The sequence below is a fragment of the Callionymus lyra genome, chromosome 2 (genome assembly GCF_982586985.1).
Source record: "Callionymus lyra chromosome 2, fCalLyr1.hap1.1, whole genome shotgun sequence".
Taxonomy (NCBI): domain Eukaryota; kingdom Metazoa; phylum Chordata; class Actinopteri; order Syngnathiformes; family Callionymidae; genus Callionymus; species Callionymus lyra.
The window spans coordinates 9,934,618-10,048,910 of record NC_141819.1 but is presented as its reverse complement, the minus strand read 5'-3'; the positions used below and the strand labels follow the sequence as shown (position 1 = coordinate 10,048,910).

At 38.3% G+C, this 114,293-nt stretch overlaps 9 protein-coding genes across 12 annotated transcripts in view; 6 read left to right on the top strand and 3 right to left on the bottom strand.

Annotated features, from left to right (window-relative positions):
- Positions 1-1,404, bottom strand: part of LOC148085304 (uncharacterized) — a 2,085-nt gene extending 681 nt beyond the window's left edge. For both annotated transcript variants that reach the window (XM_087782495.1, XM_087782503.1), the window contains exons 1-2: positions 1,271-1,404; positions 237-581 (exon numbers count right to left, since the gene is read on the bottom strand). In XM_087782495.1, coding sequence (XP_087638621.1) covers positions 237-581; positions 1,271-1,325 — 400 coding nt within the window. In that variant the 5' untranslated portion in view covers positions 1,326-1,404. The remainder of the gene's footprint in view (positions 1-236; positions 582-1,270) is intronic.
- Positions 1,405-5,531: 4,127 nt separating this feature from the next.
- Positions 5,532-6,395, bottom strand: LOC148085303 (uncharacterized). The gene has a single exon (XM_087781705.1). It carries the CDS (start codon positions 6,393-6,395, stop codon positions 5,532-5,534), a length of 864 nt encoding a protein of 287 aa, XP_087637831.1.
- Positions 6,396-8,142: 1,747 nt separating this feature from the next.
- On the top strand, positions 8,143-20,932 carry LOC148085302 (uncharacterized). The gene is made up of 5 exons (XM_087781697.1): positions 8,143-8,179; positions 8,708-9,052; positions 14,172-14,516; positions 19,515-19,856; positions 20,868-20,932. The coding sequence occupies exons 1-5, from the start codon at positions 8,143-8,145 to the stop codon at positions 20,930-20,932; spliced, it is 1,134 nt and encodes a 377-aa protein (XP_087637823.1).
- An 11,659-nt stretch (positions 20,933-32,591) lies between these two features.
- LOC148085301 (uncharacterized) lies at positions 32,592-34,688 on the top strand. Its single transcript, XM_087783477.1, has 5 exons — positions 32,592-32,799; positions 33,394-33,738; positions 34,126-34,266; positions 34,459-34,487; positions 34,556-34,688. Exons 1-5 carry the CDS (start codon positions 32,745-32,747, stop codon positions 34,676-34,678), a joined length of 693 nt encoding a protein of 230 aa, XP_087639603.1. The 5' UTR covers positions 32,592-32,744; the 3' UTR covers positions 34,679-34,688.
- A 2,851-nt stretch (positions 34,689-37,539) lies between these two features.
- LOC148085300 (uncharacterized) lies at positions 37,540-53,919 on the top strand. 2 transcript variants are annotated; one of them, XM_087783475.1, is made up of 6 exons: positions 37,540-37,664; positions 38,259-38,603; positions 43,733-44,077; positions 52,851-53,198; positions 53,553-53,707; positions 53,778-53,919. In XM_087783475.1, the coding sequence occupies exons 1-6, from the start codon at positions 37,610-37,612 to the stop codon at positions 53,823-53,825; spliced, it is 1,296 nt and encodes a 431-aa protein (XP_087639601.1). In that variant the 5' UTR covers positions 37,540-37,609; the 3' UTR covers positions 53,826-53,919. The 2 variants fall into 2 exon arrangements, with proteins under 2 accessions (XP_087639601.1, XP_087639602.1); XM_087783476.1 differs by lacking the exons at positions 52,851-53,198; positions 53,553-53,707; positions 53,778-53,919 and adding exons at positions 45,644-45,787; positions 47,456-47,484; positions 47,556-47,830.
- Positions 53,920-55,509: 1,590 nt separating this feature from the next.
- On the top strand, positions 55,510-65,960 carry il12rb1 (interleukin 12 receptor subunit beta 1). Its single transcript, XM_087782482.1, has 15 exons — positions 55,510-55,727; positions 56,794-56,914; positions 57,001-57,152; positions 59,245-59,387; positions 59,452-59,488; positions 59,566-59,685; positions 61,250-61,326; positions 61,392-61,617; positions 61,681-61,812; positions 62,943-63,029; positions 63,123-63,278; positions 63,337-63,504; positions 63,582-63,651; positions 64,515-64,590; positions 64,831-65,960. The coding sequence occupies exons 1-15, from the start codon at positions 55,580-55,582 to the stop codon at positions 65,071-65,073; spliced, it is 1,956 nt and encodes a 651-aa protein (XP_087638608.1). The 5' UTR covers positions 55,510-55,579; the 3' UTR covers positions 65,074-65,960.
- A 267-nt stretch (positions 65,961-66,227) lies between these two features.
- klhl26 (kelch-like family member 26) lies at positions 66,228-71,200 on the top strand. Its single transcript, XM_087783474.1, has 3 exons — positions 66,228-66,433; positions 67,666-67,848; positions 68,722-71,200. Exons 1-3 carry the CDS (start codon positions 66,384-66,386, stop codon positions 70,301-70,303), a joined length of 1,815 nt encoding a protein of 604 aa, XP_087639600.1. The 5' UTR covers positions 66,228-66,383; the 3' UTR covers positions 70,304-71,200.
- A 3,141-nt stretch (positions 71,201-74,341) lies between these two features.
- crtc1b (CREB regulated transcription coactivator 1b) lies at positions 74,342-100,284 on the top strand. Of its 2 annotated transcripts, XM_087783472.1 has the most exons (14): positions 74,342-74,504; positions 79,053-79,169; positions 79,672-79,799; positions 82,037-82,096; positions 82,249-82,343; positions 82,703-82,773; positions 82,837-82,880; positions 84,823-85,046; positions 86,634-86,785; positions 87,726-87,956; positions 93,595-93,681; positions 96,633-96,719; positions 96,778-96,952; positions 98,225-100,283. In XM_087783472.1, exons 1-14 carry the CDS (start codon positions 74,379-74,381, stop codon positions 98,434-98,436), a joined length of 1,809 nt encoding a protein of 602 aa, XP_087639598.1. In that variant the 5' UTR covers positions 74,342-74,378; the 3' UTR covers positions 98,437-100,283. The 2 variants fall into 2 exon arrangements, with proteins under 2 accessions (XP_087639598.1, XP_087639599.1); XM_087783473.1 differs by lacking the exon at positions 93,595-93,681 and having other exon boundaries at positions 98,225-100,284.
- Positions 100,285-105,657: 5,373 nt separating this feature from the next.
- The window catches only part of comp (cartilage oligomeric matrix protein), a 10,085-nt gene continuing 1,449 nt past the window's right edge, over positions 105,658-114,293 (bottom strand). Inside the window, exons 2-19 of the mRNA XM_087782470.1 lie at positions 112,044-112,117; positions 111,716-111,767; positions 111,402-111,550; positions 111,209-111,346; positions 111,018-111,095; positions 110,783-110,935; positions 110,613-110,717; positions 109,771-109,878; positions 109,549-109,708; positions 109,363-109,481; positions 108,290-108,342; positions 108,031-108,224; positions 107,770-107,948; positions 107,598-107,646; positions 107,312-107,508; positions 107,007-107,179; positions 105,804-105,943; positions 105,658-105,744 (exon numbers count right to left, since the gene is read on the bottom strand). Of these exons, the coding sequence (XP_087638596.1) occupies positions 105,686-105,744; positions 105,804-105,943; positions 107,007-107,179; positions 107,312-107,508; positions 107,598-107,646; positions 107,770-107,948; positions 108,031-108,224; positions 108,290-108,342; positions 109,363-109,481; positions 109,549-109,708; positions 109,771-109,878; positions 110,613-110,717; positions 110,783-110,935; positions 111,018-111,095; positions 111,209-111,346; positions 111,402-111,550; positions 111,716-111,767; positions 112,044-112,117 (2,180 nt within the window). The 3' untranslated portion in view covers positions 105,658-105,685. The remainder of the gene's footprint in view (positions 105,745-105,803; positions 105,944-107,006; positions 107,180-107,311; positions 107,509-107,597; positions 107,647-107,769; positions 107,949-108,030; positions 108,225-108,289; positions 108,343-109,362; positions 109,482-109,548; positions 109,709-109,770; positions 109,879-110,612; positions 110,718-110,782; positions 110,936-111,017; positions 111,096-111,208; positions 111,347-111,401; positions 111,551-111,715; positions 111,768-112,043; positions 112,118-114,293) is intronic.

Genomic DNA, 114,293 nt, shown 5'->3' with positions numbered 1-114,293 from the left:
ATATGAAGAAAATACTGCACAAGCTTCTCATTCCCAACTTTTTTAAACGTAGTACATGGAAATAAATTCAATACACAAGTGGAAAGTATGAATATAATGTGTTCTTAGTTAAAGTAATACTTTCAACATCAGCAGTTACATCTGCAGCTGCCACAGTCACAATAGTACATGAGAAAAGTTTGTGTTTAATAGTTGTGTAAAGAATCGTTGTTGTTCAAGTCAAATGATTGACGTACCAGAGCTGCTGTAGTTCTCCTGCAGGACCATCAGATGAACTCCATCACTCTTAATAACTCTAAGGTTTGACATGAAACTGATCCAGTAGATGTTGGAGTCACTTTTAGTGAGACTTTCTATCTGAAGAAAAACAGAGTTGTTGCTAATGTAAATGTCATTAACGGTAATTCCTGCGCAGTATTTTGAAGAAACTCTACAGTCAGCAATCTTCTTAGAGTCCTTCACATCGTCCTTGACTTGAACATAAACAGTGAAAGATTCAACGTTCATGACGCTGCTGCTGAAATCGAACTGGAGTTTGACGCTGGAGCCGACTGTCCCGATCACTGCTGCCAGACTTGGACCTGCGAGCAGAAGAAACATTCTGAAGATGATCATAAAAAACCATAATAATAATTCATCTCGAAAAGGTGATGTTATTCATGTGAAAAGAAAATAGTGGACGATGACAAGGATGAAGCGCGATTGAAGTTTTTTCTTTTGTTTGCACATTGTTCTTTTGTTTGCTCTTTGTTCTTGTTTTTATGATTTCTGCTGTGAACTGGAAACCCAATTTACCGAAAGGGATTAATAAAGTCAATCTATCTAGATCTTATTTTCCTCCGACCACAGCCTCATGTCTGTTGGTTGTGGTCTGCTGTATCTGTAGGTGTGAAGGTTGCCATTGTGTTTGGTTGCCCTGTGTGTGTCGTCTGTAACCGTCGTCGTTTCCGGTGCAGTCTTAGCCTTGTTTCTACCTCGCGAGTCTTCAAATGTATCCCCCGAAAAACAACGTTTTCAAGTTTGTCTTTTTTCAAACTAAACATCTTTTTTGGGGGGTAAATATTGAGCTCAATATCCTCAAAATGTTTGGAGTCACTTTAGAAAAGTTATTCAGGTCCATGTCTTTGTGATTAACTAACCATCTTAAGAGTGAATTATTGAAGACTGTAGCCGCTTCAGATGAAAAGGTGTTAAAGGAACTTCTCAATATTTTTATACATTCAGGCAGACGTTCTCGACTAACTCTTGAAAATGAAAAGACTTAACTTACCGGTCAATGACAAAAGAGCCGCGAGGATGAAAACTATCTTCAAGAAGTCGGCCATGAGAAATCGAGTTCTCCTCTCACTGTTTCAATGAACCAGAAGAGAGTTTGCAGACGCTCACCAGATCTGTGTGAGTCAAGGAAGTGGAAACAAACCGAAGAGACGAGTGAGAAACGTGACTCTGCTTCACACCTGCTGCAAAGAGACCGTTGACAACGTTCTGATCTTAATCTAGTCGGAGATAACATCTTTTTAATCACTTTTAGATCATTTTTATTAGGGATGTGTCGATGAAGCTTCATGAAACAGTTTCATATTGTTCAGAGGACAGTAGGGGGCGCCATCATCTTAAAAATGATGTGAGGTTTCAATAGAATAACTTTTCAAAGCAATAGATTATAGCAGGGGTGGGCAATTAAAATTCTTCAAGGGCCACATTAAATTCTGTGAATGTTGTTAGGGGCCATCGAGCAAAACAAAGAATATTCGTCATTAGGCCATGACATTTATTAAGATTAATAAGCTGCAATTTTATTCTTGTATAAATGAGCTTTTTTCAAAACATTTATTCAACTAATTTATAAAACATTTTTTGAGGGATTAATATATACTATTCAATTCAATTTTATTTAAAGTGTCTTATTATAACAAAGTTATCTCAAGACACTATACAGTTGAAATAAGACTATAGTTGATTAAGGAAAAATACATCCCAGCAATTCAACAAAGAGCAAGAAACAAAACACTGTACAGTGAGCAATGGCGAGGAAAAACTTCCTTTTAGAAGGCAGAAACCTTGAGCGGAACTAGACTCATTGTTGACGGCCTGCCGCTTTGACCGGCTGGGAGGAAGGATGGGGGGGTAGACAGATGGATAAGGAGAGGAGTGAGGGAAATTATAGTGAGAAAAAAAAATAGGAGAGTGTAGGAGAGTCCATGGAGGTGCTGGAGAGAACTCGGGGTCTGATGACGTGGTGAAGATCCTGGATCAGCAGCAGCTCTGGAGGTGGAGCCCTGGGGCTCCGGGAGAGAAATAAAAAGGTGTGGGTTTAAACTGCACAGGTGATGAATGTAATGCAGAAAAGAAGGATATACAGGGCTCGGTGTCTAAAACTCCTCCAGCATTCTCAGCCTATAGCAGCTAAGATAAACAGTTTTGTTAGTTATAGCAGCTAAAGATAAACAGTTAAGTTAGTTATAGGCTTTATCGAAAAGTAAGGTTTTAAGATTGTTTTTAAACATAGAGAGGGTGTCTGCCCTCCGGACTGAAGCCGGTAGTTTGTTCCACAGCAGAGGGGCTTGAAAACTGAAGGCCCTGGCTCCGAATCTACATTTAGAGATTTGTGGTATAACTAATAGATCAGAGTTTAAGGATCGTAAGGTCCTTGAGGTTTGGTAAGTTTGGATTAAATCTTTAATGTATGTTGGTGCTAGACCATGTAAGGCTTTATAGGTTAGGAGAAGGATTTTAAATTGTATTCTAAATTCTACAGGAAGCCAATGTGGGGAAGACAGTACAGGGGAAATGTGTTCGCGCCTCTTAGTCTTAGTCAGGACACGAGCTGCAGATTCTGAATGAGCTGAAGATTTCTGAGAGACTTTTTAGAACATCCTGAGAAAAGAGAGTTACAATAGTCCAGCCTGGAGGTTACAAAAGCATGGATGAGCTTCTCAGCAGCATCTAAAGGAAGGAAGTGCCTGATTTTTGAAATGTTACGAAGGTGGAAGTAAGCAGTCCGTGAGATTTGTTTTATGTGTGAGTTAAATGATAAGTCCTCGTCAAAGCATACACCCAGATTCTTTACAGTGGTGCTAGTAGCAGGAGCAAGTCCATTTTGTAAAGCTAGATCATTAGTTAATGATTGTCTGAGATGTTGCGGACCAACTAGTAAAACCTCAGTCTTTTCCGAGTTCAGTAGGAGGAAGTTTTTGGTCATCCAGGACTTGATATCTGTAATACAGGATTGTAGTTGTGTTAGCTGATTTCCTTCATCTGGCTTCATGGACAAGTAAAGTTGGGTGTCATCAGCATAACAGTGAAAGTTTATAGAATGTCTTCTAATCAAGTCCCCTAGTGGGAGCATATAGATTGTGAATAGTATTGGACCAAGAACAGAACCTTGTGGGACACCATAGCTGACCTTAGTGTGTGTCGATGAGAGGTGGTTGACATGTACATAGTGCATTCTATCCGACAGGTAAGATTTAAACCAGTTAAGAGCAGTTCCACGAATGCCTAAATGGTTTTCTAGCCTCTGTAGAAGGATTTGGTGGTCGACAGTGTCAAATGCAGCACTGAGATCTAGAAGAACAAGAACTGAAACATGGCCCTGATCAGAGGCCATCAGTAGGTCGTTACTTACTTTTACCAGGGCGGTCTCTGTGCTGTGGTGTTCCCTAAAACCAGACTGAAACACCTCAAATTGATCATTGTCCTGGAGATAATCACAGAGCTGACTTGTTACCACTTTCTCCAGAAGTTTTGAAATGAAGACAAGATTAGAGATAGGCCTATAGTTAGTGAGGACCTCTGGATCAAGAGTGGGTTTTTTAAGCAGAGGTTTAATTACTGCAACTTTAAAAATCTGAGGCACATAGCCTGATGTCATTGACAAGTTAATAATGTTCAGTATGAAAGTGCTAAGTAAGGGGAACAGTTCTTTAAGTAGCCATGTGGGAATAGGATCGAGAAGACATGTTGTGGACTTTGAGGAGGAAACAATCTGGGACAGCTGTCGAGGACTCACTGGTAGAAAGGAGTCAAAATATGTATCAGTCATCTGTGTCCGGTGAGGCTGCACTGGTTGTATTAGAAGAATCTAGGAGGTCTTGAATCTTTCCTCTGATAGTTAAAATTTTTCATTAAAAAAGTTCATAAAGTCATTGCTACTGAGATGAGGAGGGATGGACTGCTCAATGGACTGATGGCTCCGTGTCAGCCTGGCTACAGTGCTGAATAAGAACTTGGGGTTATTCTTATTTGCTTCTATAAGTGATGAGTAGTAGCTGGCTCTGGCTTTCCGAAGAGATGCCTTGTATATTTTTAACTTATCCTGCCAGTCCTGGTAGAATTCATAATGTTTTGATGAACGCCATTTCTTCTCTAGTCGTCTAGAATCCTGTTTTAATTTACGTGTTTCCTGAGTATACCAGGGAGCAAGACAACTTCTGTTAACAGTCTTTTGAGTTAGTGGTGCGATTAAGTCAAGCGTATTATGCAACGAGTCTGTAAAACTGCCCACAAAGTTATCAATGTCGGGGTGACTATGGGTAGAGTTTCTTGACATACTGAGGCTAGGCATTTTACTGAGCACAGAGGGAATTATTTCCATAAACTTGGTAACGACACTTTCAGACAGACATCTTTTGAGAGTGCTCCTGCTCTGTAGACTTGTTTTTTTTTTTTAATTAAATCAAAGGTTATTAATTGATGGTCAGAAAGAACTGAATTCTGAGGAGAGACAATAACATTTTTAATTTCAAGTCCGTATGCTAGGACAAGATCTAATGTGTGCTTAAAGCAGTGAGTTGGTTCATGTACATACTGAGAGAAACCAAATGACTCCAGGATAGAGTTAAACCTGTTAGCTAAGCTATCATGGACCATATCAACATGGATGTTAAAGTCACCAACAATAATCACTTTATCTGATTTAAGCACCAGTCTGGTCAAGAACTCAGGGAACTCAGACAAGAATTCAGAATAAGGTCCAGGGGGACGATAGACTCCAACAAAGAGAAGTGACTGACCTGATCTCAAGGTTGTATTAGATATGCTAAGTAGTATATATAAGAGTTGAAATCACATTGTGGTCTAGTAAAGGTTGACAGACATGAGTTGATGATGGCTGCGACTCCACCTCCTCGACCAGAGCGTCGAGGGGCGTTAAAGTTAGTGTGGCTGGGTGGTGTTGATTCATTTAAAGATAGGGAATCATCTATAGGCAGCCAGGTTTCGGTTAAGCAGAATAAGTCAATGGTTTTATCTGATATAAGTTCATTAATTAGTGCAGCTTTTGAGGACAGGGATCGGATATTCAACAATCCACACTTAATTCTCCTGTCCTCTACAATGGTAGTATTTATTTGATTTCGATTTATTTGAATTAGATTTTCTTTAATAGCTCTTCTACTGACATTTTTACTTGGTTTTATTAAGCGGGTCAGATTGACCCCCTCTATGTGGTTAGAGGTGGGTGGCTGTTGTGGGAGAAGGGCAGAAGAGTGTGGAAGACTGCAGTTCTGCCTTCTGATCTGTGCTCTGAGTCACGTTACACTAAAACTGTCAATACTGCTAGACAAGAGAGATGCTCCTTCCAACGTGGGATGGATGCAGTCTCTCCTAAGCAGACCAGGTTTTCCCCAGAAGGTTTTCCAGTTGTTAACAAAGCCAACCCCGTTTGCGGGGCACCACTCCGACAACCAGCGATTAAATGATGAATAGCGAGTAAACATATCATCATTGGCCATATTGGGAAGGGGTCCAGAGAACACTACAGAGTCCGACATTGTTCGTGCAAATGCACAAACCGACTGAACGTTCACCTTGGTGACCTCCGAGCGACGTAATCGGATGTCGTTGCTGCCGACATGAATAATTATCTTACTGTATTTATGTTTAGCTTTAGCCAGCAGCTTTAAATTTGATTCAATGTCGCCCGCTCTGGCCCCAGGAATGCAGACGACTCTTGCTAGCTTCGCTAGTTTAACGTTCCGAAGAATGGAATCGCCTATGAACAGAGCAGGTTCCTCGACCGGTGACTTATCGAGTGGAGAAAATCTGTTCGAAACGCTAAGGGGTTGGTGGTGCTCCGTTGACTTTGGCCGGGAACTATTCCTCCCACGAACAGTCACCCACCGACCCTGGTTTCCCGGCTGCTCGGGAATTGCTGGAGGACTACCTGCTAGGCTATGTGGCTGTGCACTGTCTACCTGACACTGGCTAGCTAGCGGTTTAGCTTCGACAGCGCACAACCGGCTCTCTAGTTCAACGAGCTTCACCTCCAGTCTAGCTAACAGGCTACACTTTACACAACTAATGCTATCTCTAAAGGAGGTCGAAGTGTAACTAAACATCTTACACACCGAGCAGGAAAGAACAGAGGAGGGAGAGGGAGAAGGAGGAGACATAGTGAGAGGAAAGTTTGACGAATGCGCTCACCGGGAAGTTTTTCAAACTTGTCCTCCTCGGCCTGATTCGACTTCGGAGGATGTTAGTCCAAAAAGGTGATACGACAGGTGATACGACAGGCGCCATGCCATGTCCTACTAGAAAAATTACACACAAAAGGAGGGGAAAAGTAAACAAGTGTTATATGAAAATGTAAATGAATAATAAATACAAAATACACTTTTTAATGCATTAGAATCATTTATAAGTGATCATACTTTGACATTACGAGGGCCGCATAAATAATGTCAAAGGGCCGCACTTTGCCCAGGTTTGGATTATAGACTAAAGAGTGACATTTAGTGGACTCTGGAAATAATGACACTGTTTCATGAAGCTTCATCAGCACATCATTAGTTTTTAGCATCCAGCTTATTTTGACAGACTCCCTTTCTACCCAGAACTCTACGTCTCCTCATTCACTCCAGAACAATTTGTACATCTGTTGTTGTTTATTTTAAGCTTTATTTTAATGTTCTTTTTTTAATTTAATTCTCTCTCTTTTCTTTTTTTTTTTTTAGAAAAGTCAAATAACCTAAAATAAATAAATAAACATATACATGTGTTGTCAGTTGCTTCAATATTTTTCTGCTTAAGAAAACCACAGAATTATTCTTTCCATGACTCGTAAACAAAAATAAATAAAAGGAGAGAGCAAAAAAAAGAACATAAAGTGTATACAAATGAATCAGAAGAAAACCTTATAATACAAACGCTTCATGTTCATTATCCATCCTAGCTAATATTTTTGTTGGTTGGTCGAAAGATTGAGAGGGGTCTGGTTGAACACCTGTAATCTCACTTTCAAGACCCTCTACGTCCTGCCAGTACGGAAATAAAGACATTGTTTCAACAAATGAAAGTATTATTTGACTTTTAAGAGAATTTTATTTCAGTCTCACAGCTTCACCACCACAAACACAAACCATTGTGACCAATCCTCACGACAACTGGTAAACAAACGACACCTGACTTTTTTCTCTCTTCGTCAGAAGTGGGTTAGACACGCTTTTTTTCTTCAACTGAAATGGAGTATTTGAAAAACAATAAAAGTATTATTGTAGCCATAAAAGAAGAGAAAAAATAGACTGTAACCCTACTGTGTAACCAGTATAAAGTGAAAACTATTACGTGACATATTATTATAATATTATATAAGATTATGGTTTGTTTGCAGAAAATTCATTGAAATTATAAACTGCAATTGTTATTTGAGCGAATCCTTTATTTCATAATATTTACATTTTAGTGTATTTACTCAACTACAAGATCCGCGTGTAGCAGAAACATGTCATGAGTTTAAACATGTTATGAAATGTTTTGTTTTTGCCCCATTTTATGCTGGCTATGCTAAAGTTCAAAATGTTATCATAACACCAGCCTCTTTCAACAACTTTGTGAATATACTCACCATACTAGTTCTATTTTAGTATTATTTTCAACTTTAAACACATTTAGACTATTATAAATATTGGAATTCTGTGACAGTTCGATTATATATTTATCGCAGAGAAGTTTTTTTTTTTAAGGATAGTAAATTCTAGAAACAAGTCGATGTGACAAACGTCTCTTCGGTCAGTTTCCACTTCCTTAACTCACATGGATGACGTCAGTCTCTTCAAACTCTCATGTGTTGTGTTCAGGACGTGTTTTGTCTTCTGGTTCAGTCTGAGGAGAACTTGATTTCTCATGGCCGACACCTTGAAGATGGTTTTCATCCTCGCTGCTCTTTTGTCATTGACTGGTGAGTTAAGTCTTTAAATTGAAGAGTTTGTTGAGAACGTCTTTGCAACAATATATTATAGTTTTTTAGAATGTCTGTCTTTTTTAAATAAAGATTACTGTATTTAATGGACACATGTATTTGGTTGTCTTATAATGTTACATATATATTACTAGTTGTTCGACGACAAACGTAAACAGTTTTATCTTCTTAAAATAAATCAAATAAGATAACAACCTTCCTTCTTATCTTTGAATTTCTGTGTTTGTATTTAAGACAGGAAAAGGCAAATAAACAAGTCTCTCTTTACAGCAATAGTTTTAAACACAAACCACTCCAGGTGGTCAAACATTTGTTGAATGATTTGAAAAATGACCTTTTTTTTCTCGTTTTTTCTCGTCTTGTTGTAACTGATGGACTCCTGAGAGCGTGTTGATGAATTTACAGACGTGTCGTTGAAAAATAAAACATAAAAAAATCATAAAATCATGTTGAGATTCATATTTGTTTCATTCACCGTAATCTTCAGAATGTTTCTTCTGCTCGCAGGTCCAAGTCTGGCAGCAGTGATCGGGACAGTCGGCTCCAGCGTCAAACTCCAGTTCAATTTCAGCAGCAGCTTGAAGAACATTACATCTTTTAGTTTTAATGTTCATGTCAATAACAGTGATAAAGGCTCTAAGAAGATTGCTGACTGTAGAGTTTCTTCAAAAAAATGCTCAGGAATTACCGTTAATGACATTTACATTAGCAACAACTCCGTTTTTCTTCAGATAGAAAGTCTCACTAAAAATGACTCCAACATCTACTGGATCCTTTTCACGTCAAACCTCAGAATTATTAAGAGTGATCGAGTTCATCTGATGGTCCTGCAGGAGAACTACAGCAGCTCTGGTACGTCAATCATTTGACTTGAACAACAAATATTCTTTACACAACTATTAAACACAAACTTTTCTCATGTACTATTGTGACTGTGGCAGCTGCAGATGTAACTGCTGATGTTGAAAGTATTACTTTAACTAAGAACACATTATATTCATACTTTCCACTTGTGTAATGAATTTATTTCCATGTACTACGTTTAAAAAAGTTGGGAATGAGACGCTTGTGCAGTATTTTCTTCATATTTCAAATGCAAATATAAAAAAAGTTGCATCAATATTGTATTCATTTTTACAAGGAAATATTCTGAATAAAACATTTATCATATAATTTACAAATATATTTTCAAGTGCAGAAAATAACGGTGGATCTACTTGAATCTTTTCTCTCCTTCAGCTGCAACAACCCTGGCTGACAGTGGAACCACCGCATCTCAGCTCCCAACACCCTTCAAATACACTGTTGTTGTTGTTGTCGTGCTGTGTGTTGTGCTGCTGTCACATGTGTGTCTCATCCTGTGGCTTTTACAACAACGAGGTAATGTTCATATTATGGATTCAAATATAGAAACTAACAAATGTGTAATAAAAAGACTTTCAAAGAATCAGAATACATGTATTAATACAAGATGACCACTAGATGTCAGTAGATCTCAATCACCTTCGCTTTCAGTTAGAAAAGAAAGAATTTAGAAAAATCCATTTGAATTGACACACTTTATAATGCCGTGACTTCTTCACAGGTACAGGTGAACAAACATCCACTTCACAGGTGAACAAAATGAAAACTCTTCTGGGATCATTTTCAAAGAAGAATTCAACTCTTGTTTCTCTTCACAGCGAACCAATGAGGTGTCGACAACTCTCTATGACGTGGTGGACGTTTGTGAAGTAACAACAAGATCAACCACAGAACTTAAAGATGTTGTCACTGTTGATATCGACTAGTTTCACTCCCATAATGTTCAAATAAACCAATGAAGTGATTCTTTTCACCATCATTTGAGTCTTGGATCCCAGAGCTGAAGTTAGAAGACCTTCAGTCTCTCTCTGTTGAGCAGGGGTCCCCAAACCTTTTCCTGTGAGGGCCACATAACTTTTCCATTCTCTGATGGGGGCCGGAGTCAGTTTGTAACATAAAAAGTGTGACGATCACAAGGTTTCCTACACGTAAACATTTATTGTTTTCCAAAAGCCACACATAACCAAATATTAATAACCCTTTCTGGGTTCTTCACAGAAAAAATAAAGTCAGGAAATATATCATAACACTATTTATGAAATAAATAATAACCAAATAACCCTCTCTGGGTTCTTCATAGAAAAAACAAAGGCAGGAAATACATCATAACACTATTTATGAAATAAATAATAACCAAATAACCCTCTCTGGGTTCTTCACAGAAAAAACAAAGGCAGGAAATACATCATAACACTATTTATGAAATAAATAATAACCAAATAACCCTCTCTGGGTTCTTCACAGAAAAAATAAAGTCAGGAAATACATCATAACACTATTTATGAAATAAATAATAACCAAATAACCCTCTCTGGGTTCTTCACAGAAAAAATAAAGGCAGGAAATACATCATAACACTATTTATGAAATAAATAATAACCAAATAACCCTCTCTGGGTTCTTCATAGAAAAAAAGGTCCATTGAACATCAACTTTTTGTTGTGCCATGCACAATCTTAACAGGTAAAAGTTCAGCTTATTTGTCAGAGCAGAATCTCTTAATTCAATTACTCATATGAGCAGTCTTTCAAAGTTCTTGTGTTCCTTCCTTATAATCCTTTTTTAGGTTCCAGTAGGTTCTACAGCTTGTAGATACCGCTGTTTGCAGCTCTCTCATCAACTTCCCTGTAAAAACCACAAAGCAAGCAGGCTGAGAAACCGAACTAAGTGATACAGCACCTACACAGCACAATACATTTTACTACCAGTATGGCTGTTGACATGGATTTTATCCCAGTAGATTTTATTATGATTAAATTTGATTACACTCAGAATGACTCATTCAAGTCACAAAAGTGAGCTTACCTATGTATGTTCATCAGTGTGAACTGTGGGCCTGCATCTGGCTGGTGAGAAGTTGAATGTCAGGTTCCATTCTAGTCACAGCCAGACTCAAACACTGATGCAGACGTTCATCTGTCAATCTTGATCTCATCGGAGTTTTCAGGAGTTTCATATGTGAAAAGGTTTGCTCGCAGATATACGTGCTGCCAAAAAATCTTCATTGCGTGTTTTTTTTATGTTAGGGTACGTGTCGTTTGGGAGGGCGGCATAGAAGTCAACGAGACTGTTGGGATTGAATGCGTCTTTCAGAACATCACAGTTCTGTATCTCGGCCAACTCAAACTGATAAGAAGGCTGTCGGCAGGAAAGGGGTTCAGGAAAAGACGGATTTCTTTTAACATGTAGTTGCCGGAATCGCACACCAAACTCCGCCTTAAGCATTTTCAGTGCTTCCACACACTTTTCAGCTGGGAACGGGACCGCTGGGTTCTCTGCACAGAGTCTTTGGGTAGCAGGGAGATGTATGAAGTCCTGCTTTTTTCACTTGTTCCAAAAGCAGCACTAGTTTCACCTCAAATGCTTTTATGTGAGAATACATGTCGCAAATGAGTTTCCCCTGGCCTTGTAGCTGCAAGTTAAGACTGTTCAGCATTTCTGTCACGTCTGTAAAAAAAGTGAGGTGGGAAAAGAACATTTTTATGAAGTGGATGTTTGTTCACCTGTACCTGTGAAGAAGTCACGACATTATAAAGTGTGTCAAATGGATTTTTCTAAATTCTTTCTTTTCTAACTGAAAGCGAAGGTGATTAAGATCTACTGACATCTAGTGGTCATCTTGTATTAATACATATATTATGATCATTTGAAAGTATTATTATTACACATTTGTTAGTTTGAATCCATAATATAAACATTACCTCGTTGTTGTAAAAGCCACAGGATGAAACACACATGTGACAGCAGCACAACACACAGCACGACAACAACAACAACAGTGTATTTGAAGGGTGTTGGGAGCTGAGATGCGGTGGTTCCACTGTCAGCCAGGGTTGTTGCAGCTGAAGGAGAGAAAAGATTCAAGTAGATCCACCGTTATTTTCTGCACTTGAAAATATATTTGTAGATTATATGATAAATGCTTTATCAAGAATCTTTCCTTGGAAAAATTAATCAAATATTGATGCAACTTTTTTTTATATTTGCATTTGAAATATGAAGAAAATACTGCACAAGCGTCTCATTCCCAACTATTTTAAACGTAGTACATGGAAATAAATTCATTACACAAGTGGAAAGTATGAATATAATGTGTTCTTAGTTAAAGTAATACTTTCAACATCAGCAGTTACATCTGCAGCTGCCACAGTCACAATAGTACAAGAGAAAAGTTTGTGTTTAATAGTTGTGTAAAGAATCTTTGTTGTTCAAGTCAAATGATTGACGTACCAGAGCTGCTGTAGTTCTCCTGCAGGACCATCAGATGAACTCCATCACTCTTAATAGGCTGCACTTTCAAGACCCTACTGTTCAGACGGCTACCTGCACTCTCAAGACCCTCTACGTCCTGCCAGTACGGAAATTACGGACAGAAATAAAGACATTGTTTAAACAAATGAAAAAAAAAACGGTGAGCTGTGGATTATTTTGGAAAATGCACATCATGTTGACTCATTCTGAGACTCACTGAAAGTATTATTTGACTTTTAAGATCATTTTATTTCATTCTCACAGCTTCACCACCACTGAGTCCTGACACCACAAACACAAACCATTGTGACCAATCCTCACGACAACAGGAAAACAAACGACACATAACTTTTTTCTCTCTTCGTCAGAAGTGGGTTAGACACACTATTTTTCTTCCACTGAAATGGAGTATTTGAAAAACAAATAAAGTATGATTGTAGCCATAAAATAAGAGACAAATTAGACTGTAATCTTACTGTGTAACCAGTATAAAGTGAAAATTATTACGTGACATATTATTATAATATTATATAAGATTATGGTTTGTTTGCAGAAAATTCATTGAAATTATAAACTGCAATTGTTATTTGAATGAATCCTTTATTTCATAATATTTACATTTTAGTGTATTTACTCAACTACAAGATCCGCGTGTAGCAGAAACATGTCATGAGTTTAAACATGTTATGAAATGTTTTGTTTTTGCCCCATTTTATGCTGGCTATGCTAAAGTTCAAAATGTTATTATAACACCAGCCTCTTTCAACAACTTTGTGAATATACTCACCATACTAGTTCTATTTTATTATTTTTTTCAACTTTAAACACATTTAGACTATTATAAATATTAAATTTCTGTGACAGTTCGATTATATATTTATCGCAGAGAAGTTTTTTTTTTTAAGGATAGTAAATTCTAGAAACAAGTCGATGTGACAAACGTCTCTTCGGTCAGTTTCCACTTCCTTAACTCACATGGATGACGTCAGTCTCTTCAAACTCTCATGTGTTGTGTTCAGGACGTGTTTTGTCTTCTGGTTCAGTCTGAGGAGAACTTGATTTCTCATGGCCGACACCTTGAAGATGGTTTTCATCCTCGCTGCTCTTTTGTCATTGACTGGTGAGTTAAGTCTTTAAATTGAAGAGTTTGTTGAGAACGTCTTTGCAAAAAGATATATTATAGTTTTTTAGAATGTCTGTCTTTTTAAAATAAAGATTACTGTATTTAATGGACACATGTATTTGGTTGTCTTATAATGTTACATATATATTACTAGTTGTTCGACGACAAACGTAAACAGTTTTATCTTCTTAAAATAAATCAAATAAGATAACAACCTTCCTTCTTATCTTTGAATTTCTGTGTTTGTATTTAAGACAGGAAAAGGCAAATAAACAAGTCTCTCTTTACAGCAATAGTTTTAAACACAAACCACTCCAGGTGGTCAAACATTTGTTGAATTGTTGAACTTTTTTTTATTCATTTTTATTCGTCTCGTTGTAACTGATGGACTCCTGAGAGCGTGTTGATGAATTTACAGACGTGTTGTTGAAAAATAAAACATCATTAAAATCATGTTGAGATTCATATTCGTTTCATTCACCGTCATCTTCAGAATGTTTCTTCTGCTCGCAGGTCCAAGTCTGGCAGCAGTGATCGGGACAGTCGGCTCCAGCGTCAAACTCCAGTTCAATTTCAGCAGCAGCTTGAAGAACGTTACACCTTTTAGTGTTTATGTTGATGTCAGTAACAGTGATATAGGCTCTAAGAAGATTGCTGACTGTAGAGTTTCTTCAAAAAAATGCTCAGGAATTACCGTTAATGACATTTACATTAGCAACAACTCCGTTTTTCTTCAGATAGAAAGTCTCACTAAAAATGACTCCAACATCTACTGGATCCTTTTCACGTCAAACCTCAGAATTATTAAGAGTGATCGAGTTCATCTGATGGTCCTGCAGGAGAACTACAGCAGCTCTGGTACGTCAATCATTTGACTTGAACAACAAATATTCTTTACACAACTATTAAACACAAACTTTTCTCATGTACTATTGTGACTGTGGCAGCTGCAGATGTAACTGCTGATGTTGAAAGTATTACTTTAACTAAGAACACATTATATTCATACTTTCCACTTGTGTAATGAATTTATTTCCATGTACTACGTTTAAAAAAGTTGGGAATGAGACGCTTGTGCAGTATTTTCTTCATATTTCAAATGCAAATATAAAAAAAGTTGCATCAATATTGTATTCATTTTTACAAGGAAATATTCTGAATAAAACATTTATCATATAATTTACAAATATATTTTCAAGTGCAGAAAATAACGGTGGATCTACTTGAATCTTTTCTCTCCTTCAGCTGCAACAACCCTGGCTGACAGTGGAACCACCGCATCTCAGCTCCCAACACCCTTCAAATACACTGTTATTGTTGTTGTCGTGCTGTGTGTTGTGCTGCTGTCACATGTGTGTCTCATCCTGTGGCTTTTACAACAACGAGGTAATGTTCATATTATGGATTCAAATATAGAAACTAACAAATGTGTAATAAAAAGACTTTCAAAGAATCAGAATACATGTATTAATACAAGATGACCACTAGATGTCAGTAGATCTCAATCACCTTCGCTTTCAGTTAGAAAAGAAAGAATTTAGAAAAATCCATTTGAATTGACACACTTTATAATGCCGTGACTTCTTCACAGGTACAGGTGAACAAACATCCACTTCACAGGTGAACAAAATGAAAACTCTTCTGGGATCATTTTCAAAGAAGAATTCAACTCTTGTTTCTCTTCACAGCGAACCAATGAGGTGTCGACAACTCTCTATGACGTGGTGGACGTTTGTGAAGTAACAACAAGATCAACCACAGAACTTAAAGATGTTGTCACTGTTGATATCGACTAGTTTCACTCCCATAATGTTCAAATAAACCAATGAAGTGATTCTTTTCACCATCATCTGAGTCTTGGATCCCAGAGCTGAAGTTAGAAGACCTTCAGTCTCTCTCTGTTGAGCAGGGGTCCCCAAACCTTTTCCTGTGAGGGCCACATAACTTTTCCATTCTCTGATGGGGGCCGGAGTCAGTTTGTAACATAAAAAGTGTGACGATCACAAGGTTGCCTACACGTAAACATTTATTGTTTTCCAAAAGCCACACATAACCAAATATTAATAACCCTTTCTGGGTTCTTCACAGAAAAAATAAAGTCAGGAAATATATCATAACACTATTTATGAAATAAATAATAACCAAATAACCCTCTCTGGGTTCTTCATAGAAAAAACAAAGGCAGGAAATACATCATAACACTATTTATGAAATAAATAATAACCAAATAACCCTCTCTGGGTTCTTCACAGAAAAAATAAAGGCAGGAAATACATCATAACACTATTTATGAAATAAATAATAGCCAAATAACCCTCTCTGGGTTCTTCACAGAAAAAAAGGTCCATTGAACATCAACTTTTTTTAACAACAATCTTAACAGGTAAAAGTTCAGCTTATTTGTCAGAGCAGAATCTCTTAATTCAATTACTCATATGAGCAGTCTTTCAAAGTTCTTGTGTTCCTTCCTTATAATCCTTTTTTAGGTTCCAGTAGGTTCTACAGCTTGTAGATACCGCTGTTTGCAGCTCTCTCATCAACTTCCCTGTAAAAACCACAAAGCAAGCAGGCTGAGAAACCGAACTAAGTGATACAGCACCTACACAGCACAATACATTTTACTACCAGTATGGCTGTTGACATGGATTTTATCCCAGTAGATTTTATTATGATTAAATTTGATTACACTCAGAATGACTCATTCAAGTCACAAAAGTGAGCTTACCTATGTATGTTCATCAGTGTGAACTGTGGGCCTGCATCTGGCTGGTGAGAAGTTGAATGTCAGGTTCCATTCTAGTCACAGCCAGACTCAAACACTGATGCAGACGTTCATCTGTCAATCTTGATCTCATCGGAGTTTTCAGGAGTTTCATATGTGAAAAGGTTTGCTCGCAGATATACGTGCTGCCAAAAAATCTTCATTGCGTGTTTTTTTTATGTTAGGGTACGTGTCGTTTGGGAGGGCGGCATAGAAGTCAACGAGACTGTTGGGATTGAATGCGTCTTTCAGAACATCACAGTTCTATATCTCGGCCAACTCAAACTGATAAGAAAGCTGTCGGCAGCAAAGGGGTTCAGGAAAAGACGGATTTCTTTTGCATTAACATGTAGTTGCCGGAATCGCACACCAAACTCCGCCTTAAGCATTTTCGGTGTTTCCACACACTTTTCAGCTGGGAACGGGACCGCTGGGTTCTCTGCACAGAGTCTTTGGGTAGCAGGGAGATGTATGAAGTCCTGCTTTTTTCACTTGTTCCAAAAGCAGCACTAGTTTCACCTCAAATGCTTTTATGTGAGAATACATGTCGCAAATGAGTTTCCCCTGGCCTTGTAGCTGCAAGTTAAGACTGTTCAGCATTTCTGTCACGTCTGTTAAAAATGTGAGGTGGGAAAAGAACATTTTTATGAAGTGGATGTTTGTTCACCTGTACCTGTGAAGAAGTCACGACATTATAAAGTGTGTCAATTCAAATGGATTTTTCTAAATTCTTTCTTTTCTAACTGAAAGCGAAGGTGATTAAGATCTACTGACATCTAGTGGTCATCTTGTATTAATACATATATTATGATCATTTGAAAGTATTATTATTACACATTTGTTAGTTTGAATCCATAATATGAACATTACCTCGTTGTTGTAAAAGCCACAGGATGAGACACACATGTGACAGCAGCACAACACACAGCACGACAACAACAACAACAGTGTATTTGAAGGGTGTTGGGAGCTGAGATGCGGTGGTTCCACTGTCAGCCAGAGACGTTGCAGATGAAGGAGAGAAAAGATTCAAGTAGATCCACCGTTATTTTCTGCACTTGAAAATATATTTGTAGATTATATGATAAATGCTTTATCAAGAATCTTTCCTTGGAAAAATTAATCAAATATTGATGCAACTTTTTTTTATATTTGCATTTGAAATATGAAGAAAATACTGCACAAGCGTCTCATTCCCAACTATTTTAAACGTAGTACATGGAAATAAATTCATTACACAAGTGGAAAGTATGAATATAATGTGTTCTTAGTTAAAGTAATACTTTCAACATCAGCAGTTACATCTGCAGCTGCCACAGTCACAATAGTACATGAGAAAAGTTTGTGTTTAATAGTTGTGTAAAGAATATTTGTTGTTGACACAGTTCAACAATATTGTTGTTCAAGTCAAATGATTGACGTACCAGAGCTGCTGTAGTTCTCCTGCAGGACCATCAGATGAACTCCATCACTCTTAATAGGCTGCACTTTCAAGACCCTACTGTTCAGACGGCTACCTGCACTCTCAAGACCCTCTACGTCCTGCCAGTACGGAAATTACAGACAGAAATAAAGACATTGTTTAAACAAATGAAAAAAAAAACGGTGAGCTGTGGATTATTTTGGAAAATGCCCATCATGTTGACTCATTCTGAGACTCACTGAAAGTATTATTTGACTTTTAAGATCATTTTATTTCATTCTCACAGCTTCACCACCACTGAGTCCTGACACCACAAACACAAACCATTGTGACCAATCCTCACGACAACAGGAAAACAAACGACACATAACTTTTTTCTCTCTTCGTCAGAAGTGGGTTAGACACACTATTTTTCTTCCACTGAAATGGAGTATTTGAAAAACAAATAAAGTATGATTGTAGCCATAAAATAAGAGACAAATTAGACTGTAATCTTACTGTGTAACCAGTATAAAGTGAAAATTATTACGTGACATATTATTATAATATTATATAAGATTATGGTTTGTTTGCAGAAAATTCATTGAAATTATAAACTGCAATTGTTATTTGAGCGAATCCTTTATTTCATAATATTTACATTTTAGTGTATTTACTCAACTACAAGATCCGCGTGTAGCAGAAACATGTCATGAGTTTAAACATGTTATGAAATGTTTTGTTTTTGCCCCATTTTATGCTGGCTATGCTAAAGTTCAAAATGTTATCATAACACCAGCCTCTTTCAACAACTTTGTGAATATACTCACCATACTAGTTCTATTTTATTATTTTTTTCAACTTTAAACACATTTAGACTATTATAAATATTGAATTTCTGTGACAGTTCGATTATATATTTATCGCAGAGAAGTTTTTTTTTTTAAGGATAGTAAATTCTAGAAACAAGTCGATGTGACAAACGTCTCTTCGGTCAGTTTCCACTTCCTTAACTCACATGGATGACGTCAGTCTCTTCAAACTCTCATGTGTTGTGTTCAGGACGTGTTTTGTCTTCTGGTTCAGTCTGAGGAGAACTTGATTTCTCATGGCCGACACCTTGAAGATGGTTTTCATCCTCGCTGCTCTTTTGTCATTGACTGGTGAGTTAAGTCTTTAAATTGAAGAGTTTGTTGAGAACGTCTTTGCAAAAAGATATATTATAGTTTTTTAGAATGTCTGTCTTTTTTAAATAAAGATTACTGTATTTAATGGACACATGTATTTGGTTGTCTTATAATGTTACATATATATTACTAGTTGTTCGACGACAAACGTAAACAGTTTTATCTTCTTAAAATAAATCAAATAAGATAACAACCTTCCTTCTTATCTTTGAATTTCTGTGTTTGTATTTAAGACAGGAAAAGGCAAATAAACAAGTCTCTCTTTACAGCAATAGTTTTAAACACAAACCACTCCAGGTGGTCAAACATTTGTTGAATGATTTGAAAAATGACCTTTTTTTTCTCGTTTTTTCTCGTCTTGTTGTAACTGATGGACTCCTGAGAGCGTGTTGATGAATTTACAGACGTGTCGTTGAAAAATAAAACATAAAAAAATCATAAAATCATGTTGAGATTCATATTTGTTTCATTCACCGTAATCTTCAGAATGTTTCTTCTGCTCGCAGGTCCAAGTCTGGCAGCAGTGATCGGGACAGTCGGCTCCAGCGTCAAACTCCAGTTCAATTTCAGCAGCAGCTTGAAGAACATTACATCTTTTAGTTTTAATGTTCATGTCAATAACAGTGATATAGGCTCTAAGAAGATTGCTGACTGTAGAGTTTCTTCAAAAAAATGCTCAGGAATTACCGTTAATGACATTTACATTAGCAACAACTCCGTTTTTCTTCAGATAGAAAGTCTCACTAAAAATGACTCCAACATCTACTGGATCCTTTTCACGTCAAACCTCAGAATTATTTCTGATCGAGTTCATCTGATGGTCCTGCAGGAGAACTACAGCAGCTCTGGTACGTCAATCATTTGACTTGAACAACAAATATTCTTTACACAACTATTAAACACAAACTTTTCTCATGTACTATTGTGACTGTGGCAGCTGCAGATGTAACTGCTGATGTTGAAAGTATTACTTTAACTAAGAACACATTATATTCATACTTTCCACTTGTGTAATGAATTTATTTCCATGTACTACGTTTAAAAAAGTTGGGAATGAGACGCTTGTGCAGTATTTTCTTCATATTTCAAATGCAAATATAAAAAAAGTTGCATCAATATTGTATTCATTTTTACAAGGAAATATTCTGAATAAAACATTTATCATATAATTTACAAATATATTTTCAAGTGCAGAAAATAACGGTGGATCTACTTGAATCTTTTCTCTCCTTCAGCTGCAACAACCCTGGCTGACAGTGGAACCACCGCATCTCAGCTCCCAACACCCTTCAAATACACTGTTGTTGTTGTTGTCGTGCTGTGTGTTGTGCTGCTGTCACATGTGTGTCTCATCCTGTGGCTTTTACAACAACGAGGTAATGTTCATATTATGGATTCAAATATAGAAACTAACAAATGTGTAATAAAAAGACTTTCAAAGAATCAGAATACATGTATTAATACAAGATGACCACTAGATGTCAGTAGATCTCAATCACCTTCGCTTTCAGTTAGAAAAGAAAGAATTTAGAAAAATCCATTTGAATTGACACACTTTATAATGCCGTGACTTCTTCACAGGTACAGGTGAACAAACATCCACTTCACAGGTGAACAAAATGAAAACTCTTCTGTGATCATTTTCAAAGATGAATTCAACTCTTGTTTCTCTTCACAGCGAACCAATGAGGTGTCGACAACTCTCTATGACGTGGTGGACGTTTGTGAAGTAACAACAAGATCAACCACAGAACTTAAAGATGTTGTCACTGTTGATATCGACTAGTTTCACTCCCGTAAATGTTCAAATAAACCAATGAAGTGATTCTTTTCACCATCATCTGAGTCTTGGATCCCAGAGCTGAAGTTAGAAGACCTTCAGTCTCTCTCTGTTGAGCAGGGGTCCCCAAACCTTTTCCTGTGAGGGCCACATAACTTTTCCATTCTCTGATGGGGGCCGGAGTCAGTTTGTAACATAAAAAGTGTGACGATCACAAGGTTTCCTACACGTAAACATTTATTGTTTTCCAAAAGCCACACATAACCAAATATTAATAACCCTTTCTGGGTTCTTCACAGAAAAAATAAAGTCAGGAAATATATCATAACACTATTTATGAAATAAATAATAACCAAATAACCCTCTCTGGGTTCTTCATAGAAAAAACAAAGGCAGGAAATACATCATAACACTATTTATGAAATAAATAATAACCAAATAACCCTCTCTGGGTTCTTCACAGAAAAAACAAAGGCAGGAAATACATCATAACACTATTTATGAAATAAATAATAACCAAATAACCCTCTCTGGGTTCTTCACAGAAAAAATAAAGTCAGGAAATACATCATAACACTATTTATGAAATAAATAATAACCAAATAACCCTCTCTGGGTTCTTCACAGAAAAAATAAAGGCAGGAAATACATCATAACACTATTTATGAAATAAATAATAACCAAATAACCCTCTCTGGGTTCTTCACAGAAAAAACAACGGCAGGAAATACATCATAACACTATTTATGAAATAAATAATAGCCAAATAACCCTCTCTGGGTTCTTCACAGAAAAAACAAAGGCAGGAAATACATCATAACACTATTTATGAAATAAATAATAACCAAATAACCCTCTCTGGGTTCTTCACAGAAAAAAAGGTCCATTGAACATCAACTTTTTTTAACAACAATCTTAACAGGTAAAAGTTCAGCTTATTTGTCAGAGCAGAATCTCTTAATTAAATTACTCATATGAGCAGTCTTTCAAAGTTCTTGTGTTCCTTCCTTATAATCCTTTTTTAGGTTCCAGTAGGTTCTACAGCTTGTAGATACCGCTGTTTGCAGCTCTCTCATCAACTTCCCTGTAAAAACCACAAAGCAAGCAGGCTGAGAAACCGAACTAAGTGATACAGCACCTACACAGCACAATACATTTTACTACCAGTATGGCTGTTGACATGGATTTTATCCCAGTAGATTTTATTATGATTAAATTTGATTACACTCAGAATGACTCATTCAAGTCACAAAAGTGAGCTTACCTATGTATGTTCCTCAGTGTGAACTGTGGGCCTGCATCTGGCTGGTGAGAAGTTGAATGTCAGGTTCCATTCTAGTCACAGCCAGAATCAAACACTGATGCAGACGTTCATCTGTCAATCTTGATCTCATCGGAGTTTTCAGGAGTTTCATATGTGAAAAGGTTTGCTCGCGGATATACGTGCTGCCAAAAAATCTTCATTGCGTGTTTTTTTTATGTTAGGGTACGTGTCGTTTGGGAGGGCGGCATAGAAGTCAACGAGACTGTTGGGATTGAATGCGTCTTTCAGAACATCACAGTTCTGTATCTCGGCCAACTCAAACTGATAAGAAGGCTGTCGGCAGCAAAGGGGTTCAGGAAAAGACGGATTTCTTTTAACATGTAGTTGCCGGAATCGCACACCAAACTCCGCCTTAAGCATTTTCAGTGCTTCCACACACTTTTCAGCTGGGAACGGGACCGCTGGGTTCTCTGCACAGAGTCTTTGGGTAGCAGGGAGATGTATGAAGTCCTGCTTTTTTCACTTGTTCCAAAAGCAGCACTAGTTTCACCTCAAATGCTTTTATGTGAGAATACATGTCGCAAATGAGTTTCCCCTGGCCTTGTAGCTGCAAGTTAAGACTGTTCAGCATTTCTGTCACGTCTGTTAAAAATGTGAGGTGGCAAAAGAACATTTTTATGAAGTGGATGTTTGTTCACCTGTACCTGTGAAGAAGTCACGATATTATAAAGTGTGTCAATTCAAATGGATTTTTCTAAATTCTTTCTTTTCTAACTGAAAGCGAAGGTGATTAAGATCTACTGACATCTAGTGGTCATCTTGTATTAATACATATATTATGATCATTTGAAAGTATTATTATTACGATTGTGTTAGTTTGAATCCATTATATAAACATTACCTCGTTGTTGTAAAAGCCACAGGATGAGACACACAGCTGACAGCAGCACAACACACAGCACGACAACAACAACAACAGTGTATTTGAAGGGTGTTGGGAGCTGAGATGCGGTGGTTCCACTGTCAGCCAGGGTTGTTGCAGATGAAGGAGAGAAAAGATTCAAGTAGATCCACCGTTATTTTCTGCACTTGAAAATATATTTGTAGATTATATGATAAATGCTTTATCAAGAATCTTTCCTTGGAAAAATTAATCAAATATTGATGCAACTTTTTTTTATATTTGCATTTGAAATATGAAGAAAATACTGCACAAGCGTCTCATTCCCAACTATTTTAAACGTAGTACATTGAAATAAATTCATTACACAAGTGGAAAGTATGAATATAATGTGTTCTTAGTTAAAGTAATACTTTCAACATCAGCAGTTACATCTGCAGCTGCCACAGTCACAATAGTACATGAGAAAAGTTTGTGTTTAATAGTTGTGTAAAGAATCTTTGTTGTTCAAGTCAAATGATTGACGTACCAGAGCTGCTGTAGTTCTCCTGCAGGACCATCAGATGAACTCCATTACTCTTAATAGGCTGCACTTTCAAGACCCTACTGTTCAGACGGCTACCTGCACTCTCAAGACCCTCTACGTCCTGCCAGTACGGAAATTACAGACAGAAATAAAGACATTGTTTAAACAAATGAAAAAAAAAACGGTGAGCTGTGGATTATTTTGGAAAATGCACATCATGTTGACTCATTCTGAGACTCACTGAAAGTATTATTTGACTTTTAAGATAATTTTATTTCATTCTCACAGCTTCACCACCACAAACACAAACCATTGTGACCAATCCTCACGACAACAGGAAAACAAACGACACCTGACTTTTTTCTCTCTTCGTCAGAAGTGGGTTAGACACACTTTTTTTCTTCCACTGAAATGGAGTATTTGAAAAACAATTAAAGTATGATTGTAGCCATAAAAGAAGAGAAAAATTAGACTGTAATCCTACTGTGTAACCAGTATAAAGTGAAAACTATTACGTGATATATTATTATAATATTATATAAGATTATGGTTTGTTTGCAGAAAATTCATTGAAATTATAAACTGCAATTGTTATTTGAATGAATCCTTTATTTCATAATATTTACATTTTAGTGTATTTACTCAACTACAAGATCCGCGTGTAGCAGAAACATGTCATGAGTTTAAACATGTTATGAAATGTTTTGTTTTTGCCCCATTTTATGCTGGCTATGCTAAAGTTCAAAATGTTATCATAACACCAGCCTCTTTCAACAACTTTGTGAATATACTCACCATACTAGTTCTATTTTATTATTTTTTTCAACTTTAAACACATTTAGACTATTATAAATATTGAATTTCTGTGACAGTTCGATTATATATTTATCGCAGAGAAGTTTTTTTTTTTAAGGATAGTAAATTCTAGAAACAAGTCGATGTGACAAACGTCTCTTCGGTCAGTTTCCACTTCCTTAACTCACATGGATGACGTCAGTCTCTTCAAACTCTCATGTGTTGTGTTCAGGACGTGTTTTGTCTTCTGGTTCAGTCTGAGGAGAACTTGATTTCTCATGGCCGACACCTTGAAGATGGTTTTCATCCTCGCTGCTCTTTTGTGATTGACTGGTGAGTTAAGTCTTTAAATTGAAGAGTTTGTTGAGAACGTCTTTGCAAAAAGATATATTATAGTTTTTTAGAATGTCTGTCTTTTTTAAATAAAGATTACTGTATTTAATGGACACATGTATTTGGTTGTCTTATAATGTTACATATATATTACTAGTTGTTCGACGACAAACGTAAACAGTTTTATCTTCTTAAAATAAATCAAATAAGATAACAACCTTCCTTCTTATCTTTGAATTTCTGTGTTTGTATTTAAGACAGGAAAAGGCAAATAAACAAGTCTCTCTTTACAGCAATAGTTTTAAACACAAACCACTCCAGGTGGTCAAACATTTGTTGAATGATTTGAAAAATGACCTTTTTTTTCTCGTTTTTTCTCGTCTTGTTGTAACTGATGGACTCCTGAGAGCGTGTTGATGAATTTACAGACGTGTCGTTGAAAAATAAAACATAAAAAAATCATAAAATCATGTTGAGATTCATATTTGTTTCATTCACCGTAATCTTCAGAATGTTTCTTCTGCTCGCAGGTCCAAGTCTGGCAGCAGTGATCGGGACAGTCGGCTCCAGCGTCAAACTCCAGTTCAATTTCAGCAGCAGCTTGAAGAACATTACATCTTTTAGTTTTAATGTTCATGTCAATAACAGTGATATAGGCTCTAAGAAGATTGCTGACTGTAGAGTTTCTTCAAAAAAATGCTCAGGAATTACCGTTAATGACATTTACATTAGCAACAACTCCGTTTTTCTTCAGATAGAAAGTCTCACTAAAAATGACTCCAACATCTACTGGATCCTTTTCACGTCAAACCTCAGAATTATTTCTGATCGAGTTCATCTGATGGTCCTGCAGGAGAACTACAGCAGCTCTGGTACGTCAATCATTTGACTTGAACAACAAATATTCTTTACACAACTATTAAACACAAACTTTTCTCATGTACTATTGTGACTGTGGCAGCTGCAGATGTAACTGCTGATGTTGAAAGTATTACTTTAACTAAGAACACATTATATTCATACTTTCCACTTGTGTAATGAATTTATTTCCATGTACTACGTTTAAAAAAGTTGGGAATGAGACGCTTGTGCAGTATTTTCTTCATATTTCAAATGCAAATATAAAAAAAGTTGCATCAATATTGTATTCATTTTTACAAGGAAATATTCTGAATAAAACATTTATCATATAATTTACAAATATATTTTCAAGTGCAGAAAATAACGGTGGATCTACTTGAATCTTTTCTCTCCTTCAGCTGCAACAACCCTGGCTGACAGTGGAACCACCGCATCTCAGCTCCCAACACCCTTCAAATACACTGTTGTTGTTGTTGTCGTGCTGTGTGTTGTGCTGCTGTCACATGTGTGTCTCATCCTGTGGCTTTTACAACAACGAGGTAATGTTCATATTATGGATTCAAATATAGAAACTAACAAATGTGTAATAAAAAGACTTTCAAAGAATCAGAATACATGTATTAATACAAGATGACCACTAGATGTCAGTAGATCTCAATCACCTTCGCTTTCAGTTAGAAAAGAAAGAATTTAGAAAAATCCATTTGAATTGACACACTTTATAATGCCGTGACTTCTTCACAGGTACAGGTGAACAAACATCCACTTCACAGGTGAACAAAATGAAAACTCTTCTGGGATCATTTTCAAAGAAGAATTCAACTCTTGTTTCTCTTCACAGCGAACCAATGAGGTGTCGACAACTCTCTATGACGTGGTGGACGTTTGTGAAGTAACAACAAGATCAACCACAGAACTTAAAGATGTTGTCACTGTTGATATCGACTAGTTTCACTCCCATAATGTTCAAATAAACCAATGAAGTGATTCTTTTCACCATCATCTGAGTCTTGGATCCCAGAGCTGAAGTTAGAAGACCTTCAGTCTCTCTCTGTTGAGCAGGGGTCCCCAAACCTTTTCCTGTGAGGGCCACATAACTTTTCCATTCTCTGATGGGGGCCGGAGTCAGTTTGTAACATAAAAAGTGTGACGATCACAAGGTTTCCTACACGTAAACATTTATTGTTTTCCAAAAGCCACACATAACCAAATATTAATAACCCTTTCTGGGTTCTTCACAGAAAAAATAAAGTCAGGAAATATATCATAACACTATTTATGAAATAAATAATAACCAAATAACCCTCTCTGGGTTCTTCATAGAAAAAACAAAGGCAGGAAATACATCATAACACTATTTATGAAATAAATAATAACCAAATAACCCTCTCTGGGTTCTTCACAGAAAAAACAAAGGCAGGAAATACATCATAACACTATTTATGAAATAAATAATAACCAAATAACCCTCTCTGGGTTCTTCACAGAAAAAATAAAGTCAGGAAATACATCATAACACTATTTATGAAATAAATAATAACCAAATAACCCTCTCTGGGTTCTTCACAGAAAAAATAAAGGCAGGAAATACATCATAACACTATTTATGAAATAAATAATAACCAAATAACCCTCTCTGGGTTCTTCACAGAAAAAACAACGGCAGGAAATACATCATAACACTATTTATGAAATAAATAATAGCCAAATAACCCTCTCTGGGTTCTTCACAGAAAAAACAAAGGCAGGAAATACATCATAACACTATTTATGAAATAAATAATAACCAAATAACCCTCTCTGGGTTCTTCACAGAAAAAAAGGTCCATTGAACATCAACTTTTTTTAACAACAATCTTAACAGGTAAAAGTTCAGCTTATTTGTCAGAGCAGAATCTCTTAATTCAATTACTCATATGAGCAGTCTTTCAAAGTTCTTGTGTTCCTTCCTTATAATCCTTTTTTAGGTTCCAGTAGGTTCTACAGCTTGTAGATACCGCTGTTTGCAGCTCTCTCATCAACTTCCCTGTAAAAACCACAAAGCAAGCAGGCTGAGAAACCGAACTAAGTGATACAGCACCTACACAGCAAAATACATTTTACTACCAGTATGGCTGTTGACATGGATTTTATCCCAGTAGATTTTATTATGATTAAATTTGATTACACTCAGAATGACTCATTCAAGTCACAAAAGTGAGCTTACCTATGTATGTTCCTCAGTGTGAACTGTGGGCCTGCATCTGGCTGGTGAGAAGTTGAATGTCAGGTTCCATTCTAGTCACAGCCAGACTCAAACACTGATGCAAACGTTCATCTGTCAATCTTGATCTCATCGGAGTTTTCAGGAGTTTCATATGTGAAAAGGTTTGCTCGCGGATATACGTGCTGCCAAAAAATCTTCATTGCGTGTTTTTTTTATGTTAGGGTACGTGTCGTTTGGGAGGGCGGCATAGAAGTCAACGAGACTGTTGGGATTGAATGCGTCTTTCAGAACATCACAGTTCTGTATCTCGGCCAACTCAAACTGATAAGAAGGCTGTCGGCAGCAAAGGGGTTCAGGAAAAGACGGATTTCTTTTAACATGTAGTTGCCGGAATCGCACACCAAACTCCGCCTTAAGCATTTTCAGTGCTTCCACACACTTTTCAGCTGGGGACGGGACCGCTGGGTTCTCTGCACAGAGTCTTTGGGTAGCAGGGAGATGTATGAAGTCCTGCTTTTTTCACTTGTTCCAAAAGCAGCACTAGTTTCACCTCAAATGCTTTTATGTGAGAATACATGTCGCAAATGAGTTTCCCCTGGCCTTGTAGCTGCAAGTTAAGACTGTTCAGCATTTCTGTCACGTCTGTTAAAAATGTGAGGTGGGAAAAGAACATTTTTATGAAGTGGATGTTTGTTCACCTGTTCCTGTGAAGAAGTCACGACATTATAAAGTGTGTCAATTGAAATGGATTTTTCTAAATTCTTTCTTTTCTAACTGAAAGCGAAGGTGATTAAGATCTACTGACATCTAGTGGTCATCTTGTATTAATACATGTATTCTGATCATTTGAAAGTATCATTATTACACATTTGTTAGTTTGAATCCATTATATAAACATTACCTCGTTGTTGTAAAAGCCACAGGATGAGACACACATGTGACAGCAGCACAACACACAGCACGACAACAACAACAACAGTGTATTTGAAGGGTGTTGGGAGCTGAGATGCGGTGGTTCCACTGTCAGCCAGGGTTGTTGCAGCTGAAGGAGAGAAAAGATTCAAGTAGATCCACCGTTATTTTCTGCACTTGAAAATATATTTGTAGATTATATGATAAATGCTTTATCAAGAATCTTTCCTTGGAAAAATTAATCAAATATTGATGCAACTTTTTTTTATATTTGCATTTGAAATATGAAGAAAATACTGCACAAGCGTCTCATTCCCAACTATTTTAAACGTAGTACATGGAAATAAATTCATTACACAAGTGGAAAGTATGAATATAATGTGTTCTTAGTTAAAGTAATACTTTCAACATCAGCAGCTACATCTGCAGCTGCCACAGTCACAATAGTACATGAGAAAAGTTTGTGTTTAATAGTTGTGTAAAGAATCTTTGTTGTTCAAGTCAAATGATTGACGTACCAGAGCTGCTGTAGTTCTCCTGCAGGACCATCAGATGAACTCCATTACTCTTAATAGGCTGCACTTTCAAGACCATACTGTTCAGACAGCTACCTGCACTCTCAAGACCCTCTACGTCCTGCCAGTATGGAAATTACAGACAGAAATAAAGACATTGTTTAAACAAATGAAAAAAAAACGGTGAGCTGTGGATTATTTTGGAAAATGCACATCATGTTGACTCATTCTGAGACTCACTGAAAGTATTATTTGACTTTTAAGATAATTTTATTTCATTCTCACAGCTTCACCACCACAAACACAAACCATTGTGACCAATCCTCACGACAACAGGAAAACAAACGACACCTGACTTTTTTCTCTCTTCGTCAGAAGTGGGTTAGACACACTATTTTTCTTCCACTGAAATGGAGTATTTGAAAAACAAATAAAGTATGATTGTAGCCATAAAAGAAGAGAAAAATTAGACTGTAATCCTACTGTGTAACCAGTATAAAGTGAAAACTATTACGTGATATATTATTATAATATTATATAAGATTATGGTTTGTTTGCAGAAAATTCATTGAAATTATAAACTGCAATTGTTATTTGAATGAATCCTTTATTTCATAATATTTACATTTTAGTGTATTTACTCAACAACAAGATCCGCGTGTAGCAGAAACATGTCATGAGTTTAAACATGTTATGAAATGTTTTGTTTTTGCCCCATTTTATGCTGGCTATGCTAAAGTTCAAAATGTTATCATAACACCAGCCTCTTTCAACAACTTTGTGAATATACTCACCATACTAGTTCTATTTTATTATTTTTTTCAACTTTAAACACATTTAGACTATTATAAATATTGAATTTCTGTGACAGTTCGATTATATATTTATCGCAGAGAAGTTTTTTTTTTTAAGGATAGTAAATTCTAGAAACAAGTCGATGTGACAAACGTCTCTTCGGTCAGTTTCCACTTCCTTAACTCACATGGATGACGTCAGTCTCTTCAAACTCTCATGTGTTGTGTTCAGGACGTGTTTTGTCTTCTGGTTCAGTCTGAGGAGAACTTGATTTCTCATGGCCGACACCTTGAAGATGGTTTTCATCCTCGCTGCTCTTTTGTCATTGACTGGTGAGTTAAGTCTTTAAATTGAAGAGTTTGTTGAGAACATCTTTGCAAAAAGATATATTATAGTTTTTTAGAATGTCTGTCTTTTTAAAATAAAGATTACTGTATTTAATGGACACATGTATTTGGTTGTCTTATAATGTTACATATATATTACTAGTTGTTCGACGACAAACGTAAACAGTTTTATCTTCTTAAAATAAATCAAATAAGATAACAACCTTCCTTCTTATCTTTGAATTTCTGTGTTTGTATTTAAGACAGGAAAAGGCAAATAAACAAGTCTCTCTTTACAGCAATAGTTTTAAACACAAACCACTCCAGGTGGTCAAACATTTGTTGAATTGTTGAACTTTTTTTTATTCATTTTTATTCGTCTCGTTGTAACTGATGGACTCCTGAGAGCGTGTTGATGAATTTACAGACGTGTCGTTGAAAAATAAAACATAAAAAAATCATAAAATCATGTTGAGATTCATATTTGTTTCATTCACCGTCATCTTCAGAATGTTTCTTCTGCTCGCAGGTCCAAGTCTGGCAGCAGTGATCGGGACAGTCGGCTCCAGCGTCAAACTCCAGTTCAATTTCAGCAGCAGCGTCAAGAACGTTGAATTGTTTAGTGTTTATGTTCATGTCAATAACAGTGATATAGGCTTTAAGAAGATTGCTGACTGTAGAGTTTCTATAGTAAACTGCTCAGGAATTACCGTTAATGACATTTACATTAGCAAAAACTCAATTTTTCTTCAGATAGAAAGTCTCACTAAAAGTGACTCCAACATCTATTAGATCACTTTCATGTCAAACCACAGAATTATTAAGAGTGATCGAGTTCATCTGATGGTCCTGCAGGAGAACTACAGCAGCTCTGGTACGTCAATCATTTGACTTGAACAACAAATATTCTTTACACAACTATTAAACACAAACTTTTCTCATGTACTATTGTGACTGTGGCAGCTGCAGATGTGAAAGTATTACTTTAACTAAGAACACATTATATTCATACTTTCCACTTGTGTATTGAATTTATTTCCATGAATTCAGGGAGCCTTGCATGTGCTGAACTTGTGGCCTGAGATGTTTGAGGACCAGCCGCTTCAGTGTCTTCATAAGTGCCACTGGTCTGTAATCGTTCTTCTTTGGGACTGGAACGATACAGGAAGTCTTCCACAGGGTTGGAACTTTCCCCAACTGTAGACTGAGGTTGAAGTCATGCTGGAGCGGCTCAGCTAGTTCAGCAGAGCAGGTCCTTAGCAGCCGAGTAGACACCTTGTCAGAACGAGTAGCCTTCCCTGGACGGATCTTTCTAAAAATTTCTGCGAATCTTTCTATTTATTAATTTATTTGTCATAACAAGACGTAATAAAACAGTTTCATTTTTCACCAAAAAAAAACGAATAAGCAACTGTATTAGTAAGGAAGTAAGTAAGTAAGTAATTAATAGTTACTTGTAAAGCGCCTTTCTAGACCAGGGTCACAAGGCGCTTGAACAATCAAAAGCAATACAAGGTTAAAAACGCCTAAACATTTAAAAAACACTAAAAGGCCAAGACATAAGACAAACCCAAGAGTCTCAGATGATTAGGAAAAAGACTGTACAAGAAAAAAAGGTTTTAAGATGCTTCTTGAGTTAAACGCAAACTTTGTATTCCATGAGGGAGTGAAAGTAGTTCAGTAGGTCATCAAACACAGAGGAAGATGGTTCCAAAGCTTAGGAGCAACAGCCTGAAAAGATTTCTCTCCTCTGGTCCTGAACCGTGTTCAGGAACCATCAGTAGATTCTGATCCAAAGACCTCAGAGCCCGAGCTGGGGTGTAAGACTGGATCAGATCAGTGATGGAAGGAGGAGTCTGACCATGAATAGATCTGAAAGTAAGAACCAGAATTTTAAAGTTTATTCATGAAAGAAACTGTCAGCCAGTGAAGAGTTTTAAGGATCGGAGAAATGTGAGTTCTTCTACTAGAGCTGGTCAGAATTCTGGCTGCAGAGTTTTGTATTAACTGCAGGCGAGACAGATCCTTCTTGTTTAGACACCAATACTCAATAAAATATATACTTAAAAGATCGAGATAAAACTGAGAACAACACAGGAGTTCCAGAAAATCAAGGAAAATAAGTGAATTCCTGTGTCTGAATCAATGTTTAATTTTATGACGTTTTTATTTATTTACTTATTAATCAATTATTATTATATATTCATTTTCTTTTTTTTGTTATTTTACTTTATGACAAATAAAAAAAATCTATAAAAAATACATTGTTTTTTTAAACAGAGGTACAGATGGATGGATTGAATAGTTCTAGTCCTAACATTAGTTGTGTTGTTTGTAACTACGGATGAAATGTTCAATCTCAACTGGATTGAGGTTAAAATGTTGTCCACTGTTTGAAGCAGAGTCACGTTTCTCACTCGTCTCTTTGGTTTGTTTCCACTTCCTTAACTCACACAGATCTGCTGAGCGTCTGCAAACTCTCTTCTGGTTCATTGAAACAGTGAGAGGAGAACTTATTTCTCATGGCCGACTTCTTGAAGGTGGTTTTCATCCTCGCGGCTCTTTTGTCATTAACTGGTGAGTTAAGTCTTTAAATTGTTCAAATGTTTAATTGTTTAATAGTTGCTTCAAATTGTCTTGGCATGGATGTTTAGAAGTATTAACAAATACTTTAGTTTTTAGCCCTAAAGTGACTAAATAAATATTCTAACATTGAGCTCAACATTTACCTCCAATAAGATTGTTTGGTTAGAAAAAAACTTTTAAAATGTATTCACAAGAAACATATTAAAGTCTGTGTCTTTGCAGGAAAACTAATGTTTTATTGTATTCCTTAAAATTGAGTTCAGGTAATGTGTTATTTGGTTCAGTGTTATTTGGACTATGAAGAGGAATTTTTGATGCATGACGACCAAACATAAATTTAATTTCCTCTGACATCCGTGATAGCAGGAAAATTTGGTTTTGGCAACAAGTGACAAATTGAATGTTTTTCTTAACATGGGAAAATGTAAATGACTCCTGTTTGATCATGTTCGTTCACGTCTCTTTGTAACATGTGTGAAGGATTTTACAGACGTGTTGTTGAAAAATAAAACATCATTAAAATCATGTTGAGATTCATATTTGTTTCATTCACCGTCATCTTCAGAATGTTTCTTCTGCTCGCAGGTCCAAGTCTGGCAGCAGTGATCGGGACAGTCGGCTCCAGCGTCAAACTCCAGTTCAATTTCAGCAGCAGCGTCAAGAACGTTGAATCTTTTAGTTTTAATGTTCATGTCAATACCAGTGATATAGGCTCTAAGAAGATTGCTGACTGTAGAGTTTCTACAAAAAAATGCTCAGGAATTACCTTTAATGACATTTACATTAGCAAAAACTCAATTTTTCTTCAGATAGAAAGTCTCACTAAAAGTGACTCCAACATCTACTGGATCAGTTTCATGTCAAACCTCAGAGTTGTTAGGAGTGATCGAGTTCATCTGATGGTCCTGCAGGAGAACTACAGCAGCTCTGGTACGTCAGTCATTTGACTTGAACAACAAAGATTCTTTACACAACTATTAAACACAAACTTTTCTCATGTACTATTGTGACTGTGGCAGCTGCAGATGTAACTGCTGATGTTGAAAGTATTACTTTAACTAAGAACACATTATATTCATAATTTCCACTTGTGTATTGAATTTATTTCCATGTACTACGTTTAAAAAAGTTGGGAATGAGAAGCTTGTGCAGTATTTTCTTCATATTTCAAATGCAAATATAAAAAAAGTTGGATCAATATTGTATTCATTTTTACAAGGAAATATTCTGAATAAAACATTTATCATATCATTTACAAATATATTTTCAAGTGCAGAAAATAACGGTGGATCTACTTGAATCTTTTCTCTCCTTCAGCTGCAACAACCCTGGCTGACAGTGGAACCACCGCATCTCAGCTCCCAACACCCTTCAAATACACTGTTGTTGTTGTTGTCGTGCTGTGTGTTGTGCTGCTGTCAGCTGTGTGTCTCATCCTGTGGCTTTTACAACAACGAGGTAATGTTTATATTATGGATTCAAACTAACAAATGTGTAATAATAATACTTTCAAATGATCAGAATACATGTATTAATACAAGATGACCACTAGATGTCAGTAGATCTTAATCACCTTCGCTTTCAGTTAGAAAAGAAAGAATTTAGAAAAATCCATTTGACACACTTTATAATGACGTGACTTCTTCACAGGTACAGGTGAACAAACATCTACTTCACAGGTGAACAAAATGAAAACTCTTCTGGGATCATTTTCAAAGATGAATTCATCTCTTGTTTCTCTTCACAGCGAACCAATGAGGTGTCGACAACTCTCTATGACGTGGTGGACGTTTGTGAAGTAAAAACAAGATCAACCACAGAACTCAAACATGTTGTCACTGTTGAATATCGACTAGTTTCACTCCCGTAAATGTTCCAATAAATAAATTAAGTGATTCTTTTCACCATCATCTGAGTCTTGGATCCCAGAGCTCAGGTTAGAAGACCTTCAGTCTCTCTCTGTTGAGAGTCAGACGAGAACATCTACTTTTCCTGCTGTAAAAGATCCAGCTGAGATTCTTTAATTCCCTGATATGAGAACAAACTGGACTCAATAATATAAACTGCCCTCCCACTGAATAACCCCACCTACATTGCTGTAATTGGTCACACATCAAGGTTAGTCACCGCGCATCTTCAATCCTGGAAGTCTCCACCTCCAAGGGACTCGTTGTATAAACAAAGCGGTGCGTGTTTACAGCTGGCTGGAGTAGGAGTGAAGCCAATATTACGTCATAATGGACTCCGCTCTCGTAACCTCTCATTCGCCCACATTACGGACAGGGGAGAAATTTATAAAGCAATAAGTTCAAAACATGGTCCTGCTAGACAATAGACTGTATTAATCCCTCTGGAGATCTACTTCGGGGGGGCAGGTGGTGGCGGACCGGGGCCGGAGTTCTGGTGTAAGGTTGGACGGTGCAGGTCGGTTTATCCTGTGAGGAGAGGTCGGAATTACTACGTGGGCAGACAGGCAGGCAAAACAAGTTGATTAAGAAAGACTAAACTGGCTGGAAGACCAACCATAACGGTTTACAAGGAGGCCTCTTGTACTCCTCCGTCGAGCCCTCGCTGATGGGGTTGATGAGGTGGGTTGGCCTCCGACACCGAGTCTATTAGTGTTGCATCTGGGAAGGAGCATTCATGCTCCATCTTCTTCTCTGTTCACTGATGACAGTGTTCTACAGCTGGGGAAAGTACCAACCCTGTGGAAAACCTCCTGTTCATAACTGTCATCATCCATGAGGGACAGTAGTTTGTCCAGAGATCTTCTCTCTTCAACTTTCACCAGTGAGACCCGCTTCATTCCAACCACAGAGCCAGCCAAAGTCCAAGACCAGGTCCTTGGACTTTGAGGTGTTCAGCTGCAAGTGGTTCCTCTCACGCCGGTCCACAAAGTCACGTGTCAGACTCCTGTACTCGTCTTCGCTGTTGTCCCTGATGCATCCAACAATGGCAGTGTTGACATCATACTTCTGGACGAGACTCAGCTCTGAGTTGTAGCAGAAGTCTGAAGTGTAGATGGTGAAGAGGAGAGGGGCCAGTATGGTGCCCTGAGGTGCTCCTGTACTGCACACCAAAGTGTCAGACGTGATGTCCTTCGGTCTGATATACTGTGGTCGATCTGTGAGGTAGCCCGAGATCTAGGAGACCAGACCAGGGTCCACATGCATCTGTGTCCGTCTGTTCTGCAGTAGAGTGGGTTGGATAGTGTTGAAGGCACTTGAGAAATCCAGGGACAAGATCTTCACTGAACCGCTTCCTTTATCCAGATGTGAGTAGGTCTGTAGCATCTTCCACACCAACCACAGGCTGGTTGGCAAACTGCAGGGTGACATGCATGTGCTGAACTTGTGGCCTGAGATGTTTGAGGACCAGCCGCTTCAGTGTCTTCATAAGTGCCACTGGTCTGTAATCTTTCTTCTTTGGGACTGGAACGATACAGGAAGTCTTCCACAGGGTTGGAACTTTCCCCAACTGTAGACTGAGGTTGAAGACATGCTGGAGCGGCTCAGCTAGTTCAGCACAGCAGGTCCTTAGCAGCCGAGTAGACACCTTGTCAGAACGAGTAGCCTTCCCTGGACGGATCTTTCTTACAATTTCTGCGAATCTTTCTATTTATTAATTTATTTCTCATAACAAGACGTAATAAAACACTTTCATTTTTCACCAAAAAAAAACGAATAAGCAACTGTATTAGTAAGGAAGTAAGTAAGTAAGTAATTAATAGTTACTTGTAAAGCGCCTTTCTAGACCAGGGTCACAAGGCGCTTGAACAATCAAAAGCAATACAAGGTTAAAAACGCCTAAACATTTAAAAAACACTAAAAGGCCAAGACATAAGACAAACCCAAGAGTCTCAGATGATTAGGAAAAAGACTGTACAAGAAAAAAAGGTTTTAAGATGCTTCTTGAGTTAAACGCAAACTTTGTATTCCATGAGGGAGTGAAAGTAGTTCAGTAGATCATCAAACACAGAGGAAGATCGTTCCAAAGCTGAGGAGCAACAGTCTGGAAGGATTTCTCTCCTCTGGTCCGGAAGCGTGTTCAGGAACCATCAGTAGATTCTGATCCAAAGACCTCAGAGCCCGAGCTGGGGTGTAAGACTGGATCAGATCAGTGATGGAAGGAGGAGCCTGACCATGAATAGATCTGAAAGTAAGAACCAGAATTTTAAAGTTGATCCTGAAAGAAACTGGCAGCCAGTGAAGAGTTTTAAGGATCGGAGAAATGTGAGTTCTTCTACTAGAGCGAGTCAGAATTCTCTCTGCAGAGTTTTGTATTAACTGCAGGCGAGACAGATCCTGCTTGTTTAGACACCAATACTCAATAAAATATATACTTAAAAGATCGAGATAAAACTGAGAACAACACAGGAGTTCCAGAAAATCAAGGAAAATAAGTGAATTCCTGTGTCTGAATCAATGTTTAATTTTATGACGTTTTTATTTATTTACTTATTAATCAATTATTATTATATATTCATTTTCTTTTTTTTGTTATTTTACTTTATGACAAATAAAAAAAATCTATAAAAAATACATTGTTTTTTTAAACAGAGGTACAGATGGATGGATTGAATAGTTCTAGTCCTAACATTAGTTGTGTTGTTTGTAACTACGGATGAAATGTTCAATCTCAACTGGATTGAGGTTAAAATGTTGTCCACTGTTTGAAGCAGAGTCACGTTTCTCACTCGTCTCTTTGGTTTGTTTCCACTTCCTTAACTCACACAGATCTGCTGAGCGTCTGCAAACTCTCTTCTGGTTCATTGAAACAGTGAGAGGAGAACTTATTTTTCATGGCCGACTTCTTGAAGATGGTTTTCATCCTCGCGGCTCTTTTGTCATTAACTGGTGAGTTAAGTCTTTAAATTGTTCAAATGTTTAATTGTTTAATAGTTGCTTCAAATTGTCTTGGCATGGATGTTTAGAAGTATTAACAAATACTTTAGTTTTTAGCCCTAAAGTGACTAAATAAATATTGTAACATTGAGCTCAACATTTACCTCCAATAAGATTGTTTGGTTAGAAAAAAACTTTTAAAATGTATTCACAAGAAACATATTAAAGTCTGTGTCTTTGCAGGAAAACTAATGTTTTATTGTATTCCTTAAAATTGAGTTCAGGTAATGTGTTATTTGGTTCAGTGTTATTTGGACTATGAAGAGGAATTTTTGATGCATGACGACCAAACATAAATTTAATTTCCTCTGACATCCGTGATAGCAGGAAAATTTGGTTTTGGCAACAAGTGACAAATTGAATGTTTTTCTTAACATGGGAAAATGTAAATGACTCCTGTTTGATCATGTTCGTTCACGTCTCTTTGTAACATGTGTGAAGGATTTTACAGACGTGTTGTTGAAAAATAAAACATCATTAAAATCATGTTGAGATTCATATTTGTTTCATTCACCGTCATCTTCAGAATGTTTCTTCTGCTCGCAGGTCCAAGTCTGGCAGCAGTGATCGGGACAGTCGGCTCCAGCGTCAAACTCCAGTTCAATTTCAGCAGCAGCGTCAAGAACGTTGAATCTTTTAGTTTTAATGTTCATGTCAATAACAGTGATATAGGCTCTAAGAAGATTGCTGACTGTAGAGTTTCTACAAAAAAATGCTCAGGAATTACCTTTAATGACATTTACATTAGCAAAAACTCAATTTTTCTTCAGATAGAAAGTCTAAGCAAAAATGACTCCAACATCTACTGGATCAGTTTCATGTCAAACCACAGAATTATTAAGAGTGATCAAGTTCATCTGATGGTCCTGCAGGAGAACTACAGCAGCTCTGGTACGTCAATCATTTGAACAACAAAGATGCTTTAAAAACAGCTTTAACTATAAAATATAAACGTTAACATTTATTATATTGTGTTTAATATATCTTATTTTCTATTCCTCAAATGCAAACAAAAGGACTGAGAAAGAAATGCAGTTTTTTTCATTATATTTTGAATTGAATTTAACTTTAACTTTTTATATTTTAAATAACGCTACTCGACCCAATTGGACACCAGTTGCGGCATCGTCTTCAAATGAATAAGGAAAAAAAAAAAAGGACATTAATTATAACTTGAAAATCATATTAAATATAAGATCTTTATCCTCACTTCTACTCCTGCTTTAAAACCGAAGGGTTCGTGTGAGATGAGCAGAAGAGCCCAAACTCTGTGGGTGGACTTCTGAACATGAATTCAGGTCACATCTATACGAGACAGAGAAACCACATGTGTTACAACTAGTACTACCGACAAATTTTCCAGTGAGTGCAACCAGTATGTGGTGTCCTGTGCAGTTCGCAAGACACACATGTGTTTCTCTAAACAGCTAAATAGATAATAGAAATGGAAAGAGTTTTTATGCAATCTTCTACACAAAGAAAATAGATCACGGAGAATATGCAGCTGAGATGAGATTAAACGCAGCAACAACAAAGATTCTTTACACAACTATTAAACACAAACTTTTCTCATGTACTATTGTGACTGTGGCAGCTGCAGATGTAACTGCTGATGTTGAAAGTATTACTTTAACTAAGAACACATTATATTCATACTTTCCACTTGTGTATTGAATTTATTTCCATGTACTACGTTTAAAAAAGTTGGGAATGAGAAGCTTGTGCAGTATTTTCTTCATATTTCATCATGCAAATATAAAAAAAGTTGCATCAATATTGTATTCATTTTTACAAGGAAATATTCTGAATAAAACATTTATCATATAATTTACAAATATATTTTCAAGTGCAGAAAATAACGGTGGATCTACTTGAATCTTTTCTCTCCTTCAGCTGCAACAACCCTGGCTGACAGTGGAACCACCGCATCTCAGCTCCCAACACCCTTCAAATACACTGTTGTTGTTGTTGTCGTGCTGTGTGTTGTGCTGCTGTCAGCTGTGTGTCTCATCCTGTGGCTTTTACAACAACGAGGTAATGTTCATATTATGGATTCAAATATAGAAACTAACAAATGTGTAATAAAAAGACTTTCAAAGAATCAGAATACATGTATTAATACAAGATGACCACTAGATGTCAGTAGATCTTAATCACCTTCGCTTTCAGTTAGAAAAGAAAGAATTTAGAAAAATCCATTTGACACACTTTATAATGACGTGACTTCTTCACAGGTACAGGTGAACAAACATCTACTTCACAGGTGAACAAAATGAAAACTCTTCTGGGATCATTTTCAAAGATGAATTCAACTCTTGTTTCTCTTCACAGCGAACCAATGAGGTGTCGACAACTCTCTATGACGTAGTGACGTTTGTGAAGTAACAACAAGATCAACCACAGAACTCAAACATGTTGTCACTGTTGAATATCGACTAGTTTCACTCCCGTAAATGTTCAAATAAACCAATGAAGTGATTCTTTTCACCATCATCTGAGTCTTGGATCCCAGAGCTGAAGTTAGAAGACCTTCAGTCTCTCTCTGTTGAGAGTCAGACGAGAACATCTACTTTTCCTGCTGTAAAAGATCCAGCTGAGATTCTTTAATTCCCTGATATGAGAACAAACTGGACTCAATAATATAAACTGCCCTCCCACTGAATAACCCCACCTACATTGCTGTAATTGGTCACACATCAAGGTTAGTCACCGTGCATCTTCAATCCTGGAAGTCTCCACCTCCAAGGGACTCGTTGTATAAACAAAGCAGTGCGTGTTTACAGCTGGCTGGAGTAGGAGTGAAGCCAATATTACGTCATAATGGACTCCGCTCTCGTAACCTCTCATTCGCCCACATTACGGACAGGGGAGAAATTTATAAAGCAATAAGTTCAAAACATGGTCCTGCTAGACAATAGACTGTATTAATCCCTCTGGAGATCTACTTCGGGGGGGCAGGTGGTGGCGGACCGGGGCCGGAGTTCTGGTGTAAGGTTGGACGGTGCAGGTCGGTTTATCCTGTGAGGAGAGGTCGGAATTACTACGTGGGCAGACAGGTAGGCAAAACAAGTTGATTAAGAAAGACTAAACTGGCTGGAAGACCAACCATAACGGTTTACAAGGAGGCCTCTTGTACTCCTCCGTCGAGCCCTCGCTGATGGGGTTGATGAGGTGGGTTGGCCTCCGACACCGAGTCTATTAGTGTTGCATCTGGGGAGGAGCATTTGTGCTCCATATTCTTCTCTGTTCACTGATGACAGTGTTCTACAGCTGGGGAAAGTACCAACCCTGTGGAAAACCTCCTGTTCATAACTGTCATCATCCATGAGGGACAGTAGTTTGTCCAGAGATCTTCTCTCTTCAACTTTCACCAGTGAGACCCGCTTCATGCCAACCACAGAGCCAGCCAAAGTCCAAGACCAGGTCCTTGGACTTTGAGGTGTTCAGCTGCAAGTGGTTCCTCTCACGCCGGTCCACAAAGTCACGTGTCAGTCTCCTGTACTCGTCTTCGCTGTTGTCCCTGATGCATCCAACAATGGCAGTGTCGTCAGCATACTTCTGGACGAGACTCAGCTCTGAGTTGTAGCAGAAGTCTGAAGTGTAGATGGTGAAGAGGAGAGGGGCCAGTATGGTGCCCTGAGGTGCTCCTGTACTGCACACCAAAGTGTCAGACGTGACGTCCTTCGGTCTGATATACTGTGGTCGATCTGTGAGGTAGCCCGAGATCTAGGAGACCAGACCAGGGTCCACATGCATCTGTGTCAGTCTGTTCTGCAGTAGAGTGGGTTGGATAGTGTTGAAGGCACTTGAGAAATCCAGGGACAAGATCTTCACTGAACCGCTTCCTTTATCCAGATGTGAGTAGGTCTGTAGCATCTTCCACACCAACCACAGGCTGGTTGACAGACTGCAGGGAGCCTTGCATGTGCTGAACTTGTGGCCTGAGATGTTTGAGGACCAGCCGCTTCAGTGTCTTCATAAGTGCCACTGGTCTGTAATCGTTCTTCTTTGGGACTGGAACAATACAGGAAGTCTTCCACAGGGTTGGAACTTTCCCCAACTGTAGACTGAGGTTGAAGACATGCTGGAGCGGCTCAGCTAGTTCAGCACAGCAGGTCCTTAGCAGCCGAGTAGACACCTTGTCAGAACGAGTAGCCTTCCCTGGACGGATCTTTCTTACAATTTCTGCGAATCTTTCTATTTATTAATTTATTTGTCATAACAAGACGTAATAAAACACTTTCATTTTTCACCAAAAAAAAACGAATAAGCAACTGTATTAGTAAGGAAGTAAGTAAGTAAGTAATTAATAGTTACTTGTAAAGCGCCTTTCTAGACCAGGGTCACAAGGCGCTTGAACAATCAAAAGCAATACAAGGTTAAAAACGCCTAAACATTTAAAAAACACTAAAAGGCCAAGACATAAGACAAACACAAGAGTCTCAGATGATTAGGAAAAAGACTGTACAAGAAAAAAAGGTTTTAAGATGCTTCTTGAGTTAAACGCAAACTTTGTATTCCATGAGGGAGTGAAAGTAGTTCAGTAGGTCATCAAACACAGAGGAAGATCGTTCCAAAGCTGAGGAGCAACAGTCTGGAAGGATTTCTCTCCTCTGGTCCGGAAGTTCAGGAACCATCAGTAGATTCTGATCCAAAGACCTCAGAGCCCGAGCTGGGGTGTAAGACTGGATCAGATCAGTGATGGAAGGTCTGATCATGAATAGATCTGAAAGTAAGAACCAGAATTTTAAAGTTGATCCTGAAAGAAACTGTCAGCCAGTGAAGAGTTTTAAGGATCAGAGAAATGTGAGTTCTTCTACTAGAGCTTGTCAGAATTCTCGCTGCAGAGTTTTGTATTAACTGCAGGCGAGACAGATCCTTCTTGTTTAGACACCAATACTCAACAAAATATATACTTAAAAGATCGAGATAAAACTGAGAACAACACAGGAGTTCCAGAAAATCAAGGAAAATAAGTGAATTACTGTGTCTGAATCAATGTTTAATTTTATGACGTTTTTATATATTTACTTATTCATCTATTATTATTATATATTCATTTTCTTTTGTTATTTTACTTTATTACAAACAAAAAAAATCTATAAAAAATACATTGTTTTTTTAAACAGAGGTACAGATGGATGGATTGAATAGTTCTAGTCCTAACATTAGTTGTGTTGTTTGTAACTACTGATGAAATGTTCAATCTCAACTGGATTGAGGTTAAAATGTTGTCCACTGTTTGAAGCAGAGTCACGTTTCTCACTCGTCTCTTTGGTTTGTTTCCACTTCCTTAACTCACACAGATCTGCTGAGCGTCTGCAAACTCTCTTCTGGTTCATTGAAACAGTGAGAGGAGAACTTATTTCTCATGGCCGACTTCTTGAAGGTGGTTTTCATCCTCGCGGCTCTTTTGTCATTAACTGGTGAGTTAAGTCTTTAAATTGTTCAAATGTTTAATTGTTTAATAGTTGCTTCAAATTGTCTTGGCATGGATGTTTAGAAGTATTAACAAATACTTTAGTTTTTAGCCCTAAAGTGACTAAATAAATATTGTAACATTGAGCTCAACATTTACCTCCAATAAGATTGTTTGGTTAGAAAAAAACTTTTAAAATGTATTCACAAGAAACATATTAAAGTCTGTGTCTTTGCAGGAAAACTAATGTTTTATTGTATTCCTTAAAATTGAGTTCAGGTAATGTGTTATTTGGTTCAGTGTTATTTGGACTATGAAGAGGAATTTTTGATGCATGACGACCAAACATAAATTTAATTTCCTCTGACATCCGTGATAGCAGGAAAATTTGGTTTTGGCAACAAGTGACAAATTGAATGTTTTTCTTAACATGGGAAAATGTAAATGACTCCTGTTTGATCATGTTCGTTCACGTCTCTTTGTAACATGTGTGAAGGATTTTACAGACGTGCTGTTGAAAAATAAAACATCATTAAAATCATGTTGAGATTCATATTTGTTTCATTCACCGTCATCTTCAGAATGTTTCTTCTGCTCGCAGGTCCAAGTCTGGCAGCAGTGATCGGGACAGTCGGCTCCAGCGTCAAACTCCAGTTCAATTTCAGCAGCAGCTTGAAGAACGTTACATCTTTTAGTGTTAATGTTCATGTCAATAACAGTGATATAGGCTCTAAGAAGATTGCTGACTGTAGAGTTTCTACAAAAAATTGCTCAGGAATTACCGTTAATGACATTTACATTAGCAACAACTCCATTTTTCTTCAGATAGAAAGTCTAAGCAAAAATGACTCCAACATCTACTGGATCAGTTTCATGTCAAACCACAGAATTATTAAGAGTGATCAAGTTCATCTGATGGTCCTGCAGGAGAACTACAGCAGCTCTGGTACGTCAATCATTTGAACAACAAAGATGCTTTAAAAACAGCTTTAACTATAAAATATAAACGTTAACATTTATTATATCGTGTTTAATATATCTTATTTTCTATTCCTCAAATGCAAACAAAAGGACTGAGAAAGAAATGCATTTCATTATATTTTGAATTTAATTTAACTTTAACTTTTTATATTTTAAATAACGCTACTCGACCCAATTGGACACCAGGTGCGGCATCGTCTTCAAATGAATAAGGAAAAAAAAAAAAGGACATTAATTATAACTTGAAAATCATATTAAATATAAGATCTTTATCCTCACTTCTACTCCTGCTTTAAAACCGAAGGGTTTGTGTGAGATGAGCAGAAGAGCCCAAACTCTGTGGGTGGACTTCTGAACATGAATTCAGGTCACATCTATACGAGACAGAGAAACCACATGTGCAACAACTAGTACTACCGACAAATGTTCCAGTCAGTGCAACCAGTATGTGGTGTCCTGTACAGTTCGCAAGACACACATGTGTTTCTCTAAACAGCTAAATAGATAATAGAAATGGAAAGAGTTTTTATGCAATCTTCTACACAAAGAAAATAGATCACGCTTACATTAACATGACATTTTAAACATGGAGAATATGCAGCTGAGATGAGATTAAACGCAGCAAATTCAAGGAAAAATATATATATACATAGATTGATCTATTGAGAAGGAGAATCTTTCTTTTCCTCACTGGACTTTAGTACGAAACCAGAACCAAAACACAAACTGTTAGTTACAGAATTTTTCCCTAAGCTTGTTCGAATCAGTTTCTCTGAGTCGATACACATTAGTTGATGTTACAGAAACTAAATCAGGCTATTTTGCACACTAAGCATTTTTTTTTAACTGCATGCTTAAGTCTTATTTCTTTATTTTATTTATTTATACTTGCATTAAAATCTAAATCTGCCTAAATTTATGAAAGGTAAATCAACTGGCCTATTTGTGTCTTTTGGCTCAGCTCAGTTTACATCAGGGACCTTCTTAAACTCCTTTCAAAACCCAACTCTCCTGGCTCTCATGTTTCAAATGTTAAAGTCTTCCTCTCCAAGATGCAGTAAGTCTCTCATCATGACCATGTTTTAAATTCATTACTTTATAAAGTTCGCTCTGAAATCTGGGCGAATGAGAGGTTACGAGAGCCATAATGATGAACTTTGGCTTCACTCCTCCTCCAGTCAGCCGTAATCACTTCTGAGATTGATGACACGCGGTGACAAATCTCCATGCTTGACCAATCACAGCACAGTGGGTGTAGTTATGGTAAACAAGATTAAATCTCCAGAAAAACAGTGTTTTCAGTGGGTGGAGCTTAAGTTCATTTTCTAATTTCAAAATTTCAATGAAAAGAGAGTTTTGTACAAACAGACACTGATGATACAATAGAGTCACACATCTATTTAAGACACACTTAAATCAACACATCTGCACATTAGTTAAATACTAAGACATTTGTGTGCAAACATCTGGTGTAAACAGATGTGAAAAGTATTTAAACTCACTTTTATATCATTTTATTTTTGTGTCACAGCTTCACCTTACAACCGAACAACTACGACTAGAACACACAGACCTGAGAACATTAAATATGTGTACATCATCATCGGAGCGGTGTCTGCTTGTGTGCTGGTTCCTGCATTGGTGTGTGTCGTCTTGTGCGTAGTACAAAGCAAAGGTAAGAACATCCTTGTATTCAGCGTCAGTAGACACTTACAGACACATATTCACATGAGGTGTGAACGATCACCACAAGCACGAAACATCATGGCTAGTTTTTATGAGAACAGGAAGACTGATTTGTTTTTTAAAAAAAATGAAAACTTGGATTGGTATATATATATATACAGTATACAGAGTATTTTTTATATATTGATATTGATTTTTAACCTTTATAATTTATATTTTATTCATTTAGGTTTCACTAATGTGTTGATTTAAGTGTGTGTTAAATAGATGTGTGACTCTATTGTATCATCAGTGTCTGTTTGTACAAAACTCTCTTTTCATTGAAATATTGACATTAGAAAATGATCTTAAGCCCCGCCCACTGAAATCCATGTTTTTCTGGAGATTAAATATTGTTTACCATAACCACACCCACTCTGCTGTTATTAGTCAACCATGGAGGTTTGCTCGTTGTGTAAACAAAGCGGGGCGTGATTACAGCTGGCTGGAGGAGGAGTGAAGCCTTTATTACATCATAATGGACTCCGCTCTCATAACCTCTCGTTTGCCCAGATTTCAGAGGAACTTTATAAAGTAACAAGTTGAAAACATGGTCATGATGAGAGACTTACTGCATCTCGGGGGGGAATTAGTTGCCCTTTAAATAAACACCATTTATATAAAAGCACATGTTACGCTTGATTATGTTTACTCAAACTTAAAGTGATAGTTCACCTAAAATTTGAATCTCACTCATTTTCTACTCCCCCTAATGTTGATTAAAGGTTGGGATTATTTTCAGAGTAATCTGTTTAGAGTTAAAGACAAAAATGTTCATTTTAATGTAGCGACTGGAGCTCTGTTGTCTTCGTCTTCATCTTCGTCCAAAAAGACACTTAAAAACATCCAAATACCTCAATACTGCTCGTCTGTAACGACCCTCTTGTGTTGAAGCCTCGACATGAGGAATAGCTCTGAAAAGCAATAAACAAGTCTATATATTTGTTTGTTTGAATGTTTTTAGCGGAAGCTTCCAGTCCATCAGTTTACCTCTTGGCACTCACTGACCATGTTTTTCAATGAGGATAATCTTGTAACTGGAATTGAGAGACTAGGATCTTCTCCTAAAAACATCTTGAATACAGACATATTTAATATTTTTCAAAACAATTCCTGTGTGGAGGCTTCAATACAAGTGGGACGTTAAAGACTCACATTATGGAGGTATTTGGATGTAAAAATTGACATATTGTTTTAAAATATATATAATATAAATATATATTTTAAAACAATACGTCCGTTCATGCCAGAGATTCTAAATATGTTATATATAAATCCCTGGTATTGTACAGATAATTGAGGTACGTGGATTTGCTTTTGTGAAGGTCTGAAGAAAAGGAAGAAACGGTTTAGAATTGCCTAAAATAAAGTCTAAAATAAAAGAAATATTCATTACATGTACAACGTTTCCCATTACTTACTTTTTAATTGTTACATGGCCGGCACGGTTCTTGTTTTCTAAAGCCTGGATTTCCTGCCAGGGCCGAAACTATTCAGCCTCTGTGGTTAGAAAATAATTTCAACCACAATGTAAAACACGCCCATCATCAGATGTGACTGTTGTCAAAAAAAAGGCATCTTTGCATCTTGAAATAAATTCTTCTTTTTAACGTTACAGGTAGAAGACGACAAACACACATCATCCGGGTAAAATGAGTGAAATAAAAACAAACCTGTGATCCCTTAATATTGATAATAACTCGTGACTGTCTCCACAGCAAACAGCTGAAGTGTCCACAGTCAGTCTTCCTCCATTGGTCTACAGTTCTCTGAGCTTTTCCGACAGAACCCCATCCACTTTAGAACTAAATCCGACCTTGATGGAGTATTCTTCTATAAGACCCCACACAGCAACTCATCACAACTTAAATACAACCCTGTAAAATCTGGACATTTGTCTCTTTGTGCCATAACTGGATTGTAATGTGATACAAGATGACAAGACAAAAGATAATACACTGTATATATATTTTAGTTTAGATTTATAACATGTTTTTGTCAACATAATTCAATAAAGTAAGACATGATGTATTTGTTTTATTCTTATCTTTGGATGAAGAAAAAAATAAACATTAAAATAATTAAAGTTCAACTTATTTTTTTCCCTCGATGATGATGTGAAAGTATCTTTGTTTCAGGGGCACATGTCGTGAGGTGAAATGAGGTCAACACCCACACAACCCTGCAACAGTGCTCTGTCCGCCCATTTGGGTTTTATTGTTGCTCAATGTGAAGCAAGCGCCAACCAAAAAAAAAAAGGTGAGCGGAGGCGAAAACACTACAGTGATATTCTACTCATGTGAGACTTCAAAGTAGAATCAAAGGAAGCGATAGAAGAAACACGCCAATGCCAGAGCTGCAACTATAAGATGAGTTCTGAACTTCCGTGATACCAACAGTGGGTTAGGTGGTGAAACAAAGGCTCTGGCTCGGCTATAGGCTAATCCTCGACACTCTGCCTCGTCTTTCAGAAATCTCAATGAACTCGCTCCCCTGCAGGAGGCAGCGCCCTTCCTATAACAGGTGGTGAATACCCACCGCACTTCCTCCTTTTCAAATCAGATGAAAGCTCCTGAGCTTAAAATGTCAAGACAACACAGAGACAAACACAGTTTGAGTCTCAGAAAATCAGGGAAAATCCTGCGAGAATAAAAGTGTCTTAAAATGTTTCTTGAAGGAGTCAGTAAGTAAGTAAGTACTATTTATTTATATAGCGCTTTTCCAGACCAGGGTCACAAAGCGCTTAAACAATCAAAACAAACTCAAAAAAGTACATACTTTAAAGATCAAGATAATACTGAGAACAACACAGGAGTTCCAAAAAATCAAGGAAAAGCCTGAACAAATAGAAACGTCTTAAGATGTTTCTTAAAGGAGTCAGTAGATCCATCAAGCGCAAAGAGAGAGGAAGATGGTTCCAAAGCTTAGGAGAAACAGTCTGGAAGGATTTCTCTCCTCTGGTCCTGAACCGTGTTCAGGAACCATCAGCAGATTCTGATCCACAGACCTCAGAGAGTGAATGAACTACGAGAAGCAGCTGAGTTAACAGTTGCGTGTGACAGTAAATGTACAATGTGATTACAGTGTAGGAAAATAAAGATTATATTATATAATATAATAATAATGAGTGAGTTCTGTATTTCAGTCTAGAGAGAATATCCACAGCTATCCAAGGAGCCGTTTGGCTCCACATTCCTGTGCGAAAAAGACTTTTCCTGCACTGACATATATTAAAAATAGATACAGATCGCGTCTGAATGTGGAGAATGATCTCCGTTCACGATTAAACCACGAATGGACTTCCGCTCATAGCGCACATCCATCTCTTTAGATGAGATTAAAAATAGTTGCCAAAATGTACATTTTCAGATTCACGTTTACACACAGAAGGTGTTGAGCCACATTGCCAGCCTGAGGTTCATGATGAACGTGGTGCTCTTGCACAGGATGGGCTGGAAAATGTCTGGGCCCAGTCTCCACGTAGGCTTTGTGCCTCCAAGTGGGGATTTTCTCTATATTGTGTGCAGATAGGTCCCTGGATCCCAGCTCTTGTTTGGGCTCCGCTGTCCTGTCTTTCCTGCAACACTTCCTGGATGGCGGCCTGACTGCGGCGACACTCAAAACTGAGAGTCTTTGCCATAGCAACGAAGCATGTCACTTTCGAGGAATATTCGGCCTGTAGTCGCCCTCTGGTGGTGCAGTGCTTGCGGGGGTCTGCTATCTCCAGCTGATGCTCACAGGCCTCGAACCTTTGAGCCCCTTTACCAAGTCCTACTGGACGTCTTGTCTTTTAAGAAGGAGCTCCTTCTGGCCCATGACTTCCACGAAGAGCGCAAGTGAGGTTTGTGCTCAATCCATTAGCCTGTCTTTCCTTCAGAGTCGAGGAGTCCTCAGTATCATTTCGTCCAAATCCAGGGTTCCATCTGAAGGTTCTGTACAGTAACATAAGTAAACACGCTGAGACACAAATCATTTGATCATATACTTTTATAGAATAGAATAGAATAGAATAGAAAATCTTTATTCATCCCCAGAGGGGAAACACACTTTTACAACAGCCGAGTTGAAAAAAATAAAGTGCAAGGAAAAAAGAAATAATAAAAGAGATAATAAAAATAAATAAAAATAAAACGATCTTAAAAATATATAGATTATTTACAATATTAGACATTTAACACTATTAACAAAATAAAATAAAATAAAATAAAATAAAATAAAATAAAATAAAATAAAATAAAATAAAATAAAATAAAATAAAATAAAATAAAATAAAATAAAATAAAATAAAATAAAATATCAGGCATGCATCAGGATATTTAAAGTAGAGAGTTAAATATCCTGACACCAGTTGGGATGAAGGACCTTCTATAACGCTCCGTCCTACACTTTATTTTGTATTCGTCATGAATCCCTGGCGGAAGTGGGAATAAAATACTTTTCTGAGGCGATGTGGCCCCGCGAGGCCAGGGGGGCCACATCTGAAATCCAAGCAAGTGCCAAGAGACGCGAGACACACATTATACACACATACTCGCTGTCTCTCTCTTCATTTTGGCTACTGGTTTGTTTAATGAGAAATCATTCGTAAAATGTTATTACTATTTAAGCGTTTTTTTATTTGAGAATATTTACATTTCAATGTATTTACCCAAGTGCAAGTTCCGTGTGTGGCAGTAACATAAGGAAGTTCCTAAAAAAAAAGTCATCCAACAATATAAGACGATTCCATACGTATCTAGATACATGAGGTACGAAACGATTCAGTAACGATACATTTTAAAAATCAAGCGACTCGATCCGATTCGGTACGATTCAGTGCATGATGATGTTATCCGTTGAGTCCGTGCACAGTCTGTCCAGGTCAACGGCATTTCTAGGCAATTAAATCAGGTCAAATGGACTTGGTTTTTGTCTGTAAAGAAGTTTGTTATCCAAGTGACTTCATTAGTTCGAGAGACTAGCCGGCAAGTCTGATTATCCCGCAGACACACATAAAAACCGAGTCCAGTTCAATTCAATTTTCAATTCAATTTTATTTAAAGGGTCTTATCATAACAAAGTTATCTCAAGACAATTTACAGTTGAAGTAAGACTATATTTGATTAAGGAAAAACAGATCTCAGCAATTCAACAATGAGTTGACCTGTAATCCGATATAGTTCCTTGTTTAAAGTAGACATTTTACATTAACAATGATCCTAAATCAATCCTAAAAATGTGTTATTGTTGACCTTTATAGTGATAAGTTTAATAAAAGACTAGCATGCAAGTGTTTCTGTTGTTTTTGACATGTGAATACAGAACCATGTCACTGTGTTTATTACTCATTACTTTATTACTTATTACGTTAAACTTTGGATAGCCTCTTAATATTCAATTTTCACTACCGACACAAATTAGAGCAAAGGAAACAAGAAAATTTCAACAAGGATGAGAAAGAAATAAACCCTTGGGGGGAGGTCTGACTAGGTTCAGATGGCGACATTTTTGCAGGAAAGAGAGCGAAAGTGGCAAGTAAGCAAGTTGGGCTTCCAGCTGTATGTGGTGTTTCCGCCTGAACACTAGAGGTGCTAGTAGTGAACTAGACGGAACTGATGTATAGTAAGAAAGTAAGTAAAGGTTAGTTGAATAGCGCTTTTCTAGACCAGGGTCACAAAGCACTTTAACAATCGAAACTATACAAAGTTAAAATATATACTTTAAAAAGGTCAAAACACACAAGAAAAACACAGAAGTCCAAGAAAATCAGGGAAAAGCACAATAAAAATGTCTTTAGATGTTTCTTGAAGGAGTCAGTAGATCATCAAACACAGAGATAGTTCCAAAGCTTAAGAGCAACAGTCTGGAAGGATTTCTCTCCTCTGGTCCTGAACCGTGTTCAGGAACCATCAGTAGATTCTGATCCACAGACCTCAGAGCCCGAGCTGACGTGTAAGGCTGGATTAGATCAGTGATGGAAGGTCTGGTTTAATACATTATTTTTTTCTTCAATTTTTATTTTTAAAGCCCCCAAACATGTCACGCCCCCAGTGTCACTTCTCTCAGGGCGATGCACAAACAAACCTCTTTTGATTTTTATCAACTGTGAATATACTCAGCACTCGCCATATTAGCTGCATTGACTATAAAAAGTCTAGGTTTTGTTTAAAGTAAAAGCAGCACTCGTGGTTTCTCATGTGTGATATTTAATTCTCCCATTTGAGGATCTGAATCCACGTTAAGAAGTCCACCCACAGAATCTGGGCTCTTCTGCTCTCCTAGTTCACTATTTTTCTTAATATTCTTTCAACTTTAAGGTTGAAAAAAACAGATTCAGACTTTTATAAATATACACAACAGTTTCAATAAATAGTACTTATTGTTGTAAATAGTCAAAACTATTTATTAGGAAAATACATTCTAGAAACAAGACGTCTCATTGGTCAGTGTCCACTTCCTTAACTCAGACTCTCTCACTTTCATGTGTTCTGTGACAGGACATGTTTTTGCTTCTGGTTCTCATGGCCGACATCTTGAAGATGGTTATTATCCTCGCAGCTCTTTTGTCTTTTGCCGGTAAGTTGTCTTTAATTTGAAGCGTTTGAGTTGAACGTCTTTGAAAGAAGATGTTATAGTTTTAAGATGTATTTTTATTTAAAGATAATTTTATTATTTGCTAAACCTTAACATTCACAAGTTTTTAACTAAGATCACGTGTTTGTTTTTAATAATGTTACATGTATTTGAATAAAAAATATATTCCTAGTTGTTAATACCTATATATATATTCATTTCTGCAAACTTTGACTCTCTGTGTTTGTGTCGACTCAAGGTCAAACAGGGCAAATGATTAAATGATTTGAAACTGAACTTCTTTTTAATCGTTTTTTCTCATCTCGTTGTAACTGATGGACTCCTGAGAGCGTTTTGATGATTTTACAGACGTGTCAAAAAATAAAACATCATTAAAATCATGTTGAGATTCATATTCGTTTCATTCACCGTCATCTTCTGAATGTTTCTTCTGCTCGCAGGTCCAAGTCTGGCAGCAGTGATCGGGACAGTCGGCTCCAGCGTCAAACTCCAGTTCAATTTCAGCAGCAGCTTGAAGAACGTTGAATCTTTCACTGTTTATGTTCAAGTCCATGAAGATGCGAAGGACTCGAAGAAGATTGCTGACTGTAGAGTTTCTTCAAAATACTGTGTAGGAATTACTGTTAATGACATTTACATTAGCAACAACAACTCCATTTTTCTTCAGATAGAAAGTCTCACTGAAAGTGACTCCAACATCTACTGGATCACTTTCATGTCAAACCTCAGAGTTGTTAAGAGTGATCGAGTTCATCTGACGGTCCTGCAGGAGAACTACAGCAGCTCTGGTACGTCAATCATTTGACTTGAACAATAATATTGTCACACCGTGTGAACATCAAAGATGGTTTGTGTAATGAAAAATGTCATGCGTTTCTGTCTTCTCCTTTAGACTATTGCAACAGTTTATTTTGGTGTCTAAACAAGAAGGATCTGTCTCACCTGCAGTTAATACAATTAACTATTAACAATTAATTATTGGCTGCCAGTTTCTTTCAGGATCCACTTTAAAATTCTGGTTCTTACTTTCGGATCTATTCATGGTCAGATCTTCCATCAGTGATCTGACACAAACTAGCCAGGATTTGAAAAGTAAAAGTATTTAAACTCACTTTTAAGATCATTTTATTTCTGTGCCACAGCTTCACCTCCAACAACTATGACCGGAGGATACGGACAATATGTGTACATCATCATCGGGGCGGGGTCTGCTTGTGTGCTGGTTGCTGCATTGGTGTTTGTCGTCTTGTGTGTTGTACGAAGAAAAGCTAGAAGACGACAAAGAAGCACCGCCCAGGTAAAATAAGTCAAATAAAAACAACTTGTGATCCCTTAATGATGATAATAAATTGTGACTGTCTCGACAGGAATTTGCTGATTGGTCCACATTCCACAATCCTGAACTGTTCTGCTGAGCTTTTCCAACAGAACCCCATCAACTTTAGAACTAAATCCGACCACGTTGAAGTATTCTTCAATAAGGCGCCACACGGCAACTAGAATCCACCCCTTTAGACTTAGAAAATAACATGTTTTTGTCAACATAATTCATTAAAGTAAGACGTGATTATATAAAGAATATCCAGTAAAAATGTATTTGTTTTGTTTTTTGTCTTTGTATGAAGAAAAATAAACATTTGAAAAAAAAAAAAGTGCAATTCGTCTTTCCCTCGATGATGATGTCACATCCTGAAAATAATTGAAAGTGTCTTTTGTTTCAGGGACAACTGTCACAACACATTGCTACCTGCTGGAATGCTCTGTCAACACATTTTTATTCTATTTTATTCTGAAAATAAGATCCCAAATAGAGCAGCACAAAAAAAAGGCAGGCAATCAAAATTCGAAATCCAAGGGTTATCAGTAAATGTTCACCATAGTCAAAATCACAGACTTACTTAGATGCTTAAATAGGCCAATACAATAAGTGGAAAAAATGAACAGGTGTGGCTAATAAAACACACAACATTACTAAGGCAGCAGTGGAAAAACACAAAAGCTCTCAACCGTTTCCTAAACCTACTTTGGTACCCTCTAGTGTTCAACAAAAACTACTACATCAAGGTTAAATCCTTACACTACTAGTTCTGCAAGTGCAAACCAAACAAGATGAGCAAAGGCTGAAAGACTACGATTATATTTTACTCATGTTAGAGTATAAGTGTGCGTGGAACCATCAGTAGATTCTGACCCACAGACCTCAGAGCCTGAGCTGGGGTGTAAGGCTGGATCAGATCACTGATGTAAGGAGGAGCCTGACCATGAATAGATCCGAAAGTAAGAACTAGAATATCTAAAGTTGATCCTGAAAGAAACTGGCAGCCAGTGAAGAGTTTTAAGGATGGGAGAAATGTGAGTTCTTCTACTAGAGCGGGTCAGAATTCTCGCTGCAGAGTTTTGTATCAACTGCAGGCGAGACAGATCCTTCTTGTTAAGACATGAAAACAAACTGTTACAATAGTCCAGACGAGAAGAAACAAACACATGGATTATAAACTCCAGATCATGTTGTGACAACATTTTCCTATGTTTAGAGATTTTTCTCAGTTGAAACAGTTTCTGGTCAGTTTTCTGTAGTGTTGAACAAGAGACATGTCTTTATCAAATACAACACCCAGGTTTCTCAGGCTCAGTTTGACAGACTGACTTAAGTCACCCAAGTACTGACTCAACCCTGGAACCTTATCATCAGGAGCAATAATAAAGTTTTATCACTCAACCAATAACCAGAGTTTCCGTTTTGTCCACATTTAGCTGCAAAGTGTTTTGACTCAGCCACTGTTTCATTTCCAAAAAACAATTGACTAAACTGTTCAAGTTGGATCAAAAGATATCTAAATATAAAAAATATAAAAATATAAATATACTATAATAAATATTAATTTAATATATCTATTTTAATAACATATAAAAATCGGTGAAAATCTCCAGCTGCCAGAAGAGGGAGGTAGAGGCTGACTAGACAAAATTCTTGTTTACATTTTTCTGCTTCCTTTCCCTTTGTCTGATCATCATCCATGTACTGTGGTGTCCCACCCACAGGGGTGGCAGATCATTACTTTAGTGACCACACAGACAAAGTCTAGGGCCCATAAAATGTTGACTTCGTTTTGCGTGCTTTTACTTTTAGAATCACTTTTGCAGTGGCCCCTCCCTTACCTTGTAGCTCATGCTTCATCTGAAACGTGTGCGCAATTCCGTGAAAACAGGTCAAAGGCTTGAGATCTTTATCTGGAGGATGATGATGAAGATGATGATGGAAGCGCGTCTACCCGCACTCACGCTTTTGCTGGTCTGGTTTGATCGTATCAGTGAAGGTAAAACGTTTATAACTTCTTTGGTTTGCTTATCGCACCATGTGGTGTCATTGGTTTGACTGTTCCGTTTATATTTTTAAACAATGTGTGAGAGGAGAGAGAGTTTATCCCATTTGTTTTTTTTTCTTTACACTTCTTATGTGTCTGAACACATTACAATTTTTAAAACGTGTTCAAACATTTGTTTTAGAGTTTTGTACAAACAGACACATTTTGCTGATACTTTAGAGGTCTTAAAGTGAAAGTTCACCTATAATTCAAATGTCACTCATTTTCTACTCACCCTCATGTCGACAGAGTTGGGATTATTTTCATAGGTCTTATAGTTCTAGTTAAAAAACGTTTGTTCATTTTAATGTAGCGACTGGAGCTCAGTTGTCTTCGTCTTTGTCCAAAAAGACACTTAAAAACATGCAAATACTAACTCTCTCTCTTGTATTCAAGCCTTGGCATTTAAAAAAAAAAGTATATATTTGAAGTCTGTTTGTGGCAGTCGTGTAAAGAATAAACATTGCAAGCGCATACAGTCTACTGTCTATACTGGAAGCACTTGGGAATTTTGGGGCGAACAGTCACTTTAAATCCACACGTTAGTTGCCCTTTTAGCCTCTGATACACTTTTACTTAAACAGAAAATGGAAATCAGATGTAATTTAAAAACACATTTAACTTATACACAAGTAAGAAAGAGCAACACAAGAGTTTACATGTCTGTCTGAATCCTTTCCGAAGCAAGGTGCTGTTAGTTCGCTGTTATATCTTCATTCCAGCCTCACATGCCATTAAGTAAAGTGAGTAAAGTCATTATTTTTTGTAAAGCACATTCGATAAGTGCTTAAACAACAAGCAATACACATTTCAAAATACATGCACATTTACAAACCTGCAAGTAATTTCATGAGACTGACATTTTTTTCACTAAAGAATGATGAATACATTTTTCATAAAGAGATTATCTGGCACTTAGAGGGTTAAAAGCCTAAAAACAATTGGTCTTTGCTACTAAAAGACCAATTGAATTACTCTGCATTTTTTTTATTTTTGTATTGAAATAATCTGTGTTCAGGTGCTGGGACGGGATGCCCTTCAAGTCCTCTGTGCTATAGAAACAACAGGAAGAACAATACATACATTTGTGAATGGAAGATGAACACAACAGTCAATGTGACATTTCATCTAAATATCGAGTGAGTATTTCATTTATTCAGTCTTTAAATAAATACTATATTTGAAATTAAAGTTTTCATTGCGTCTTTCCCAATTAAACCCACAGCAACAAAGACTTCGGAACGCACGATCGGAGTCCAGTAATGATCGACGAAGAGTTGCTCATACGTCGACGGCCCGTCAACATTTCCCTGACAGCTACTGGTGGTTCCTCAAACTGCACCTCCCACACTTCACAAGTTATCCTCCATCACATAGGTACTGTATTTTAATGGACTATATTCAATGGAAACAGTCTTTGAGAGCTAACCCCCCCCCCCCCTCACGATCTGTGTCAACATTCCTCCATGTTAACACAACACCAGACCAAAATGGTTGAAACAGATACTTTCGAACAAGAGACTATCCAAGAATAATGGGATATGACCAGACAAGAGACTTTGGGTTTTACTTTTGGGTTTTGTTTTCTCCTATAATCAGCTGGCATAGTCTGTGAGTAGAATAATGTGATCAGTGTTGTTGTTGTGGTGTTATTAGAATCATTACGTTGTTGGCATTATTAGTGTGTTGTTGGTTTGGTCATGTGTGTTACAACTGTTATCATAAATAAACTGGTTATTGAGATAAGTAAGAACCATTATAAATTCCATAATCACGACAAAAAGTAGTAAACTTCCGTTAAATGAGATTGATTAAAACTAGTGTTTCATAGTTAATTAATTAGGCCAATTAATTAATTATTATCTGCGTAAATGTAATAGTTTCCCTTGCACTATAAATCAAGGGTGCTGTCCCCTTTCTTCAGGTAAATCTTACCTAGAGGCAATTTTAAAGTTAAATCTACCAGAGCTTAGACGTTCTGAAAATAAACCTTTTTATAAGGAATATAAAACTACTACAGTATTCTTCTCTATATCTAACATAGATGGTTCAAAACGTCCCATATTTGAGGTACTGCGCCGTGGCTGGTTCTGAGTACAGAAAGATACTGCTGGAGGCGTGGCCTATTCTTGTCACTAGTGTTGGTTGTGGAGTCATTGGTCAATTGTTACCTGAAGACTTGTGGATGAGATACTAACTTGTTTGATCGTCTAGTGACCCAAGATGAAACAAGCACCAAGTGCTACCGTGATGTGTGTTGAGAATGTTTTCTGTCGTTGTAAAAGACTTGCAATCCATCCATCTTCTGTGAGAAGAAGACTTTCACCTCCACAGAAACCTCTTCTAGCTCTTCTTGGAGAGTATAAGGCATCTTAGGTTTGCCCCAAAGTATCTTTCTTGTTAGACATGGACAGACCATTACCCCCAAAGGGTCTTTTGAATCTCTGCTGAGCTCCTCACATCATCTCTAAGGGAGACTCCAGTATCTGTGATGGTGTTCTTTTGGTCGCTTCCTGAAGTTTAAAACCATAGATGGGAGTTTAAATGATTTATAGAGAATATCGCCTTTTGGCTTCGCCATCATTCCCCTCCGTCCATCTTTTGCTCGGTCGTGAGCAAGACCCAAGAAACTTCTGGATAGGAATTGTCTTCCAACCAATTAAAGGACTATAATATGTAAATCAAACTCTTCTGATGACATGTTGCAAATGTTGAAGTTTTTCTTTTGAACTTATTACTTTATAATGTCCTCCCACGTCTGATCTGGGCGAACGAGAGGTTACGAGAGCGGAGTCCATTATGATGTAAGAATGGTCTTCACTCCTCCTCAATCAAGCTGTGATCAGGCCCCGCTTTGTTTATACAACGAGTCCCTTGAGCTGGAGATTTCTGGGATTGATGACGCATGTTTGACCAATCACAGCATAGTGGGTGTGGTTATGACAAACAAGTTTGAATCTCCAGAAAAACAAAGTGTTATAAGTCGGCGGGGCTTAAGATCATTTTCTAATGTGAATATTTCAATGAAAAGAGTTTTGTACAAACAAATACTGATGATACAATAGAGGTCCACGATCTCACCCAGTGAGGACTGGAGGTCTTCAAGGCCTGAGGGAGCCGACAGTACTACAACTGCACAGAGCAGTAATGAGATGCTGTGATCACAGATTTGGAGATGTCGTTTCAAGGAAGTACTGAAAAGAAAAACTGTTGTTTTCTCAAAGTATTCTGAGAGTTAACCAACCCTGGCTTCAATGGACACCAATTAAAGATTAATGGATCGACTGTATATATATATTAAAAAAAATACAATTTAATTTTAACAAACATTTACCAGTAGATAGAAACATTAATAAAAAGGTAGAGTATATTTGTCAAAGTCTTAAAACAGCAGGTTAACTAATGATAATAAAATGTACGTGCAACAAACTCAGTGAATACTTTTGCTTGTTTGTTTTTTGTGTAACAGTGAAATTCCTAGCACCACGAAACATCCGTTTGTCTTGGTCCGGGGATGTTCTCGGAATTACCTGGAAAGCACCGGAAAAATATCCGGCTTCAGCCGAGGTCTTGTACCGACGGAATACACACCCTGTGGGCGAGTGGAAGACGGTGAAGCTCTATTGACATGTACTTAAACCTGAATGGCTGACTTACCTGGTGGTTCATGTTGCAGGTAAAGAGAAACACCAATCTGACAGATGTCGGCGAATGTAAGTGCCGAACGTTTTTTAACCAACTCTCTGACCGTTCCATGTGGAGTTCCTGACAGACTTTTCTTTCCGCTCAGATCGAACTTCAGTGGGAAACCTTGCTAAGGATGTATCGTACCAACTCCAGCTCAGACACCGGTCCACCAGTGCGGCAACACCACTGTGGAGCGACTGGTCAGGTGTGATTGTACCGGCAGGTAAGCGGGTCCTTGTTATTAAGCTACAAAAAAAAGACTTTTTTATAGTGGTCAGCAATCTTCTTGAAACTGCAGTGTTAGAAGTCATTCAGGGGCGACATGTATCTCCCCGTAACACTATCAGATCGAGGATATTTTTATGTATTTTTAAGGTCATGGTCAAGTCTTAGATGGAGGACGTATTGTCTGTTACGGGGTGATAAAGAAGAATCATGCGCTCAAAACAAATATGAGCGTCTCAAATTGCGCACTTCTCTACAATTCTCTAAATTTTTACAGTGTAGTACTGTCTCAAATCAAACAATACACACTTACAGGAAATGACTCGACAACTTCTTCTTCTACTACTATTTAACGCTGATTGCAACAAGTCGTTGAAACCTTATCACCGACACTTGACAACACTTTTCACCAATTGAAACACTTGTTGTTGTGTTGTTTTCTGGTAAAATTAGTGTTTTCTTTACGTCGGTATCTGCTCCAAAGACGTGTCGTCAGTGAAGTATCTAATTGATTCATTGAAATAAATTAAATTTATTTAGTTAATCATTTTTTGGTGGATTTACCGTAAAGTTTTAGCGAGAACTCGCCAGATTGGTTCAAGAGTGAAGAATTCGAGCGACGGTGTTAGACAAGTAGTGCTGTCAAGACAGATAGACCCGCCTTTTTGTTGCTTCTGATTTGTTAATATTGCGTCAGGCCTTCTGTGATTGGCTAGATTTACGAAAATAGTAACAATGTTCTTGTGGTTAAAAGATAAATATGGAGTATGAATAAGGTCAATATAAGCGTGAGAAAAACAAAGAATATTTTGGTTACGGCCAAAATGTAGTTTTTAAATATTCTATTGTATTTTTATTATTCTGTTTTATTATTCTTATTTCATTTTTCATTCGATTGAAATTAAATCCGTTTCTGGTCTTAATTGTATTTCTAGATAAAGTCCATGCGCTTTTCATCGTCACACAAACCTCCGTTACTTTGTCGTAAAACCTTATTTACTTTAGTTTTAAAAGTCTCTGCGCCTCAATAGAGACGTGACGTAGTTTAAGGTCATTAGTGTGTGCCTTAAACTTTACCTTTTCCCCGCGGTTGTTTTTCCGATCAGCGAAACTAATCAAGACCCTTTACAAACATTACAACTTTAGTTGATGAATGCAATCGGCCAGACTGTGGGAAATCAAGGCAAATAAACGTATCTGTTTGTGATGTTTGTCATCAATTATGGAAGTCTCCACCTCCAAAGGAACTTGTTGTATAAACAAAGCGAGGCATGATAACAGCTGTCTGGAGGAGGAGTGAAGCCATTATTACGTCATAATGGACTCCGCTCTCGTAACCTCTCGTTCGCCCAGATTTCAGAGCAACTTAATAAAGTAATAAGTTGAAAACATGGTCATGATGAGGAACTTACTGCATCTTGGAGAGGAAGACTTTAACATTTGAAACATGAGTGAGTCAGGAGAGTTGTTTTCACATGAGTTGCTCTCAATTTCAATTAATTTTGATTCATCCTGTTATATGAAAAACCTCTTCAACTGACTGGAGTTATCTTCCGCTGCAGAGCTTACGCACGAGCCTGAGCTCGACTTCTCACCGAAGCTCGAAAATGAGTCCCGGAAGGTGACCATCAAGTGGAATGTAAGTAACTGTCTCGGTTTTTCACTTGTTTTTTTCGCGCTTGACTGAACTTCACTTCTCCACAGCCACAGCAACCAGTTGCAGCAGCGGTCCAGGGTGTCACGTACATCCTGAGGGAGACTCATGGGTGTCCATTTGAAAGAAGTTTGGTCCACAAAACCACCAAGGATTACGTCACCTACGTGTCCAAATCCAGTGTCTTCATCTCCGTGGTGGCTAAGAACCAGGCGGGGTATTCTCCGAGAGCCGTTAGAGACTTCCCACTGGAGGTCACCGAGCATTTACAATTAAGTAAGGCTGTTCAGTACCTGAGAGATCAGGAGAGTTTGTGCTCATTTTATATCCATCGCCCAGGGTGTGGCGGAGAACTGCAGCTGAAGGGGAAAGATGCATGCATGGAACTGTATGAGATCCAAGATGGAGGGTTGAACCACAGTGTGATCACCGTTACAAAAAACAACAGAACGATGAAGAAGATGATAAAGGGTAAGTTAAGTTGATGATACATTTAAGTTTATTTGAAATTCAGCAGATCCATTCTTTATTTTTTTTTGTTGTTACTATTTGTAGATCAACCTCCTCGTCTGGTAGATGCTCAAATTCATGGTACATTTTACTGATGCAGAATAAAGTTTAAATTTGAATGGTTGAAAATAGTCCCCATCGATAGAAGCCAATTGAGGTGGCTCCGGGCCCCTCTTTAGGATTCCCCCCGGACCCCTCTGTTGGGAGAAGATACCAGGATTAGACCCAGAACAAGCAGATCCAGCAGTGACACATTGGCTAGACCAGTTAAAGTCTCTGGATTGCTGGTAGTGTTATTGCGACATGTTTTTTCCGAAGGTCGTTACAATCTGTGTCAGAAGCTTCTGCCAGACAGAACAACTGCTGTGAATGTGTTAGTATTATGACCAGGTGGGGTCTCGGTATCTCATGTTTATCTTTTGGGGGAGTTGAATGAAGATTGACTTGAACATGTTGGAATAATTTAATCTTTCTGAGTATGAATCCATTTGTTTCTCTCATGTTTCAAATGTTGAAGTCTTCCTCTCCAAGATGCAGTAAGTCTCTCATCATGACCATGTTTTCAACTTATTACTTTAAAGTTGCTCTTAAATCTGGGCGAACGAGAGGTTACGAGAGTCCATTTTGACTTAATAATGGCTTCACTCCTCCTCCAGCCAGCTGTAATCACGCCCCACTTTGTTTATACAACGAGTCCCTTGGAGGTGGAGACTTCAAGGATTGATGACATGCGGTGACAAACCTCCATGTTTGACCAATCACAGCAGAGTGGGTGTGGTTTCATCAACCAGATTTCATCTCCAGAAAAACCAAGTGTTTTTTTTGCCAGGGTTTTAGGATTATTTTCTAATGTCAATATTTAATTGAAAAGAGAGTTTTGTACAAACACACACTGATGATACAATAGAGTCCAACATCTATTTAACACACACTTAAATAAACACGTAAGTTGACCTTTAATGTAAGTCAACCTTAACACAACAACTATCAACACTATATTAAATCAACTTTTAAAACGTTTCCACTTTCGGTCTGACTTTCTCATGTCCTTGAACCACCTGTTCTGAACCTTTTTCTCTCTCGTATCACAGACGACGTACGATATCTTTACTTCAAATACAAGACCGTGAACAAGGTTCAGGAGATAGAGAAGTGTTTATGGTACCAGAAGGAGGGAGGTGAGTTTATTGTTCAACAGTAACTCCTTTGTCTGTGACTCTCTTCTCGTGTCTCACCGATGCTCTTCCCTCGGATCTCATTTCCTTCTTCAGTTCCTCGCCGAGAACCTCAAGATTTTATTGGTTTCAGTCACTCACAGACTTCTGCTAATCTGTCGTGGAGGGAGATACCGATCGTGGACCAGCGTGGTTTCCTGACGCACTACCACCTGTGCAGCGTTAAAGTGGGCCACCAGGCCGAGGAGAGAGGTAGCATCCATCCTTCATTTGAGAAGTTAAACTAATAAAAAGCACCCTTTGCGTCCAGAGTGCCACAACATCTCGGCCTCGGTGAAAAAGGTCCTGAAGTATCAGCTGACCAACCTGACGGCCGGCGTCAAGTACAACCTCAGCGTGGCTGGGGTGACGCGAGCGGGAGAAGGACCTGCAGCGTCGTTGGTTCTTCTGTCGCGACCAGAGGATCAGACGATGGATGGTATCGTATTCTTGTTGATAATGTTCTATATGCAGCTAGAATCTCACTGAAACAACCTTTCTTGTCTTCGACCTCAGTGTTGTTAGGCATCGGTCTGGTGTCTGCCTTTCTCATCATAACAGGAGTCCTTGTGTGCGTCTTCAAAAGGTGAGTAGCTTTAGAAAAAGAGTCTAATAACGTTAGTAAGTAATTATTATTTGTAAAAACAATACACAGTTAAAATGCAGACTTTCAAGTTGCAGCCAATGCAGACTCTCAAGGATCTGTGAAATGTGAGTTCTCCTTCTAGAGCGGGCCCGAATTTTCAGCCGATTGTAAGAAGTAGAAGTGTAACAAATGTGTTTGTGGTGTCCCTTGTGTTGTCTCAGGGTCAAAGTGACCCGAAGGTTTAAAAAACAGTGTGTTTGTGGTTTCCCTTGTGTTTTCTCTGGGTCAAAGTGACCCTAAGGCCCATAAACAAACGTGTTTGTGGTTTCCCTTGTGTTGTCTCTGGGTCAAAGTGAACCGAAGGTTTATAAACCAGTGTGTTTGTGGTATCCCCTGTGTTGTCTCTGGGTCAATGTGACCCAAAGGCCCATAAACAAACGTGTTTGTGGTATCCCTTGCGTTGTCTCTGGGTCAAGGTGACCCGAGGCCCCCACAAAATTTTTTAATTATATTGTCCCTTTTGTTGTCTCTGGGTCAAAGTGACCCTAAAGCCTGTAAACAAACTTGTTTGTGGTATCCCTTGTGTTGTCTATGGGTCAAGGTGAACGACCTCCACTACTGCATGTATTCATGGAAGCCACACATTTGCTTACACAAAGGTTAATCCAAATATATTTGTATATATATATATACATAAATATATTTAGGTTTAAAGCCATTTGTGGCCCGATTTTCAAACCCCCACACATTTGTTTGATTTAATTGCCAGGAATAATTTAGCTAAAACAAAACATGTTTCAGTTTTGTTTCCTTCTAAGATCTCTCTTCAAACCTGTTTTTTATTCTTCTTGTCACTTGTTCAGGTTCAGAGGCAGAATTCTGCCACCTGTACCACGACCCTTCATCGCTGAATTTGGCGGCGACAAAGCAGGAGGTCAGGTGTGTGACCTTTGACTTCTTTGAGTCCTGTGAACGGAGTGAAGCTCGGTGTATCGTAGGAAATTACATTGACCTCAGGAATACACACCGTGAGGGACGTCAAGTCAATACATAAACATGATGTGGAGATCGATCCCATCGTGTACTGTTTAGGCTTCGAACCACTTGATTTCAAGCTTTTTTGCAGCAGGATTTTTTTTTCTGGCACAAATATTCCAGATTATAACAGATGTTCTCCAGGGTTTGTTGAAGAAGGAGTCGCGTCAGCAGCAGCAGGAGGAGCAGGCCCACGAGTTCACGTTGCATCAGAAGAGGATCGAAGAGACGACCATCACACTCACGCCAATGTACTCGGACTCTGAGATGTCAGACAGCAGTTCGAACCCAGAGTTCACGGAACTGGACGATCCCGGTCTGGTGGAGACTCAGCTCGCGTCCCTCTTGTACAAAAAGGGCCTCGTGTTTAACAACAACATGGATTAAGATTCCAACAGGAATGATTTTGGACGTATCTTTACCTAAAATAATTGGATGTACTTCTTTTAAGAAATATATGAATTCACAACATAATTAGTGTACATGACATACAATTTACATATCATATAATATGCATTAATATAATAGTATATTCTGTGCTATTTATGTTATGAGTATGACAAGAATATACAGTGTATGTATATATATCGTTTGAAAAGCTGAACTGCAGAGTCTAAACTACTGACAGGAAAAGCAGATGTGAGATCAAACTGACTCAACCTTTGACAGGAAGTGGTGACTAGTCAGGTATTCTGAGGTTTTTACCAGAATTGAGTCGTCACCTGTTATTGCTGTGTTCTGTTCCTATAACACTTTATAAACCCCACCTTACTGTAAACAAATCATTCTTGAAATGACCTTCTTAATTCACCCCACCTTACTTAAATAAAAATCATTCTTTAAATTAACTTCTTAATTCACCCCACCTTACTTAAATAAAAATCATTCTTTAAATGACCTTCTTAATTCTCCCCACCTTACTTAAATAACAATCATTCTTGAAATTACCTTCTTAATTCACCCCACCTTACTTAAATAACAATCATTCTTTAAATTACCTTCTTAATTCACCCCACCTTACTTAAATAACAATCATTCTTTAAATTACCTTCTTAATTCTCCCCACCTTACTTAAATAAAAATCATTCTTGAAATTACCTTTATCTCTTAATTCCAATTCTGCCTTTTTCATTTTATCTTCGGAAAAATCTGCGAGGGTTTGTTCAAAAGGGAATTTATGTTGTTTATTTTTTTATGTACTTTTGTACCTAAACATTTTGTTTTAAACGTTCTATTTCCCCTCTTTTTTCTGTTATTATTTCATTGAAAATAAATAAAACTATACGAGTTAATGTACATAATATTTTATTCTGCTTCTTCACTGGTTTTAACACACTATTAAGTTTTATGTGTCGTTGAAACCACTTGAATTTATTTTTTTAGACGGATTAATAAAACGTCATAGTGTTGACGTCATCAAAGAGCACCAAGCTCCCCGCGCATGCGTGTGGGTCGTAACCCAATCGAGTCTTTTCGCTAGCTTTAGCGTCATCTAGCGGCCGGAGACCGTCATTGCAGATAGAACCAGCAGGTAGGAGGAGGTCACCAGCGCCGCCGCCGCCGACGCCACCATCCCGGGATCAGCGGCGTCTGTCAGCAGCAGCAGCCGCTCACGGTGCTCCGTGCTCGGGGGGCGAGCGGCCGGAAGTGCAGCGGACGCCAGAAGATGCCACATGCTTGTGGGTCGGCGTTAGAAAATGGCAGAGTCAGATGGTGGCGATTTCGCTTCGAAGCGTCTCCAGAGCAGGTGAGTCGGTGGTTGTGAGCCGTTATCTCGGCGTCATTCGATCCGTCTCTGTGGCCGAGATCAGGCAGGGCGCGTGGGCGTTGATGACTAGGAAAGACCGAGGATGCACTGACGGCCTCTTCATGGATCCTGAAATTTCTGTCTAACACTAATAATTATCGCAAAATTCAATATTGAGGCATCAAAGTATGTTTTTAGTATTTAATGTTCCGAGCTTTAAAACTTAAGATAGTAGTTTAATGTTTTGGAGGGAATTGACATGTCAAATAAAACCCTGATCATGTTTTAATCTCAGAAAACATCCAAGAATTAAAAAAAAGGATTATCTGAATATTAAGAAAAATCATCTGTAATAATAATAAATATTGTACAATTTAATAAACTATCAGAATCAGAAACTTTCACTGCCAGTGTTAGTAAGTGTAAGTAAATTATATTTGTTGAGCACTTTTCTAGACCAGGGTCACAAAGCGCTCAAACAAACAAAACAAAACTCAATAAAATATACACTTGAAAAAAATCCGAGAACAACACAGGAGTATCAGAAAATCAAGGAAATTGTTGTAAACTCAACAGAAATATACTATGTCCACTATTTATTTGGCCAGAAAATAACTTGCATCCATTTGTATTTTCATAAAAGCTTCCATTTACATAAACAACACTTCATGTCAATTGTTGTGGACTTTCCAAATGCATTGAAAATGAACGACAACTATAAGTAACTAAGTAATTAAGTAATTTTTATTTGTATAGCGCTTTTCTAGACCAGGGTCACAAAGCACTTAAACAATCAAAACAATATTCAATAAAGTATATACTTTAAAGGTCAAGATAAAACTGAAAACACAACAGGAGTTCCAGAAAATCAAGGAAAAGCCTGAACAAATAAAAATGTCTTAAGATGTTTCTTAAAGGAGTCAGTAGATCCATCAAGCGCAAAGAGAGAGGAAGATCCTTCCAAAGCTTAGGAGCAACAGCCTGAAAAGATTTCTCTCCTCTGGACTTTTTAAGGCAAATCTATCAAGTTTATACACTAATGCTGACCTTTGTCTGTGTATCAACTTTTCATATTAACTGCATATAGATTGAATATTCAATAAAAGCAATAATTAAATAAAAATTATTATTATTATAAATAATTATTTATAAATCAATCTTTCTTAGAGGCTACGTGATAAATGTATGAAGCCGTAGTATTCCTTGACTCCTGAAGTGATTTTGTCTTTCAGTATGGCTAACAAGAATAGCACGCTGCGCTGCACGTTCTCAGCCCAGGGCCACAGTTCGACTCTCCTCCAGGGCCTGTCGGTCCTGAGGGCTCAGGGTCAACTTCTAGACGTCGTGCTGGCCATCAATGAGGAGCGATTCCAGGTCCACAAAGCCGTTCTTGCCGCTTGTAGTGATTATTTCAGGTTAGTCCGGATCGTTGAAGTCGTTTTTTGGTCCATTTACATTTTAAATTCAGAGCACTTAGAAGGCTCGTGTTCTCGGTAATTTGGAGCACTCACCGGTTGAGTACACACTCGCTGTCGATTTGTAATAAGAGAACAGTGGATGATACGAAACCTATGTACTTTATATACCTCATATTTATGTTTTACCTGCCTTGTAAAAGTGTTTTATCGCCTTTTAAATCCATACATAAGGAAAGTTGTCATATTTAGTTTATTCCAAAATTTCCAAAATTAAATTAACATGTAAAATAGATAGAAATACATAAACATTTTTCAATCAGGTCAACAGAATAATGGCCTTTAATGCCAACAATAAAACCCTGAAGTTGCTGCATAACTCCTATATTTTATGTCATTTGCTGTTTAATTTATTTGTTTAATATGGCCAGTAGTGTTGCAACACCTGATATTTTAAGGACATGATAAATACTTGGCAATGGCAAAATTATTTAGTTATTAAATTGAAAAAAATGTTTCCAGGAATATTTTTTGATGTCTAATTGTAAGTAAGTAAGTATGTAATTTTTATTTATATAGCGCTTTTCCAGACCAGGGTCACAAAGCGCTTAAACAATCAAAACAATATTCAATAAAGTATAAACTTTAAAGGGCAAGATAAAACTGATAACACAACAGGAGTTCCAGAAAATCAAGTAATTGTGAGAAAAAATGTTTGCACTTAATGATGATCATAATGGTTTCGTTGTCATTCCTTCATTGAATACTTTGTAAGTGAATAGTTAAAGCTGCCGACTCATCCTCACCATCGGTACTTCTCGTGGCAGGTGTTGCATTTTTAAGCGTTACATGATCCACGTCTTTGTCTCGCAGGGCTATGTTCACCGGCGGTATGAGGGAGTCCAATCAAAGCACCATCGAGCTGAAGGGCTTGTCCGCCCGAGGCCTGAAGCACATCATCGACTTCGCCTACAGTTCCGAAGTCACGCTGGACCTGGACTGCATTCAGGACGTCCTCGGCGCGGCCGTCTTCCTCCAGATGGTCCCCGTGGTGGAGCTCTGCGAAGAGTTCCTCAAGTCCGCCATGAGCGTGGAGACGTGCCTCCTCATCGGCCAGATGGCCACCACCTTCAGCCTCTCCTCGCTGAAGGAATCGGTGGACGCCTTCACCTTCCGCCACTTCCTGCAGATCTCCAAGGAAGAGGACTTCCTGCACATTCCCATGGAGCGCCTTGTCTTCTTCCTCCAGAGCAACAAACTGAAGAACTGCGGCGAGATCGATCTTTTCCACGCCGCCATCCGATGGTTGCGCCACGACGAGGGTCGTCGGGCGGAGGCCAGCGAGGTCCTCCGCCACGTCCGGTTCCCGCTCATGCGTTCGTCCGAGCTGGTGGACAGCATCCAGACGGTGGACATCATGGTGGAGGACATGTTGTGCCGCCAGTATTTACTCGAGGCCTTCAACTACCAGATCCTTCCCTTCCGACAGCATGAGATGCAGTCCCGCCGGACCCTCATCCGCTCCGACGTCACGTCCCTGATCACCTTCGGCGGGACGCCGTACACGGACAACGACCGCACGGTGAGCGCCAAGGTCTACTTCCTCCCCGACGTGGCCTCGCGGCAGTTCAAAGAGCTGGCCGAGATGGAGACGGCGTGCAGCCACGCCTGCGTCGCCGTCCTCGATAACTTCGTGTACATCGTGGGCGGGCAGCACCTGCAGTACCGCAGCGGCGAAGGCGCCGTCGACATGTGCTACCGCTTCGACCCTCACCTGAGTCAGTGGCTGCGCATCCAACCCATGCAGGAAGCCCGGATCCAGTTCCAGCTCAACGTTCTGCACGGACTACTGTACGCCACCGGGGGGCGCAACCGGTCCGGCAGTCTGGCGTCCGTGGAGTGCTACTGTCCGAGGAAGAACGAGTGGACTTACGTCGAGCCGTTGAAGCGTAGGATATGGGGTCACGCGGGGTCCCCGTGCGGGGAGAAACTCTTCGTCTCCGGCGGCTACGGCATCTCTTTGGACGACAAGAAAACCCTTCATTCCTACGACCCCGCCACGGACCAGTGGGACTTCAGAGCCCCCATGAACAAACCCAGGGTCCTGCACGCCATGGTCGGCTGCGGGGATCGCGTTTACGCCCTGGGGGGACGGATGGACAACGTGGACCGCTGCTTCGACGTGCTGGACGTGGAGTACTACGTGCCGGAGACGGACCAGTGGACCGCCGTCACGCCCATGAGGGCCGGTCAGTCCGAGGCCGGCTGCTGCCTGCTGGACAGGAAGATCTACGTGGTCGGGGGGTACAACTGGCACCTGAATAACGTCACGAGCGTCGTCCAGGTTTATAACACGGACACTGACGAGTGGGAGAGGGATCTGCACTTTCCGGAGTCCTTCGCCGGCATCGCCTGCACCCCTATTTTGCTTCCACAGAGCACCACGCAGCGCTGAAGACCTGACGTCTGGTCAGTTGAGGTCCTCGTCGCACTCTTAATGTGCATCGTTTTACAAACGGTTATTTACAAACGGACTTTAACGCAGATGTTTCAAGGTCCGCAACACTTCCGCCTTATTTAATAACCCTCGTTTTGTTTGAATTATTATCCACTTTATATGAAATAGTTTGACTTCCGCACAAACGTTTTCGACATCTTGATTGTAAATCATACTGAAGAGCAACGGTTGTAATTCTCTCGTGAGCACAATAACAGAAATGTAAAAGCATGCGTCACTATATCAGACTAACGTACGTGACGATAGTATCACGTGTGCATGATTTGTTCATTGTGTTTTTTCCCAAGCTTGACCCAACATGGTGTCTCGTGCCCTCGTCTACAGGCTGTGTATCCACACCCCTGGTGGTTCCAGGACCACAACACACACTACCTTCTGGAGGACGCCGGTCTAAATGTATACGTTGACACCAATCAATTGTGGGAATTGCACCCGCTCCACTACTCTGCACAGTCAACACAATTAATCATCTGTCCTTCATTCCTATGTTTCCTTTTTATTTGTCAATCCACCTTTTATTTACAATTGAATTGCTGCACTTTTCTCAGCAGATTGTCCTGCTCAACTCATTGATACATTTAATATATAAACCCAAAAGTAGTTTGAACAGTACGTGATCTGAGTTTTATATTTCCCCTTTTGTCTATGTGAGTCTTTAAACCTGTACACTATAAGCACATCGTACTGTTTATTTCAAGTGCAATACAAAAGTGGACCCAAGGGGAATGTAGACTTGTCTTTATATTATTTATTAAAGATCGATCCTATTTTACAACTGCTCTCAAATGATGCCTTTTTGTTGGAAATGTTAGATAAACTCTATAATGTATCTTATTCTGTTGTTTTTTTTATTAGATCACAACCAAGGGTGTGTATTGGCAAGAATATGGCGATTCGATGCGTATCATGATACAGGGAAAATGACTCGATGTATCGTAATACTGTAGTAACAATGATACATGTGTAGTATTGTCCAGTACTCGACTCTGGTGTTGCATAATTTACAGACCACATGACTCTTGACAAAGTCGTAACGGCTTCCATTTGTTTTTAAAACAAAATATCAAAACAAAAAATCCGCTTTTAAAGTTACTTGAGTCAACTGTATCCTCTCGTCCTCAGTCATCGCCAGTATTTCAGTATTCCTTTAGCTGTGGAAGACATGACGACTGCTGCCATCTAGCACCAAAAGGGTAATTGCAACACAAAAATCATTGTAAACCATAAAATATATGGTAACAAATAAAATATCATATGCAAGCCAAAAAAGAAAACAAGTGCTGTCCAATATGGATAAAGTATTGTCAAAAAAATGACCAAAAAACATGTCATATTGATATCGACACCCTTAATTTTAGCCTTTATATAGTCTCTTCATACAGTATTTTTACAAGTCATTCAACCTTTTTGCAAAGTAGGCGAGCTCAACATGAGGAGAAAGAAAAACAATTGCCTGTCTCACTGACTGCTGAAATATTTACACGTTAGTGTATCTGACCTACACACTGAAACATTGTGCATCAATATTTCAGCAGCCAGTGAGACTCCGTCCCAAGATACATGTTCTTCTCAAGTATCTTGACAACATCATCTGCACTCTATCATCAAACTCACCAAAGGTAAGTAAGTAATTTGTTTTTAAATAGCGCTTTTCCAGACCAGTGGTAACCAATAAAAGCATACGCTTTGAAATATTTACTTTAAAACCAATGTTTCTGCTTTATCAGACCAACCCTATTACCATATTACTAAAAACTGTTATACTATATCTACTATATACTATATATAGTCCTGTCTACATTTGATTACACATAGACCTACTTAAAATGAATACAAACCAACTTTACCTCACTGCAAAACTTTGCCAGGGCCCTCGAAAACTCAAAGCCGGGTTGTTTAATACTGTAAGTAAGTAAGCTGTATTTTTAAAGTGCCTTTCTTAAACCAGGGTCATAAAGCGCTTTAACAACAAAACAATACTTGGTTAAAAATGCATACAAAAAATCTTATTTAAAGACAATACAGTGACAAACAGCAGCTCCAATATAATTAAGAAAAAGCACAAATAAGAATGTCTTAAGATGTTTCTTGAAGGAGTCAGTAGATCATCAAACACAGAGATGGTTCCAAAGCTTAGGAGCAACAGTCTGGAAGGATTTCTCTCCTCTGGTCCTGAAGCGTGTTCAGGAACCATCAGTATATTCTGATCCACAGACCTCAAAGCCCGAGCTGGGGTGTAAGTCTGGATCAGATCACTGATGGAATGTCTGACCATTAATAGATCTGAAAGTACGAACCAGAATTTTAAATTTGATCCTGAAAGAAACTGGCAGCCAGTGAAGCATCGAGGAAATGTGAGTTCTTCTACTAGAGCCGCTCAGAATTCTCGCTGAAGAGTTTTGTATGAACTGCAGGCGAAACAGCTCCTTCTTGTTTAAACACGAAAATAAACAGTTACAATAGGCTAAACGAGAAGACACAAACGCATGGATTATAAGATCCAGATCTTGTTGTGACATCAAGTTTGGGGATTTTTCTCAGTAGAAGGAAAGAGTTTCATTAGTTGACCTTTACGTTTTTTTAGTTTCAGCCTTTTTTTTATCTTTCCTTTTTGTAAATATTTTTGCCACTCTACATAATTTGAGATAACATAATTTAATGTCAGCATATTATAGCATATACCATTTATTTAGATCAAGTAGTTTATACATAAACATAAAAAAAGTATTTGGATTTACTTATTTATTTTCTTACTTTGATTATGAAAACGTTTCACATCATATATCGGCTCTTTTCTCCTCTTATTGTGCCTTGACGGCCCGTATAATGTGGCCTCTGAGGAAATGTATTCGCCCAACCATGACGTAGGACAGACCTGGGCAAAGTGCGGGCCGGAGGCTACATGCGAGACCCTCGTAATGTCAAAGTATGATCATGTATAAATGGTTCTAATGCATTAACAAATGTATTTTAGGTTAGGTAGAACTTTATTGAAATTGTTTTTTTCTAATTAGACACACCCATTATTCTTAAAAATAAAAATAAAAATAAAAAATAAAAATAAAAATAAGAACAAGAACAAATAGAAAGAAAGAGTAAGATCTTTTTTTTTTGTTGTAATTTTGTATTAATTATTCATTAATATTTCAACATAATACTTATTTACTTTTGTGTGTAATTTTTCTAGCATATATTAATCCCTCAAAATGTCAAAGTATGATCATGTATAAATGGTTCTAATGCATTAACAAAGGTTTTTTAGGTTAGGTAGAACTTTATTGATCCCTCAGGAGGTCTCCTTCGGGAAATAGTTTATTTCCAATTAGACACAGCAATTATTCATAAATATAAAAATAAGAACAACAACAAGAACAAAGAGAAAGAAAGAGAAAGAAAGAAAGAAAGAAAGAAAGAAAGAAAGAAAGAGAAAGATTTTGTATTTTCTTTGTAATTTTGTATTTATTATTCATTTACCTATTCATTTAACATAACACTTATTTACTTTTTGTGTGGAATCTTTCTTATATATATTTATCCCTCAAAACATGTTTTATAAGTTAGTTGAAGAAATATTTTGGAAAAAAAACCTCATATATATACAAGAAGAAAATTGCTGCTTATTTAGCTTAATAAAAGTCACGGCCTTATGACGAATGTCCTTCTTATTTTTTTAGGGATTTTTTCATCTTTCTTTTTACTTGACGGCCCCTAACAACATTCACATAATTGAATGTGGCCCTTGAAGAATTATAAGTCGTAGGATCTACTTGTTTTCTACTTTATGAGATGGAGTCACGATTGATGTATTTGTATTTATACACCGAACAATATAAGGGTGGTTTCTTTTCACAAAAACGCACAAAAAAGAGAGACGCTGTCAGACCCTATAATAATAAACCTGCTATTATGACTTTTCTCTCATGTGCGCGCCGCTCGGTGAACCATGCGTGGTGACGTCACGAGAAGGCCCGGTGCGTAGCGTAACATTCCATTCAGAAGCCGAGAGGGAAAGATGGCGTCCTCGAACAATCCGCGCAAATTCAGCGAGAAGATCGCCCTGCACAACCAGAAGCAGGCCGAGGAGACCGCGGCGTTCGAGGAGGTGATGAAGGAGCTGAACATCACCAGAGCCGCCCGGGTGAGTCGAGCACCGGCCGCCGAACCTGCTGTGGCCGCGGAGACGCGTCAGGATCTTAACCGGAGAATCAAAAATGCTTTTGGACGCGATGATAACATGACAGATGCGAGATGAAGGGAAAGTGGATTCAAAAAACACTTTCCCTTCATCTTGTGTTTTGTTGTCGTCCAGCTGCTGTGATGTTGACATGTTTTTTTTAAATGTCTCTCTTATGTTATCGCATTTTCTTAAGTGTGTGTTAAAGATGAATTGATTTATATGACATTATATTATCAGACAAATAAACACCAGTCCATGGATATTAAATTTATTTTTTCCTGTGATAAATATTAAGAAAGTTATGGATTTATTTTAAACGTTTTTTTTGTCAATATTTTTCAATCCTTTTTTGTTGAATCCATATCGCATGACTTGCTTAATATTTTCCACATTTAAATAATAAAAAATGGTTGGTATTGTTTAAAAGATTGCTAAACAAAAACTGGAAAAATATTAATTTTAATAATTTCAAATCAATTAATTTACATTAAATTAGAGAGAAAAAATGTCACTCAAAATATGCATTAAAAAAGCTTGAATTGATCAAACGTTTTTTGGTCAATATTTTTCAAATCCTTTTTTGTTGAATCAAAATCACATGACTTGCTTATTTACCACATTTAAAGAAGAAAAAAAAAGGTTGGTATTGTTTAAAAGATTGCTAAACAAAAACTGGAAAAATATTATTTTTTAATAATTTCAAATCAATTAATTTACATTAAATTAGAATAAAAAATGTCACTCAAAATATGCATTAAAAAAAGCTTGAATTGATCAAACTTGCAATACGTTTTTTAAATATACAGTATTATAAACGTAGTTATGGTGTATTTTTATTCATTAAATTCATGAAATTTCAATAAATCCGGATGGTCGGATTTGACCTGGAAATCGGCGGGTCAAAAAAAAAAAGGACGTACAAATGGATCAATTTAATATTTGTCGGACTCACAGATAAAAGTGTAACTTGTATTATTAAATGGATTCCAATGAACATTTTACTCACCTTACCTTTTGTAAAATGTTGTCAGAGATTTGAGATGCGTGTACTTGGTCCATCCCAAAAGTATCATATTCTTGATTAACAAGGACATGTGTTCTATGTCGTCAGTATTGGTGTATAGTGGTCAAAATCTAAAGTACCTACATCTCTATGAGATAAATGTTTGCTTCACAGCTTTATCGTGATAGAAATCTCACTCTAATAATACACAGGAATTTATAATAACTGCATTAGAATGATTTTTATCTTAAATGGTATTTATATTTTCAACTCCTTGTTCGGAACAACTTGATGTCATTAAATTAACGTCTGAAATGTAATTTGTACTTATCATTTTGTACTACATACCAAACAAATTTATTCGGTAATCATCGGACACAAAAAGGGTCGTGTATAGGCAAAAATCTATACGATACGTATAACGATACAGGGTTGGTGATACAGTATATTGCAATACAGTAGGAAAAACAACATATTTGTAGTATTCTCCAAGTACTTGACTCTGGTGTTCAAGAATTTAATAGACCACATGACTCATGGCGAAGTCGTAACTAAATTACACTTTTAATAGCTTTAAAAGCTGCTGGATTTAATTGTATCCTCTTGCCCTCAGCCATCGGCAGGATTTCAGTGTTCCCTTAGCTGTGGAGGACATAATGATCCAGCAGCCGGAAGTTTTAATTTCAACACAAAAATGAACACCGCGTGAATATTAGCGTCTCAACTTTAATTTTAAATAAAATAGTTAATTTTACAAACATTATTGAACTATAAACCAAGAACTATGGTAACACATAAAATATGATTTGCAGGGCAAAGAAGAAAAACTAAATCGATACAGTGCTTTCAAGTATTGATAAAGTATTGTGCCATATCAATATATTCTATCACCCCAACGATACTATATATTATGCTATACTGTAGGAACAAGGACATATTTGTAGTGTTACCCAGTACTTGATTTTGTAACCAAAATAGGTCCAAATATCAGCTATAAAAGTAAGTAAGTAAGTAAGTAATATTTATTTATATAGCGCTTTTCAAGACCAGGGTCACAAAGCGCTTAGACAATCAAAACAATACTCAAAAAAAAAAAAAAGAAAAGAAAAGTACATACTTTAAAGAGTATAAAAGTACATAAAAGCTGCTGGTGTCAACTGTATCCTCTCGTTCTCAGTCATCGATGGAATCTCACAGGATTTTGTTGTTTCTTAAACTGCGGAAGACGCAATGACTGCCATCTAGTGGACGGAAGTTTATTTGCAACACAAAAATGAGCAAACGTGAATATTTTCTTAGCAATGACGTTTATTAATGTTATTGATGGTTAACACTGTGTAACCATTTCCGGTAAATTCTAAATAGTTTGTTGTCAGAACCACAGTGACTCAAGTTTATTACAGTAATTACCTTCGACTCATGTTTACAGGCCATTAGATCCAAATGTTCTCAATATTCCGCGATGTGTTTTTTCTTGTTCCTCGTTGGAGCTGTCGGCGACAATAACGCCTGTTGTTCTCACTGCTGTTTAATGACTTAATTGACTAGTCGTTAAACCTGTCTGGTTTGTTGTCCTTCATTCAATCGTCATTCCATTGCTCAAGTTCATGTCACCGTTGATCTCGATTGTTGTACAACACATAGGTTTTAAGTGTGTTTACTCTGTCGCCTGACAGCCAATAACCTCCATTATTAAGGGTTTGAGATGCACAGTGTTTAGTGTGAAAATTATATTCATAATTCCTTCTTTATTAATTTTTTTTCAATGACATTCTACTCAAAAACAGTGTCTACTATTCATCACCGTCTTTCATGTTACAATTATTAGTATTTATTATCCAATAATAACAGGAATAAATAATATTATTCTGATAGAAACTGGGCGAAGGATGGGACATTGAGGCATTTTAACTCAACTTAATAACTTTTTTCATCATTGTTACCTTATGGACTCAAAGATATTGTGATTTAAAGTCCAGATGAAATCAACTGTATTCTATTGTTAACTTGTTTATTTAATTGCTATTTCATTTCGTTTTTTTCATTCTTTTTTTTTTCAACGCTTTAAACCTGATGAGGGTTGCGGGGGCGGGGGGGCTGAAGGCTATCCCAGTTTCATTGGGCGAGAGGCAAGGGACACCCTGGACAGGACACCAGTCTGTCACCGGGCACACAAAGACCCACAACCATTTACACACAGACTCATTCCTAATGGAAAATTTCCCCAAGTTTCCAATCAACCTCTGTATGTTTTTGGGGTGTGGGAGGAAACCGGAGTGCCCGGAGTAAACCTACACTGCCGGCAACCTTGCGTCCTAAAAGTATTTTAGGCGAGAATTTTATTTGTTCTATAATAGTGAACCATTACGACGATCCAATACGTGACGTCTTGTTTCATATTAGTCAGTTAGCTCGTTTTTTTTTGTACATCATTTTTAGCTTTGTTTTTATTTGTTTACTAATCTCTTCTTCCCCCGACACAATTTGGCTCGTTCGTAAAATGTTTGGTTGTAATTTCCATTGACAAATGTGTGAAGAGACTTAAGCTTTCCCACCATAGTTCAGGTAATACATGGGAAACCCTTCGTGAAATATAAAGATTTACTTTAACTAGACGGACAAGCACTGTAGATGCAAACGTCATCATTTGAATTAATAAATGACATAAACTTTAAGTAGAATAAATTGTTAGCATTATAGAATCAAAAATAAGACTTTTTCAAAACCTTCACCCGACCTACGGGATTCTTGACCTCAGGATAACCCTAACCCATAACCCTAACCCCAACCTCAACCCTAACCCCTAATACTAACCCCTAACCCCTAACCCTAACCCAATCCCTAACCCCTAATATCAACCCCTAACCCTAACCTCTAATGTTAACCCCTAACCCCTTATACTAACCTCTAACCCCTAATACTAACCCCTAACCCTAACCCTTAATACTAACGCTAACCTCTAAGCCCAACCCTAACCCCTAACCCTAACCCCAACCCTAACCCATAATACTAACTCCTAACCCTAACCCTTACCCCAACCCCTAATGTTAACCCCATAACCCTAACCCATAATACTAACCCCTAAGCCCAACCCTAACCCCTAATACTAACCCCTCACTCATAACCCTAACCCAAACCCTAACCCCTAATACTAACTCCTAACCCTAACCCTTACCCCAACCCCTAATGTTAACCCCATAACCCTAACCCATAACCCTAACACCTAATACTAACCCCTAGCCCTAACCTCTAACCCCTAATACTAACCCTAACCCACCTTAAAAAATAAAATAAAAAGTTTAAAAAAAAAAGGCTGCCAGGCAGGTGTCACTTGTCTGAGCCAAGTCCGTTTTCCTTTATTTTTGTGTTTTTTGCCCGTATCTCCATGCATCATCAGTCCGTGAGTAGAGTAAGGCGACTGTAAACCCGCGCGGTTCATTGTCATTGTTCCGTGTGTGCCGGATCAGTCATTCACTCATGCTTTCATGCAATTTTACTTTGCACAGTTGCAGTTACAGAAGACCCAGTATTTGCAACTAGGGCAGAATCGTGGACAGTACTATGGAGGCTCACTGCCCAATGTCAATCAGATTGGAAATGGCAACATTGACCTGCCTTTTCAGGTGAGCCCTAAGAATTTCCTGGCTGGTAAATCGATGCTTTAATCTCCTCAAGTGTTTTATCTTTTAGCTGTCGGGGAAGATAAGGACGACAACAGACTGCGAGTGCATTTCTAGGAGCTTTTCAAATTCTGCTGAAAATCTAATATTTACAAGGCCGTTTGAAGACGGCCGTAGTCGGCTGTGATCGCAGCACATTTGCTGGAAGTCTGAATTGTGTAACGTGTGAAAAGAACAAAAAGATCCATCGGAACTTTGTAGTGTAAATTGGTCTCTAAATTTCTAAAGGATCTCATTGCTTGTCATGGCTTTCCATCTTTAAATACATTTGCCCGCTCAAGCATCGGTACGGGGGGGGGGGGGGGGGGACCCCATGTCTTGACTCATTTAAAAGTGAATACATTGACACCATTGAGACATATTCAGCAGGATTGTGTGTGTGTGTGTGTGTGTTGTGAGAGAGAAAAGGTTTGGCCTCAGTGACATGTGTGTGTGTTCACTCTAGAACTCAGTGCTAGATACCAGCCGGACCACCAGACACCATGGATTAGTGGAGCGGGTCTACCGGGACAGGAACCGTATCACGTCCCCGCATCGTCGACCGCTGTCGGTTGACAAGCATGGACGCCAAATATCCTTTTTCCCAGACAAGACGTTTTCTGTCTCCACCATGAGTACAGGAATATATTTATTAGGGGTGTGTATTAGAAAGAATCTGGCGACACGATACGATACTAAGTATCACAATGTAACAAGTATATATTTATAGTATTGTGTTTAGAGTACTTGACTCTGGTGTTGCAGAATTTACAGACCACATGACTCTTGACAAAGTCGTAACTGCTTTCATTTGTTTACAAACCAAAATATGTCCAAACATCGGCTTTAAAAGCTGCCGGAGTCACTGTATCCTCTCATCCTCAGTCATTACTTAGATCTTGTAGGATTTCATGATTCTTTTAGCTGAGAAGGACGTAATGACTGATGCAATCTAGTGGCAGGAAGTTTAAATGCAACACAAAAATTAACACAGAGTCAATATTACAGTGTTCATTTTGAATATTATATATTAAATATTATTAGAAATTATTATTTTATTTTAAACACACTTTCTTGAACTATTAACCAAAACAGAGCTTTGGTTAAACAATAAAATATAATTATCAAGCAGAAAGCTATAAAAGGAAAATAAATCGATTATCGAATAGCGATACTTGGAAAGAATATATTGAAATATATGACAATATATTTGCTTCTTCTGCTTACAATATGTGGTATGATGAATATTGTTTGATGTACTCGGCCAAATCACCAAACAATAAAAAAATATTTTTAAGCTCTAGCTCCGGTAAAATCTTCTTGTCAAGCTAACGATGTTTTCCTTCTAATTCTCCGTGTGAGATTTTCACAAGAACTCCTCAATATGTGTTTTTAAATTAACTTCAAATCTCTTGAAAGTGTCATTGACTCTGTTTTCAACTGAGGGGTTTGAAGCAGTTTATCGGGATGTCCTGCTAAAACTGTTTTTTTTTTTTAATATTTGACAAAGATCTGATACAAGATTCAATTAATCAACCGTTTTTGTTTACCTTTATCAATCTATTAGTGAGCTAAATAACTCAAAAACGAATGTTTTAGTTTAATTGAAACTTTTAAGGTCTTGTTTAAAAACATGTAGATTTAAGAAGGTACTTTTATTTGTTTCACTTGCTTCTTAAACGGAATCATCCACCAACGTTGACTCACTTCATCGCAATTTAAATAACTAAAATAAATCCACTTTCCTTTGAAAATTTTTAACAAAGTTCTGCTTCTTCAGTTTATGTCATTTTAGGCTTACGAGCTAATATCACCTTAGTTTAGGACTTTCACTGCTGTGGCAACAGTTTATACCCGGTCTGTCTTTTTTACCATGACCCCCAAAAAATATTTAATCCATGTTTGATTCATTCTTTTTCTGCTATGTTTTAATGAAGTCATGTGAAATCGGATCCTTGGCAGATGTATGCGCTACCAGAGTGCTTTTTGAGTTATAAATATGTACCTCTCGATGCATTGCAATTAGATGTTGGACTCTATTGTATCATCAGTGTCTGTTTGTACAAAACTCTCTTTCCATTGAAATATTGAAATTAGAAAATTATCTTAAGCCCCGCCCACTTTATGGAGATGAAATCTTGTTGACAATAACCATGCCACCTCTGCTGTGATTGGCACTAAGGTTTGTCACTGCGCATCATCAAATCCCAAAAGTCTCCACCACCAAGGGACTCATTGTATAAACAAAGTGGGGTGTGATTACAGCTGGCTGGAGGAGGAGTGAAGCCATTATTACGTCATAATGGACTCTCGTAACCTCTCGTTCGCCCAGATTTCAGAGCAACTTTATAAAGTAATAAGTTGAAAACATGGTCATGATGAGGGACTTACTGTATCTTGGAGAGGAAGACTTCAACATTTGAAACATGGGAGGAGAGTTTTCACATTAGTCTTTCTTTAAGGTGATTCAATAAATGGAATATATGACTTATTTCTCAGGATGAAAGCTGGGACTAACTCATAGAGATTTATATACCTCCCCAATGGTTTTTGTTTAGTGTTATTTTCAATTTTCTTTCTCGTTTATTTCCTTATTTTTAAGCGATATCCGCCTTTTCTGTTCTTCTTTAATTTCTAGTATTGTGATGTTTGTTCTCATCCATCTCTCAGTCCTTATGTTTCATGAAGGAAGTCACCATCGTCGTTCAAATGAGGCTCCAGTGAGTGGAGAACGATATATTCTGTCACTTGCCTACAGGTGTGAGAATATGGATTAGCCTGGATCTGTTTTTCATCTCCTTGTCCGTCATTAGCCTTGACTTAATTCACATCGACAGCTGCCCTTACAGCTCAGTTTACCTCTCGCCCCCACCAGACACGAGCTGGAGAAGGTAAGCCCTCCTTTTTTTTTTTGTCAGATTCTCATGGCAGGTTGAAAAAAAAAAAAGTGCTTTAAATCTTAAAATCGTGGCGGAGAATATCCACCTGCGATTTGTCTTCTCGTTTTCTCTCGTCTCATAACGTTTCCTCTCTTAACGTTCAGGACGAATTCCGACTCGGCCTTACATCAGAGCGCCATGAATCCCAAACCTCAAGAGGTGTTTTCAGGGGGATCACAGGAGCTGCAGCCAAAACGAGGTATCAAAAGATCCGCTTTCAAAGCCGCTTTATTCATTCATTCATTCGTGTGCGGCTGCTCGCCGGGAATCCAAAGTGACATGAAACGCTAGATGTTTAAAAGAACCACAGCTTCCTGTGTTTCAGCCTCTTTTTTTTTCTCTACAGTTAATAATGTGTTATTTCAGAGCGTGACGGTCAGTGATACCCGAATTTTCCCATTTCCGCGTAGTGGCCACCGGGCTATTTTTAGCCGCTCTGAATTTCTTGTTCTATATCCGTCCCGTCTGGCCGGGATATTGATGACTCACCCCCTCGGCTGATTGGAATTGTTTCGTTGCTTTCTTGTGGTTTGGCTCACATGTGCTGCTGGTCAACAGTACCCGGGGCGGACGACTCCGGATCCAACACGGACGAGGATGTGCAGAAACAGTTGTGGGACGATAAGAAGGTGCTGGAGAAGGTCCAACGTTCTCCGATAATATGTGACGCATTTTTGTTTTTTGCTTTTTAGGGCGATTTATCGACGCTGACGACATGTGACGTTCCAGGAATTAAGTGAGATTTACATTTTTATTTCCTCCCTTGTTTTCATGATTTTGTTTGTGATGATAATTTCAAAGCAATCGTGAAACAGCAGCTGGAACTAGTGATGTGTCGATGAAGCTTCATGAAACAGTGTCATTATTTCCTGAGTCCACTAGATGTCACTCTTTGTTCTATGATCTATTGCTTTGAAAAGATATTCTATTGAAACCTCACATCAACCTCAGGGCTGCCCCCTACTGTCCTCTGAAAAATTTGATACTGTTTCATGAAGCTTCATCGACACATCACTATAAAATAACACATAAGATCAGAAAAAAATGGCCCGAATTAAAAAAAACAACTAAATAAGTTAAAAGACAGTCAGAAAGAACTGCTGCAAGACCCCCAAACATCATTTTTAAACTCTGGGCGCCCCCTAATGTCCTCTGAAAAATATGACACTGTTTCATGAAGCTTCATATTCTAATAATAAAAGTTGATTATACCAAAAAGGTCCAGGATGCAGTCCCGAGACATGTTCCCACGCAGACTGATTATAATATGTATTTTCGTAGCTCAACCAATATCATACGTTTTATTTTCTATACTTTGATTCTCAGAATGTAGAAAATTGAAGTGTGTAACATTTTTTTTAAGGTTATCAAGATATTATTATTAATGTAATGTTAGCTTAAAAATTCATTTTTAGTACATTTTTATGTGGATATTTGACTTGTATAGACTTTTTTGCATCGGCACAGTCCCTTAAGAAAAACCTTAAGACTTTCTTATTCGTGCAGGCTTTTCCTTGATTTTCTGAAACTCCTGTGTTTGTCTTATGTTGACTTGACCTTTTAAGTTTATATTATATTGAGTAAAAATATAGATTATTTACTTACTTGTTGGGTGTGTTGAAGGAGATTTTGATGGTCCACTGCAAAAAAACCTTGGCAGAAATGTTGTTGTCTTTGAGAAGGTTTTTCCATCCGTACATTAAGATAATCCATCTCGACAATTTATGTCAGTTTAGATTTTTTTTTGAAACTAAACAAAATATCACCAATCAACTCAAAACTTGGAACTTCAATCTTACTTAAGATTCAATTTAAGATAATCATAACAACAATTCCTGTCTTAATTGAAGCAAAACAATCTTGCACTTTTGGATAATACTACTGATGTGTCGATGAAGCTTCATGAAACAGTGTCATATTTTTCAGAGGACAGTAGGGGGCGCCCTCAGCTTAAAAATGATGTGAGGTTTCAGTAGAATATCTTTTCAAATCAATAGATGGACATCTAGTGGACTCAGGAAATAATGACACTGTTTCATGAAGCTTCATCATTAGTCAGTAGATAATACGGTTCCAAGATGGCAGCTCGTAGTAGTAACACAGGTTCTCCAGCTGATATTTTATTCTAGTTCTTTCTCACAATACATGCATGAGTAAATCTTCTTACTTTCTTACTGTTATTGCTAATGTTTTGAATTGTCTGTTCATCTTTTTTAAGCGTTTAAACTTGATTAGATTTTAGTTTTTGCAACCAGATAACTAGAGATTTGAAGGTAGAAAGACCCGAGGAATCTTTTCTTTACTCACTTTACCATGAATAGTTGTACCTTTGAAACAGTAATTGTACTCCAACTATGCTTTAAAGATGATTAAAAAAGTTTTCCATTTGTTTGAGCAAAATAAAAAGCAAAGATTTTTGAATTTCGACAAGACTTTCAACATTTCCATTGACTCTGTCATAATTTGGGGGATTATTTGTGCATGTGTTGTTTATCAATACATGTCTCCTTGTGGATATTACATAAAGATTTTCACGAGGCAAAAATAAACCCAAAGAAATAAATAGTTTGATGTCATGGTAACAATATGTTTCTTTGTTCATCAAGAACACATTTATTTGAGTAAAAGTACACAGCAAGGCTCCTCCAGAAACACGTCTCCCTCCTGTATTTTTACAGCATATTCCCGTCCCCGGACCAGGAGTTGAACCCATCTGTGCTCCCTGCCGGTCACAACACCGGCGGTTCTCTGCCGGATCTCACCAACATCCAGTTCCCGCCGCCGCTGTCGACCCCCCTGGACCCGGACGACGCCGTCTCCTTCCCCTCGCTCAGCTCGTCCAACAGCTCCGGGAGTCTAACCACCAACCTCACCCACCTGGGCATCAGTGCCGCCAGCCACGGTAACTTCCTCTCTCGCTGGGCCTCCAACCCAAGTCCTGCTGTCCATTTATATTGACGTCATGAGTCTACTCTGTTTTTTTAAGGAAGTGTTTGAAAAATGTATATTTTGGAATAATGTTTGTGTCCATTTGATTATTAATGACACAATAAAATTCAACAGTTAGCACAAGTAACCCTTGTGTTATCTCTGGGTCAAGGTGACCCGGTGGCCCCCGAAAACAAATGTGTAAAGCTTGACCCAGAGGTGAACACAAGGGATACCTTAAACACATTTAGTTTTTCTGGGCCACCGGGTCACCTTGACCCAGAGAGAACACAAGGGTGAAAAACATCCTATATTAATAAATCAAATTTGGATTCTTGATCACCTCTTGACTTCATGGCCGTTGTTAAGATAAAAACAAATGTTTAGAAAATATTGTTTGCTGTTTTCACTCGCTTTTATTGACCTGTAATTATTGTATATATTTTATATCATTGTATTTATAGAGGCAGTGGGCAGTGTTTGTATTCATCTCTGGTCTAAGCTTGTTAAATGGTGTAGAACTCACGGCAGATCTTCTATCCCCACGGGTAAAACACATGCTCTGATGCAGCAGGATGATGTGATCTCTTTATTATTACATGTAGTTATTGTCTCACAGTTGAGCGCTCTTCAACTGTTCACTAGTTATTTGTGTGCATGTAAAGCCCTATTTTTACTGTAATTCGAACCTGTCGAGCAGCAAAAAGTTTTCTATACTTGATTCCCAAAATGTAGAAAATTGAAGCTGTATTTTTTTTTTTAAGGTTGGTGAGATATTATTATTAATTATTATTAATGTAATTGTTGGCTTAAAAATTCAATGTGAGTTCAATTTGAACTGTATAGACATTTTTGCAAAGATATGTGTAAAAACATACGATAAGTTTGAAGCATAATAAAAAATAATTGCCAGAAACAGTCCTTAATGATGAAAAAAAACAGAAAATATATCATTTTAACCATAATATAAATTAAAATGAAAACATTTAAATTCTGCCAAAACTAAACATGAGTAATACACAAGAAAATTATTTTGTTTACAATAATTAATCTGCTACTTTTGAAAAATAAAAGGAAGTGAATACATATATTTCTGTTAATATAAAATACATATAGATATAAAAATTCAAGATTAAAAAAATGTTGAAATTATTTTGCAACTAACTATTACTTGCATTGTTAAATAAGTGAAAGTTGAAATTAAAATGAATACGTTTTATATTATAAATCCGTTATAATTAGTCTATAAATCTAAGACGAATATATATATATATATATATGTATATATATATATATATACATATATATATATACATATATATATATATATATATATATATATATATATATATATATATATGTATATATATATATATATATATATATATATATATATATATATATATATATATATATATATATATATATATATATATATATATATATATATATATATATATATATTTACAAAGCACTACATCCTCATTATACACTCAACAGGATGGTTCTTCTACTTAGTTTCAATGAATGTTGAAAATAACGTTTTGATTTCACTCCACAGGCATCCAAACGTCGTCTCAGCCTAACATGACTGTGACATCACAGCGTCGACAGCCGCCCGTTGTGCCACTCACCCTGACCTCTGACCTCCACCTCCAACATTCCCCTCAGCAGCTCTCGCCCACCCTCTCCTCCCCCATCAACATCTCACAGGTAACATGGAGATTTTGTAATATGATGGATAGAAAGATGGATGGATGGATGGATGGATCCCTCTGGATGTCACATTTTTTTTATTTATTTTATTTTAAGCTTCTATTAACCCTTGGTCAAGTTTAACATTTCTTTTCGGGAGTCCGGCTCACCTTGATCCAGAGACAACACAAGGGATACCTCAAACAAATTTGTTTCCGGGCCTTCGGGTCACCTTGACCCAGAGACAACAAAAGGGATACCTCAAACACATTTGTTTCCGGGCCTTCGGGTCACCTTGACCCAGAGACAACAAAAGGGATACCTCAAACCCAGAAAATGAAAAAAAGAAAAACACAAATAAAATATATCAAGGTTTGACAGGTTTTGAGAGGCTGAAAAAGGCTGATACAAATTTTTGACCATTTTTAAAAAAAAAACTTAAATCTTAAAACTCATACTAAAGTCACTTTTTTAACTGAAAAACAAAAAGTGTTAAATATAAGAGATTACTTGAAAACTAAAATAAATAAGTGCAGAAAACAGTGAACTAATCGAACCTAAAATGTAAACTTTACACACGAAAAACATGTTTATTTATTTTTGTGCGAATTTTGCAAATGGAATCTATAGAAAGTATATATGCATTTTTCGTGTGTTTATTTTTTTATTTAAACAGTATTTCACGTTTAGTTTTAAAATATCACTCGTTCTTGATTAAGTCATTGAACGCATCATTCAAAGTGCATTAAGAGTTTGTCTAACTTGTCTATTACTATTAAAATAATAACATAAACTATTATTTATCATGAATAAAAAACGCTTTCTGTATTAAAAATATACGTTCATGAGGTTATGAACTTCTGGAATCCTTTAACCCACCACGTGCCCGGAGGAAGGATGTAGGTTCAGGTTCTGGTTCAGGTCCGGCCGCGAGCTGAACCTGGTCTCTGTGATGCAGGTGTTGACCGCGGACACGCTGACTCTGGAGCAGCAGCTGGCTCAGTACCCGCTCTTCAACCAGCTGACGCCTCAGGCTCAGGCCCAACTGCTCAACGACCTGCAGAATCAGCAGCAGAACCTGCCTCCGGGCATCCAGCTCATCACGGTGCCGGCGCCGGCGTCTCCCGGGTCCATCGCCGGAAGCCCCTCCCCCGACAGCCAGACCACGGCCAGCATGAGCATCAGCTCGGTACGTTGTTTTTTTTAATTTCCTTTTTTAAAATTGTTCTTTGAGAACGATGTTGGGACAAAAACACCTCAAACCCAGATCAAAAAAAATGTAATGGAGTCCCTGAGTCTATTAGTGTTGCATCATGGGAGGAGCGTTTCGTGCTCCACATGATGTCATCATCCATGATGGACAGTAGTTTGTCCAGTGATCTCCTCTCTTGTCACCAGTGAGTCCAGCTTCAACCGCACTATGGTACTATTGTACACACTATAATACTCTTGTGTATCAAGGACGTTTACACGACAACTTATAATTTAAAGGAAAAAAAAAAAAGATTTTAATAAATACATTTATTTTGAATTAAATACGCACTTGTGACTAATTTAGACACTTTGTGTAGATAAATATATAATATTATGAAGCAAAATCACGTATAATTTGCATATAATTGTCCATTAACTTTATGCTTCTGTCAAAACTAAACTTTAATAATACAGTTGACGATTGAAAAGCATATTTAAGCTGCTCCTTTAGACAAGAAGTGGTATAAAACATGTATTCTTGGTAATATGAAACATACATATGCACATATCAATCTTTTTAATTGAATAATTTCAGTGGTATTTATAAATGAATAAGACACTTTTTACATTGTCAATCAGTCAGAATTAAATGGGGAAAAAAACGATATTAATCAATTAAAAATGTTGTATTTGTCAAATGATAATTGCTTTATTTGGTTCATGTAATACAAGCTTGATAATTCAATTTCAGTTAAATATGTACTTGAATTATGACTAATATTTGAGTAGATAACTACATAATATTACAGTAGTATAAAGCAAAGTCTAATATAATTCCCTTAAGAATAAAGAAATGATAAACTAAACATTAAAAATACAGTAGACAATTATCTTGATAAATATATTTAGGCTGCTACAAAAATACATTTAAATACTTAATATGCATGTAATTAATGTTAACATAAAACTCCATATGCATATTGCTATAAAAATTAAACATATACATCCATATACATATAAATTCAAGAGTATAGTTATAAAGAAGCAACAATTTTGCAACTCTCTTTTTATGGAATTTTAAATTTGTAAATCCATCAGAATTATTCTAATAATAATTTAAGGGAAATAAACTGATATTTTAATAAATTAAAAAGATTGTATTTGTCAAATAATAATTGGTTGTTTTTATGTTTTAAAATTACATTTTAATTCAATATATCCTCGTATAGAGTCTCAAAGCACCGTTAATAATAATAATATATATTTGTATTTTAATCCACATGTAGACAATCTCAGAGTCGCATCTTCATGATACAATTCCCTGTGATGTGACCAGAAGTGAAGCGTGATCGTTGTGAGACCAGAAGTGAAGCGTGATCGTTGTGTGACCAGAAGTGAAGCGTGATCGTTGTGAGACCAGAAGTGAAGCGTGATCGTTGTGAGACCAGAAGTGAAGCGTGATCGTTGTGAGACCAGAAGTGAAGCGTGATCGTTGTGAGACCAGAAGTGAAGCGTGATCGTTGTGAGACCAGAAGTGAAGCGTGATCGTTGTGAGACCAGAAGTGAAGCGTGATCGTTGTGAGACCAGAAGTGAAGTGTGATCGTTGTGTGACCAGAAGTGAAGCGTGATCGTTGTGAGACCAGAAGTGAAGTGTGATCGTTGTGTGACCAGAAGTGAAGCATGATCGTTGTGAGACCAGAAGTGAAGTGTGATCGTTGTGTGACCAGAAGTGAAGCGTGATCGTTGTGAGACCAGAAGTGAAGCGTGATCGTTGTGAGACCAGAAGTGAAGTGTGATCGTTGTGAGACCAGAAGTGAAGTGTGATCGTTGTGAGACCAGAAGTGAAGCGTGATCGTTGTGAGACCAGAAGTGAAGCGTGATCGTTGTGAGACCAGAAGTGAAGCGTGATCGTTGTGAGACCAGAAGTGAAGTGTGATCGTTGTGAGACCAGAAGTGAAGCGTGATCGTTCTGAGACCAGAAGTGAAGCGTGATCGTTGTGAGACCAGAAGTGAAGCGTGATCGTTGTGAGACCAGAAGTGAAGCGTGATCGTTGTGAGACCAGAAGTGAAGCGTGATCGTTGTGTGACCAGAAGTGAAGCGTGATCGTTGTGAGACCAGAAGTGAAGCGTGATCGTTGTGAGACCAGAAGTGAAGTGTGATCGTTGTGAGACCAGAAGTGAAGCGTGATCGTTGTGTGACCAGAAGTGAAGCGTGATCGTTGTGAGACCAGAAGTGAAGCGTGATCGTTGTGAGACCAGAAGTGAAGCGTGATCGTTGTGAGACCAGAAGTGAAGCGTGATCTTTGTGTGACCAGAAGTGAAGCGTGATCGTTGTGAGACCAGAAGTGAAGCGTGATCGTTGTGAGACCAGAAGTGAAGCGTGATCGTTGTGTGACCAGAAGTGAAGTGTGATCGTTGTGAGACCAGAAGTGAAGCGTGATCGTTGTGAGACCAGAAGTGAAGCGTGATCGTTGTGAGACCAGAAGTGAAGCGTGATCGTTGTGAGACCAGAAGTGAAGCGTGATCGTTGTGAGACCAGAAGTGAAGTGTGATCGTTGTGAGACCAGAAGTGAAGCGTGATCGTTGTGAGACCAGAAGTGAAGTGTGATCGTTGTGAGACCAGAAGTGAAGTGTGATCATTGTGAGACCAGAAGTGAAGCGTGATCGTTGTGAGACCAGAAGTGAAGCGTGATCGTTGTGAGACCAGAAGTGAAGCGTGATCGTTGTGAGACCAGAAGTGAAGCGTGATCGTTGTGAGACCAGAAGTGAAGCGTGATTGTTGTGAGACCAGAAGTGAAGCGTGATCGTTGTGAGACCAGAAGTGAAGCGTGATCGTTGTGAGACCAGAAGTGAAGCGTGATCGTTGTGAGACCAGAAGTGAAGCGTGATCGTTGTGAGACCAGAAGTGAAGCGTGATCGTTGTGAGACCAGAAGTGAAGCGTGATCGTTGTGAGACCAGAAGTGAAGCGTGATCGTTGTGTGACCAGAAGTGAAGCGTGATCTTTGTGTGACCAGAAGTGAAGCGTGATCGTTGTGAGACCAGAAGTGAAGCGTGATCGTTGTGAGACCAGAAGTGAAGCGTGATCGTTGTGAGACCAGAAGTGAAGTGTGATCGTTGTGAGACCAGAAGTGAAGCGTGATCGTTGTGAGACCAGAAGTGAAGCGTGATCGTTGTGAGACCAGAAGTGAAGCGTGATCGTTGTGAGACCAGAAGTGAAGTGTGATCGTTGTGAGACCAGAAGTGAAGCGTGATCGTTGTGAGACCAGAAGTGAAGTGTGATCGTTGTGAGACCAGAAGTGAAGCGTGATCGTTGTGAGACCAGAAGTGAAGCGTGATCGTTGTGAGACCAGAAGTGAAGCGTGATCGTTGTGAGACCAGAAGTGAAGCGTGATCGTTGTGTGACCAGAAGTGAAGCATGATCGTTGTGAGACCAGAAGTGAAGCGTGATCGTTGTGAGACCAGAAGTGAAGCGTGATCGTTGTGAGACCAGAAGTGAAGTGTGATCGTTGTGAGACCAGAAGTGAAGTGTGATCGTTGTGAGACCAGAAGTGAAGCGTGATCGTTGTGAGACCAGAAGTGAAGCATGATCGTTGTGAGACCAGAAGTGAAGTGTGATCGTTGTGTGACCAGAAGTGAAGCGTGATCGTTGTGAGAGCAGAAGTGAAGCGTGATCGTTGTGAGACCAGAAGTGAAGCGTGATCGTTGTGAGACCAGAAGTGAAGCGTGATCGTTGTGAGACCAGAAGTGAAGCGTGATCGTTGTGAGACCAGAAGTGAAGCGTGATCGTTGTGAGACCAGAAGTGAAGCGTGATCGTTGTGTGACCAGAAGTGAAGCTTGATCGTTGTGAGACCAGAAGTGAAGCATGATCGTTGTGAGACCAGAAGTGAAGCGTGATCGTTGTGAGACCAGAAGTGAAGTGTGATCGTTGTGAGACCAGAAGTGAAGTGTGATCGTTGTGAGACCAGAAGTGAAGCGTGATCGTTGTGAGACCAGAAGTGAAGCGTGATCGTTGTGAGACCAGAAGTGAAGCGTGATCGTTGTGAGACCAGAAGTGAAGCGTGATCGTTGTGAGACCAGAAGTGAAGCGTGATCGTTGTGAGACCAGAAGTGAAGCGTGATCGTTGTGAGACCAGAAGTGAAGTGTGATCGTTGTGAGACCAGAAGTGAAGCGTGATCGTTGTGAGACCAGAAGTGAAGTGTGATCGTTGTGAGACCAGAAGTGAAGTGTGATCATTGTGAGACCAGAAGTGAAGCGTGATCGTTGTGAGACCAGAAGTGAAGCGTGATCGTTGTGAGACCAGAAGTGAAGCGTGATCGTTGTGAGACCAGAAGTGAAGCGTGATCGTTGTGAGACCAGAAGTGAAGCGTGATTGTTGTGAGACCAGAAGTGAAGCGTGATCGTTGTGAGACCAGAAGTGAAGCGTGATCGTTGTGAGACCAGAAGTGAAGCGTGATCGTTGTGAGACCAGAAGTGAAGCGTGATCGTTGTGAGACCAGAAGTGAAGCGTGATCGTTGTGAGACCAGAAGTGAAGCGTGATCGTTGTGAGACCAGAAGTGAAGCGTGATCGTTGTGTGACCAGAAGTGAAGCGTGATCTTTGTGTGACCAGAAGTGAAGCGTGATCGTTGTGAGACCAGAAGTGAAGCGTGATCGTTGTGAGACCAGAAGTGAAGCGTGATCGTTGTGAGACCAGAAGTGAAGCGTGATCGTTGTGAGACCAGAAGTGAAGCGTGATCGTTGTGAGACCAGAAGTGAAGCGTGATCGTTGTGAGACCAGAAGTGAAGTGTGATCGTTGTGAGACCAGAAGTGAAGCGTGATCGTTGTGAGACCAGAAGTGAAGTGTGATCGTTGTGAGACCAGAAGTGAAGCGTGATCGTTGTGAGACCAGAAGTGAAGCGTGATCGTTGTGAGACCAGAAGTGAAGCGTGATCGTTGTGAGACCAGAAGTGAAGCGTGATCGTTGTGAGACCAGAAGTGAAGCGTGATCGTTGTGAGACCAGAAGTGAAGCGTGATCGTTGTGAGACCAGAAGTGAAGCGTGATCGTTGTGAGACCAGAAGTGAAGCGTGATCGTTTTGAGACCAGAAGTGAAGCGTGATCGTTGTGAGACCAGAAGTGAAGCGTGATCGTTGTGAGACCAGAAGTGAAGCGTGATCGTTGTGAGACCAGAAGTGAAGCGTGATCGTTGTGAGACCAGAAGTGAAGCGTGATCGTTGTGAGACCAGAAGTGAAGCGTGATCGTTGTGAGACCAGAAGTGAAGCGTGATCGTTGTGAGACCAGAAGTGAAGCGTGATCGTTGTGAGACCAGAAGTGAAGCGTGATCGTTGTGAGACCAGAAGTGAAGCGTGATCGTTGTGAGACCAGAAGTGAAGCGTGATCGTTGTGAGACCAGAAGTGAAGCGTGATCGTTGTGAGACCAGAAGTGAAGCGTGATCGTTGTGAGACCAGAAGTGAAGCGTGATCGTTGTGAGACCAGAAGTGAAGCGTGATCGTTGTGAGACCAGAAGTGAAGCGTGATCGTTGTGAGACCAGAAGTGAAGCGTGATCGTTGTGAGACCAGAAGTGAAGCGTGATCGTTGTGAGACCAGAAGTGAAGCGTGGCGCTGGCTAACCCTCTTCCCTCCAACAGTACCGCAATCAGACCGGCTCGCCCGCCACTCAGTCTCCGACCTCCCCAGTCTCCAATCAAGGCTTCTCGCCCGGCGGCTCGCCTCAAGTAAGAGCTGCGTGACTGGAGGAGGGCGAGAGGATTGTAGACTCCAGGCTGCTTTTCTTTTCTCCGTGTGATCAAGTCCTGCTTCACATCCTCATCTTTCATGTCAGTGCCTGCTTGTGGAAACTGTATCTCGGTAGATTTGACTTTATTACTTTAGACAAGGTTTAAATCAAGATCTTATGAAGATCAGGAACAAGTTCAATATGTAGTCAAAGTGATATGAGATATTATTATTTTATTATTTTAAAAAAATCATTAAAATTAAAATTATATCATATTTTATTTTAAATTGGCAATACAAGTTTTCTGATTCAGAAAAAATATAATTTTTAAACGTCTATATTAGGGGTTCAATATGTAAGGATGTCAGAAAGGTTTGGGCATCAAATGACTAAAAAAAAAAAAAAAATGATATTATTTATTTAATTACAATATCTATAAATATTTATAGTGAAATTTAATGAAATAAAATTAAAATGAATTAAATGCATGAAGATATGAGATATTATTATTTTATTGTATTTAAATAAAACGTATTTATGAATGTGTGTGTGTGTGTATATATATATATATATATATATATTTTGTATTATATTTTTATTTTTTCATTTATTATTTATTTATTATTGTTAATTTATTTTACACTGGGAAAGGCAATACATTTATTTTTATTATAATATATAAATAATATATATAGTGAAATCTGATGTAAGATTAATATAAATGAATTAAATTTAAAATAAATTAAATACATTAAGAGTAAATGAGATATTATAATTTTATTGTATTTTATTATTAAAAAAAACGTATTTATTAAACTTTTATTTTTATATATAGAAGAAATTATATACATTAAGAGTAAATGAAAATGTTACATTAATTCTTATTGCTTATTTACAATTAAATAATAACTAAATACATATTTAAGACAAATAAACAACGTGTGTAACTTTTATATGCTGAATTATATGTATTATTTGTTCATTATTTTTCTATTAAAAAGCAAGAGACTATATAAACTGAAATATTTTGAATATAAATATTAGAGAAAAGGTTTAAAGAATTAAAAGAAATATCAAGATAATCCACAATAAAGTAAGTGTACAGTATTTAAAAGGACAATATAACATGAAATTAATAGTTATTTAAATTTTTTTTACATTTCTCTCAACTGAAATCTCACCATTTATCAAGAAAAAATGAGTTTGTATTTGACAAAAAGCAGAAGTTTCCGACGCAGGTCTGCATGTTTCACCGCCACATCTCCGACCACGCTGGCGTGTTCTGGACTGGGACCCGAGCACCTGGTCTGGAACATGCATCATTTAACTCTCTGTGGCTGGAAGCTTCCTGAAGTGATTTATGTAATCTCATCAGCACATGATCCTTCCATGTGCCTCTTCCTCGCCTTCCGGGAAAAACCTCCGCCTCGACAGTCACTCACTCATTAACGTCATTCGCTTTGGTTTGTGTTTCTCGTGTGAAAACGTCTGCTCGACACAAACGACATCCAAGGATTGAACAAGGATTGTGTTTAGAAAGTTGAAACAGTTGAAAATTGATCAGTGGATTCATTCTAAGTCATAGTTAAACCAAAATTCACTAGTTTTTCTACTCATCCTCATGTCAACTAAGGTTTGGGATTATTTTCAGAGTAATCTGTTCTTTTTAGAGTTATAGACAAAAATGTTTGTTCATTTTAATGTAGCGACTGGAGCTCAGTTATCTTCGTCTTCGTCCAAAAAGACACTTAAAAACATCCAAATACCTCCATACTGTCATCTGTAACGTCCATCTTGTGTTGAAGCCTCGACATGAGAAGAATTGTTCAGAAAAAAATTAAATAAGTCTTTATTGTAAGTTTGTTTGAAGCTGAAGTTATCAGTCTCTTTCCTCATTGAAACACATTGCAAGTGTCAGTGCAAGATTTATGCTGCTAGCATAGCAGCGTCTGCTAAAAACAATCTTAAAATTTGGTTTTATTTTAGTTCTTCAGAACAATTCCTCATGTTGAAGCTTCAATACAAGATGGATGTAACAGACGAGCAGTATTTGGATGCTTTAAGTGAGTATTTTTTGGAGGAAGATAAAGGTAGCCTATCAGCTAGCATAGCAGTTAGCCTAAAAGCTAGCCTAGCAGTTAGCCAAGGAGCTAGCCTAGCAGTTAGCCTAGCAGATAGCCAAGCAGTTAGCCTAGCAACGTCTGATAAACGATCTTAAAATATAGACTTATTTAAGTTTTCCGGAAATATTCCTCATGTCGAGGCTTCAACGCAAGAGGGAAGTTACAATTCCACATTCAAATGATATTTCATTTAAATTGTCTTAATCTCAAGATTAATTTCTTTTCAATGCATCATTTTGATATCTTTTCTTTTTCACCATTTATTTTCTTGTTTCAACCATTGAAACCTTTTAAAATAATTATGACTGATTTATTTTTTGTCTGTTAAATGATGTCTTTTTCTTTTTACTATAAAGTTAGCCTTTATTTTTCTCTGATCATCATTTTGTATTTTCTTTTTTCCCCTGTATATCAAGTTTGTGTTCTTTTTCCATGATTTATAAAACAATATGTGTGTGTGTTTGTGTGTGTCCGCCTGATTTTAACGTCTTATAACCTCAACTGCTGGACACAATTAAAAATGATCATTTCGACAAACTGAGCTCTGAGTGAAGGTTTACAGACGAGCAGTATGGAGGTATTTGGATGTTTTTAAGTGTCTTTTTGGACGAAGATGAAGACGAAGACAACTGAGCTCCAGTCGCTACATTAAAATGAACAAACATTTTTGTCTACAACTCTAAAAAGGAACAGATTACTCTGAAAATAATCCCATCCTTTAGTCAACATGAGGTCAAGTAGTCCGTATTGAAGACAAAAACACTTTCCTTGTCCAACCTTCTGTAAAGTCTCCTCTAAGCTCCACCAACAGCATGTTTCTCTCCAGCACATCCCTGTGGTCGGCAGCATCTTCGGAGATTCCTTCTACGACCAGCAGATGTCGTCGCGGCAGACCAACGCTCTGTCTCACCAGGTGAGTCGCCGCCTCAAGCCCGACACGCCTCCGAACTTAGACCCGTGTGTGTTTGCAGCTGGAGCAGTTCAACATGATCGAGAACCCCATCAGCTCCACCAGCCTGTTCAGCCAGTGCTCCACCCTCAACTACACTCAAGCAGCCATGATGGGTCTGACCGGCTCCAGCCTGCAGGACTCGCAGCAGCTGGGCTACAGTAGCCATGGCAACATCCCCAACATCATCCTGACGGGTCAGTCGACAGTTGATCTAGTCATGAGCACCTCAACAACGTAGTAATATAAGTAATATTAAACACAGTTTTTTCTTTTTTCACTGGGCACTAAAATCCACTTAATCCTTGTGTTGTCTCCGGGTCAAGGTGAACAACACAAGGGATCTCACAAACACATTTGCTATGTATACCCGAAGAAGAAATTTGATAACATGCGAGAGTTGAAAACTCCCTTTAAAGTGAATAGAACATGAGATAAACTGATGATTTCAATGACAGACGTGATGATATTTTATATCTTTAATCTTCATTGTTACTTTTTTGAAAAGTCAAAAAGTCATTTAACTGCATCTCTTTATATTTTAGTTTTTATCAGAAGTTTTTTAGATTTTTCAAGTTATATTATAAGTGACGTCATTAGAATATTGAATGGTTTAAATTAAGCTTTTTTTATTGAACTGTTATTTGAGCATAATAAGTAATTGATTTTTGATTTTCTTTTTAATCATTTAATTAAAAATGTAATAATTTCAAAGAAACAAATGTCAAACTCAGATAAAAACTGAGTCACGCTGAATACCTAAGAGAGACAACAGTTGACCTGTCAATCAATCAACCCGACAACACACTTTCTTGTAGTAATAGTGTTGATGAAACTTCATGAAACCGTGTCCACTAGATGTCACTCTTTGCTCTATAATCTATTGCTTTGAAAAGCTATTCTATTCAATTTTCACATCATTTTTAAGATGATGGCGCCCCCTACTGTCCTCTTAAAAATTTGACACTGTTTCATGAAGCTTCATCGACACATCACTATTTTTTTGTAATAATTACAATAATTCCAAAATATGTTTTCGTAATTGAAAATGATATAATTAATTATAAAAATAATGAATTATTTATATTAAAAAATAATTATATTGCATTTGAGGGACTACAAATTAAAAAATTTGTATTAAGACTTTTTTTTTTTTTTAATTATTAGAATTAGAATCTGAGAAAACACATTAATTTAAAAAAATATTTAAACTTTTAAATGCAATTATTGACAAATATAAATCCAACCTTTCAACATATTAATAATGGAGTTTAATAATTAAATAAATATGACATAAATAAACATTTGAAATGTTGTTCAACCATCTGATGATTCCCTCCTGCTTCAAAAATCTATCTGAAGTCATATAAAAAAAAGTGTTTATAACCATAAAATGAACCTTAAGTCGAGCCACGACCCTCTGACATGAAAACCTTGATGTTTAACCTTTGACCCCTGCCCACCTTCAGTCACAGGCGAGTCTCCGCCGAGCCTCTCCAAAGAGCTGAGCAACTCGCTGGCCGGCGTCGGCGACGTCAGCTTCGACGCCGACTCTCAGTTCCCCCTGGACGAGCTGAAGATCGACCCGCTGACCCTGGACGGACTGCACATGCTGAACGACCCGGACATGGTTCTGGCCGACCCGGCCACGGAGGACACGTTCAGGATGGACCGACTGTAGCCCCCGAGACGAGCCCTCTCGCTCGTGAGCAGAGAGAGAGAGAGAGAGAGAGAGAGAGAGAGAGAGACCCCGGGACGGGCGGAGTGAGACCTCTCCCTTCGTTTTGCATGGCTGTCCAGCTGACCCCCGACCCCGTCAAGCCCTTTGAATCGACGACGGGGAAGAGACGCCCCCGGTGGACGGGGGGGGGGATTGATCGCTGGGGTGTCCGCTCGCCTGCTGCGCTGTCCCACCAACATACTCCAGGAATTTCTTTCTCATATCTTTTTTATTTATATTTATTTGAATCCGCTTGTAGCTGCGACGACTCTGGGCTGGAACACGAAGAAGAAGAAGAAGAAAAAAAAACAGCCGGTTCGCTTGTACTTTGCAATCAAATGAATCGGTTTCCCATCATCCGGCAAAGCTTTATTTTTTAACAAACCAAAATGTTCTTTCATCGTGTATCTGTTTTGATGTTTAACGTATTTATTTATTTGACAGAAAAATGTTTTATATTTCTTACGTTGACTTGATGCCAAAATGCTCTTCGTAGTGTTGGATTGCACTGATGTTCTCTCCGTGTCCGCGACATATATTTCTGGATGTGCTTTGTTTCGGCTTCACGACGGGAGTTTAAACCTAACCCCCCCCCCTTAGGTGTTTATCGACGTGCCATTGTTTGCTGGATGTTGCCATGCTGCCGCCCGGGTTTTTAGCGCCGGTGCAGAAATCAATCACCAGATCTACAAACGAGCTTTTATCCCGTGGATGCGGACGATCAGGTATTTCTACGAAGAAAAAAAAAAAAAAGTCTCCAAATTCCTTTAACGCAGACATCGACGTCTGTTTTTTTTTTTTTAAAACTCTTCGGTCTTTTGAGTGGTCACTGTGAAATCACCTGATTTTGCCTTACATAAGTATTCGAGCGTTCTATTCCGTGTCTGATGTATTTTCGTAACTTCTGGTGACATTTTCTTGTATTTGAGCGGACGTTTTTTGGAGGGGGGGGGGGGGTGTCGGTGATCTTTGTGGTTCTGTTGTGACGAATCAATGTACTGTATTTTGTAGCGGTACAGTTTATAGCCAAATTATTGGTGTTTTTTTTTTTTAAAGTGGACCGAGGGGGGGGGGGAGGTTTTCTGAGATTGAGCGCAAATATGGGGAGGATTTTTTGCTCCATGACAGGGAAGCTCTTACAAAAACTTTTACGACGAGGAAAATGTGCAATTTTTAAAAAAAGGATTCTTGTTAAATTATTGAAGGAAAAAGGAGTATATTTATGTGTAGGTGTAGTGTTCTGATCGCTGGTCTCAATCAGGGATCCAAAATTGTTTACACGACATGTTTACACAACGCTGACATCAGGCGAGATATGACTGGACTTTTGTTAGAGTTTCCCTGAGCGATGTTTGTTTGATGTATCTAGTGATGTGTGGATGAAGCTTCATGAAACAGTGTCATTATCTCCTGAGTCCACTAGATGTCACTCTTTGCTCTATAATCTATTGCTTTGTAAAAGTATTCTATTGAAACATCATATCATTTTTAAGATGAGGGCGCCCCCTACTGTCCTCTGAAAAACATAACACTGCTTCATGAAGCTTCATCGACACATCACTAGATATAATCTGACGTTTGTGATCATTAGGAGTTGGTTTTAGGCCACGACGTCGCCTTCTATTTCACTCTCACACTCCTCATAGACCGCAGAGGTTCTTTGGTTTGATCTGGGATTTCTATGCAAGTGACTCTCCATCACTTGAACTGGAAAAATAGTTGAGCTGGATTTATGCCTCAGATCCCTGAGGTTCTTCATATTTAATGTAGCTCATGATGTGTCGATGAAGCTTCATGAAGCAGTGTCATATTTTTCTAGGGACAGTAGGGGGCGCCCTCAGCTTAAAAATGATGTGAGGTTTCAATAGAATAGCTTTTCAAAGCAATAGCTTATAGAGCAAAGAGTGACATCTAGTGGACTCAGGAAATAATGACACTGTTTCATGAAGCTTCATCAACACATCACTAAATGTAGCTTTATTATGGATCTATAGAGATTTTACAAGTTTCAACATCTTTAAATTCTTCATCTGGTCCTTCTGAGACGAGTAACAAGATCATCTTGGTCAACTTTTGAAACGGGATGTTTTTGATGAATTGAATTCAGTTTGCTTTTTCTTAAATTTGGAATAAAACAGCAACTCTAGTTCTAGAACATCTTGACACGGACACTCAATGCTAAGATGAATTATTTTCTTTTGTTTCAACTCTTGACGCTGTCAATATATATATATATAAATAGAATATACAGTATATTTAAAAACCTAATTAATTAAGTAAATATAATATAATACAACGTGCCGGAAAAGCGCAGCAAAGCCACTCATGTCCTTATAAAACCAACTTCGTTGTCCTACATTTATTTTATCAATATTAATTGATACCTTTTTTAGCATTTGAAAATATTGTAGATGGTATTGGCTCAATGTGACAGCAGGGGGCAGTAGTGATTCAGAAAATATTTAGGAACATCCATTTTTAGAGGGTAAATTATTAAGTAGCTAAATAAAATCAAGGGTCTTCATTTTTAATATCTTAAAAATCCGAGTCCATGAAAAATCCAGATAAATATATTTAATACTAACTAAGGTGCATTTCATAGTTTTTGTATACAAACAATCACAATAAATTAGAGTCATTATAACATGTATAGAGAAACACTAATATATACCCTTCGATTTTCTCTATTTCGCTATTGATACCTGCTTTAAAATAATGATTAAGAGATACTTGAGGTGATTAAACCTGAATTAAGTTCTTAAAATATGGCTTTGCTTTTCTATCAACTTCTTCTTCTTTACATCTTTTTTTTTACCGCTCAATGTCTTTTTTTATTCAACTTTTTAAAATTGATGTGTCGATGAAGCTTCATGAAGCAGTGTCATATTTTTCAGAGGACAGTAGGGGGCGCCCTCAGCTTTAAAATTATGTAAGGTTTCTAAATTATTTAAAGATTATAGAGCAAAGAGTGACATCTAGTGGACTCAGGAAATAACGACACTGTTTCATGAAGCTTCATCGACACGTCACTACTTTTAAGTCACAATTCGCTGCGTCTTTTGTCTTTAATGATCATAAGAGAAATACTGGTTTCGGGGGAACCAAGGTCGTCCTTCATCCTCACTTGTACATAAGCTTCTGAAACACAGTGCATGTCCCAGAAAACGTGGGTCCAGACTTTCAGAGCCGACCCTGTGGCCTGGAGCTCAAAAGCATGTTTTGGTTTCTCCTCTTCGGTGACTCTCATGTCTGTAGAATCATGAATGATACAAGAATGTATTTCCCAAGTGAGCTGCAGCCTCTGGTCCTAACCCTGAAGAGTCAGACTGTTGCTCGATCCGTTCTCTCTGTAGCACTGACGCCGCCGTCCTCCTCTGCTGCCTCTGTTTACTTTGACCACAACAAAGATGGCCGACCGGCGCTTTTTCTTTTTTTTGCATTTAAAGGCACGAGTTCCGAGTCTAGTCTTGCAGCCTGCTGTGCTTACGAGCGTGTGGTCGACACGATTGTTTCCGATCTTGTTTTCATCGAGTCGATCGCATCGCGTTGCTGCTGAACGGAGCATGTTGCATTTATCCCAGATTATTTCTCAAATAAACAAGGTCATTTTAGGCGATGATCTTTTACTTTGATGACCTGGATTATGGTCTTTTTTTTTTTCAAACATTTAAAATGTCTCTAGAGTTTGTGAGCTCGTTCCAGAAATTAACTTAATTTATTTGTGTTGAATAATATGTTTTTTATTACAAATAGATTTTTATTTTTGAATAATTAGAATTTTAATTAATATATATCAAGAATTCCTCTTTTAAAATAATTTTGTGGAAAATGGAAAATTACTTTCTTTAGTTTTCCCTAATGATGTGTCGATGAAGCTTCATGAAACAGTGTCATTATTTCCTGAGTCCACTAGATGGCGTCTCTGCACTATTTTCCTTTGTTTTTGTTTTAAAAAACTGTTAACTGTAAAGAAACATCACATCTTTTTTTTAAACCGTTGGCGCCCCCTACTGACCTCCGAACAACGTGACACTGTTTCATGAAGCTTCATCAATAGTTTTGCCATTTTAAAATTTCCATTATTTAATACAAAATTTTACCAATTCCCAACAGTTTATCATCTCTGAGGATTACAGTGTAAACTTTATTAAATTCTGCAAGATTTCAATTATTGACAACATTCACTCACGAGTTCTCGTCTCAATTTCAAGTCGACTTTTCAGTGCAATACGCTTGTGTACGTCCGCGAATGTGTCGTCGTTTGCTTCCTCCGTGATGTCGTTCCTCTCTGGTTTGCTCGGCACTTTATTTGCGACGCTCCGGCTTCTGGACCCGGGAACTGTTCTGCCCCCCCGACGTGAATGCTGACTGTTTTCACACCAGAACCTGAACTCTGGAAATATTTTCCAAGAAAAAAAAAAAAAAGATGAACTCTATTTTTCCTTTGTAAAAAAAACAAACAAACAAACGCTGTTTTGGCTTTTTTTTTTCCTGTCTTTATTTGTTTATCTTGTAAGGGGATGCAAAACAAGAAAGGGCTTACTTCAGTGCAGCTCTTGTGCTTCTGTGTTGGAAATGAAGGCCGCTAAGAATGTATCGCTGATGTCGCTCTCACACACACACACACACACACACACACACACTCCACAGAATCTTAAACCCATCACACAAATTAGTTTTCATCAAGAACTTGTTTAAGTTCCTGCTTCATGCTGCAGTGGTCAGTACCAATGAAAGAAAGACCATGTTTTTGTTGCGATGAACGTTGAAGTCTCTTAAATACTGACCACTGCAGCAAAGAAGCACCTCACGACCATATGACCTCACGGGCCAGTAAGAAATTTGATGATTATGGTCAAAGAATGTTGAAATGTATTTGTTTGACGTCACGTTTTTTGTTTGTTTTTCTCTAACTGACTTAAATGAGGAGCTGATCATGTTTTTCTCCAGCATATAGTAAAAGTTGTGGATAAAGAGAGATGATCGACTTTAGTTTTATTCACTTGGCTCATTTGTTCATGTCTGCTCTTTGCAGTTTTTTAATGATGAAAATGAACATTTTAATTCCTAATTTAACATCTCCTTTAGGAAGCTCCCAGTTTTAGCCTCCATTATTTTTCATCTCATTCTTTTCGTTAAGATCCAGAGACATTTCCTTTCTTAACCTTCTTCCCAAGAGTTTTATTTTTTAACTGCATCCAAAACATTCCTCTCCTTTTCTCTCCACCTTGTAAAAATGATTCTTCAATCGCTCACTTCTGTCGAAACTATGTCTTCAAACTCCTCCACACGCGCCTTCCTTCTCTTCTCTTCACCTCCCTTTATCCATCCATTTCTCCGGGTGATTGAACTGTTTACTACCTCTCCTTCCTTCCCTTTCTTTTCTCCCTCTCTTCCATTTATCACGATTCTTGTCACAAAATCACTATATCATCCTCAAACATCATTGACCGACCGAACACTGGCCAGTTTCTTATCTCTGCAAAAGTTTATTTATAACAAAAATGTATTTTTAAGCCCTGAAATATATGTCTGATTTCTAAGTCAGTCCTTTTTTTAAATGATTGACAAAAAGCTTCACTAACATGTTCCACTAACTGTAGTTTCAGTAATATTTATCTTATTTTAATTTCATATTTGATCTAAAACCATGAGCCAAGTTGTCGTCAATCAGTTACACAACAACAGGATCTTCTTAATCACATCATCGACAATAAATAAATCATTATTTGAGGTAATTTATCACTTTAATAACTCACCGAACATCAACATTTCCTGATCATAGAATTAAATCCAAAAATAAAAGCATATTTATTCACATATCTGTATAATTATTGCACTCATTCCGACTCTAATCTGGATCAAACCTCCCTTTAATAACTGGGTCTTTCTGGACGAGCGAACAAAGGTTTGGGAAACACGGTTTACGTTGACGCTTATCGTAAAGGAGTAGCTTCACTGTTGTCCTGTTAGAAGTAGTAAAAAAAAAGATCTGTAGCTATTTCTTTGTTGCCATGTGATTCTACTTTTGTGAACATTCGTTATCAGATGAACTTAAAAAAAAAAAGAAGAAAATTCAATTAAATTGAATGTGGAAGATCGAAGTTTCTCTTGATTTCGGAACTCGACTCCACCCGAGCGCGAACATGCATGATGTTCTATGTTGTACATTGTTTTCGCTGATATTTTTGTAAACTGTATTTCCAAATATAAAGTGAAAAGATTATTTTGGATATGTGCACGCTTGTGAAATGTCAAGATTGTTTTCACTAAACTGTGTTTAAAAAAAACAACAACTGAAAGTGGAATGTTTGTGTGAAAACACTGAGAACAGTTTTACTATTATATTTTCAGTGAGAGCCAACATAGTTGTAGGTCGTTTACAGTTTCGTTTTAAATCTTCGAACAACTGTGATAAGAGCGCCCCCTACTGAGCTTTGAAAGCAAGGACACACTTTCCTAAAACCTTCTTTAATCTCTATCTTTAATTATAGCACTACAGGTCTTGAAAGCAGTAGTTTTTTTTAACCCTTATTAACGTTATTTCAAGGGTCAAAGTGACCCGGTGGCTCCAAAACAAACGTGTTTGTGGTATCCCTTGTGTTGCCCCTAGGTCAAGGTGAATGACCTCCCTGGCTTCCATAAAAACATATGCAGTAGTGGAGGTAGGTCACCTTGACCCGGAGAAGTCGAAAAGGAATAACAAAAACACATTTGTTTTCGGACCTTTGGGTCACCTTGACCCTGAGATGAGACGAGTTAACTGTATGGCCAGTGTGAGGCTAACCTTGAAAAGAGTGTCGATAATTTCTGTAATGATCATTTAAATCACATTAATAAAACACTAAATAAAGTAGATCTATAATTATGTTATGCTGTTCTGACCCTAGAGGGAGCCAGAAACAATGTTTTCAATCCCACGTATTGTGGCTTTAAAGCAGCATAATGAAGATAAAAAAGGAAAACATCTGGAAAAAAAAGTTTTATTCAAAGCAATTAATAATTGTGTTCTTACAATTCTTTGTTACATCTTTTTTTTCACATTTATTAAAAAAAAAAATCATATTAAACAATCACAGTTTCAGAAAGTACAACTAGACGAGGTCAAAAACATAATGTAGCATCAAGTTTACACACATTGTTGCGAACTCCTGAACTCCTTTCTCTCAACCCAGGACTAAGATCCTCCTCCATGATACTTCCTGAACCGTTAGACCACCAGCTGAACCTGCTGGGCCCTGTAGCGGTCGAAGTCCTCGGGGAGTGTGTCTGCAGACAGAAGATGAGATTACTTTCTTCACGACACGACTACTGAGCTAAACACTCACCGTTACAGCGGTACCGCAAATTCGACCAGATAATGTTCTCCTGCGAGAAACAGAAGACGCCCAGTCGTCCGCCTCTCATGGTGCCATCGATGACCACGCCGGTGTCTGCGACCATCTGCGTCCCCTCGTAGAAGCGAACCCTGGGAAGCAGCAAATAGATTTCGCATTAGTTTGCGATCAACCAAAATTGGAACCCATCGGCGAAATGTTTCCTCTCATTTTCTACTCACCCTCATGTCGACTAATGGTCAGGAGTAATTACAGTTGTAGACAAAAATGTTTGTTCATTTTAATGTAGCGACTGGAGCTCAGTTGTCTTCGTCCAAAAAGACACTTAAAAACATCCAGATACCTCCATACAGCTCGTCTGTAACGTCCATCTTGGATTCATGAGAAGAATTGTTCATTAAAAACTTAAATAAATCTATATTTTAAGATTATTTTTAGAAGACGCTGCTAGGCTAGCAGCATAAATGTTGCACACTGACACTTGCAATGTGTTTCAATGAGGAAAGATGTCAGGCAGCAGCTGAGAGACTGATAACTTCCACCACAAATAATCGTAAAATACAGATTTATTTAAGTTTTTTTCCTGAAAAATTCCTAATGTCGAGGCTTCAATCCAAGAGGGACGTTACAGACGAGCAGTATATGGAGGTATTTGGATGTTTTTAAGTGTCTTTTTGGACGAAGATGAAGACGACTGAGCTCCAGTCGCTACATTAAAATGAACAAACATTTTGGTTTAAAACTATAAGAAGAACAGATTACTCTGAAAATAATCCAAATAAATTTTGGGTGGAATTTACCCTTTAAAGTTTAATGACAAATAATAAATAAATTATATCTAGATGACCTAAGAAAATTGTACAACTTTCATCAGATCTAACACATCTCCCTCGACAAAGTATACATTTTGAATGTTCTTCCCATCCTTCAACTAGAGATGTGTCGATGAAGCTTCATGAACCAGTGTCATATTTTTCAGAGGACAGTAGGGGGCGCCCTCATGTTAGGAATAATGTGATGTTTCAATAGAATAACTTTTTAAAGCAATAGATTGAAGAGCAGAGAGTGACATCTAGTGGACTCAGGAGATAATGACACTGTTTCATGAAGCTTCAGCGACACATCACTACCTTCAACATCGCAAGCATTCACGAGCGAAATATCTGGAAACATCTGGTCAAGGGAGGCGGGAACCTGATGTAGCCGTCGGCAGGTCGGTGCTGCAGGAACCATCTGTACGACGTCTTGTCCTTCCAGCCAACGTTACGAGCGTCTTTCCACAGCAGCTTGACCTGGTCGCCGGTGTCGCCGGTGTGCCACAGCGCGTTCCTCAGGTTCTCGCCTGGACCCGTGTTCGACTTGACAGCCTTGGTTTTGACGCAAATATTTAGTGAGAAACACTAACGTAGCAGTTCAAACTATATCGAAACCAACATGGCCGCTGCCTCTCTTGCTTCATGACTATCTAATACGTCATTTATTATCTTTGCCAAAATCACCTTGAGTTGTATTCCAGGCTCAGCCACGGCTCTGAAGGGATTGGCCTGCCAGTAGATCTGCTCCACCTGTTTCCACATCACCACGTAGAAACTCGAGCTGTCCTGGTAGCCGAAAATAAACCCTGCGTAGTCGTCATCGGTCACTGTGTTCACGTGGAACGTCCCCTCGAAGTCCACGCCACTGAACGCCGTGTAACCTGACGGACGGACGCCTCGAAATCTGAGTCGCAGTCGCGCCTAGTTCTAAGGTAATTCATGTCGACATTTGAAAAAAAGGGGATCTTACCAACGGCTAGTCCTGGATCACTGTTCATAGTCTGGACAATCTCTCTTCCCTGGAACAGAAGCTTTTATTGAGCTATAGTCACATGATGAACAAACTATACTAGGAAGACATTGGGACTGTTTTTTTTCAAAATGTTTCTTATGTAAAGAATAGAATCCCATTGCATAAAGACCTGGTTCAGCACCACCCAGTTGGGGTCGATCTGTGCGTCTCCCTCTGGATCTAAGACCACGGTCTGGTATTCCCTGAAGTCCGTCAGAGTGACCTCAGCGTTTTCTGGACACACATCAATGGTGTCTATGATGGTGTCGTTGTCGAAGTCCTTCTCACACGCGTTACCAACGCCGTTTCCTGGAAGGTCAGAGAAGGTTGGGATAGTCGTCCATGAATCTGTTGAAGGGTTTTCATGCGATAATGAAATTAAAGACTGTACCGTCCGAGTCCTCTTGGAGAGGATTTGGGATCAGGCGACAGTTGTCCGGACCAGGAGGGAGCAGGTCGGGGATCCCGTCATTGTCGTCGTCGTCGTCGCACTCGTCGCCCTTTCCGTCCTTGTCGGAGTCCAGCTGTGAGCTGTTGATGACGGCCGGGCAGTTGTCTCTGGAGTCCTGGTGTCCGTCGCCATCGCTGGAGGAAGAAAAGGTAGTTAATGATGGACTGAAAACATTGCGATTCGGTTGGTCCTTGACTACCTGTCCTTGTTGGTGTCACAAGGATCGCCGATCAAATCATTGTCCGCATCCATCTGAAATAGGACAAGAGTTCAAGTACAACCCAGACAAGTTACCTTTGGCTAAAGAGAGCGATGATAGTCAAAAACTTTTCTCAAGGCTCTTTGTAGTTGGCATTTCTTCGCCATCTTGGTCGGTTTTTCATTTGTATTTAATCATTTTAGGATCATGTTCAAGAGCAGTTATAGTTCACCCAAAATTCAAATTTCACTATTTTTCTACCCACTCTCATGTCAACTAAGGGTTAAGATTATTTCATAAACCGTCTCTTTCTGTATTAATAGTCACAAATGTTTGTCCAATTCGCGATTGGTTCTTCCTTTTCTTCATCCAAAAAGACTTTGAATTGTCGAAATGTTTGAACAACTCTATATTTTAAACACATTTGTAGCAGAAGCTAAAAAGCTAACATGCTACAAAGACAGGAAGCACTACGATCTTCCAGTCTGCCGTCTACACCGGAAACTTTACGCAAAATTTAACTGAAGAATAATCCCAACCTTTAGTCGACATGAGGGTGATTAGAAAATAAGTTAAATTTGAATTTCGAACGAGTTGGGTGAATTAGAAATAGATTTTAAGTTTGCCAGTTTATTCGCGGTATCATCTGCAAACAGTTCATTTTGGAGGCAAAACCCCAATAATTAAGTAGCTGGGCAGTCTTCCTCATAAACAGAAAGACACTTATTGTTAAAGCAGAAAGTTGGGCGACCTGCCTATTTTACTGGAAGTGGATCTGAGACGGGGGTTGCATTCATTTCCATCCTGGCTGAAGTACCTAGAGTACACCCTGAAGCAATGTTACCTCAACTATATAGGATTTATGGTAGTTAAGAGAGTTCTAAGGATGTGTTGTGGCCGTTCATGTTGAGACTGGTTTAGATTTTGGCATTTCCCATCTGGTCTGAGAACATATGGGGTGCACTCAGATAACTTCATTGATTTATTCCTTTCTTTAAAAAATTCAATTTAAGGCTGAAAGACGGAACGAAAAGACGACGTGGCAAAGAATGGCAGGACAAGATCGCACTGACCTGGTCAGGGTTTGGAATATACGGACAACTGTCACAAGCGTCTCCCACTTTGTCCCCATCGCGATCAATCTGGTCCGCGTTGGGAACCCTTTTGCAGTTGTCCAGGTGATTCAGGATCCCTGAAAGAACCCAGAGGTTTTAATTTCCCACCGCAGTCTTTCGAAGTGGACGATGTTTACGACAGACCGTCTCCATCGATGTCTTCGTCGCACTCGTCACCGAACTGGTCGATGTCCGTGTCTTTCTGGTCGTTGTTCTTGATAGCACGGCAGTTGTCACAGGCGTCTCCGAAGTTGTCCTCGTCGATGTTTCTCTGGTCCACGTTCGGCACCAGAACACAGTTGTCCTGTAGCATATTTTTGTTAGCCATTATTCATTCATTTCTAGCCATTTTCTTTTTTTAGAAACCTGCATGTTTAGGATCCCGTCTCCATCTGCATCGTCATCACAGGCGTCTCCGATCGTATCACCGTCTGCGTCTTCTTGACCGGAATTGGGAACAGTGAGACAGTTGTCCTGCGAAAAAGAAAGAGGTAGGAGACGGTGTCTTAGGAGGGCAATACAAATCCTTAAAAATTAAACGTGTTTAACCTTTGTGTTATTTCAGGGTTAAGGTGACCCAGAGGCCCCAAAACAAATGTGTTTTTTGTATCCCTTTTGTTGTCTCTGGGTCAAAATGACCTCCCTGGTTTCCTGACATACAGTACATATGCAGTGGTGGAGATCATTCACCTTGATCCGGAGACAACACAAGGGATACCACAGACACGTTAGGTTACGGGCTTTAGGGTCACTTTGACCCAGAGACAACAAAAGGGACAAAATAATTACATTTTGTTTTGGGGGCTTCGGGTCACTTTGACCCAGAGAAAACATAAAGTATACCACAAACACATTTGTTTTCAAACCTTCAGGTCACTTTCACCCTGAGACAACACAAGGGATACCACAAAAACATTTGTTTTCGGTCCTTCTGGTCCCTTTGATCCCTGAGATAACGCAGGGGTTATTACGGTATGAGTTCAATTGAAATTGGACCCTTTTTAATTTTCTGGGCGGTTCTTCTGCCCTCATTGTCGGCTGAAAATTCGAAGCAGCTCTAGAAGGAGAACTCACATTTACAGACATACACATGCAGTGGTGGAGATCATTCACCTTGACCCAGAGACAACACAAGGGATACCACAAAAACATTTGTTTTCTTGACCCAGAGAGGTATAATACACCCTTCAGAACACAAGGAGGCTCACTTTGGCACAGTTCCTCTCCGGACAATCCAGTTTCTCGTCAGGGATACCGTCAATATCGATGTCTGGTCCACACAGGTACCCGTTCCCGGCCCATCCTATTCCACACTGTGGAGATGGAAGACATCTTAGAGAGATTGAAGGTGTGAAATTTGTGATTTTTATTTACTCACCTGACACTCAATCCTCCCCTCTCGGTGAACGATGCACTCTGCGCTGGCGTGGCAAGGATTGGGTTGTCCATTTCCACAAGCTCTTTCAGGCGTGCAGCCTCGTCGCTGATCGCCGAGGTAGCCGGTCTTACAGGGGCCACACCTGTAGGAGCCCTGAGTACAAAAAACGTTGCGAAACGTTATTTTTGGTTTCATTTGTGACAGATTTTCCTTTCCTTTTACATGACGTACTTACTGGAGTGTTCATACAAACAGAGTTTTCCACGCAGCCTCCGTTGTTGGGACCCTCACACTCGTTGATGTCCTTGCAGATCTTCACGTGTTCAAAGGATCAGAAGAACATTAACAGCAACTTTTAACAACTTCCACCACAATTCAGTAGTAAAATAAAAAACAAAAGAATGCGATCGAACACAGTCTAGTGACCTGTTTGTTGGCTTTTGCGTAGGGAATCCCGACACCTTGGACCTGAGGACCGGTGTAGCCGGCAGGGCAGGAGCCGCATCGGAAACCGGGCGACGTGTTGATGCAGCGAACCCCCATGTGACACGGTTTGACCGTGCACTGTAGATCACATCTTTTAGTATTAGTTTATCAGAAACAAATCCGGTCACTGTACCTCGTCTATGTCCGTACAGTGGGTCCCGTTGCCGTTCATGCCCTCTGGACAGGCTCCACACTTGATCCCTCCAGGGGTCTCCATGCATTCCACCCCCGGGTGGCAAGGGTTGGGGTCGCATGAAGGTCGAGGCTGAGTGCCTCCCATTCCTGGACGACAGGAGTTCAATGTTCATTCGAGAACTTCAGGTCCCCGACATACAATAAGTGTCGAGTCAGCATTTTGTGGTTACGTTAAAATAAACATTGGGTCAGTTATGTTGGTGAACAATCCCACCGGGTCACCCTGACCCTGAGCTAGCACGACAAACTCACCGCAGGCTTCGCACTCCATCACCGTGTTCTTCAGGAATACGATCTCCTTTATCTGGAACAATTACATTTGTAAGTATTAAATAAATTAACTCAATCGTTTATTTGTTTTATGTTTCATGACCTCAAATCAACAGTTATAATAATAATTGTAAATCTATTATGTAGTAGTTTAATGAAAAACATATTAAAACTTGTGACTTTCTCAAAACAACATCTACATTTTCAGCTTTAAAAAAAATAATTCTATACGTTTCTTTTTCTACTGTCACACACTAAAAACTGCCGAAGGTCTGAAGAAAAACAATCATTACGGAAGTGAAAGAACTACCTGCAGTTTCAGAAGCTCTTTAATCTCCGACAGAGCCATGTTGGTCATTTTAATCTGACTGATGATTTCACCATCTGGAGGGAAACACACAATAAAAGCAACCGTGGATAAGTTTTAAAGGGATTTAACTAATGTTTAGATGGAGAACTTGGTTCATGATTTAAGACGGTGGAACCAGTATTATGTTGTTATATCACAGACCGACCTTCAGATACAAGCTGTAAAAATAAATCATAAAGAACTTCAGATTTCACTCATTTTTACTAGTATACAGGTTCATTTTTTAAATAGACTTGACTTTAACAAGAATCTTGATGTGTCAAGTGCAGTGATGTGTCGATGAAGCTTCATGAAACAGTCTCCTATTCTTCAGAGGACAGTAGGGGGCGCCCTCATCTTAAAAATGATGTGAGGTTTCAATAGAATATATTTTCAAAACAATAGATTATAGAGCAGAAAGAGTGACATCTAGTGGACTCAGGAAATAATGACACTGTTTCATGAAGCTTCATCGACACATCACTAGTAAAGTTGCAACAATTTTTTCTGTGTCGCCCTGTAACAAATTACCGACCAAGGGTTTATATTTTTCTTTACATTGGATCTATTTAATTGATCATGTACAATTTATTTGACTAGATATTTTTTGCAAATTTACAAGATTTGTATAGTATTTTTTACAAGTAATTCACAATTAAATAACAATAAATGGTTTTATTTTAACAACAATTTATCTTTTTTATCTGCGTAAAAACTCTAGTGATGGTCTGACAAAGCTTCATGAAGCCGTGTCATTGTTTTCAAAGTCCACTAGATGGCGGTCTATGCACTATTTTCCTTTGTTTTGAACAACTGTTCCAATGCAAAAATCACGTCATTAAGCTGGCGCCACGTATTGTCCTCTAAACAACATGACACTGTTTCATGAAGCTTCATCGACACATCCCCATTTTTAGTCCCTTTTTTTATTCAGCTCGATGGCCCCGGACGACATTTAAAGAATATAAAGTGGCCCTTCAGGATGTTAAAGCGTTGGCCCCTGCTGTAGACCAAACAAGTGTCAACGTGTCAAACCTCAAACCTCACGTCTCCGAGCCACGTCTGACACCGGCTCGCTACACTTGGCGTCACAACCTGGCGCTGGAGCGTCTCGACTGCTAGACTCAAAACTCCAGACTCCAAACTCACACACTGACGAGTCCTACTGAAGATGTCAGAACCCTGCAGTGGTCAGTACCGCAGGTCTCCTCCATCAGATCCCTGTTTGAACAGCAGCTGCAGAATTCATTTCCCACCAACAGAGGAGACGTTTCTTGGAAGATCCATCTTTTTCACTCTCTTCATCTCTCCTCCGACACTCACGGACAAGAATGTCTGTGGTTTTGCAATCGGCGTCCAGGTTTACATTTCTTTCCATCTCCAGCGTAACATATCTGGACTGGACCGCGAACAGTCTCTCGATCTTACCCCTGGTCCTGCATTCTTCAGTCTCAGCCGGGTCACGTTTCAGTCCAGGAGTGACTTTAGACTAAGCAAGGGGTCGCAGTGCGGCTGTAACTGTTCTTAGGGGCCAAAGAAAAGAAAAAAAAAGATGGAAAAACTAGAAATAAAACTTGAATTATCTTTGTAGAATTAACCTCAAATAGAAACGTGTCTGTATATTTTTTTTAACACAAGGGTTAAACATTTAATTATGAGTTTTTTTATAAAAATTATTTCGACTATATAAGGTTAAGGTAACGTCGTAAAAAAAAGGGCTTTATTTGCAAATGATATACATTTTTCTTTTAGTTTATTTTGAGGGTCAATAGTTTTACTGAACTCTTCAACGTTTCATCTCAAAGGTTCTACTCATGTGGTCGATGTAGATCCACACGACTGTGTGTCGACCACAGCTCAACCTGAAACATTTCTAAAATAGTTTGTTTCCTGGAAAGTTCTTGTTGGAATTTGTCTTCCCTATTTAACCTCTAGAGAGTTTTTTTTTTCTTGTTGATATTTTCCGGTAGTTGCTGTAGAAGTCTTTCGCCGGAATTCCTGTCATCTTGTTCTCTTATGACTTCACGACGGTGCTGATTGTGTCTCTTAATGTGGCTGATATGTCAACGTTTTTAAAAGCCAATGATGATGCCCAAACGGCGCCGAAACAGTCCCTTAAGTATCAACGCAAAACTTTTCCAAAGTGACTTTTTTAAATGATAAAATAACTCTGACAGAGTCATGGTCTGTCAGTATTATTTTGGGGCTAAT

Coding starts and splice junctions, on each gene's coding strand:
- LOC148085300 (XM_087783475.1), top strand. CDS start 37,610: ATGGCCGACTTCTTGAAGATGGTTTTCATCCTCGCGGCTCTTTTGTCA. Junction 53,199..53,552: donor GGAGAACTACAGCAGCTCTG/GTACGTCAATCA, acceptor TCTGTGCCACAG/CTTCACCTCCAACAACTATG. Junction 53,708..53,777: donor GACAAAGAAGCACCGCCCAG/GTAAAATAAGTC, acceptor CTGTCTCGACAG/GAATTTGCTGATTGGTCCAC.
- crtc1b (XM_087783472.1), top strand. CDS start 74,379: ATGGCGTCCTCGAACAATCCGCGCAAATTCAGCGAGAAGATCGCCCTG. Junction 87,957..93,594: donor CCAGCATGAGCATCAGCTCG/GTACGTTGTTTT, acceptor TCCCTCCAACAG/TACCGCAATCAGACCGGCTC. Junction 96,953..98,224: donor CCCCAACATCATCCTGACGG/GTCAGTCGACAG, acceptor GCCCACCTTCAG/TCACAGGCGAGTCTCCGCCG.
- LOC148085302 (XM_087781697.1), top strand. CDS start 8,143: ATGGTTTTCATCCTCGCTGCTCTTTTGTCATTGACTG. Junction 14,517..19,514: donor GGAGAACTACAGCAGCTCTG/GTACGTCAATCA, acceptor TTCTGCTCGCAG/GTCCAAGTCTGGCAGCAGTG. Junction 19,857..20,867: donor GGAGAACTACAGCAGCTCTG/GTACGTCAATCA, acceptor CTTGGATCCCAG/AGCTGAAGTTAGAAGACCTT.
- klhl26 (XM_087783474.1), top strand. CDS start 66,384: ATGGCAGAGTCAGATGGTGGCGATTTCGCTTCGAAGCGTCTCCAGAGC. Junction 66,434..67,665: donor TCGAAGCGTCTCCAGAGCAG/GTGAGTCGGTGG, acceptor TTTGTCTTTCAG/TATGGCTAACAAGAATAGCA. Junction 67,849..68,721: donor GCTTGTAGTGATTATTTCAG/GTTAGTCCGGAT, acceptor TTTGTCTCGCAG/GGCTATGTTCACCGGCGGTA.
- LOC148085303 (XM_087781705.1), bottom strand. CDS start 6,395: ATGTCTCCTCCTTCTCCCTCTCCCTCCTCTGTTCTTTCCTGCTCGGTG.
- LOC148085301 (XM_087783477.1), top strand. CDS start 32,745: ATGGCCGACTTCTTGAAGGTGGTTTTCATCCTCGCGGCTCTTTTGTCA. Junction 32,800..33,393: donor GGCTCTTTTGTCATTAACTG/GTGAGTTAAGTC, acceptor TTCTGCTCGCAG/GTCCAAGTCTGGCAGCAGTG. Junction 33,739..34,125: donor GGAGAACTACAGCAGCTCTG/GTACGTCAGTCA, acceptor TCTCTCCTTCAG/CTGCAACAACCCTGGCTGAC.
- il12rb1 (XM_087782482.1), top strand. CDS start 55,580: ATGCTTCATCTGAAACGTGTGCGCAATTCCGTGAAAACAGGTCAAAGG. Junction 56,915..57,000: donor ACATTTCATCTAAATATCGA/GTGAGTATTTCA, acceptor TTAAACCCACAG/CAACAAAGACTTCGGAACGC. Junction 63,505..63,581: donor AGAGGATCAGACGATGGATG/GTATCGTATTCT, acceptor CTTCGACCTCAG/TGTTGTTAGGCATCGGTCTG.